The sequence below is a fragment of the Pelophylax lessonae genome (assembly GCF_965119305.1).
Source record: "Pelophylax lessonae genome assembly, chromosome: 3".
In the NCBI taxonomy this organism is placed as follows: Eukaryota; Metazoa; Chordata; class Amphibia; order Anura; family Ranidae; genus Pelophylax; species Pelophylax lessonae.
In genome coordinates this window covers 127,393,520-127,537,698 of record NC_138770.1, presented here as the reverse complement: position 1 = coordinate 127,537,698, position 144,179 = coordinate 127,393,520, and positions in this window count along the sequence as shown.

The window sequence follows — 144,179 nt, the reverse complement described above, 5'->3', positions numbered from 1 at the left end:
GAGATGATGGGTTCTTTGTTCTGTCACGACTCTTTAAGCTGCTTGGACCCCACTGACCCACCTGTATAACGTAAAGGTTAGTATGCTACCAACGCTGTAATAATGCACAGAAAATAGGCCACAAGCAACTGGATGGAAGACTGAAAGAATGTATTGTGAAAATGCAGTTAAACAATGCATGAATCAATAAACAGTTGATTGGACAGGCTTAAAGATGCTGCACTAGATAATGTAATAACTGACCCATAGGATGGCAATCAACAAAACTATAGTGATATTAAATCAAATTGTAACTGATACACACAGGGTTAAAAGTATCTGCATTAACTAACCCAAAAATAAATGTCCTTGTGTGCACACTACGTGTACAGCCCCAATAGTTGGCAGGTGTATACTTTCCTGAAAAAGAGGTACCCCTGGAGGTGATTACAAGTACCTGCCACCTAATTGTCAATATTAGCTGGCTGTCATTGGGTCCCTTCTGTAAGGTGGTGCAAGTGTAGCTGTCCCTTTAAGAGTGTGCAATGGATGGCTGATGGGCTGCTAAACAAGGAGCAGTCTCTATCGCATTAACAATGTCAGTATTGAGATATGTACAGATGGTTCTGCTCATCCCTTCTGGTATACACAAAAAGTTTACTGAAGACAAGCAGACTAAGGACATGTACTGGAACCATGTCCTGTGGTCTGATGAGACCAAGATAAACTTATTTGGTTCAGATGGTGTCAAGCGTGTGTGGTGGCAACCAGGGGAGGAGTACAAAGACAAGTATGTCTTGCCTACAGTCAAGCATGGTGGTGGGAGTGTCATGGCCTGGGGCTGCATGAGTGCTGCCGGCACTGGGTAGCTACAGTTCATTAAGGGAACCGTAAATGCTAGCTTGCACTGTGATGTACTGAAGCAGAGCATGATCCCCTCCCTTCAGAGACTGGGCCGCAGGGCAGTATTCCAACATGATAAGGACCACAAACACACCTCCAAGACAACCACTGCCTTGCTCAAAAGCTGAGGGTAATGGTGATGGACTGGCCAAGCATGTCTCCAGACCTAAACCCTATTAAGCATCTGTGGGGCATCCTCAAATGGAAAGTGGAGGAGCACAAGGTCTGTAACATCCACCAGTTCCGTGATGTAGTCATGGAGTGGAAGAGGACTGCAGTGGCAACCTGTGAAGCTCTGGTGAACTCCATGTCCAAGAGCATGGGTGCTCAACCTGTGGCTCTCCAGCTGTTGCGGAACTACAAGTCCCATCATGCCTCTGCTTTTGGAAGTCATGCTTCTACCTGTCAGCCTTGCAATGCCTTATGGGATATGTAGTTCTGCAACAGCTGGAGAGCCACAGGTTGAGCACCCATGTCCAAGAGGGTTAAGGCAGTGCTGGAAAATAATAGTGGCCACACAAAATATTGACACCTTGGGCCCAATTTGGACATTTGTGGACATTTTGACTTAGGGGTGTACTCACTTTTGTTGGCAGCGGTTTAGACATTAATGGCTGTGTGTTGAGTTATTTTGAGGGGAAAGCAAATTTACACTGTTATACAAGCTGCACACTCACTACTTTACATTGTAGCAAAGTGTCATTTCTTCAGCGTTGTCACATGAAAAGATATAATAAAATATTTACAAAAATATGAGGGTGTACTCACTTTTGTGAGATACTGTAAATGTAGCACTGTCCCTGTAAGGCTTGCTGTATGATGACTTGATGGGCCTCCTCTGATTACCAGCACACAGTCACTTACCAGGGTACAGTTTACACATTCATCCTTACTCCCAATGCCTCGTTGCTCAATAAACAGCCCAGGGGTGTTGGTTTTTAGTATTTATTGTGGAACATGGATGGGAGAAGGGAATAGTCAGATACGCCAACTGGAACTATGTACATTGGATAAGGACAACTCTCACTTGGCCTCACCAGGTTGCTTGTGGAAGCAGTCACACTGCTTAAACCATACTGCCACTTGTATGGAAAGGGTTAAGTCTCCTTGCTCTCTCTCCAGCAATAGACTTGGTGAACTACATTATCTTCAGGATACTCTCTAGCATCCCCTTTGCTGACACTGGTCCATAGACTCTTCTAGCTGCAGGGGTAGCCCCCCTCAGGTCAGGCCTCATTGACACAGATCTGTACTCACTGTACTGCAGAATCAGATCCTTCCAGTGTCTCCCCTCTCAGTCAGCTCCACGGGGCCTCTGGGTTCAGTTCCTCTCTAGCTCTCTTTAGGCCCTCAGGTCAGCTACCTAAGGCCGCATGGCACCTCTACAGAGGAGGAGGCAGCAGCCCCCTCCCTCCGGGACTCCTGCTATCCAGACAAAAGACCCCGAGCACATGTGCTCCTGGCTATTATACAGTATCCCAGCATGCACCGATGCACTTTCCTCTGGCAAATCACAAGGGATGTATTAAACACCTGTGTATTCATTTGTCGGGTTTCCTCCCACTCTCCAATATGCCTCCTTATTGGACCAGTGTGAAACACTCTGCAGACAGAATTAGTTGCACCTGAGCACATTGAGCAGACCTCAGTAGCAGATCCTGCTCTCTGGTAGGCAGAGAACAAATATAGATTTACCTGCAATCCCTCTGGTAAGCAGACAGGATTTAAAGCGATACTCTCTCTCTCTAGCACCTACCTACAAAATCATGTTAGGTCGAGTAACTAGATATCAAACATGTCAATATTTAAAATTGTGCACGCCTGTGGAATGACGACAAACTATGGTACATAAAATTCTCCATAAGAAATTCTTTAAAAGGCTTTACAAGTTACCAGTTTAGAGTTATTTGTGAATTATGGCCATAGAATTATTGCTCTTACTCTGATGTTTGTGATGATACCTTACATGTGTTGTGCAATCACATTTTACATATGCATGTTGGACTTATGTGCATGCTTGCATTTGCGTGTTTGTGTGGGGGGAGGGAGGTGCAATTAAAACATTTTTAAAACGTTTTTTTATTACTTTTTTTTTTTTTACACTTTTTAAAAAGTGGGGGTAGGAAAAAGAGGGGGAGGGGTATGTCTCTATGTCAAGAACAATATAAAGGTGACAGAAAGGAGTGACATTACGGATGGGATGAGCATGGATTTAGAATCTGTGTGGGTTGAACTCCATAGGGAAGGAGAAAAGGGGAAAGTAATTGTGGGGGTTTGCTATAGGCCACCTAACCAAGGGGAGGAGGTAGAGCTGGAATTTTTAGCACTAATGGGTAAAGTGGCAAAATTGGGATCAGTCATCGTATTGGGGGACTTCAATTACCCCGACATTGACTGGGAAGAGGGGACTGCACACTCACAGAAGGCCCGCCTATTCACGGAAACCTTACTGGATAATTACATGTCACAGTTGGTGGATTCCCCTACCAGAGAAAACGCAGTCCTGGATCTATTGCTCACTAATGACCCAGACATAATCTCGGAGGTAGGAGTCCAGGACAACCTGGGCTCTAGCGATCACAGGATGATCACATTTAGTGTAAATAACAATATAACAAGGCAAGTGGGGAACATAAGAACCCTAAACTTCAGAAGGGCAAACTTTCCAAGATTGTACTCAATGATGGAAAGGGTAAACTGGGACCAAACCCTGGGATCCCTGAACACAGTGGAAAAATGGGAATGCTTTAGGAACATATTAGGCAAAGGCATCTTGCAGTGCATTCCTATGGGAAATAAATTTAGAAGAGACAAAGCCAAACCTGGCTGGCTAAACTGTAGCGTCAAAAAACTTATTAGGGGGAAAAAATTGGCCTTCAAGAAGTATAAATCAGAGGGCACAGTATCGGCTTTCGAGCAATACAAGGAGGCAAATAAGAAAAGTAAACAAGAAATCAAGATGGCTAAAATCAACTTTGAGAGACAAATAGCAGAGGATAGTAAAAAAACCCAAAGAAAATCTTTAAATATATCAACAGCAAAAAAACTAAGGCAGAGCATATTGCACACATAATTAACAATGATGGGAGGATGGTTACAGAGGACACTGAAAAAGCAACCGTGCTAAATGCTTTTTTCTCGTCAGTCTTTACACAGGAAAAGGAGGGGTACACTGACCATGACTGTATGGTTAGTAGTAATAAACAGGACTTGCCACCATGGCTAACAGAGGGGGAAATCAGGGAAAGGCTGGATAAACTTAACACAAACAAATCACCAGGACCGGATGGCATACATCCGAGAGTACTCAAGGAACTCAGTAAAGTTATATCGAGACCACTGTTCCTGATCTTTGCTGAAAGTATTAGGACAGGAGATGTACCAGGGGATTGGAAGAAAGCTAACGTGATTCCAATATTCAAAAAGGGCCAGAGGCATATCCCGGGAAATTATAGGCCTGTCAGTTTGACATCAGTAGTATGTAAACTTCTGGAGGGGATGATAAGGGACTATATCGTAGAGTTTGCTAAGGACAACAACATCATCAGCAGTAATCAGCACGGGTTTACAAATGGGCGTTCTTGTCAAACCAATCTCCTAACATTCTACGAGGAGGTGAGCTGTGAGCTAGATAGGGGGAGACCAGTGGATGTGGTGTACTTGGATTTCGCTAAGGCGTTTGATACAGTTCCCCACAAGCGCTTAATTTATAAAATAAGGTCTGCAGGTATCGATAGCAGGGTTTGCTCTTGGATACGGAACTGGCTAAAAAGGCGTGTCCAAAGGGTAGTAATAAACAGCGCATACTCAGACTGGTCTGAGGTGGTAAGCGGGGTCCCCCAAGGCTCAGTCTTGGGACCAACCTTGTTCAATTTATTCATAAACAACATTGAGGTCGGGATCAGTAGTTCGATATCAGTTTTTGCAGATGACACAAAATTGGGCAGGGCAATAACTTCACAACATGAAGCAGATATCCTACAGAATGACCTGGACAAAATAACAGAGTGGGCAACGACATGGCAAATGAGGTTTAACGTGGAGAAGTGTAAGATTTTGCACTTGGGGACTAAAAACATAAAAACACAATACACGTTAAGAGGGGAGCCCTTGGGGGAATCAAAAATGGAGAAGGATCTGGGAGTCTTGGTTGATGATAGATTAGGAAACAGCATGCAATGTCAAGCGGCAGCTTCCAAAGCCAACAGAATATTAGCATGCATAAAGAAAGGGATGCATTCCAGAGATAAGACCATAATCCTTCCACTTTATAAAACTCTGGTCCGACCGCATCTGGAGTATTCCGTCCAGTTCTGGTCGCCAGTCCTCAGGAGGGATGTGTTGGAGCTGGAGAGAGTCCAGAGAAGGGCAACTAAACTAATTAGGGGATTGGAGGACCTTGACTATGAAGAGCGTCTACAATCGCTCGATTTATTCTCCCTGGAGAAGAGACGTCTGAGGGGGGACATGATAGCAATTTATAAATATCTTAATGGGGATCCCAGCTTAGAAAAAAAGCTGTTCATTCGAAGGGATTGCATGAGGACTCGAGGGCATGCAATGCGATTAGAGGAGAAGCGTTTTAACCTCAGGCAACGCGGGGGGTTCTTTACTGTTAGGGCAACAAGATTGTGGAATTCTCTACCACAAGAAGTGGTTTCTGCGGGTAGTATGGTGGCTTTCAAAAGACTCTTAGACTTACATCTCAAGGATCAGAACATTCAGGGGTATGGGAGATGATTACAGCCACACATAGCTACACAGGTTGAACTAGATGGACTATTGTCTTTATTCAACCTCACCTACTATGTAACTATGTAAAAATATGTCACCTAACCCTATTGCTAGCACAAGGGGACAGGTACTCTTTATGGACCCCCCTGATGTCTCTCCTACCCTCCAAAGCAACTAACCAAGCACAGATTGTAACAGCCAGAAAATACTGGCTCTGAGGTGGTTGCAAAAACCAGTACCAGGATCATGGCTGCAGCAATGCAGTATTAACTACTTCCCGTCAGGATGTTTATATGTGAACTTGCATTAAAAAATGGTTAAAGAAGAACCCTAACTGAATATGAGTTTGCTAAAACTCTGTATATCATAAATAATTAAATTTTTTTAATAAAAATACTTGTTTTGCCTTATTTCATCCCTTATTGCATCTCATTGCTGCTGCACTGCAGTGCAGCACCACACGAGTATCCAGTAAAGGTTTTTTGTTATCGCCATCAGAAACCTGTGTGATCGGGCGACAAAACTGGAGCACAATTCAGAGGCAGGGACAGTGCGTTGTCACCCTATACCAGGAAGTGTCTAACCTTCATGCCAGGTTTTATTTTAATGAAAAAAAAAGAGAAATAAATAAACTGCGCTAACTCAAAAAAGTGAAGCAGCTAATACACTCAACTGACATGTGTTGAAAAATACAATATATATAGAATAACGTGCAGCGCTAAAAAAATACTCAATAAAGAAGTACAATGATTATAGTGAACAATGTGACTAAAATATCATAAAAGCCCCAAGTGCAAAAACGTAAAAATCAATTCCAGGGTGATGTGCGTGATCCACGTAGGACAATAGATCCCAACACCAAGAGGAAAGACATATGATTACGCTCACCGGAGCAAAAGGACCCAACTTGACCTATAACAAAAGGGTCAGATAGACTCATAAGATATCCTGAGGGTCTTCAAACTGCAGTAGAGGATGTTCACGTTTGCGGTCAAAGGGCCAGATGTAGTAAATCTCCTCTCTCCCCAGATTACATGTAAAGGATAATCCCAGACAAAGCAAACATAGTGTAATTCCACTTAAAATAAATGTATTAAAAGTAAAAAATACACCTACAAACATCCAGGAATATTAGGCAGTGAGTGGTGCCTGGCAGTTCATTTCAGGTGGGATATGAGTCTACTTGATTGATTACTCTATATATAAATGTTTGGCTCATTATTCCAGTTGGCATTTACCTTTGATAAAATAATTTTTGATGAAACGCGTCAGTACTTTGCCTCATGCGGCCAGAACTATGCCAAAGACTGCTGTATTCATGTCTCTGTCATTCACTGCCTAACATTCCTGGATGTTTGTAGGTGTATTTTTTACTTTTAATAAATTTATTTTAAGTGGAATTACACTATGTTTGCTTTGTCTGGGATTATCCTTTACATGTAATCTGGGGAGAGAGGAGATTTACTACATCTGGCCCTTTGACCGCAAACATGAACATCCTCTACTGCAGTTTGAAGACCCTCAGGATATCTTATGAGCCTATCTGACCCTTTTGTCATATGACAAGTTGGGTCCATTTGTTCCGGTCAGCGTAATCATATGTCTTTCCTCTTGGTGTTGGGATCTATTGTCCTACGTGGATCATGCACATCACCCTGGAATTGATTTTTACGTTTTTGCACTTGGGACTTTTATGACATTTTAGTCACATTGTTCACTATAATCATTGTACTTCTTTATTTTAATAAACACTGCGGAAATAAAAATATTGAAAGTGTGAAAGCCTACAGCGGGGAATTATTTTTTGATCCCCTGCAGATTTAGTAAGTTTGCCCACTTACAAAGAAATGAAGAGTCTATAAGTTTTATCATAGGGGGATTTTAAATGATAAACACAGAATATCAACCAAAAATTCAGAAAAAAACACATGATACAATTGGTATAAATTGAGTTGCTATTCAGTGAGTACAATAAGTATTTGATCCCCAAGCATAACATGACTTGGTACTTGGTGGAGAAACCCTTGCTGGCAAGCACAGAGGTAAGAAGTTTCTTGTAGTTGGTTACCAGGTTTGCACAAATCTCAGGAGGGATTTTGGTCCACTCCTTTTTACAGATCTTCTCCAAATCCTTAAGGTTTCTTGGCTGTCGCTTGGCAACTCAAAGTTTCAGCTCCCTCCATACATTTTCTATAGGATTAAGGTCTGGAGACTGGCTAGGCCACTCCATGACCTTAATGTGCTTCTTCTAGAGCCACTCCTTTGTTGTCGTGGCGGTATGTTTTGGGTCATTATCATGCTGAAAGACCCACCCATGACCCATCTTCAGTGTTCTGGCTGAGGGAAGAAGGTTCTCATCCAAGATTTTAGAATACATGACCCTGTCTATTGGCCCCTCAATGCGGCAAAGTTGGTCTGTACCTTTAGCAGAGAAACAGCCCCAGAGCATATTGTTTCCACCTCTGTGCTTGACTGTAGCAACAGTGTTTTTTGGGTCATAGTCAGCCTTTTTCTTCCTCCATGTATTGTAAAATCTTGGATGAGAACCTTCTACCCTCAGCCAGAGGCCAGAAGATGGGTCATGGATGGGTCTTCCAGCTTGACAATGACCCAAACATACCGCCAAGGCAACAAAAGAGTGGCTCAAGAAGAAGCACATTAATGTCATGGAGTAGCCTAGCTTGTCTCCAGACCTTAGTCCTATAGAAAATGTATAGAGGGAGCTGAAACTGCCAAGAGACAGTCAAGAAACCTTAAGGAGAGTGGACCAAAATCCCCCCTGAGATGTGTGCAAACCTGCTCACCAACTACAAGAAACGTCTTACCTCTATGCTTGCCAACATGGGTTTCTCCACCAAGTACTAAGTCATGTTTTGCTTGGGGATCAAATACTTATTTAACTTACTAACCTGAAACCTAATTTAAAGAACTTGTTTTATGTGTTTCTTTTTCTGGGCTTTTGGTTGATATTCTGTCCTTATCATTTAAAATACACCTATAATAAAAATTAATGATCATTAATTTCTCTGTAAGTGGACAAACTTCCAAAATCTGCAAATAATTATTTTCCCCACTGTATATGAGATATTAGTGATGGTGTTTATATTTACTTTAATTATTCTATAAAGTGATTTTTATCACAGTGAATGTAACTCTGCAAGAGAGCAACAATGGAGTCATCGGTGGCAGCAGTGTTATGTAGTATTACATTTCTTTTGGAGGCTGTATTTTTCTTTTTTTTTTTTGTGACACAATCACTTTTGAGTGAAACTGTAATGTTTTTGCATCAATTATAATTAAGTTTATACATTTTTAAACTTAAAAAATAAATAAATAAATAAATAAATAAATATATATATATATATATATATATATATATATATATATATATACACACACTAAAATCATTATTTTTAAGAAATAATATTTTAAGGAAAGGTTTAAACTATACTTAGCCACATGATGTGGCTACATACCAAGGATAGACCGACTTGCAGTATGGGATAGATTAATAAAACCATATAGATTTTTATCTTCCCATACCCCCTTGGCTCCCTAACTTGTAATCCTACATTTATCTCGGGCCTCAACCCCCAAGCTTTCGCCTGGTGGAAAAGCAAAGTTTAATACGCATTGCTGACTTGTGTGATCACAAAGGTATCTTATCGAAACAAACCCTACAAGAGAAATTTCAGCTTCCCAATTTGGAAATATACCATTACTTTCAGCTTGAACACTTTCTTATGACTTTACAGCAGGGATCCTCAAACTACGGCCCTCCAGCTGTTGCAGAACTACACATCCCATGAGGCATTATAAAAACTCTGACATGACTAGGCATGATGGGAATTGTAGTTCCTGAACAACTGGAGGGCCATAGTTTGAAGACCGATTGGCTGGAAATATGAAATATTCATATGTAATAATTAAAATTTACCTGACTAAATAAAAAAAATACAGTGGGTACGGAAAGTATTCAGACCCCCTTAAATTTTTCACTCTTTGTTATATTGCAGCCATTTGCTAAAATCATTTAAGTTCATTCTTCTTCCTCATGAATGTACACATAGCACCCCATACTGACAGAAAAACACAGAATTGTTGACATTGTTGCAGATTTATTAAAAAAGAAAAACTGAAATATCACATGGTCCTAAGTATTCAGACCCTTTGGTCAGTATTTAGTAGTATTTAGTAGAAGCCCCCTTTTGATCTAATACAGCCAGGAGTCTTTTTGGGAAAGATGCAAGTCTTTCACTCCTGGATTTGGGGATCCTCTGCCATTCCTCCTTGCAGATCCTCTCCAGTTCTGTCAGGTTGGATGGTAAACGTTGGTGGACAGCCATTTTTAGGTCTCTCCAGAGATGCTCAATTGGGTTTAAGTCAGGGCTCTGGCTGGGCCATTCAAGAACAGTCACTGAGTTGTTGTGAAGCCACTCCTTCGTTATTTTAGCTGTGTGCTTAGGGTCATTGTCTTGTTGGAAGGTAAACCTTCGGCCCAGTCTGAGGTCCAGAGCACTCTGGAGAAGGTTTTTGTCCAGGATATCCCTGTACTTGGCCGCATTCATCATTCCCTCGATTGCAACCAGTCGTCCTGTCCCTGCAGCTGAAAAACACCCCCACAGCATGATGCTGCCACCACCATGCTTCACTGTTGGGACTGTATTGGACAGGTGATGAGCAGTGCCTGGTTTTCTCCACACATACCGCTTAGAATTAAGGCCAAAAAGTTCTATTTTGGTCTCATCAGACCAGAGAATCTTATTTCTCACCATCTTGGAGTCCTTCAGGTGTTTTTTAGCAAACTCCATGCGGGCTTTCATGTGTCTTACACTGAGGAGAGGCTTCCGTCGGGCCACTCTGTCATAAAGCCCCAACTGGTGGAGGGCTGCAGTGATGGTTGACTTTCTACAACTTTCTCCCATCTCCTGACTGCATCTCTGGAGCTCAGCCACAGTGATCTTTGGGTTCTTCTTTCCCTCTCTCACCAAGGCTCTTCTCCCCCGATAGCTCAGTTTGGCCGGACGGCCAGCTTTAGGAAGGGTTCTGGTCGCCCCAAACGTCTTCCATTTGAGGATTATGGAGGCCACTGTGCTCTTAGGAACCTTAAGTGCAGCAGAAATCTTTTTGTAACCTTGGCCAGATCTGTGCCTTGCCACAATTCTGTCTCTGAGCTCTTCAGGCAGTTCCTTTGTCCTCATGATTCTCATTTGCTCTGACATGCATTGTGATCTGGAAGGTCTTATATAGACAGGTGTGTGGCTTTCCTAATCAAGTCCAATCAGTATAATCAAACACAGCTGGACTCAAATGAAGGTGTAGAACCATCTCAAGGATGATCAGAAGAAATGGAAAGCACCTGAGTTAAATATATGAGTGTCACAGCAAAGGGTCTGAATACTTAGGACCATGTGATATTTCAGTTTTTCTTTTTTAATAAATCTGCAACAATGTCAACAATTCTGTGTTTTTCTGTCAGTATGGGGTGCTATGTGTACATTCATGAGGAAGAAGAATGAACTTAAATGATTTTAGCAAATGGCTGCAATATAACAAAGAGTGAAAAATTTAAGGGGGTCTGAATACTTTCCGTACCCACTGTATATATATATTTCTGCAAGTGTTATTGATCAAGAAGGTTACGAAAAAAACTGTACCACACCTCCTTCCAACTCTTCATAGAAAAAACACTGTGCTTGGTTGAGTGAACTGTCCTGGTCTTATTCTCCCAAGGAATGGTGGTGTCTGAGAGCAGTGAAGTTGTGCATGCATGTTGTGAAAGAAATGTTTAAAGAGGAAGTAAACCCTCCTCAGGAAGTTGTACCTATAGGTAAGCCTATGATAAGGCTTACATATAGGTACTGTAAATATCTCCTAAACATGTACCGTTTAGGAGATATTTACCTTTAATGCAGCCAGTGACGTCACTGGCGCATGCGCTCTGAAGGAACGGCTGATCGTGCCGTTCCTTCAGAGCCCCGTGCCGTGACCGTTGGCTCCCGCGCGCGTGCGCGGGAGTGACGTCACCGCGGCTCCGGCCAATCAGATGACCGGATGCCGCGATCCCGGAAGACGAGCGACATGTCATGTCGCCCGTCATACAGGTAAGAGAGCGGCACGGCGGGGGCTCGTTCTAAGGTAAGTATTTCATAATGAGCTAGTATGCGATGCATACTAGCTCATTATGTCTTTCTCTTGCAGGTTGTAAAAAAAAAAAAAAAATTTTAAACAAGTTTACAACCTCTTTAAAATTGTATAAAACTGTTCTCCACTTTGTATGCTTTGCTTATGTTTCTCACACTGCACTCAAATTCTGCACACGGCACTAATAATGCTTTGCACTCAATCACACCATTCTATTACGTATTCACACTCTTTAAACTCTGATAAGAAATGAGCCTGCTTGTATCACTTCAAGTTGTTGTAAAGGTATTAAGATAAAAAAAAAAAACCTTCTGCAAGCAACTACTACCTCACCCTCCTATACTTACCTGAGCCCAATCTCTATCCAGCGATGTGTCTCTCCTCATTGGTTCAGACACAGCAGCAGAAGCCTTTGGCTATCACAGCCAGTGACAAGGGAGCAGGGGTGGGGCTAAGCCACGCTGTGTATTATGAACACACAAAGCCAGCTCAGGAGCGAGCATGCACTAGTTCCCCAAGAGCAAGTGGCTTACTATGGTGGGCACTCAGCAGGGGAGGAGCCTGGAGTACCAACTGGAACCTGAGAAAAGGAGCATTGGGGCTACTCCTTGTAAAACCAATGCTCAGGGCAGGTAAGTATAACATGTTTGTTATTTTAATTTAAAAAAAAAAATGTAACTGTAGTGCTACGCCCGTAGGGGCCACTGGTGAACGTGGTTCGTCTCCCACCCTGCACAGCCAGGCACACAAATTTCCAGACACTCAGAGACAAGAAGCAGTCCTTGCAGCTTTGTTTTTTTTGGATGGGGAAGGGTGCATATGGAATGCCCACTTGATTGCAGAAATGTGTAGGGACTGAACTATATACACTCCAGTATATACAATCTCTTCTCCAGCACATACTATACTATACTATACACATACTTGCAGACTATCACTGCCAGGACCAGCTAGCACTGATGTGAGGATCTGACACTGGCTCAGCCAGACCCAAAGCAAATGCCCTTTGCAGGCAGGGACCGTGGGCCCCTATGTAATACTTAGTGCTAGCTGTCCCACATGTGGCTACTGCTCCCAGTAACACCTCTTCAGGTCCTGCCAGCCTCCTGGCTGCAGCTGCCTCTTTCCAATGCCTGTGTCACCACAGTCCTCCTGACTTGCTCTGCACCCATCCCAGTCCTCTCAGACATGCCTCCTTGTCCTCCTGACTGTGTGTCACCTACCAGCCCTCTTGGCTGTTTCTTGTTTCTTCTGGAGACTTGCCCGGCAGTGTTCTCCCGCTGTCCTCTCCTTGCTCCTGTGCCTCCTGTCCAAGACACCTCCATGTATTTTATGAGGGTCCTGTCAACACCCGCGCCCAGGCCCAATGTTACTCCCCCAGACTGGGGAGCTCCCTCAAAGGCCACCAACAGCCTAACACTCCATCTTCATCTTCCACCCGAAGATAACTCTTCCCCAGCTGGGCTGACCCTGAGTATTTGAGGGGGCCTGCCCCCTGCCAATCCAAGTTATGGATTGGTCAGGGCCCTCAGAATACTCCAGGCAACCCCCCCCCCTTACCTCCCCTCCTATTCTTCTGAAAGGTACCAGAACATTTGAGAAGTAGGGGGGAGGCCTCAGTGATGCTGCATGTGAGACATCCAGTTCTCCCTGGATTTCTGCCCAACCCAGGACAAAAACACAAGACGGGTTTGGCTACCAGCCAAGCCTACAAAAATGTACCTACACCTAAACACCAAAAACCTATCTACAAATCTAGCACTAGAGGGTGCTACATAACCTTTAGAATTACTCTCAGTTACACCCTTTGTTACCTTAAATATACAATATTAACCTTCCTAGCGGTATTCCCGAGCGTGACTCGGGGTTAGATTTTAGAGCCAAAAGCGGTAACCCCGAGTCACACTCGGGGTAGCGCTAGGAAGATCGCTGGATCCTGGTAGAGGTTTTACTTACCTTTTCTCTGGGATCCAGCGATGAATGCGGGCGGTATGCGGCGGCGGAGCTTCCTCCCGATCGTCTGCGAGCCCCGGCTTCCGTCTCCGGCGACGTGACGTCCGCCGGGGGGTGGAACCGGCGGCAAATTCGAATGTAAAACACACCAAACACACTGATACCATTCAAGATAAAAAAAAAACCATATTACATTGCCCCCCAGTGCCCTTTCCTGCAGTTTTACTGTACTTTTTATGTAAATATATGTGTATCTATATATATATATATATACATATATATATATATATATATATATATATATATATATATATATACAGTATATATATATATACACACACATATATATACATAATTCTTGTGAATGAGCAGCCCAAACCAACTGTATACATTATATATATATATATATAATATATGTATACATAATATATGTATACATACATATACATATATATATATATATATATATATATAGTATATATATATAGTATACAGTTGGTTTGGTCTGCTCATTCACAAGAATTACATGCAAAATAATGGTACCGCTTTCAGCACCTAAAATTCAAAAGAATCATACCGCCAGGGAGGTTAATGTGATACCTACGTAAGCATGGATATTAAAAACTTCAAATGTGCCAAATAAACAGACTGGTTATTTGGAAACATGCTGAGCTTAACTTTATTTTTTATTTGTGTCTGTTTCTTATTGCAGTGGTTATTATTGATTTGGAACCACTGGTCAATGTTAAGATAGGAGTTGCCTATATATATAAAATTTCCAAGACAATGTTTACGGACAACCTGTTCTTCTTTCTTGTCTCATGATGCAAATCTACCAACCATGTCTGAGTGATGTATGTGTGTGTCGAACACTCACGTTGTGCATTTGTATTGGGGGTGCTCCCATTTATTTCTAGAAGGCTCCTGACACACGTCAGAGCTGTAAACAACACACCTGATCCTTTAGCACACAACAACCCTTATATGTAAGTACATGAGTGTTGCAGTGCTTTGGGGAAAAGGGACAGCTAATTGTTTTTGATACATGGATGCACATTGCAGACCTATAAGGCCCTTGATGAAAGGCCGATTATTCCGTTTGCTTAGATGTTCCTGCTGAAAATCAATAAGCACAGTCTTACAGGAAGATGGAAATTCTGCTGTGTGTACCTGTCCTACCTGTAACACGTCTAATTATTGCTATAATAGGAGTGCTGAGCCAATAACACGCCTATCTATAACTTTATACATATGGAAGGTATTAGGTGCAACATAGGTTAGGCTGCTTTCACACTGATCAGTTTTCCTTTCGCTTTTGCATTTAAAAAAGCGTATTAAAAATACATGACCATTAATTCCAATGGAACTCTCCACACTGGTCAGTTGCATGTCTGTTGTGTTTTTCAAAGTCCTGCTTGCTGCATTTTTGGTGCATGTTTGTTGCAGTAAAGGAACGAAGCAAAAATTCACCTCCCCATTGAAATGTATGAAAACCACATAGAAAATGCTGCAAAACCGTATAAAAAATGCTCTTGTGGATGTGTTTTTTCAGTCACGTGTACTTTTTTCACAGATGCAAAATGCTTTGGAAATGCAGCAAAAGGACATATGCGTTTTTACCACGTTTTTGCAACTGAGCAGTGTGAAAGTAGCCTTAGTGTGCATTTTGCTATTTAAAACAATACTTTCTTTGGGTAAATAAATAGTACCATCCACTGAGCTGTGAAAATGTGGATTAGACTCCCTCCAGAGGTGGTTCTGGCCAGCTCACTAGATTGCTTTAAAAAAGGCCTGAAATCTTTCCTAGGTGTACATATTATAAATGGGTACTAATATTTATAGGTACAGTTGATCCAGGGAATATCCTATTGCCTCTCGGGGGATCAGGAAGGATTTTTTTTTCCTGCTGTAGTAAATTGGATCATGCTTTGCTGGGTTTTTAAACTTCCTCTGGATCATCTGTGGGCATAGGATTGTGTATATGGGATTGTATGATTGGATTTTCTTTACTGTTTTTTTTTTTTTAATGGTTGAGCCAGATGGATTTGTGTATTTTTCAACATGACTATGTACTAGACCAGTTAAGCCCCGTACACACGTACCGATCGTCGGCCGAACGATCGGCCGTCTTTTGTCCAGGGCTGTCGTGTCTGTTGAAAACTGCAAAAGACTGCACACGAATTTTGTCGGCCAACAACAGCCGACTGCAGAAGTGATGTCATGTGATGGTTAACTTTCTTGGTCTTTTTTCTTTTCTGAGCATGCCCAGTCTTGCAAATCTGCTGACTGTCGGCCGAATTCTGTACTGACTGGCGAACAATCAGCCGTTCTGGTGTCGGCATACAAAAATTTTAATGCTTGCACAACAGATTCTTTTCGGCCGAAAGTGCGCTGTCGGCTGTCGGAAGCATCATGCTAACAAGCCTACAATCGGCCGATCGGTCGTCGGCCGAATCTTTACGGCCGACAATCGGTACATGTGTACGGGCCTTAAGACTCCAAACCACAGTTGCCAGTCTGCCAGCTCAGGCCTGCAGATTTTAGACTACGGGTACATAATGATGAGAAAAAATTACCACTTTGATAAGCTCGTCCATTTCAGGATTTCAGGATCAGAATCATCTCCAAAAATAGGGACACTCTGGGTGTGCAAAATCTAGTGCAGCTGTGTATGTTAGGCAATTAGCTTCTAACTTCAGCTTGTTCAAGCTTGGACAAAAAACCTGGAAGCTGACTGGTTTTTATGTACAGCTGCACCAGATTTTGCACTCTCCAGTTTTAGTAAATCAACCCCAGTATGTACTTTATGTCATGTGAAGAGATTATATACTAAAAATATTGCAATCTGCTAGGTGCTATTCCACTGTTAGACAGCAGATGGCAGATTTTCCAAAAAAATAACAACAATTTTGTTAAAAAACAGTAATTATTAGGAAAAAAAAGTCTTCTATCACTGTTGCTCTGGTTTTTTTTTTTCTTTTTTTTTATCCTCTTACCCAGAGTAGCCCAAATGTATATGTTTCCAATACTATTTTATTTTTTTAACAAGTTAGGTGTATAAATCAAATAAACACGTTTTTTATTTTGGATTATTTATTTTTATTTTTTTGCCGTCTAGGTCCCCGCTAGATAGATTCACCCTTCAGGCTCTGTTCACATTTAGGCGTTGATATTTTTACAGGCGTTTTTCAGGTGGTTGAGTTGACAAGTGACCAATGAAAAGCAGTAAAACGCCTGTAATCTGCCGAAAAACTTTTTGTGTGATGGGCATTTTGCTTAAGGCGACAGAACGCTAAGATGTGAACAGGGGCAATTGAAATAAATGGGAGTTGTCTTGTTGGGGGTTTTTTGGGCTGAGGCTTAGAGCAGAAAAGGGCCCAAAAACGTCTAGATGTTAGCGGAGCCTAAATTGCCAAACCAACTCCCTCATCCACACATTTGATGCAAGAATCCTCCCTGCTGTATCGTTGTATGCTGACAGTGGGGATACCTTCGCTGCCAGAATACACAGATCAGCGCTGAAGCAGATTGGCTGTATGTGCAGATTAAAACAAACTTTTTGAACAAGCCCTCCCCCCCTCCTTCCCAACAGGGTTGTTAAAAAACATTTTTTAAGAAAAAAATATATATAAAGGCTCATTTACACAGGTACTCTGGCTATGTGAAGGAGGGGTTTAGGCTGGAGCCACCTGTCGTTCTATGAGGATGCAGCACCTGTATGATCACAGCCACAGGCCCTAATTTGACAGATATGCAAGGTGAGTGGCCCCCAAATGCACATTTTCTGTGTTCGGGCTGTACACCTGCATCCTCGTGCCTGTAAAATTAGGACCTGCAGCTGTGTTCATACTGCTCCAGATGGCTCAAGCCACATAACCACTGATTCACACTGTACAGACCACAGCACCCATGTGCATGAGCTCCAAGACCTCCCCACACACACAGATTTATTTATCAACTCAGTTTCATCTTTTAGATTTAGCAGGAATTCTGTGAGTTATGCTGTATTTGTGTCTGCTAATAATGATTTTATTGTATTTTTATCGAAATATAGCTTTAATATTTTCTTGGGGGGCCTTGTTAGGTAGTCCGCAGCACTGAGTATGATGAGCTGCAGTAAAACTAAGTTATGAATATGAATACTTTTCTAAGCCAATCAGTAGGAGTTTTTCTGGCCTGATAAGCATGTTGGGTTGGGGAGGTCAAGTGTTCAGAGTCCTTCTACCCAGATCTTGGTCTGGTGTGGATGTGTGAGGAACAGCTGTGTTGGGTTAGGCCTGAAGTCTAAAGCCTAGCCATGTGCTCGAGGTTCTGACAGAGAGAGCCTATTTATTGCCTGGTGGCATGAAGGAAAGGATGGAGACCTGAAATAAACTACCAGAAGATTCTCTGCCATGGACCTTGGTACGCCTGGCAAAGCGTCACGATGGAATCATCCAGAAAATTCAGTTGATATAGGAGGTGGCTGTTGCTACGAAAGTACAGATTGCTGGTTCAAGCTTAAAGGCTCTTTTTCTGTACTGCTGTCTACCTATCTACTTTCTGTCTAAGAAGTCTGCTAGTCTGTTGCTTTATTTGACTACCCCTTTCTCCCTGAATTGTTTGGTATTGTGAATTTGTGAGCAATAAACTCTCCTTATTCAGCATGAAAGTGACTGGCGCCCATCTTTTCTACCTTGTACACCATTCCCAATGACTAGCAACCTGCACCCTGAGGTGAAATGTCAGCCCTTGCTGTCTCTGGAGGTCACCACCACGCCTCTGGAGGTCAGGGGGGGGGGGGCACTACACTTGCATCAGTCGTCCATACCAGAGTGCCCACTTACATCAGGTTTCCCCACCAGAGTTTCCTCTTACATTAACTGTCCTTGTGTCACCTTTATTCAGAAAGGGGTACCATATATACGTGGACAATTTGTACACAAGCGTGCCACTTTTTAGAGACTTCTTTCAGTTAGGAATTGGCGCATGTGGCACCGTGCGATCTATTCGCCGAGGCTTCCCCCAATGGCCTGTAAAGCCCCACTTAGTCAGGGGGAGAGAACCTGCTTAAGGGGCAATGGTTTACTTGCAGTTAGGTGGAAGGACAAACGGAACGTTTTTGTTCTGTCTTCCATTCACGCAGATACAGCAGTCCAAATGATAATGGCGACTGGTGTTGTTGAGAAGCCCCTATGTGTCCACGAATACAATTGTAAAATGGGAGGGGTGGACTTCAATGACCAGATGATGGAGCCGTACTTAGTTTTGTCCCCAAAAAAGTTTCGGAGGCCATGAAATGCCAAGATAACAGAACCCCCCAAATTACCCCTTTTCGGAAAGTAGGCACCCCAAGGTATTTGCTAAGAGGCATGGTGAATATTTTGCAGCTCTCATTTGTTTTGGAAAATGAAGAAAGAAAAGGAAAATGTATCTTTTTTTCTTTTTTAAATTTTCAAAACTTCGTGACAAAAAGCCAGATCTGCAAAATACTCAACATGTCTCAGAAAATAGCTCAGAGTGTCTACTTTCTGAAAAGGGGTCATTTGGGGGGTTTTCTGCTATCTTGGCATTTCATAGCCTCTGAAACTGCGATAGGTAGTCAGTGAGGAGTGAAATCGACAATTTACGCCCTTAGAAAGCCTGAAGGTGGTGATTGGATTTCGGGTCCTGTACACAGCTAGACTGCCAAAAAGTCTCACACAGGTGGTATCCCCGTATTCAGGAGAAGCAGCAGAATGTATTTTGGGGTGTCATTTCACATATACCCATGGCATGCGTGAGCAATATATCATGGGAATAATAGGCTAGGATTCTACTACCTCTAAAAATACAAAAAATACAAACGACTCAATTGTTGGCTTAAAAATTGGCCGCGCCCGTTTATTATTGTTTTTTTAAAAACAGCAATAAATAAATAATAAAGACTGAAATAAATATTAAAACATCCATAGACAGCCTAGCCATAAGAAGCTCAGGCTGCATCATAAATAAAGTATTTTATTATTCATTAAAAAATAATTCCCAGCCTAGCCATAAACAGCACAGGCTGCAACATCACCTTGAAACTTTATTAATAAATAAACAACCAGACTAGCCATAAAAAGCCCGGTCTGTTAACAAAACTCAAATTAGTCTTATTAGTATTATTAAAACCATTCTTTCTTTTCAAGCAATAGTCCACCTCTTGCATAGCTGCAAGGGTGACACACCACATAAAAAACAGCCGCGACATAAGGGGAGGGGGGGTGGGGAGACGAACACTGGTGCTTTCTTGAGGAGAATGAGCCCCTGAGGTACCTTACCGCCCTTAAATAGGCTTCCTGGATCTTCCAGAAGTTTCCCTAACCTTAGCCTATCACCTGCCAGGATGCTCCTAATCCCACCTCCTGGAGCTATCTCCAGGCAGAGTCCCGCTTTATCCTGAGGTAAATTCCTACCTCTATTTTCCCTCCAAAACCTGACTAAACTACCTATTATTTTTCCTGCCATTTTCCCATGTAGAAAAAGGGGGCATATAAAATGCCCCTTTTTCTTTTCATGGGAATAATAGGCTAGGATTCTACTACCTCTAAAAATACAAAAAATACAAACGACTCAATTGTTGGCTTAAAAATTGGCCGCGGCCGTTTATTATTGGTTTTTTAAAAACAGCAATAAATAAATAATAAAGACTGAAATAAATATTAAAACATCCATAGACAGCCTAGCCATAAGAAGCTCAGGCTGCATCATAAATAAAGTATTTTATTATTCATTAAAAAATAATTCCCATACGACAGAAGAAGGGCGGGAGAGAACGACCAACTTCTTCTGTCCCTACCCCACCACCGCGGCCATTTCAACACATGAGCCCAAATCAGAATTAAAAATGTCCAGCCCTATATCAGAAAGGTGAACCCCATCGAATCTATAAAGGCCATCCGAACCATTTTCTAGTTCCGTATGTCTGAAAGACAAAATTCCCACTTTCTTAAGCAATTTCGCTACAGCTCTATTTACCCTTTTTCTCATCTTCTCGAAGGGGCGCAGAGACGGTGAGACCAACCATCTCAACCTCTGCACTACCTCCGAGAAGATCACTATGGCTTTGGGAAATGCTACACTGAAATTAAAAAGATCATCCCTAATTCTAAAAATAAGTTCCAATGTTTTTACTTGGCCTATGTCGTTTCCTCCAAGGTGCACTATCAAAATATCTGGAGAAGGAAAGACCTGTGACATTCTACCGACCTCAAACCAGAAATCCTCCCAAACCATACCTCGTCTACCGCACCAAAAAACTTTAAATTCTTGTGCGTCCAATCCTAGGTTCTGGGTATATACTCTCTGCTTCGCCCTCTGGTGCGCCCAATATACAAACAAGTGGCCAATAATCCAGACCACTCTGTGCACACCTAAAAAAGAAAATATTAACAATTAGGACGAACATATAATTTGAAGCAGTCAGACTTCCACCTACCCATTTTCTTAATGACTGCTGGCTCCAAACCTGCCCTAGCGGCTTCGGTCGCCGCTCCTATCCTAAATGAATGGGAGGTAAATTTTTGGTCACTCAAACCCAATTTTGCCATACACAATTTAAAAACCCTCTCAAATTGGTATTTTGACAACCCAGCTCCCGACTCATGAACAAAGAGAGGTGTAAAACTACCTATGGGCCTATTGCTAATATAACTGCCCAACAAACTGACTGGACAAATAGGAGAGTCTTTCAGAGCTCTCAAAGTGATCCAAGCTCCTTTCCTTAATTTGTCCGTTTTTGAACTATCCAAAAGAATCCTCACTTCTTTCTGATTGTAAACAACACCCTCCCGACGAATACTAACGACTTCTGAGATCCTTAGCGCAGCAAAAAATGCCATGGAAAATGCTGCCTGAAAAAGGCTCGCCTCAAATTTTGAAAAACAGATCACAGTAGTCACTTTACACAAGCCACCTAAAATATCAGGTGTAATTGGCATACGGGTATCCTTCTTAAAATTCTTTCTCCTATACCCCTTTACAGCTTGTCTGACGGAAAAATATGACATACAAGGCGGTAAGTCATTTAATTTGAAAAAGAAAGATATACCCGCCAATAATTTTTGAATATGAGCAGCAGAATATTGTTCAATCATTAATTTTTCCAAAAAACGCAGAATAAGACCCTCGGAAAAAGCAGACCGCTCTTCTCCGACCTCTTCAAGAAAAGCCAACCACGATATCCAGGCCGACTGGTACCCAGCCCACGTGGAGGGGGCAACCGAATTTTTTATGAAGGTAGGAATGCAACTCAAATTAGACTCCATAAATTTGCAGGGCAGGGAATGCCAGCTGGATCTGCCTCCGGAAGTAGACCGAAAAACCTCTCCATCTGCGAACGAGAGAGAGCATCCGCCACGTCATTGTCCTTGCCTGCTATATGTTTTGCTTTCAGCCAGATGTTTAAACTCAGGCATTTAAAAATCAAATGTCTCATCAGGGCAATGACGGGCGGAGACTTAGCAGATAAGCAATTTAGCGCATACATAACTCCTTTATTGTCCGTTCTAACAAGAAGCCTTTTGTTCTTAATTTCAGCCCCCCAAATCTCCAATGCCACTAAAATTGGAAAAAGTTCCAGCAGTACAATATTTTTTGTAAAGCCTTGAACCTTCCAGCGAAGCGGCCAGGATCCCATACACCAATGCGTGCGCCAAATTGCACCAAACCCATCCGAACCCGCTGCGTCCGTGAACAACAAGAAATCTTTGTCCAAGATAAATTCTTCTTGGAACAAAGTTCTACCGTTGAAATGGACCAAAAATTGTGACCAAACTAATAAGTCTGCCTTCAGCTCAGAAGTTACTCGCAAATGAGCAGAAGGAGACTTTAAACCTGAAAAGGCTCCATATAATCTGCGAGAGAAAATCTTACCTATGGGCACAACTCGGGTTGCAAATGCCAATTGACCTAATAGGGCTTGCATGTCCCTCAGGCATACTTTCTTCCGACGTAACATAACTGCTAGCAGCGCCCTCAGCCTATCCACTTTTAAAGTAGGTAGCCTGAATTCCATAGCAACGGTATCAATCGTGATACCAAGGAATTCTAAAGAGGTGGTGGGGAAAACAGTTTTTTCCCTAGCTAGCTGAATGCCAAAATCTTGACAGACCTGTAAAAAAGTGTCCAAAAGAAACATACACTTAGGACTAGCACTCTTTCCCATGAATAGAAAGTCGTCAAGATAGTGGATCAGGTCAACACAACCTGCGACCCGACCCACTACCCACTGTAAGAAAGTTGCAAAGGATTCGAAGTATCTGCACGAGATCGAGCAGCCCATCGGCAAACATCGATCAAAATAAAACTGTTGTTGGACACAAAAACCCAGGGAATTGAAACCTGAAGGATGAATGGGCAGCAACCTAAAGGCAGATTGAATGTCTGCCTTAGCCAACAGAGCTCCAGGACCTAAACGTCTAATTATGGTTAAGGCGTCCTCAAAGGATGCATATGAAACCGAACAGAATTCTTCAGATATTTGATCATTTAAAGACATCCCTTTTGGAAAGGACAGGTGATGGATTAAACGGAATGCACCTGGTTCTTTTTTAGGGACAATACCTAGAGGAGAAACTCTAAAGTTGATGAAAGGGGGGGCTGAAAAAGGACCTGCCATCCTACCTTCATTAATTTCCTTTGCAACTTTTTCTAGAACAACCCCTAAGTAACGGTCCACAGATTTCAGATTGTCAAAGATCTTACAACCTGGTCCTGTGAATACAGGCAACCTGAAACCTTCCCGAAAACCCTCAGTTAACATGTGCGCTATCTCCCTGTCTGGGAAAGACTGGAGGAACGGGAGCATGCTTACTAACTTCACTGGAGACTGAGCCTTTTGGAACCAGTGGTTGTGGTATGTTGGCACTGGCCATTTTTTTAAAGCACTTGACCACTGAATGTGTACCGGCGCAGAAAGCACATTCGTGCTTGTACCTGCACGCTGCTGCCCACTTGCATTGTCCCTCATTAAAATGAAAACACACTCCTTTGCGAAAGGAAGTAGTGTTTTGCTGATTCAAGGCATTAGGCTGCTTACTAAAGGATGGCTTTTGTGGGAGGAACAGGTTCAGCCACAAACCGACATCCTTAACCCCCCATTTAAGATGCTTGTGAATGGACAGCTTCTGCCGAAAAGCCTCATCATAGGTAAACCATGCAGAACTGCTAAGTTCTTGTACGCTTCAAGGATGATGTCTACGTGCTGAAATAGACCAGCACTCTTTTCAGGGGACTTCTCACAAAGCACAGCAGCGTATATGCAGAAAGCCTGCAACCAATTATTAAAACTCTTGACAACAGGCCTTCTCCTATCATCCTCTTTGTCCTCCTTCCTATCACCCTTTAGTAAAAATTCTTTCGCTGATGGAAGTAAAGAAAGAATATCAATAAACTCCCCCCTCCAAATTTTTTCTTTCAAGGCTACTGGTAGGTGGAAACCTAGGGGGGAAATGTCACAAGCTAACGCCTCCTTCATACAAACCTCGGGGATGTTCTGTGATCTGGCAATTTCAAATGGTGAGGATGGAGAACTTTGGTCTACACTGCAGTTTGCAATGTTGCCACAAGATGGCAACCACACCTCACTAACGCTCCTCTGAGCTTGCTGTCTATCACCCTGCAGCTCCTGTACATCTTTGCTAAGCTTTGCTAAAAGTTCCAGGATATTGGACAGGACAGGCAGATTTGACTCACCCTGTCCCATGGACTGCTCCTCGATTCCGCTCGCCGCTCCCAGAACCGGGATGGAGCGACCTCCCATCCAGTCTTCTGTGCCATCCACCGCGGCGCTGCTGGGCGAATGTTCGCTGATCTGCCGAACCTCCGTTGCAGAAGGGGGGCCCCGTTGCCCCGCCTCGCGACGGTCTCCGCTTCCTCTTCCTTCGCTGACCACCGAAGCTGTCCGTTCTTCACGCCAGCGCACGGGAGTACGCCCGGCGCCTTTAGCCGGAAATGACCGCACCGGCGATGGGGACTGACGTCGCCTCGGGGTTCTCTTCCGTTTTCCCTGACCTTCGGATATGATGTCACCGTGACCCGAAACCTCCGTCACCGTCACTGGCTGTCCTCCGGCATTCGGCAATGGCGGCCCGCTCTCCACCACTTCTCCAGACCGGCCCTCAGAGACCCCGGCGACTCCTTCTGCTCCGGACATGTTGGAACGAGGTAAGCTCAAGCAATGCCTCACCCAATCCTCTCCTCCTGCCTCCCCAGCCCGCTCAAGTAGCTGCCTAACTAAGCTCATACTGAAAGGAAGCTAACTGGACCAGTATACAGAGACGAACACTGGTGCTTTCTTGAGGAGAATGAGCCCCTGAGGTACCTTACCGCCCTTAAATAGGCTTCCTGGATCTTCTAGAAGTTTCCCTAACCTTAGCCTATCACCTGCCAGGATGCTCCTAATCCCACCTCCTGGAGCTATCTCCAGGCAGAGTCCCGCTTTATCCTGAGGTAAATTCCTACCTCTATTTTCCCTCCAAAACCTGACTAAACTACCTATTATTTTTCCTGCCATTTTCCCATGTAGAAAAAGGGGGCATATAAAATGCCCCTTTTTCTTTTCATTTCAGTGACAACTTTGTGTCATTTTTCAATCACTTGTGACAAAAAATGAAATATTTAATGTGCTCAACATGCCTCTCAGCAAATTCCTTGGGATGTCTACTTTCAAAAAAGGGGTAATTTGGAAAAGCTGCGTAAATTCAAGTAAATGTACCGAATTTTGTAGAAGCTATAACTTTTGCGCAAACCAATAAATGTACACTTATTGAATTTTTTCTTTTACCCTAGACATGTGGCTGAATACATTTTGGCCTAAATGTATGACAAAAATTGAATTTATTGTATTTTTTTTTAGAACAAAAATTAGAAAATATCATGTTTTTCAAAAGTCTTTTAGTTTATATTGCAAAAAATAAAAATCCCAGTGGTGATCAAATACCACCAAAGGAAAACTCTTTTTGTGGGAAAAAAAGGACGCACATTTTGTTTGGGTACAGCGTTGCATGACAACGCAATTATCAGTTAAAGCAGCGCATTGCCAAATTGCAAAAAATGCTCTGGTCAGGAAAGAGGTAAAACCTTCCGGAACTGAAGTAGTTAAGATAGGTATGGACTACAGAGAGAGAGAGAGATACATCATTTTGTCACTGTACAAATCATCAGTAAGACCTTGACTGGAATATGCAGTTCAGTTTTGGGCACCAGTTCTCAAAGGGATATCGGGGAATTGGAGACAGCGCAGAGAAAAGCAACCAAACTGATAAAAGGCATGGAGGAGTTCCGTTATGAGGATAGGTTAGAGGAACTAAATGTATTCTCTCTTGAGAAGAGGAGAGTAAAGGGGATATGATAAACATGTATAATTACATACGGTAAGTGAAAAGGTAAATAAGGGCGCTGTTTAAATTAAATAATACCTGTGTACGTGATAGATCTTCAAAATGTGCATCAAAAATATTCAACATAGGTGACTCTAATATTATAAAACTCGAAAAAAATCCACATACGTAAATTTCATCAGTGCTCAAATAAGAAATACAGAAAAAAATTGATGAAATTGATGATGATAGTATACCTTCTGCCAGATGAAAAAAAACTAAAAATGTAAAGTGCTATGTGCATAATTTTTAAATTAAGACAGTCCAACTGAAAAATACATAAAAAATGAGTGAACATAGTCCAACAACCATATGATGGAAGTAAATGGTCTGCCCCAACACCCACGACCTGCCTGTGGATAAGATCTTGGAAAAGTTTTCACCTCGTGGGTCAAATCACACAATATAATGCTCATAAAAAGGCCTTAGGCCACAAGGACCTGATTCGATTTGATAATGCATGGGTGCCAAGTCCCCAATAGCACCTACTCCTCACCGCAACCAGGATATATATGGAAGCACAGAACACAAAAAAGGTAATAGTGCAACTTCGCATCAATTATGGAGCCAAGAAGTAATCCCAAATTATTGTGCTTACAATAAGAAGTGCCCAGACTGGCACTAGCAAGAGCCATCAAAATGAAATAACTTTCCCCTCCGTGTAGCCAGCTGACTTGCTCACCCTTCACCTAAACACTCCGTGGCGGCGGCTGGCATGCGTTCCACAGAAGAGCCGGATGTGATGTCGCTAGATATACCGGAAGTTCTGGATGTAAGCAGACCACAATGCATTTCGCAAGAGCACGTTATCAGGAAGTCTGATTAGCCCTTCGAACCCCCATGCTATTCTCTCCTGGCCCCCATGTACTATTATCTTTTGCCCCCCCCTATACTATTCTCTCCTGCCCCCCCTGTACTATTCTCTCCTAGCCCACCTGTACTATCCTCTGCTTTCCCCCTGTACTATTCTCTCCTTTCCCCCTGTACTATTCTCTCCTATCAACCCTGTACTATTCTCTCCTGTCCCCTATGTACTATTCTCTCCTGGTCCCTCTGTACGGTCCCCTAATGGCCCCCCTGTACTGTTCTCTCCTGGCCACTCTGTACTGTTCCCTCTGCCCCCTTATACTATTCTTTCCAGCCCCCCCCCCTTGTACTATTCTATAATGACCCTTCTGCACTATACAGTTCTCCCCTGCCCCCCCCCTCTGTACTGTTTCCTCCTCATCCCCTGTACTATTCTTTCCTGGCCCCCCTGTACTATTTTCTCCTGCCCCCTGTACTATTTTCTCCAAGCCCCCGTATACTATTTTCTCCTGCCCCCTGTACTATTTTCTCCAAGCCCCCGTATACTATTTTCTCCTGGGCCCCTATACTATTCTCCCCTGGCCCCCCTGTACTATTCTCTCTTGCCCCCCCCCATACTATTCTCCCCTGCCCCCCCTGTACTGTTCCCTCCTGACTTCCCTGTACTGTTCCCTCCTGGCCCCCCTGTACTGTTCCTTCCTGCCCCCCCTGTACTATTCTCTCCTGCCCCCCCCCCACCGGTAATGTTCCCTCATCGCCCCCCTGTACTGTACTATACAGTTACTTCCTGCCCCCCCTTTACTATACAGTTACCTCCTGCCCCCTTTACTATACAGTTCTTTCGTAGCCCCCCTGTACTATACAGTTACCCCCTGCCCACCCCCCTTTACCATACAGTTCTCTTCTGGCCCCCTGTACTATACAGTTTCCTCCTGGCTCCCCTGTACTGTTTCCCGCTGCCCCCCCCCCTGTACTGTGCTGTGCTCTTCTTTCCCTCCCTATACTGTGCTGTGCCCCCCCCCCCCCCCATACTGTTCCCTTCAGAATTCCTTGTGCTTTGCCCTGCTGACCCCCTGTACACTGCTTATCTTAGGTTTGAGCCAAGAAGTAATCCCAAATTATTGTGCTTACAATAAGAAGTGCCCAGACTGGCACTAGCAAGAGCCATCAAAATGAAATAACTTTCCCCTCCGTGTAGCCAGCTGACTTGCTCACCCTTCACCTAAACACTCCGTGGCGGCGGCTGGCATGCGTTCCACAGAAGAGCCGGATGTGATGTCGCTAGATATACCGGAAGTTCTGGATGTAAGCAGACCACAATGCATTTCGCAAGAGCACGTTATCAGGAAGTCTGATTAGCCCTTCGAACCCCCATGCTATTCTCTCCTGGCCCCCATGTACTATTATCTTTTGCCCCCCCTATACTATTCTCTCCTGCCCCCCCTGTACTATTCTCTCCTAGCCCACCTGTACTATCCTCTGCTTTCCCCCTGTACTATTCTCTCCTTTCCCCCTGTACTATTCTCTCCTATCAACCCTGTACTATTCTCTCCTGTCCCCTATGTACTATTCTCTCCTGGTCCCTCTGTACGGTCCCCTAATGGCCCCCCTGTACTGTTCTCTCCTGGCCACTCTGTACTGTTCCCTCTGCCCCCTTATACTATTCTTTCCAGCCCCCCCCCCTTGTACTATTCTATAATGACCCTTCTGCACTATACAGTTCTCCCCTGCCCCCCCCCTCTGTACTGTTTCCTCCTCATCCCCTGTACTATTCTTTCCTGGCCCCCCTGTACTATTTTCTCCTGCCCCCTGTACTATTTTCTCCAAGCCCCCGTATACTATTTTCTCCTGGGCCCCTATACTATTCTCCCCTGGCCCCCCTGTACTATTCTCTCTTGCCCCCCCCATACTATTCTCCCCTGCCCCCCCTGTACTGTTCCCTCCTGACTTCCCTGTACTGTTCCCTCCTGGCCCCCCTGTACTGTTCCTTCCTGCCCCCCCTGTACTATTCTCTCCTGCCCCCCCCCCACCGGTAATGTTCCCTCATCGCCCCCCTGTACTGTACTATACAGTTACTTCCTGCCCCCCCTTTACTATACAGTTACCTCCTGCCCCCTTTACTATACAGTTCTTTCGTAGCCCCCCTGTACTATACAGTTACCCCCTGCCCACCCCCCTTTACCATACAGTTCTCTTCTGGCCCCCTGTACTATACAGTTTCCTCCTGGCTCCCCTGTACTGTTTCCCGCTGCCCCCCCCCTGTACTGTGCTGTGCTCTTCTTTCCCTCCCTATACTGTGCTGTGCCCCCCCCCCCCCATACTGTTCCCTTCAGAATTCCTTGTGCTTTGCCCTGCTGACCCCCTGTACACTGCTTATCTTAGGTTTGACCCAGAATTGAGCATCTGTGAAAAAAAAGCAAGCACAAGTTTCACATTAACCACTTGCCGACTGGGCTACAGAGCAGTCGGCTTTGTCTGGGAGAGCGTACTATGACGTCCTACCAGAATCGCTTCCCGCGTGCCCCCTGGACCTGGTGCATCACGGATCGTGGTAAAGGGCCCTTTACCATGGGATCGCTTTATCCAATGACGGAGCGGTCACTTGTCAACAAGCCGGCGCATATTTGATTAATTTCTCTCCTCTCCTCGCACACTGTACACAACGATCGGTACTGCATGCGAGGAGAGAAACCGCAGCTGCACCCATCCCCTGCCTCTTCTATACCTTAATTATGCCACATCAATGTCAATGGCTAAATTATGCCACATCCATGTCTCAATTATGCCACATCCGTGCCACATCCATGCCTCATCTGTGCCCACCCATGCCACCTCAGTGCCCATCCATGCTACATCTGTGCTCATCCACATCAGTGCTCATACATGCCACGTCAGTGCTCATCCGTGCCACATTAATGCCACACCAGTGCTCATCCATGCCACATTCATGTCACGTCAGTGCTTATCCGTGCCACATCCATACCGCGTCAGTGCTCATCCATGCCACATCCATGCCATGTCAGTGGTCATCCGTGCCTCACCCATGCCATGTTAGTGCTCATCCCATCCATGCCACATCTATGCCACGTCAGTGGTCATTCGTGCCTCATCCATGCCATGTCAGTGCTCATCCATGCCACATCCATGCCATGCCAGTGCTCATCCGTGCCTCATCCATGCCATGTCAGTGCTCATCCGTGCCACATCCATGCCATGTTAGTGCTCATCCCATCCATGCCACATCTATGCCACGTCAGTGGTCATTCGTGCCTCATCCATGCCATGTCAGTGCTCATCCGTGCCACATCCATGCCACGCCAGTGGTCATCCGTGCCTCATCCATGCCATGTCAGTGCTCATCCATGCCACATCCATGCCACGTCAGTGCTCATCTGTGTCACATCAGTGCTCATCCGAGCCACATCCATGCCACGTCAGTGGTCATTCGTGCCACATCCATGCCACATCAGTGCTTATCCATGCCACATCAATGCCACATCCGTGCCACATCAGTGCTCATCCATGCCACATAAGTGCTTATTCATGCCACATCCATGCCCCATCAGTGCTCATCCATGCCACATCCATGCCATGTCAGTGATCATCTGTGCCACATCCATGCCACCTCAGGGCTCATCCGTGCCACATCAGTGCTTATCTGTGCCAGATCTGTGCCACATCTCTGCCACATCAGTGCTCATCCGTGCTACATCAGCGCTCATCCGTGCCACATCCTAGCCACATCATTGCTCATCCGTGCCACATCCATGCCACATCAGTGCCACTACAGTGCTTATCAATGCCCTACAGTGCCTCACAAAATTGTAATTGGAAGTCAGGAAATGACAGTGCTCCTTGCATGTTGGGCCTCTGTATGTGGTTAGGCTGTGTAAAAGTGTCACATATGTGGTATCACCATACTCAGAAGGAGTAGCAGAATGTATTTTGGGGTGTCATTTTTGCTGTGTACATGCTTTGTGTTAAAAGTATCTTATAAATGGACAACTTTGTTTAAAAAAAAAAAAATGTGTTTCCATTTTCTTTCCACATTTTCCAAAAACTTGTGGAAAAAAAATGACACGTTCAAACGACGCATTATGGCTCCTAGATTATGTGTTGGGGTGTTTCCTTTCCGAAATAGGGTCATTTTGTAGGCGTTTCCATTGTCCTGGTGCTCCAAGGCTTCCAAAAATGTGAGTTTGTAAGGTTGTCAGGAAATGATATGTGTAATTTTTGCTCCTAGAACACCTGGAGGTGCTACTTGGATGTTGGGCCTCTGTATGTGGCCAGGCTGTGGAAAAGTCCCACACATGTGGCATCGCCATAATCAGGAGGAGTAGTAGAATGTATTTTGGGGTGTAGTAGCAAGTATGCTTCTACAGTGTGTGAGAAATAACTTGGTAATATAACAATTTTTGTGAAAATAAAAATCTTTATTTTGAAAAGAATTGTGGAAAAAAAATTACAACTTCAAAAAACTCTCCATGCTTCTTACTTAATACCTTGGAATGTCTGCTTTCCAAAAAGGGGTCATTTGGGGGGTATTTGTACTTTACTGGCTTTTTAGGGTCTCAAGAAATGAGATAGGCCATCAGTACATCAGGTGTGATCAATTTTCAATGATTGGCACCATAGCTTGTAGATTCTATAACCTTCACAAAGACGAAATAATTTATACTTATTTGGGTTATTTTTACCAAAGATATGTAGCAGTATAAATTTTGGCCAAAATTTATGAAGAAAATTACTAAATTCGCAAAATGTTAAAACCCAAACGAAGAAAAATGCATTGTACTCCACTGTAGTAGATGCTATAACTTTCACACAAACCAAATAATATATACAGTAAAACCTTGGATTGAAAGTAACTTGGTTTGAAAACGCTTTTACGAGACAAGCAAATTTTTTTTATAAATTTTGACTTGATAAACAAGTGGTATCTTGATATAAAAGTAGCCTCATGTCACAACTTAGTAAAAAAGAGAAGAGAGGCGCCTCTAAGTGTAGCAATATGGTTACATTTAATGAAGGTACAACAATTAGCAACTCACATGGGTAAAGATTAAACATGCACATCTAAGTATGCAGGCATCCGGGGTAAAGTGGTCCACATAGACCATCTTCTGCACCACCATCATTGTCATCCCTTCCACGCTGCATTCCTCGAGCGCTTCAAGCCTCACTTTCAGATCGCTCTACTGCAGGGTAGTCTTTTTCGTTGACAACTGCAGACTGATGGCGGTGGGAGCTGCCGGTTAGGATGACGGTCTATGTGGACAGCTTTTTCCCCGGATGCCTGCATTCTTAGATGTGCCTCTTTTAATCATCAGCCATGTGAGTTGCCAAATGTTGTACCTTCATTAAATGTAACCATATTGCTACACTTAGAGGCGCCTCTCTTCTCCTTTATACTCTATAGCTCCTGCTAGATTGCTTCTAAGCCCCTTGTGGAGGCGCCATTTCTGGATGGACATTTTATGGTTATACAACCTATCACATTGCTATAATATTTTTATATGGACTATAAACTGAAGAACTTATGAATGAATGGTTGTGGAACGAATCATTGGAGTTTCTATTATTTCTTATGGGGAAAGATGATTTGATTTAAGAGTGCTTTGGATTGCAAGCATGTTTCCGGAACGAATTATGCTCGCAATCCAAGGTTTTACTTTCCTTATTGGGATTTTTTTTTTCACCAAAGACCTGTAGCAAAACACATTTGGCCTAAATTTATGAAGAAATTTGAGTTTTTCATACCAAATAGTAGTACATTTTTTTTATGGGGGGGGGGGGGGGGGGGAGAGGGTGTCAAAATTTCATAAAGTAAAAAAATAAAAAACCCAGTGGTGATGAAATACTACCAAAAGAAAGCTCTATTTGTGTGAAAAACGGAAAAATGTAATTTGTGTAAAGTGTTGCATGACCGTACAATTAGCAGTAAAAAAAAATAGCACAGTGCTAAATTGTAAACAATGCTTTGGTCATGAAGGGGCTAAAACCTTCCAAAGGTCACGTGGCTAAAGTGGTACTAAAGCTAAAAACGTTTAATGCATTCCTTGCATTAGAGTAAAAAAACATTTTCTACTCCCCCTTATCCCTGTGTAAAGGGGATGAGAGGGGAGAATAGATGCAGCACTGTGCACAGCTGCATCTCTTCTCCTCTCTCTTCCTCTTCATATAGCACTTGAGCAGCAGCAGGAGCCATTGGCTCCTGCTGCTGCCAATCAAATGCAATGAGTGGGGGGTGCAGCTAAGTACCACTTTCTAATTCTGTGGAGTGCAGCTCCATAGTCACACAACTTGGGAGTGCACAGACACTGTGTGCCTACATAGCAAGCAGATTGCTATGGAGGCACATGATGAAGAAGAGGAGGAGCCAGGATTGCCACCGAGGGACCCAAAAAGAGGAGGATGGTGGTCGCTCTGTTTAATACCACTGCACAGAGCAGTCAAGTATTTCTGGCTGTGCTGTGGTGTCTCATACCTTTACCATGTGCAGTTCCCCACCAACGATAACATGGTTCATTAAAGTCTCGAACAGTGTTCTGCCAATGGGTAACCCCACTTTACATGTCTTTATGTATGGTCCCTCTCTGTCCTCCCATGACCAATCTCCAAAGGAAAGACCCACTGGACCAACTCCCTCCCACTTAAATATCCCAGTGACAGGGCACTCCACAGGCCAAACAGCAGACACGCCACAGCAAGTTAACCCTTACATCACCAAACAGCAAAAAGTTAGTCCTTGCGTGCACGGGTAAACGCTGATGCATTAGGGCTGCCACCTCATCCCTTTAAACTAGGACACACATTAATTACACAGGTTCTGTGGCTGATTAAAATGGTAATTAAACTCACTTAGTGCCTTGTGTGCATTATATCAGCCTCAGAACCTGTTTAATTTAATTCTAATTTAAAATTAATTAATTTAATTTAAATTTTATTTCATTTAATTTAACCTGTTTAATATGTGTCCTGGTTTAAAGGGATGAGGTGGAAACCCTATGATGCATAAGCATTGGCGTTTACTCAAGACTGACTATGTACAGACATTTACTTGTATAGGTGGTTGTATGGGCAATCTGTGGATCCCTGGGTTCGGGGGACAGCTAGATGGTTCTGCAGTCTCCAGAAGTCCATTTGCACGTGGCATTAAAGTGTAAATCTAGAGTTCTATAGCAAGAGCACTGTATACTTTTCCACCAACAAAATCACACTACAGTAATTACACAAACACAGCAACAATAAGAAACCACTGCTGGATTTCACTGGCATGCAGGGTGGCACACTAGAACATGAGTTTGACCCAGACCCAAGCTCTTCGCAGTTTAGATTTGGCCACCATCTCCGGCTGCTGCAGCAAGAAGTCATTAATTTAGTGGTAATTTTAAATAAAGCCACTAAATGACAGCTTCTGGATCCCACATACCATCCATGACTAGTGTTGAGCTAACACGGACTGTATTATTCGTGTTCGTACCGAATAATTGGATTTTTGTTCCCCGAACACGAACACGGACACTTTACTGTATATTCGGGTAAAAATCCATGTTCGGTCGTTTTATTTCCGGGTTTTGCATGCTTTGGAGCTCTTTTCATGGCGGGCTTTCAACAGCCAATCAACAATCGTTTAACTGGTGTGCCTTAAGCCATCCCAGCCATGCCTGCAAATGTCTCAGTAGCTGTGATTGGCCGTCTGAAGCATGTGACCAAGTCTTTATAAGTTCGAGGCAGCCGCAGCGGCGTCATTATGCTGCTTAGATCAGGGACAGAGCACACATCAACGTGCTGGCTGCTGATTAGGGAAAGATAGGCAGGAAAAAACCATTTGTGTCCGGATAGAATTGAGGGACAGGTCGGAGTGTTTAGGCAGGGCGAGTTGTAGGCATTTTAGGGATAGAGTCTGCTGAATTATAGGGTCAGTGTGTTCTACAAACTACAATCGATATTGCTGTGTGGGGTGGGGTCTGCACTTAGTTCTCCTGATCTACGATCTCTTCTCAATCCTGTTAGGGACAGAGTCTGCTGAATTTTAGGGAAAGTGTGTTCTACAAACTACAATCGATATTGCTGTGTGGTGTGGGATAGGAGATAGGCAGGTGTCAGTGATCCACATCCATTTTTCTGTGTGTGGGCTGCAGTGAACACAATCTTTTTGGGGTGCAGTGAACACAATCCTTTTGGAGTGCAGTGAACAAAATCTTTGTGGGGTGCAGTGAACAAAACCTTTGTGGGGTGCAGTGAACACAATCTTTGTGGGGTGCAGTGAAGACAATCCTTGTGGGGTGCAGTGAAGACAATCCTTGTGGGGTGCAGTGAACAAAATCTTTGGGGGGTACAGTGAACACAATCTTTGTGGGGTGCAGTGAACAAAACCTTTGTGGGGTACAGTGAACACAATCTTTGTGGGGTGCAGTGAACAAAACCTTTGTGGGGTACAGTGAACACAATCTTTGTGGGGTGCAGTGAAGACAATCCTTTTGGAGTGCAGTGAACACAATCTTTGTGGGGTACAGTGAACACAATCTTTGTGGGGTGCAGTGAACAAAACCTTTGTGGGGTACAGTGAACACAATCTTTGTGGGGTGCAGTGAACACAATCTTTGTGGGGTGCAGTGAACAAAACCTTTGTGGGGTGCAGTGAACACAACCTTTGTGGGGTACAGTGAACACAATCTTTGTGGGGTGCAGTGAACAAAACCTTTGTGGGGTACAGTGAACACAATCTTTGTGGGGTACAGTGAACACAATCTTTGTGGGGTGCAGTGAACAAAACCTTTGTGGGGTACAGTGAACACAATCTTTGTGGGGTGCAGTGAACAAAACCTTTGTGGGGTACAGTGAACACAATCTTTGTGGGGTGCAGTGAAGACAATCCTTTTGGAGTGCAGTGAACAAAATCTTTGTGGGGTACAGTGAACACAATCTTTGTGGGGTGCAGTGAACAAAATCTTTGTGGGGTACAGTGAACACAATCTTTGTGGGGTGCAGTGAAGACAATCCTTGTGGGGTGCAGTGAAGACAATCCTTGTGGGGTGCAGTGAACAAAATCTTTGGGGGGTACAGTGAACACAATCTTTGTGGGGTGCAGTGAACACAATCTTTGTGGGGTGCAGTGAAGACAATCCTTTTGGAGTGCAGTGAACACAATCTTTGTGGGGTACAGTGAACACAATCTTTGTGGGGTGCAGTGAAGACAATCCTTGTGGGGTGCAGTGAAGACAATCCTTGTGGGGTGCAGTGAACAAAATCTTTGGGGGGTACAGTGAACACAATCTTTGTGGGGTGCAGTGAACAAAACCTTTGTGGGGTACAGTGAACACAATCTTTGTGGGGTGCAGTGAACAAAACCTTTGTGGGGTACAGTGAACACAATCTTTGTGGGGTGCAGTGAAGACAATCCTTTTGGAGTGCAGTGAACACAATCTTTGTGGGGTACAGTGAACAAAACCTTTGTGGGGTACAGTGAACACAATCTTTGTGGGGTGCAGAGAAGACAATCCTTTTGGGTGCAGTGAACACAATCTTTGTGGGGTACAGTGAACACAATCTTTGTGGGGTGCAGTGAACAAAACCTTTGTGGGGTACAGTGAACACAATCTTTGTGGGGTGCAGTGAACAAAACCTTTGTGGGGTACAGTGAACACAATCTTTGTGGGGTACAGTGAACACAATCTTTGTGGGGTACAGTGAACACAATCTCATACTTCTGAAGCTTTGAGGGTGCTGCCTGTTCTATACTCCTCCTCCTTATCCATCCTTTTAGGTGTACAAACAATAGTAATTGGGGCCTAGTGTGCTTCTGTACGTGTGAAAAACATACACTTTTTTTGATCATATTTCCTATTCCGTTATTCAATAAAAACCTTTGGGGCTCAATTAAATTGCGGAATAGTCTGTGTCGGTACGTGTGAGATCCACCTTTCCAAGTTTTTGGGGTTCATCTCATACTTCTGAAGCTTTGAGGGTGCTGCCTGTTCTATACTCCTCCTCCTCCTCTTCCTCATCCATCCTTTTAGGTGTACAAACAATAGTAATTGGGGCCTAGTGTGCTTCTGTACGTGTGAAAAACATACACTTTTTTTTGATCATATTTCCTATTCCGCTATTCAATAAAAACCTTTGGGGCTCAATTAAATTGCGGAATAGTCTGTGTCGGTACGTGTGAGATCCACCTTTCCAAGTTTTTGGGGTTCATCACATACTTCTGAAGCTTTGAGGGTGCTGCCTGTTCTATACTCCTCCTCCTCCTCCTCCTCATCCATCCTTTTAGGTGTACAAACAATAGTAATTGGGGCCTAGTGTGCTTCTGTACGTGTGAAAAACATACACTTTTTTTTGATCATATTTCCTATTCCGCTATTCAATAAAAACCTTTGGGGCTCAATTAAATTGCGGAATAGTCTGTGTCTGTACGTGTGAGATCCACCTTTCCAAGTTTTTGGGGTTCATCTCATACTTCTGAAGCTTTGAGGGTGCTGCCTGTTCTATACTCCTCCTCCTCCTCCTCATCCATCCTTTTAGGTGTACAAACAATAGTAATTGGGGCCTAGTGTGCTTCTGTACGTGTGAAAAACATACACTTTTTTTTGATCATATTTCCTATTCCGCTATTCAATAAAAACCTTTGGGGCTCAATTAAATTGCGGAATAGTCTGTGTCTGTACGTGTGAGATCCACCTTTCCAAGTTTTTGGGGTTCATCTCATACTTCTGAAGCTTTGAGGGTGCTGCCTGTTCTATACTCCTCCTCCTCCTCCTCATCCATCCTTTTAGGTGTACAAACAATAGTAATTGGGGCCTAGTGTGCTTCTGTACGTGTGAAAAACATACACTTTTTTTTGATCATATTTCCTATTCCGCTATTCAATAAAAACCTTTGTGGCTCAATTAAATTGCGGAATAGTCTGTGTCGGTACGTGTGAGATCCACCTTTCCAAGTTTTTGGGGTTCATCTCATACTTCTGAAGATTTGAGGGTGCTGCCTGTTCCATACTCCTCTTCCTCATCCTCCCTTTAGGGTAGGAAAAGGAAAAAATTTAATCGGGCCTAGTCTGTGTTTGTACGTGTGAGATACACAGTTTTTTATCCTATTCCGCTATTCAATACACACCCTTTTGGTGTAAAAAACATTAAATTGCGGCATAGTTTGCATATTTGACTGTGAGATACACCCGTGCGATACTGTTGTTCTTTTGTTCCGCTATTCAATAAAGACCTTTCTAGGGCAAGATCTTAAATTTCAGAAATATGAGGAGAGCGTCAAATAGGGGCCGTGGCCTGGGTCGTGGTGGTGCTGCTGCTAGAGCTCCTGTTGCAAGGAGAGGACGTGGTCGATCTGTGCCAGCTACACGCACAAGTGAAACACCTTCCTCAAGTGTGAGTAGGCGACAGAACCTGCATCAGTATTTGGTAGGGCATCATACGCCCCTAGAAGTGATGAGGCCAGAACAAGTGGAGGCGATAGTAGATTGGTTTGCTGCTGACAGTGCCTCCAGTTCCTTCACATTGTCTCCCACCCAGTCTACTGCAGAAAGGTCACAGTTGGCACCTGCAGCCGATGTCCAACCGTCTTTCACCTCACCCCCTTGCAAATCAGGCAAGCAGTCTGAGCCCCAAGCCATACAGCAGTCTCTTCTTCTTTTTGATGACTCTGTCAGCAGGGTTTCCCAGGGCCATCCACCTAGCCCTGCCCCAGAAGTGGAAGAGATTGAGTGCAGCGATGCCCAACCACTTATTTCTCAAGATGAGTACATGCAAGGATCATCGCAGCACGTCTTCCGATGATGACGAAACGCAGGTGCCAACTGCTGCGGCGTTCAGCATTGTGGAGACCGACAAGGAGGGCAGGGGTGAAGACTGGGTGGAAGATGATGTGGAGGAAGATGAGGTCCTCGACCCCACATGGAATGAACGTCATGCAGGTGACCTGAGTGGTTTGGAGGAAGAGGCGGTGGTCGCACAGAGCCACCAGCACAGCAGAAGAGGGAGCAGGGTGCAGAAGCGGAGCGGCCGTGCCCTAGACACTACGCCCGCTACTGCCCAACGCAGCAAGGGAACGAGCGCACCAAAGTCAGCTCAAAGGAGTTCTCTAGCGTGGAAGTTCTTTAGAAAATGTGCTGATGACAGGACACGAGTGGTTTGCACCCTGTGCAATCAGAGCTTGAAGCGAGGCATAAACCTTCTCAACCTGAGCACAACCTGCATGATCAGGCATCTAAGTGCAAAGCACGAGCTGCAGTGGAGTACACACCTTCAAAACCAAGAAACGTCTCTGGCTCATCCTGCTTCCTCTTCTGCTGCAGTCTCGGCCGCTCCAGCCACATCTGTAGTGATACCGGCACCTGCCACCCCGCAAACAGACGATCTGTCAGCAACACCACCACCTGGGTCACCAACAACCATCTCCACAATGTCCCGTGGAAGCGTTCAGCTTTCCATCTCCCAAACACTTGAGAGGAAGAGGAAGTACCCCCCTACCCACCCACGATCCCTGGCCCTGAATGCCAGCATTTCAAAATTATTGGCCTTTGAAATGCTGTCATTCCGTCTGGTGGAGACGCACAGTTTTAAAAACCTTATGTCGGTGGCTGTCCCACAGTACGTCGTGCCCAGCCGCCACTACTTTTCCAGGCAAGCCATCCCTTCCCTGCACAACCAAGTGGGGGAAAAAATCAGGTGTGCACTGCGCAACGCCATCTGTGCCAAGGTCCACCTAACTACCGATACGTGGACCAGTAAGCACGGTCAGGGGCGTTATATCTCCCTAACGGCACACTGGGTAAATGCAGTGGCGGATGGGCCTGAGGCGGATAGCAATTTGGCGCATGTCCTTCCACCACCGAGGATTGCAGGGCGCTTCAGTTTGCCTCCTGTTCCTAACTCCTCCTACTCCGCTTCCTCATCCTCTACCGCCTCCTCATCCGGACAGCGTAACACCTTCACCACCAACTTCAGCACGGCCAGGGGTAAACGACAGCAGGCAGTTTTACAACTTGCCTGTTTGGGGGACAAACCACACACCGCGCAGGAGTTGTGGAGGAGCATGGAACAGCAGACAAATGAGTGGTTGCTGCCAGCGAGCCTCAAGCCCGGCCTGGTGGTGTGCGATAACGGGAGAAATCTCATAGCAGCTCTGGGCCTAGCCGGTTTGACGCACATCCCTTGCCTGGCGCATGTGCTGAATTTGGTGGTGCAGAGGTTCCTTAAAAACTACCCCGATATGTCAGAGCTGCTGCAGAAAGTGCGGGCCGTTTGTGCGCACTTTCGGCGTTCTCACCCTGCTGCTGCTCGCCTGGCAGCGCTGCAGCATAACTTCGGCCTTCCCACTCACCGCCTCATATGTGACGTGCCCACAAGGTGGAACTCCACCTTGCACATGCTGGAAAGACTGTGCGAGCAGCAGCAGGCCATAGTGGAGTTTCAGCTGCAGCACGCACGCGTGAGTCGCTCTGCGGAACAGCACCACTTCACCACCAATAACTGGGCCTCCATGCGAGACCTGTGTGCCTTGTTGCGCTGTTTTGAGTACTCCACCAACATGGCCAGTGGCAATGACGCCGTTCTCAGCTTAACTATCCCACTTCTATGCCTCCTTGAAAAAACAATTCGGGCGATGATGGAAGAGGATGTGGCACAGGATGAGGAGGAGGAGGAGGATGAAGAGGTAACATTTCCAAGGCTTTCAGGGCAGTCATTCGCAAGGGGCTCCGAGGGTGGGTTCCTGCACACACAAACGCCAGGGACACAATTGTCCAGCAGGGGCACAGTTCTGGAGGATGAGGAGGATGAGGAGGAGGAGGAGCTGGAGGAGGAGATGGAACCATGTTCACAGCAGGGTGGCACCCAGGCCAGCTCATGGCCATCACTGGTGCGTGGCTGGGGGGATACAGAGGACACGGACGATACACCTCCCACAGAGGACAGCCTTTCGTCGCCTCTGGGCAGCCTGGCACACATGAGCGATTACATGCTGCAGTGTCTCCACAACGACCGCCGAGTTGCCCACATTCTAACTTGTGCTGATTACTGGGTGGCCACGCTGCTGGATCCCCGTTACAAGGACAACATACCGTCCTTAATTCACTCACTGGAGCGCGATCGCAAGATGCGCGAGTACAAGCGCACGCTGGTAGACGCGATGCTGCTGGCATTCCCATCTGACAGCGGGGCCACAGTGGAAGCACAAGGCAGAGGAGGAGGAGGAGGAGGTCGCCAACTCAACCAGGGCACCGCCAGCACCTCAGAAGGCAGGGTTAGCATGGCCGAAATGTGGAAAAGCTTTGTCAGCACGCCACAACAAACAGCAGCACCAGCAGCTCAGATGGAACGTCTTAGCAGGAGGCAGCATTTTACCAACATGGTGGAGCAGTATGTGTGCACACGCCTACATGTAGTGAATGAGGGGTCTGCCCCCTTCAACTTCTGGGTCTCCAAATTGGGCACATGGCCTGAGCTTGCCCTTTACGCCTTGGAGGTGCTGGCGTGCCCTGCAGCCAGTGTATTATCTGAACGGGTATTTAGCACGGCTGGGGGTGTTATAACAGACAAGCGCAGCCGCCTGTCCAGAGACAATGTGGACAAGCTCACGTTCATTAAAATGAACCAGGCATGGATCCCACGGGACTTTTCCGTACCTTGTGCAGAATAGCAATGGATACCGACCTTACCCAGCCATTGTTCCATTTTTGCTCTTTCTCACTCTTTTGGGGTGTACCCTCATTTAAAATTTGTGAAAAGAAGCAGTGTTGGCTACCTCGTCCTCCTCCTCAGGGCCAGATTAACGTAGGGGCTATTGGAGCTGCAGCTCCATGCAGGCCCCTACCTTTTATATAGGCCCCGGGTTGGCCATATTCACTGTGACCGCTCTTCTGTCACTTGTAAACACAGAAGTCTGGCTTCTATGCTCGCTTCCCCAGGCAGCACCCTCAGAACCTCCCCACACAGCGCGAAGGCCGGACAAGGAGGGACAGTTGCCGATGCATGGATGTGTTTATGGGCTTCAGAGACAGCATCCCATGTTGAATTAGGCATGCATGGCTGCACCCTTCCTCCTCTGGGTGCATGCCAAGGCACGGCCCTTAAGGCCCTTCAAAATCCTCAGCACCAAGACCATGATGCTCTTAATCCGGCCCTGGTCCTCCTCCACCGCCGCTTCCACCTACACCGCCCATAGGTGTGCGCAGCCTATTGCATTAGGGTGTGCACCCCAAAGTTGAAATACACATGCATGTGTTTGCCTACATGGCCCCGATACATTACTCTCCCTGCTGGCAAAGAGAAATAGAGCAGAGCAGGTGCGAGGGAGATCTTTCCCATCTCCTCACTGGCAAACAGAGCGATAATGCTATGTGCCCTAGGTGATTAGGGTGTGCCCAGGTACACCAGGCACACCCTGTGCGCACGCCTATGACACCGCCACATCCACCACCACCTCAACCTCCCTCCTACTCCATATGGGCCTCGTCCTTCAGAGATGAAGAACATTGTTTTATTTTTCTGTTTTTTTTTTTGTTGTTTTAAGTTATTTCCCTATCCACATTTGTTTGCAGAGCACTTGCCATGCTCTTAACTACGTTTTGCTGCCATTTGCAGCACTCTAGCCCTTTCCATTGGTGTTTTAGAGCCATTTTAGTGCCTTAAAGTTCGGGTCCCCATTGACTTCAATGGGGTTCGGTGTCCGGGAAAAGTTCGGTAAAAGTCCGGGACACGGACCCGGACTTTTTTTTAATGTTCGGCCGAACCCGTCGAACACGGACATCTAGGTGTCCGCTCAACCCTATCCATGACCAAATATAGTCATGACCATGTTTGGGCAATAACTTCAGCCAGCATCACCAGCTGGTTTGTTGGTATTCAGTAGCCAGCCAGGAGCTGTCATTTATCGACAGGAGAGGATTTTTAATGAAGCGGGTTGTTGTGTTGGTAAGCTGTCAGTAGATAGGAAGTCGATTTTTTCTACTTTTCAAGAAAATGTTGCCTAAGCATCCTAATAATCAAAATGTAAAGATTCTGCTTCAAAACAATTTAGTCATTTTGTGGGGAAATCAATTTTGACAAAATGAATCCACTCATCCATAGTACTAAGACTAGATATAAATTTCTCTCTTTTAGCTTCTTTCAACACTAAACAGCGCAAAGAGCGGAATCTCCTCTGGCGACTATTGTGTTCAAAAAACAACAATATCTCTCCTGCGCTCAAGTGGTATGCGGGAAGGTGAATCTTCTAGGCGGTTTTATGACACAAAAGAAGTGGTCTTGCTGCCCCCCTCAGGACCAAGGGTATGCAAAAGGCACTACAAGAAAACAACAAGAGAATGGCGCACCGACCTTGTGCATTACCACTTAAAAGTTTATTAAAATCAAAGAAGGGTGGCGTACAATATACTCACAAACGTAGCATATGAACAAGCATATAGGAAATGGGCACCGCTCGCTTCCAGGACACTTCTCTACTGCTGGATAGCGTGATGGCGTCCTCAAAACCTGATGTGGCTTACGCGTTTCGAGGGAGGACCCTCTTCCTCAGAGCCAAAACGATTTTGGCTCTGAGGAAGAGGGTCCTCCCTCGAAACGCGTAAGCCACATCAGGTTTTGAGGATGCCATCACGCTATCCAGCAGTAGGGAAGTGTCCTGGAAGCGAGCGGTGCCCATTTCCTATATGCTTGTTCATATACTACGTTTGTGAGTATATTGTACGCCACCCTTCTTTGATTTTAATAAACTTTTGAGTGGTAATGCACAAGGTCGGTGCGTCCTTCTCTTGTTGTTTTCTTGTAGTGACTATTGTGTTCAGACAGCCACAGCAGCCATGGTTGCCGGAATACCCGAATAGTGACTGCATCAGACTTTTGTCGAGCTGGGTGGTGGCCATGTCTAAATCATTGTTAAGTTATCTTCTTAACTTAACAATTATTTAGACATGGCCACCACCCAGATGATTTAGACATGGCCACCATGTGATTTAGATATGGCCACCACCCAGATGATTTAGACATGGCCACCACCCAGATGATTTAGACATGGCCTCCATGTGATTTAGACATGGCCACCACCCAGATGATTTAGACATGGCCTCCATGTGATTTAGACATGGCCACCGTCTTTTTTGTCAACATTTCTGAGCAGGGGACATATATTTTACTACCCAATATCTGCTACCATTTATTAAAGGCTGGGGCAATTCTTTGTTTCTGGGATTCAAGAGTGTGATTGTAATAACCCCCCCCCCCCCCTGCTATGGCCAAATCAGTTTGACATGTTTCTGATATGGCAGTCACACCCTATTACCATAATGAACTTTACCAGCCATAGACCTCCTAGATTCAGCTAATTCAATGACATATAATTATAAAATCTGTGTTTATTCTGTGCTGTATCTGCTTATATTAGAGGCAGCAATTACCAGCAACATAATAGAATCAGCCTGCAATCTGGATGAAGCTGCACAAAAGCTGATGAAAGTGATAGAGCCATTCCTGGAAGCCTCTATTTACATACAGAAGAGCTTGTGTTTGTCTGTTTTATCACTTTTAACCTTGTTTGTTATCTCCCTCCAGCTTTTCTCATATGGCGAGTCACAAGCCATATAAAAATCCAGTAATAAAGGGGATATTGTATATAGAGTGTTATATTTTACATTATGAGTTTATTTGTCCCAATTAGCTGACAGTTAAAGCTAAATGGGGAGGGTGCAGCCATACTGGGTGAGAAGATGGATGAAAAATTAGAGGGGCTTTTAAACTAGGTGATGGGGGGGAGGGTACAGATGTAGAATTAGCCAGTGGAAAGCAAGATTCAGAGGGCACAAATGGGGACATTAGCGGTAGGGAGTTCGGAGCTCCTAAACCCAGGGTGGGTATGGGGAAAAATCACAAGAGTAGCCTAAAAACATCAAATGAGGATATATGTAAACGGCCAAAATTACGAGGTTTGTATACCAATGCCAGAAGCCTGGCCAACAAGATGGGAGAGCTGGAGCTGCTGATGTTTGAGGAGGACTTCGATTTTGTGGGAATAACTGAGACTTGGTTCGACAGCTCTCATGACTGGATGGCGACCATTCAGGGGTATTCCCTTTATCGCAGAGATAGAGAAAGTAAAAAAGGGGGAGGGGTATGTCTGTATATTAAGAACAGTATACAGGTAAATATGAGGGATGATATTAATAATGGAGCTATGGACGAGGCAGAATCCCTATGGGTAGAACTTCAAAGGGAAGGCACTGTGGGGAAGGTAATATTGGGCATGTGCTTTAGGCCCCCCAACCTGAGGGAGGAGGGGGGGCGGACCTCCTTTTACAGATAGGATTGGCAGCAAGGATGGGAAATGTCATTATAATGGGGGACTTTATTTTAACCAGATATAGACTGGGCAGAAGGAACCGCGCATTCAACCAAGGCTCGGCAGTTCCTAAATGTTTTGCAGGAGAATTTTATGGGTCAGATGGTGAATGCACCGACAAGAAACAATGCGGTACTTGACCTACTGATTACAAACAATACAGACCTGCTCACGGATATAGAAATACGTGGCAACTTAGGAAACAGTGACCATAGGTCAATTAGTTTCAGTATTAATCATAGTAATAGGAAACATAAGGGTAATATAAGGACACTGAATTTCAAAAGAGCCAATTTCCCAAAACTGCGCTCTCTGCTAGAAAATATCAAATGGGATAGAACCCTGAGAACAAAGAACACGGAGGAAAAATGGGAGTACTTCAAGAGCATACTAAACAAAGGGATTGACCAGTGCATTCCAAAGGGAAATAAATTTAAAAGAGCAAAACTCAACCCTGGGTGGCTAAACTCCAACTTAAAAATGCATATTAATGCTAAAGAAAAGGCCTTCAAAAAAATACAAGACTGAGGGGTCATTGGCAGCATTCAAGCATTACAAAGAGTGTAATAAGAAATGTAAAGACGAAATCAGGGCTGCTAAAATAGAACACGGGAGACATATAGTGGAAGAGAGTAAAAAGAACCCCAAGAAATTCTTTAAGTATATAAATAGTAAGAAAGCGAGGCCAGAACACGTTGGCCCCATAAAAGACGACAAAGGAGATTTGGCCATAGAGGACAGAGAAAAGGCAGTAGTGTTAAATAATTTCTTCTCTTCAGTCTTCACAAAAGAATTGGGGGGCTACACTAACCCAGCTTGTAAGGCCAAACTAAATAATACACCTCAGGAAGTACCACCATGGCTAACAGAAGATAGACTTAGAACTAAACTAGAGAAACTTAACATAAATAAATCCCCGGGACCGGATGGCTTGCACCCGAGGGTTCTTAAAGAGCTCAGCCAGGTTATTGCCAGACCATTATTCTTGATCTTTAAGGATAGTTTACAGACGGGTATGGTGCCAGCTGATTGGAAAAAAGCCAACGTGGTACCAATATTTAAAAAAGGGCCGAGATATATCCCGGGTAACTATAGGCTGGTCAGCCTAACATCAGTAGTGTGCAAGATTTTGGAGGGGATGTTAAGGGACCACATACAAGACTTTAGTAATGAAAATGGTATTATTAGTAGTAATCAGCATGGATTCATGAAAAATCGTTCTTGCCAAACCAATCTATTAACCTTCTATGATGAAGTGAGCTGCCACCTAGATAAAGGTAAGCCTGTGGATGTGGTGCATCTGGACTTTGCAAAGGCCTTCGACACCGTTCCCCACAAACGCTTACTGTTCAAAATAAGGAAGGTAGGTATGGACCATAAGGTGAGTACCTGGATAGAGAACTGGCTCCAGGGGAGAGTACAAAGGGTGGTGATTAATGGGGAGTACTCGGATTGGGCGGGTGTGGAAAGTGGGGTCCCCCAGGTTTCTGTCCTGGGGCCAATTCTGTTTAATTTATCTAATAAATGATCTAGAGGAGGGGATATCTAGCACAATCTCAGTATTTGCGTATAAACTAAGCATTACATTACATAACATTAAAAATATCACCCTGCTCTGCACATGCTCAGTTGTTCTCTATTCTTGGAACTGTGCCTAAAATTAGAGCCACTAGAGGGCGATCAGCTGACAGCCTTAAGATTTACTGTTGCTGAAGTAGGAGGAAAGCAACAGGAATGACACAGACTGTGATGAAGGAACACAGACTAGGAAGGGAGAACAGAGAAGCAGGAGAGGTGATATGAGACACAGAAGAGTAAGGCCTCATGTACACTGGATGTGTGAAAACCTCTTCTGGACACTGGAATTTGAGAGCTAGTGAACAAAGTTAAAAAACATCAGTTTGACCACATTACATGCCACATTTACCAACGTTCTCTCTCTCTCTCCCTCTCCCTCCTTCTCTCTCTCTTTCCCTCCCTCCATGTTTTTCTTTCCCTATTGCAAATGGTCAGCAATGTTTTCCTATTACAAACGCCTATAAACTAAAACACCTATAAATGTCAGCCCCCCCCCCCCCCCCCCGTGTTTAAACACGTTTGCAACCTGCTAGCAGCATTTGGCAGAAAATGCAGGAAAGAAATTCACAGGTTGCAGGAAAGAAATTCACTTCATTTTCCCATCAACAGAGACAGAGTTGATGTGGGAATCCCCCCTGGTGAGCCATTGTCTACTCACGGTTAGTGATGTCGCGAACATAAAATTCGCTGTTCGCGAACGGCGAACGCGAACATCGGCGAATGTTCGCGAACCGGCGAACATTGCGAACCGCCATAGACTTTAATAGGCAGGCGAATTTTAAAACCCACAGGGACTCTTTCTGGCCACAATAGTAATGGAAAAGTTGTTTCAAGGGGACAAACACCTAGACTGTGGCATGCCGGAGAGGGATCACACAAAAAAAGTTCTTAAAAATTGTAATTTTTTGATAGAGAGCCAATTATTGGAAAAATTTAAAAAAAATAAAAATAAAAAATGTCTTTGGATTTAGCATCTGGGGGGGTCTAAAAAGTGTACCTGTGAAGTTTCAGCTCTGTAGCATGTCCAGAACCAGAAAAAAAAGATAATTATTCAGTAGAGCAGGGATGGGGGGAACCCCTTTTACACCTATATGATCTTTTTTTCCTGGTTCTGGACATGCTGCAGAGCTGAAACTTCACAGGTACACTTTTTAGACCCCCCAAACAATAAATCCAAAGAAATTTTTTTTTTTTGTTAAGTTTTTTTTTTTTTTTCAATAATTGGCTTTCTATCAAAAATGACAATTTTTAAGAACTTTTTTTGTGTGATTTAGTGTCTAGGGGGTCTAAAAAGTGTACCTGTGAAGTTTCAGCTCTGTAGCATGTCCAGAACCAGAAAAAAAAGATAATTTTTCAGTAGAGCAGGGATGGTGGGAACCCCTTTTACACCTATATGATCTTTTTTTCTGGTTCTGGACATGCTACATATATATATATATATATATATATATATATATATATAAAAAATACTCAAATACCAGCCCTCAAATGGGCTTTTGGGGACAATATTATTATTATTATATTATTATTATACAGGATTTATATAGCGCCAACAGTTTGCGCAGCGCTTTACAATGTGAAGGAAGACAATACAGTTACAATACAGTTCAAAACAGGAGGAGCTAGAGGGCCCTGCTCGTTAGAGCTTACAATCTAGAAGACAATATATATATATATATATCTATCACAGAACAAAAAAAATTACACAAATACCAGCCCTCAAAAGGGCTTTTGGGGACAATAGATATATATATATATCCAAAAAAACCTCAAATACCAGCCCTAGGAAGGGCTTTTTGGGGTGCTGTCCTTACAGCAGGAGTGTACCAAGAACACTGGCTAACAAGACCGGGAACTGTCCCCAGCTATAACAGCAGCAGCAGCACCAGCACTTTCCCTGCTCTCAGTAACACAGAAATGATCTAAGATGGATGCTGCCCTTGCTTATTTATAGGAGGTGGGAGGGTGTGGGAGGGAGGTATGCTGATTGGCCTGGAATGTGTCTGCTGACTGTGATGTTCAGGGTCAAAGTTTGCCTCAATGATGATGTATAGGAGGCGGACCGAACATCGCATATGTTCGCCCGCAGCGGCGAACGCGAACGTTCGAAGTTCGCCGGGAACCGTTCGTCGGCGAACCGTTCGGTACATCTCTACTCACGGTGGGTGGGGAAGCCATCTCCACCAGGAGAAGACAGTGATTTTTGCTAGCAGCCACTAGTGATAATTGCAGGTAAAACCCAGCATGCTGGTTGTACCCAAGTTGATTGATCGGTCAACTTGGTACATTTAGCCTCCCCATATACAGTTCAAATCTCATCCGGTTCCTGCTGAACCAGACGAGATTCAAACTCTGTATGGCCTGCCTTAAACAAGGATAGTGTCTTGTATAATTTCCTTGATTCTCTCTCCTTTCTCCCCTATGGCAGACTGTGAACTTTAGCACTTTTTAAGCTTCTGTCCGCCTTCCTCTCTCGTTAAGCCAAGACATAGAATAAAGCCTGAAAATATACATACTTCAATTAAAGAAAGAGAGATTCCAATAAAGAAGTGACTGCTCTAGGCTTCAACATAATGGGGCCTCCAGCAAGAAGAAACAGGAACAATCCCAGCAATTTACAGGACACACTTATTTTATTAGCATAATTATTAATGTGTGTTCTTATGTTAACCCCTTCACACTGACGTAATGTCCTTCTGCATCACCCCGGCAGGGCCGGCAAGTTCCCCCTGCCCTGGGGCTGCTAAGGACCTGTAAAAAAAAATGGCTGCGGCCGGCCGGCATGCGTACTGCACATGCACAGCCGCCGCTCGGGAAAGCCCTACACGTTTGGCTATTCCTGGGCAGACGGTGCATGCGCAGTGATGTGTTGGCGCCGGGCAGCGCCATTTTTAAATGTAAGGCACCTCACCAAAAGGTAAATGAGACTCCTCAGTAGATGCAGTGCTGTGGGCATGGTACAGGAGATTCCCCTGTACCATGCCCGAAGCACTGCATCTCCGGCACCATGCCCACAGCCCTGCATCTCCTGTACCATGCCCACAGCCCTGCATCTCTTGTACCATGGCTGCAGCCCCTGCACAATGCTGTCAAGCCTGCATCTCCTGTTCTATGCCCACAGCTCTGCATCTCCTGCACCATGCCCGCAGCTCCTGAACCATGCCCACAGCCCCTGCATCTCCTGCACCATGTCCGCAGCCCCTGTACCATGCCCGCAGCCCCTGCATTTCCTGCACCATACCCGTAGCCCCTGCATCTCCTGCACAATGCCCCTGCATCTCCTGCATCATGCCCGCAGCCCCTGCATCTCCTGCACCATGCCTGCGGCCCCTGAATCTCCTGCACCATGCCCGCAGTCCCTGCAGCTCCTGCACCATGTCCAGAGACCCTGCATCTCCTGCACCATATCCGCAGCCCCTGCATCTCCTGCACCATGTCCGCAGCCCCTGCATCTCCTACACCATGTCCGCAGCCCCTGCATTTCCTGCATCATGTCCAGAGCCCCTTCATCTCCTGTACCATATCTGCAGCCCCTGCATCTCCTGTACCATGCCCGCAGCCCCTGCATCTCCTGTACCATACCCGCAGCCCCTGCATCTCCTGTACCATACCCGCAGCCTCTGACATGTCCTCCTGTACCATGTCCAGAGCCCCTGTATCTCCTGCACCATGCCCGCAGCCCCTGCATCTCCTATACTATGCCCGCAGCCTCTGACATGTCCTCCTGTACCATGTCCACAGCCTCTGACATCTCCTCTACCATGTCCGCACAGCCTATGACCATCTCCTGTACCATGTCCGCACTTTTACCACTTTTAACCCGAATTTGCTCATATATATATATATATATATATATATATATATATATATATATATATACTGTATATATATATATATATATATATATATATATATATACCCCGGTACCGTTTTTTTTAGGCTGACGGTCGGCTTTCTTGTAATAACAACCGACATGGCTAATCAGCTGCTTGGCTGTTATTAGAGGCAGTGGGAGGGGACGTCCCCCCCCCTTCCGCCACCTTCTGCAGCTCGCCCAGGCACTCCCGTCCCACCGGCTCTTATGTCCGCCGGCTGGTCGGAGACCCGAACAAAGTCGGAATCGGCTTTGACCCGTTCTCAGATCTATTAACCCGGATGCGGTGTCATTACATAATTTCCGGTTAACTGGAGCCTTAACCTCCCTGGCGGTAATCCCGAGCGTGACTCTGGGTGGATTTTTTAGTCCAGGATCGGTATCCCCGAGTCACGCTCGGGGTAGATGTGCAGAGAGCGCAGCGGTGTCTCTTACCTTCTCCTGGCGATCCAGCGATGATCTCTCATTGCTGTGACCGCCAGCCGAGAGTCCCGCCGCTCGTCCGTCGGTGTGATGACTTCCTAGTTCCGTTCCCTGCAGCAGCAATGCTGCATGGGAGCAGAACTAGGGAGGGAAATTCAAAACGTTGCACAAAACACAAACACATAACACATTTTATATTATATATATATATGCATATATATATATATATATATATATATGCATATATATATATATATATATATATATATATATATATATATATATATATATGTATATATGTGTATATATATATATATATATGCACACACACACATATATATATATATATATATATATATATATATATATATATATATATACCTATATACACACACATGTATATATATATATATATATATATATATATATAAAAAATTATATTATTGATTTGAATATAATTCATGCGTTATATATATATATATATATATGTATATATATATATATATATATATATATACACACACATATATATATATAATATATAATGCAGGAATTATAATCTAATCAATAATATAATTTTATTATATATATTATATATTATATAATAAAATTATATTATTGAGTTGATTATAATTCATGCGTTTGTGTTTCAAATTTATCACATCTGGGATGTCTACTTGTTTTGGTCAGGTTTAAGTCAGTAATTACTAAGAATTGTAGGCCTATAATACATAACGCAAAATTTACATGAAAAAAATTGTACCGCTTTTGGTATATAATTCCTGACATAATCATACCGCCAGGGAGGTTAAAGGTGCCAGATTTTAAAAAAAGTTAGTATTCAAAATAGCCAAACTTGGTGTTTTGAATGCTTTTAAGTGCAAATGAGGGGTTTGGGGTCTTATAGACCCCAGATCCCTCCAAACAAATACCTGACAGGTGACTATTTCTGTCACAAGGGATGTTAACATTCCTTGTGACAGCAATAAAAGTGATTAAAAAAATTAATATTAAAGGGACAGTGTAAAAAAATAAAAAATAGAAAAATAAATAAGAATTTTTTTTTTTTAAAGCGCCCCATCCCACTGTGCTCGCACGCATAAGTGAACGCTTACATAAGTTATGCCCCCAAATGTAAAGAGTGTTCAAACTACACATGTGAGGTATCGCCGCGATCATTAGAGCGAGAGCAATGATTCTAGCCTTGGACCTCCTCCAACCTGTCTAAACAGGCAATTGTTAAAATTTTTTAAAGTGTGGTCCATGGAGATTTTTAAGTACCATAGTTTGTTGCCATTTCATGAGTATGAATTTTAAAGCATAAGATGTTAAATATCTATTTACCCAGCATAACATTATCTTTCACATTATACAAACATATTGGGTTAGCTTTACTGTTTTTTTTTTTTTCATTTTTCCAAAAAAAGTACTTTCGAAAGACCGCCGTTTGAATACAGTGTGACATAAAATATTGCAACAACTGTCATTTCATTCTCTAGGGTCTCTGCTAAAAAACAAAAAAACAAAACACAGTGTTTGGGGGATGTAAGTAATTTTCTAGCAAAAAATACTGATTTTAACTTGTAATAAACAAGTGTCAGAAAAAGGCTTAGTCTTCAAGGGGTTTAAGACTATTATGGGTAAAGTTCCAGTTTAAGGTACTTACACTACACGCATTAAAACTATTATATAACAATGTGTTAATGATTACGGAGCTGCAATTTGTGTCTTGTATTTCTGCTGGGCATTCATCTCTATTTTTTGTGTCTTCTATATTTTCAGAAGAAGAATATATCAATATATTAAAAGATTCACTCTCTAGTCTCTACATTTTTAACAGAGAGTGTCTGCACTCTGCAACATCTCACAATGTACCGCTGTCTGAATAAATTTGGTTGGCCCTGATTATCCACATAATGTTGCAAACAATGACTTTCATAGACATATATTATTAAAAACTTTACAGTAAAACAATGCAATGCCTTGCCAAGGTTATTTACATTAAAATAAAACTCTAGTCAGATACATAACTGAATTACATGTATACAAAGAAGGGGGTTGTGGGACTTTAAATGAAGCACAAGATCATAAGAATCATGCTCCTCCATCCCTGGTAAAAATTTGAAGGGAAAAACGGGGGGTTGGGACTTTAAAGGATAACTGCACTTTTGTGGGGGAAAAAAATAGCAAATAAAGAACAAACAATATAGCGTATAAATTGCGACACAAATCATATTGTAATTAAATGTTATTATTAAAAATTACCTTTACTTTTCAATCTGGAGCTGTTGTAATTTTCTGAAATTGCAATGCAATATGGCTACCTGGAGGTGTTCTGTACACAGAATGTGTACTGACCACACCCCAGAAACATCATTTCCTGCTTGTGTGCTTGGCTCACCCATTTTCCCAGAAGTCAGATTTCTGCTATCTCCTGCAACAAAAATGTCATTTTTGGTGAGATACTCCCAACAGGAACACGTCTAAAGGGATGCAGGCCCAGCAGATTTCCTCATTAGAGCCCTGCAGCTGCCACAGCTGATAGATAATTATGAAACCACCCCCATTAGACCCACTCAGCACAGAGGCACATAGGAAGAAACAATTATTTCTTCAGAATAACAAATGGTAGGAATCTGCAACAAAGTTTGTTAAAATCCTTGTAATGTACAGAGATCACCCAAAGGGGAATGTTTTTTCTCAACAAAAGTGGAGTTACACTTTAAATGAGATGTGTGACACACAACTGGTAGAATTGATACACAATGACACATTTATTGTTTCAGGAGGAATGTATTCTTGGCCAAGTCAAACTTTGATGCCACGTTTTTGAGATCTGAGCTGAATTGTAAGTCGTTTAGGGATGGGGTTTCCTTCCCCTTCCTCCCCCCCCCCCTCCATCTATCACACCATATTGGTATTTTTATATGTATACATTTTTTGCAGGTACACACCATACGCCTGCTCCTGAGGAAGTGGAATACAGTCCACGAAACGCGTCAAGATTGTTTGATGCAGTCATCATACTATCATGTGTTATATGAATAAAGCCGGCACACGAAAAGGCTTCTTCCAAGTAAAATTCTTTATTCCAACATGGATAGCGGTGACAACATGACATCCCCTGACGCGTTTCGGCTTTACGCCTTCCTCATAGCATAGTATGAGGAAGGCGTAAAGCCGAAACGCGTCAGTATTTGTCATGTTGTCACCGCTATCCATGTTGGAATAAAGAATTTTACTTGAAAGAAGCCTTTTCGTGTGCCAGCTTTATTCATATAACATTTTGTTTGGACGTTCAGCCTGAGCACCGACACTTAGCTCTTTATCTTCCCACAGTGCGGTGGAGCTAGGGTGAGTTATTGTTTATATCATATTATCATGTGTTTATAATCAGAACATTTTATGGATTTTGTGTATTGGTATTAATATAACCTGAATTTGAGGAATGCATATCAGCTCATGTATACAGTTTTTAATTCTGTAACGTGCCATGTTTTTTTTACAGGTACCCTTATATAAGAAGAAATGTGCCATTGTATATCAATTCTACCAGTTGTTTGTCACACCTCTCATTTAAAGTCCCAACCCCCCTTTTATCCTTTGAATTACATGTATGTTTACTGCTTTATTTGCCAGAGTATTTGTATTTCTGTGCAGCCCTCCTTGTAATTCACACTTTCTGTCATACTGCACACACAGCAAGAAACCTCTACAAAATGACAGTTGGGCTGTACTGCTTTTGGGGTGACCTTCCAGTGCACAAGGCTGCAGGCAGAGACATTAGGAAAAAGAGTTGAAAATTGAACCAGCACAAATGAATGGATGCTCTTGCTTATCTACTGACCACTGAGATAAAGATACTATGAACATAATGTTCCAACCAGCCCAAATGATAGCAGAGACATCTGATTGCCATGACCCTTCAGTATGAATATTTGCACATTGTACATTAGGAGATGAGCACGCAATGCGGCTGGAAACATTTACATTGATCTACAATCCTTTCCCTTGCATGGAGAGCTATAACATACATACAGACCACCCTACACACAGGTCATTTTTATCTTGTATTACCGTCCTGCCCTGACTGTACTGTGCATTCTGCATTTCCTCACTAAACCTAATGTGGGAACATCAAACAGCTCACACTTTGCTCTGGTCTTGTTTGCCAGAGTATAAATCACGCAGATATGATCTGTGGTGAATGATGTTTGAGCTAATACAGTCCTTTTAAAAATCTTTCAACAGTCTGACAAGGTCAAGAAGTCACTGGTGGTTTATCCCTTTTCCCCTGAAACCACAGGCAGCACATGAAGGGGCCGGAGTGTGAAAATGGCACTAAGCTTCAAACCCTCTGAGTGACCGCAATTCTCCAAGACAGCTTAGAACTGAATGGGTCAGTCTGTATATCTGTACCCTACAAGAACTGTATGGACCGGAGTGCATATCTGTAACCTACAAGAGCCTTATGGACTGGTGTGTATATCTGTACTCTACAAGAGCATTATGGACTGGTGTGTATATCTGTACTCTACAAGAGCATTATGGACTGGTGTGTATATCTGTATCCTACAAGAGCCTTATGGACCAGTGTGTATATCTGTATCCTACAAGAGCCTTATGGACCAGTGTGTATATCTGTACCCTACAAGAGCCTTTTGGACTGGTGTGTATATCTGTACACAATAAGAGCCTTATAGACCAGTGTGTATATCTGTATCCTACAAGAGCCTTATGGACCAGTGTGTATATCTGTACCCTACAAGAGCCTTATGGACTGGTGTGTATATCTGTACACAATAAGAGCCTTATAGACCAGTGTGTATATCTGTATCCTACAAGAGCCTTATGGAATGGTGTGTATATCTGTTCCCTACAAAAGCCCTATGGACCGGTGTGTATATCTGTTCCCTACAAGAGCCCTATGGACCGGTGTGTATATCTGTATCCTACAAGAGCTTTATGGAACGGTGTGTATATCTGTACCCTACAAAAGCCTAATGGTCCGGTGTGTATATCTGTACCCTACAAGAGCCTTATGGACTGGTGTGTATATCTGTACCCTACAAGAGCCTTATGGACCATTGTGTATATCTGTACCCTACAAGAGCCTTATGGACTGGTGTGTATATCTGTACCCTACAAAAGCCCTATGGACCGGTGTGTATATCTGTTCCCTACAAGAGCCCTATGGACCGGTGTGTATATCTGTTCCCTACAAGAGCCTTATGGACCGGTGTGTATATCTGTACCCTACAAAAGCCTTATGGTCCGGTGTGTATATCTGTACCCTACAAAAGCCTTATGGTCCGGTGTGTATATCTGTACCTTACAAGAGCCTTATGGACTGGTTGGTATATCTGTACCCTACAAGAGCCTTATGGACCGGTGTGTATATCTGTATCCTACAAGAGCATTATGGACCGGTGTGTATATCTGTATCCTACAAGAGCCTTATGGACCAGTGTGTACATCTGTACCCTACAAAAGCCTTATGGTCCGGTGTGTATATCTGTACCCTGCAAGAGCCTTATGGACTGGTTGCTATATCTGTACTCTACAAGAACTATGTAGACCAGTTTGTATATCTGTACTCTACAAGAACTGTATTGATCGGTGTGTATATCTGTACCCTATAAGAACTGTATGGACCAGTCTGCATATATGTTCCCTGCAATAATTGTATAGACTGGTGAGTATATCTGTACCCAGCAGAATTGTATGGATGGGTATGTATATCTGTACTCTACAAGAACTGTATGGACTGGTGTGTGTATCTGTACCCTACAAGAAGAACTTTATAGACTGTGTGTATATCTGTACCCTACAAGAACTTTATGGACTGATGAGTGTATATCTGCATCCTTCAAGAACTGGATGGACTGGCGTGTATATCTGTACCCTAAAAGAGCTGTGTATATCAGTCTGCATATTGGTAACCTAAAAGAACTGTATGGACTGGTGTGTTTTTCGGTACTATACAAAAACTGTATGGACTGGTGTGTATACTGTATCTGTACCCTACAGGAACTGTGTGGACCAGTGTGCATATCTGTTTCCTACAAGAACTGTTGGAACTGGTGGAACATCTCTACCCTACAAAAGCTTTAATAACCCGTGTTTGTATGTACTACAGAATTGTATAGACCGGTGTGTATATCTTTAACTGTAGGGACCAGTGTGCATAGCTGTACCCTACACAAACGGTATGCACTAGTGTGTATATCTGTACCATCCTGAACTGTGTTGACCAGTATCAATATCTGTACTGTAAAGCCCTGTTTGGACTTGTGTGTGTATATATATATATAAACTCTGCAGACCTGTATGGACTGAAGTGTATATCTTTAGTCTATAGAATTGTATTGTTATGATACTCCCTGGCAGATGACGCAGACTCACCAGAGGCATGGGGTCTAAATTACACCAGAGCTCTTGAAGGTGTAGAGACCGTAGTGAAGTGCAGCCCTAAGAATCACCCCACCAAGGGACAGTTTTAGTGTTGAGACTGTACACTTGGCAGCAGGCAGAAGAACATTCAGGTCTAGGCAGGGGTCAAGGTAGGCAGCAAATGAGAGAGTAGTCAACTACAGGTAAGGGTTGAAGACAGGCTACAATCAAGAGAGTAGTCAATTCAGTAACAGTCAACACCATTTTGATCAGAGGACATACTCAGCATCATTTTAGGGTACTGTAGAAGTCCTAGCAGGGATTCTGCAAGTGCCATTGAAAGTCCTGTTGGGGACATAGAAAGCAATAAATATGGTACAATGTAGGTTCTAACAATTCAAAAAGTCTAACCAACAGGCTCTAAGCACTCAGAACAGTAGTAGAGTTATACTGTGTTTACCATTGATTAGTTCAAAAAGAGTTTAGGTGAAACTCTTTGTCTAATTTAAGTTTTTAATCAGGTGAGGACAATGGATGTGCTGCATATGTCCTAAAAACACCATCATACTACACAGGATGCGTGTTCTTCTGCCCCTCTGACACATTCCCCCTCCCAGTCACTGGCAATTCTTGCATCTGAAAATGAAGTCGGGAGTTGCAATGTACATACAGCAGCTCCAGCCATTAAAAAAAAAAAAAAAAAAAGAACCTGATTCAGTGTTTATTATCAACATTGTTCAGAAAGGAATTAGAGAGAGACAAAGTAACATTGTTTCTTTAATATCTACTCTGTTTCATTCATCTGAAAATAAAAGGGCTGCTTGTGCTCTGCAGATGCTTTTAGGACTACCAGGCTATATCTATCTAATCTAAAATCTGCTCCCACTCCCCTTCTAATTCCTATAGTAACTACCCTGTAGAAGGAAGATGCTGATGCCTACTTATTCCCAGGGCACTCCAGTCTGGTCACATGGTCAGCTCCCAGCGGCAGCTTCAAGGGAGAGGAGGGACAGTCAACAACGGATACCCCCTAGTAAGACTATGGGTGACATCACAGCACAGGCGTTTCAGCCGTCAGCGTTCCCTCCTCTCCCCTGAAGCCAGCTAGATAGATCATGTGACCAGACTGGAGCACCCTGAGAATAGGCAAGTACATATGCTGTCAGGGTGGCTACTCCGTGCCAGATCACATACCTAGTACACATACCTAGTACGTGATCTGACACTTCCGGGTCTGGGGTGCTCCAGCTGTGATTATATACAATGGGAGCTGATCGGCGGGTAAGGCAGACTCAAAGTTGCCGGCACCCACCGATGCTTCGGTACACAGGCAGAATGGCAGCCTGCCTATGTAAACAAAACAAGACTTCTGTTCTGTCAGTACAGAAGGCATGGATCCTGTGTTCCTGTAAAGCAGGAACACCGATCCACGTCTTCCACTAGAAAAAGCACCTCCCCCACAATGCTGAGTCACAGGCTAGGCCCACAGTTAACCCTTTGATCGGCCCTAAGCTTTACCCCTTTCCAGCCAGTGTCATTAGCACAGTGACAGTGCATATTTTATAGCCCTGATCACTGTATTAGTGTCACTGGTTCCCAAAAAGTGTCAATTAGTGTCCAATTTGTCCGCCGCAATATCGCAGTCCCGCTATAAGTCACTTATCATCGCCATTACTAAAATAAATAAATAAAAATATCCCATAGTTTGTAGACGCTATAACTTTTGCTCAAATCAATCAATATAGGCTTATTGGGATTTTTTTTTTTTTTACCAAAAATATGTAGCAGAATACATATTGGCCTAAATTAGATTTTTTACATTTTTTTATTGGATGTGTTTCATTGTTGTTGTTGTTCAGTCGTTTTGTCTGTTAGTGCCGGTTCACACTTGTGCGCTTGCGGAGATCGCATGTAATTCGGAGCACACTGCGCTCCTAAATTACATGCGATCGGATGTGCGGTGCGAGTTCAGCCATACACTTTGTATGGCTGAATTCGCACTGCATCCACACCAAACTCGCACATGAGGCTTTTTTTTAGCCGCAGTAGAATCGGATCGCATAGTGGTTCACACTAGCGCGATCCTATTCTGTGCGAACTTGCAGATCACACTGCGATATGCGACCGCAACTGGGGTTGTCATTAACTTTTAATTGACACCCCCTGTGTATCGCATATGGCAGTGTGAACTGCCAGAGGTGCGGATGCGATGCGGGAACTCGCTGCATATTCGCAGAGTTCCCGCATCGCACAAGTGTGAACCGGCACTTAGTCGTGTTCGACTCTTCAGCTTTTCTGTCCTCCACTGCCTCCCGGAGCTTGCTTAACTTCATGTTCATTGTTTTGATGATTGCTATCTATCCATCTTGTTTTCTGTCATCCTCGTCTCATTTTTCCTAACATATTTCTCAGCATCAGAGTATTTTCCAATGAGTCCTCTCTTCGCATTAGGTTGCCAAAGTATTCGAGTTTCAGCTTCAGGATCTGTCCTTCGTGTTTTAAAGCAGAAAGTAAAAAATATTGTTTTTTTTTTTGTCTTTTTTTTATTATAGCGCAAAAAATAAAAACCACAGAGGTGATCAAATAACACCAAAAGAAAGTTCTATTTGTGGGGAAAAAAAAGGACATACATTTTATTTGGGTACAGCGTGGCATGACCTCGCAATAGTTAAAATAACACAGTGCCATATTGAAAATAAATGGCCAAGTCATGAAGGGGGTAAATCTTCTGGAGGTCAAGTGGTTAAAGCAACCTTACAAGTAGAACATATATTTGTTTTTAACTTTGTGCTGTTTTACATGTGACACCAAAAATGATTGAACAAAACAAAAAGGAAAAAAAGTTGAAATATTAATAATAACCACTTGCCGACTGCCTAACGACTATTTATGTCGGCGGTCAGCCCCTCACAGGTAAAGCGACGTAGATCTACGTCGCTAGCCTGTGAGGCTCTGGAGAGCGAGCGCGCGCTGCCGGATGGGCGCTCCCGCTCGGTCACGGACCCCCCCCGCGCGTGTGCCCGGCAGACCCGAGGTCCGCCGGGCACTCGCGATCGTCCGTTACACCGGCAGAAAGGCAGGCGGCTAATGTAAACAAAGCAGCCTGTCATTCTCCCCTGTGTAAGAATAGTGATCATACGGTTCTGCTATGTAGGACCGTTGATCACTGTTCTTACATCACTAGCCACAACCAATCACAGTTAGAAGCACGCCCCTAGGGACACACTTAACCCCTCCCTCTCAAAAAAAGTTAACCCCTTCACTGCCAGTGTCATTTTGACAGTAACAGTGCATAGGTATAGCACTGATTACTGTAGTAATGTCACTGGTAACCCCAAAAGTGTCAAAAATGTCAGTCAAGGGTCCGATCTGTCCGCCGCAATGTCGCAGTCCTGCAAAAAAATCGCAGATCGCCGCTATTACGCGTTAAAAAAAAAACAACAAAAATGACAAAAATCTTTCCCTTAGTTAGTAAACGCAATAACTTTTGCGCAGACCAATCAAAATACGCTTTTTGCGATTTTTTTTACCAAAAATATGTAGCATAAAACAAATTGGCCTAAAATGTTAAAAAATGTTGATTTTTAAAAATTTTTTGGGGAATTTCATATAAAAAAATGTGAAAAATATTGTTATTTTTGCAAAATTGACGCACTTTTTTAGTTTATAGCGCATGATCAAAAAATCGCACAGGTGATCAAATACCACCAAAAGAAAGCTCTGTTTGTGGGAAAAAAAGGACATTAAATTTGTTTAGGTACAGCGTCGCCATTAAAATCACGCAGTGCCGAATCGCAAAATAGGCCCTGGTCAGGAAGGGGGTAAAATCTTCTGGGGCTTAAGTGGTTAATAAAAGGAGGGGGAAAAGGAGTTAGTTAGGGCCGATTAGTCTAAATTAAAGGTTAATAAAGGGTTAAATGTTTATTTATTTATTTATTTATTTATTAAAAAACTTCTTCATTTAATTTGTACATAACTTTGCAGTGCTTTGTAACAGATTCATAGTTTTTGTGATTTTAAACAGGAAAGATTCTAAGGTATTGTTTTATTTTGCAGTAACACAATTTTTTTTTTTTTAAACATACTTTGTAAAAAAAAAAAAATGTGCAGTTTTTACTTTTGTTATTTATTTTATTATTTTCTGTCTATGGATTGCATACAAAAAAAAACCCTCATTTTTGTAAGACACTATCAATAACAGAACATTAGCAGAAATGTAAAAACTGCTCTGGTCTGTACAGGTGTGAGCGGAGAATTGGCTAAAGATGCAAGCACATTAGGTTTTTTGTCAAGTATTCATTATTTCTAAATGTAATATAGGTACAGTACACTCTTGCTTAAACTAAAAGAAAGCATTTTTCACACTATATAGTCTGTTTCCATATTGCAGAGATCTCTTTTCACTTCCTGCCTTGGTGACCTCTGTAACTATAACAGGAAGTGAAGGAAGTCCATTCACACAGGGACAAGACTAAAGCCTCGTACACACGCACCCATTGTTGGCCGACCGATCGGCCGACTTTTGTCCAGTGTTGTTGTGTTGGTTGAAATGTGCTCTAGACTGCACACAAATTTTGTCGGCCAACAACAACCAACTGCAGAAGTGATGTCATGTTCTGGTCTACTTTTCGTGTGTTTTTTCTTCACTGAGCAAACCCAGTCTTGATCATCACATTTTTGTCGGCCGAAATCTGTACTGACTGACGAACAATCGGCCGTTCTGTTGTTGGCCAACAAAAATTTTATAGCCTGCACACCAGATTTTGTTCGGCCGAAAAGTCGCAGTCGGTTGTCGGAAGCATCATACTAACAAGCCGATAATCGGCCGATCGGACGTTGGCCGAAAATTTACGGCCAACAATCGGTGCGTGTGTACGGGCCTTAAAAAGAAAATAAATAGACAGCAATGCCAACCTGACTTTTTTGGCTGGAGCTTCACTTTAAATTTGCTAATATTAGCCCAAGCAAAATCAAAATAAAAGCTGTATATATAATTACACCCAGTTTTTTCTTTATATAAAACAATAGAGTTTTATTATGCGTGCACTAAAAACATTGCAAGGAAAAACATAAATATCCTGCCAGGGCCCTGGTAATTTTGAATATGCATAGGAGTGCAACCACACTGAATATTATTCCAGCATAATGAATAACACCCTGACATTATATTTGAATAATCAATGTAAATGTATATACTAAGTCCACCATTAAAGCAACTATGTTGCCAAAATTAAACTTTAACAAAGCTTGAAAATGATGAACTTGCATACTCACCTCGCCCGTTGCTCACATGACTGGCATAGTCAGGAGAAATTGTCTGCTAAAGAAATTTTAGAAACTTCCATGAAAGTCTGATTCCTGGTCCTGCCCATGGCCCGATCTGCTGGCTCTTACATCACTACTGTTCTAATGATGTAGTGGTCAGTTGAAGGAACCACTGAGCACAGTCGGGAAAGAGTTGATTAAATTTCACAGTTCATGAACTTTGCGGCAAACCCCATCGATTTATATGGGGGGGGGGGGGGGAATTTGTGATTCAATTTCAGCCAATTGTCGGGCTAAAAAGCAATAAGCTAATAAGACATGGGAGGCAGGGCACTGGATGGGGTACATGTTATAATAAAAATAAATAAAAAGTAAAAAAAACAACACTATTTTTCCCTATATGGAATTGCTACAACCTAATAGCTCCAACACACACTGACAATATGACTGCTGTGACCTAACCCTTTAAGAGAGAGGGGGTGGGCTATCCATTTCTTCAAATTATTAGCTCTTTGACTCAGGGCATATCAATACCCAGCATATCAATTTTACCTTATTTCTGGTGGTGAAACTGTGAAGTTCTTGGCCAAAAGTTTACAGTTTCCAAAATTCCTGAGATTCACTGCAAAACCATAGTATTGCCAAACCCAAGCCTCATTCTTAATGCTTAGCGATTGTTAATTCCTGCAAGATAATTAGTCCTTGAAAAATAATTCTGTGCCCATCCAACTTATTGTATGACAGGAGTCCATACTGTCCAAAATTGCTTTGGAGGACCAAAAATGTGGTCCATATTTCGATTTGCAATAAAGTCAAAACCCTGGACACTCACTGTGCATGTACAGTAAACTAGTGTAGCAGAATTCCCAGCATAGAAACATGTTTTTCCAAGTGTGAGCACTGAGACAAGAACCGGTCCAGTATCTTTGGGTTTTTAGGTTTATTTAGGAACTTGGATGGGAGAAGGGATGAGTGGTATACTCCAACAACTGAACTATGCACAATTTGGTAGGGACTCTGGAAAATGCTGCTTGATACTGGTTAGCGCTGGCTGGATGCCTGTTAGAGCTGACTTGACGCTGGTTAACGCTGGCTGAATGCCTGTTAACGCTGACTTGAGACTATGGCTTTGCATTTGACAAACAAAGTCCTTTTTAGCTCCCTTAGGTACTCCTTCCTGAGGTAGCTGACTGTACATTTTGACTGTACTGCTGAACACTTCAGGACCCACACTGGCACCCCCTTTCACTTCCCTATCTTCAGGTCTTTGATCATTTGGCACCTCCTTTCACTGCCACAACTACTGGTTAGCTGGCTCCTGGATCCCCTTGACCTTCTGGAGTGGTCCCCTTTTTTAGGCAGACCCCTGGGCAGATCTTAAGTACTCACGATACTGTTTTTCCTGAAGACTTCTGCCCAGCAGCTCCACTCGGTCAGCAACACTCTGGATCCCTCTCTGCAGCTCAGCTCAACCTCTGGTCCCCTTAGGCCGACTGCCTGGACCACCTTTACTCTCTGACAGGAGGAGAGACAGCCGTCACCTCCTCCTGGGACTGATGCTCCCGCCAAAAGACACTCTGTCACATGCTCCCCACAGATTTATATCCAATCCCAGGGTGCATTGCCGTAGACCCCACCCACTGAGACAGCCATAAACCCTGATGTGCCATTGGCTAGGTTTCCTCCACTGACCAACAAGATCCCTCATTGGTGGAGACTCCCCAGACTCAATAGACACACCTGGAAACATGTGACAGCTAACTAACAATTCAGGCCCCCCTGATAAGCAGACAGGGCCACATATACATTTTACTAGCACCTACCTAGGAGGGTGCTACACTAGTCTCAGTCCTCTGTTCTGATATCAGTCCTGTGGTATTAAACCCAATCCATTTAGATCAGGGGTTCTTAATCAGATGTCCCCATACTTCTTAGGGGCACGGGAACCAAATGATAGGGGTATGGGACTGGATCTATGAATGCTTACAAAAGTTGATAGATTAGAATCTAGCAATTTGCCTTCTAGACTATTACCTAACAATAAAATTTCATTGTCCAAGAAGACTCAAGAAAGAAAGCGAATTTCCAATAATCTAGGCAGTTTTGGTGTGAACAGATCGCAGCTTACCCTAGCTTGGTGAGGAGGGCAATAAATGGTTCTTATCACAACTACCTATTTCTGTGAAACAGGATTCTCTGCAGTATTGAATCTAAAATCAAAGCGGCGTAATGGATTTGATGTGTCAGGAGACATGGGAGTAACATTGTCAGTAATTGGACCTCCATTTCATTCTGAATTAACCCTATTCACACTGCTATACACCATTGCATATTTCTAGCAACCTTTTCCATAAAAACAAGGAAATTTTTGGTTCACGAATATTGCAACACGTGTTCAAACTGGCCAACTGTGTCAAAGTGATCCCTCTCTGTACAGTCCCTACTGTACTGTGCAAAATTCCAAATACTTATGCCTTATTTCTTACGTATAGCTACTGTGAGGGATTACTCATTGGTAGGCGTATGGGTGACCCCTTTGGGGGTGCGTTTTCACAGAGAGATAGCCGAGCAGAGGTTGAAAACAAGACTGATTTATTCATGCAATTTACTTCACATAATTGCAAGCGTCAAAACAGCCAAAATAAAATAAAAGACAAAATAAATCCTTGCCTCTGTGGGCGGCTACCTTCTCACGCTGGAACCTACCTAAGAAGTCTTTCCAACCTACTGTTGGGCCGACACTGCTGATCCTACAGCAGACACTCAAATGTCCATTTGTTTGCTTTTCACACAGCACAAACATTGTCCATTGAACATGTCCCTTTGTTTCTTTCACATCAACACATGTTCATTTATAACAGGATCCTTTACTCTTCAGATTCTTCACATTGAACACAGTTCATTTAACAGGTCCCTTTACTCTTCACACTCTTCACATGGAACACTTTGTCTTCTCACCTTTGAGACGTCTTCACTCGTGGTTACCCTCCTTAGCTTCACATCGCTGTAGGGGGTCTTCTCCCATGCTCACCAGCTTGTCGGGAGGCACACATCCGACTGTCCCCCTCTCCCAGCCCACACGGCGACAGGCGGCAGCAGTCCTTCTCCCATGCCCACACGGCGTCGGGAGGTACACGTATGTCTGTCCTCCTCTTCCCAGCTCACACAGCGACAGGAGGCAGCACTCAATAGATTTTCTCTGGACAAATTATAGAGTCCTTGATCTCCTCATTCTGAACAGCTGAATGGTTTTCAACTTCCTGCTGGCTCTCTCTGCAGCCAACACCCTATAGTATCAGTGAACTTTCAAAGCAGGTGGGAATGTGTCTCCTCTCAGTGACTACATTCCCAGATTTACCTGACTTCCTGTCACACTACATATAGTGCTAATATAGGGGAGACAGACACAGATGGTGGAGAAATACAGATCTGCACTGTGCAATAATATACTGTATGTCTTTGTTCAAATCCAAATCTACAGTATATATAAAAACACATGAAGTGCCAAAGGAGTGTGACCATGTAAGAACTGAAAATTGCAAATTAACCTTCTGCACACTGCTATACACCATTACATATTAATAGTAAACGTTTTACATAAAAACGCGAATTCATGGCAGATATTTTCTTAGGATAATCATTAGCTCTTCAGTATAACTCTTCAGTGCTATCCAGTTTCACCTGATATATTGGCTGCTTCAGAATATGTATGATTATATTGGCTATGTTATTACTGCATGTAAAATAAAGCTAGGTGCAGTTACATATACATTGTTTATTTTGTTCTTGATTATTCGCTATGTACTGTTGATCTATTTTTAATGCCCAAGTCAAGGCCTCTCCCCATGCCTTCTGGAGCAGCACCCACTTTTTTTTTTAAATTTCTATACACACCATTTTTCCAAATCCTATCAGCTCACTTGTGTAATGACTTTCTATCCAGCGGTTGATAGGACATGAGTGCTGCAGGGAGCAGCACCACACAATGACATTTTGGCCCTCTCTGCAGCATTTTCTTGATAGTAAAGGGGGCCCTAGGGAGCAGGCCAGCTACACCCTGGGCTTACAGGAAGTGAGTTTAATGACACTGACTGTGCCAAAGAGAAGATAATTTTATTATGCAAATAGTGGGTAATATGTTTATTTATTTTATTTATTTTTTAAGCAAGCTGGAGTTGGACTTTAAGAGCCGGTTCACTTGCCGGGGCGACCTGTGAAGTCGCGGTGTGCAGCTCGCACCGCGACCTCGGAGCGGCCGGCATGGACTTCATATCATTGAAGTCAATGTAGGTCGCTCCAGGTCGCCCCAAAGAAGCTCAGGACCCTTTTTCTAAGTCAGAGCGACTTGTGTCGCTCCTATTAGAACGGGCCCTGTGCTACTCTATGGCAGGCGACCCACGGCGACTTGTCAGGCGACCAGGTCGCCTGACAAGTCGCCCCAGTGTGAACGGGGTCTAAGCGCCTAGGTAGATAGTTTTTTATCGCTCTAGGGTTTTTCATGGTAGACCATATTGCTCTTGTGGATGAACCAGCATTTTTGGATCCTTAGACGACTGAAATTAATATGCCAAGTTTTGAGGTTTTGTGAGGCATGCAACTCTTATGTGATAAGTGCACATGTCATCCAGACATTTTCTTTGTCACACTGGCTAATTTTGTACCCACTTATTCTTAAAAAGCTTTCTTTTTACACGTTTCTACTTCACTTGGGCTAGATTAGGTCAATTAGGGGCATAATCAAGAACCCTCATTCACCCCTGCAACAATATATCTCATATAATAGTGCCCACCATTATCATCAGGGATTAGATTGCCTTTACAGTGATCTGTTTGTAAGGGGCCTGGATTGGCCAGTGGCTTGTGCCAAGCTGTCACAAGTCCCACCTCGCTTCTTCTCAAGATGGGGTAATCAAGTACCAGCCTTTTTGGAGATTCTCCTTTATCCTGTGTCCCTTAATCTTTTTGCCTGTGGCCCACATTTCCACATATTCCTGACCTGAGACCTGTTATCCATAATAAAGAATGTTCAGTCCAAAAGCATTTTAAATGCTTTACTGCATTAACTCAGGTTCAGCCCCGGTTCACATTTGTGCGAGTGCCGGGTTCGCATGTAATATCGGAGCGCACTGCTCCGACATTACATGCGATCAGCTGTGCGGTGCGAGTTTAGCCATACAGTTTGTATGGCTAAATTCGCATCGCACCCGGAGCAAACACGCACAGGAGGCATTTTTGCAGCCGCATCAGGATCGGATCGCACAGCGGTTCACACTTGTGCGATCCGCTCCTGTGCGAACTGCACGATCGCACTGCGATATGCGATCAAACTGGGGGTGTCGTTAAGATTACATTGACACCCCCAGCGTATCGCATATGGCAGTGTGAACTGCCGGGGGTGCGTGTGCGATGCGGGAACAGGCTGCTAATTCGCAGCCTTCCCGCATCGCATAAATGTGAACCGAGCCTCAAACAGCAATACATCTTCCTCATGGTTCACAGTCACAGTGCAGAACACTGTATAATTCACAGTGACAGTACCGCTGCAAGTAGCCATCTTCCCAGGTATTACGGTCATTTCCAGTCAGAAATGCTTTCTTACATTTGAGGTAAATGGGAGTAATGCCCCCTTACCTTGGTAGTCAGTATAATACCTCTTCACATTCATGGTAAGCTGAGAAAAATGCCCTGTTACATTCAGTGTCAGTAGGAAGAATGTTCCTTACATTTGAGGTCATTGGAAAGAATGTCCCCTTCCATTGGTGGTCAGATATTGGTACAAAATAGTGGTTATGATAAATATTGTACACAATATTCAAATTCCCTCAGCTGTGTTTTGGGGATTTGTGTTTTTTGGTGTTAAATAACTCTTCAATATTGCTGGCTATAAATCGTCTCCTGTTTTTGGCAAGGAGGTTTGTGGCTATGAAGTGGCTTTCACCTGCCCCTCCAACAGTTGATAATTGGATTAAGGACTTTGATGTCTTTCTCTTTCGGGAAAAGGTGACGTATCAAAAAAGAGTAAATTAACCACTTTACCACCGGAGGATTTTGCTGTCTTACGTCCAGGCAACTTTTTGCGATTCGGCGCTGTGCGACTTTAACTGACAATTGCGCGGTCGTGCGACGCCGTACCCAAACAAAATTTACGTCCTTTTTTTCCCATAAACAGAGCTTTCTTTTGGTGGTATTTGATCACCTGTGCAATTTTTACTTTTTGCGCTATAAACAAAAAAAAAGCGTTTATTTTGAAAAAAATAACAATATTTTTAACATTTTTTTACATGAAATCCCCCCCCCCCCCCCAAAAAAAAATGTAAAAATCAAAATTTTTTTAAATTTTTGGCCAATTTATTTTCTGCTACCTATGTTTGGTAAAAAAAATCACAATAAGCGTATTTTGAATGGTTTGCGCAAAAGTTATTGCGTTTACTAACTAAGGGAAAGATTTCTGTCATTTTTGCTGTTTTTTTTTTAACGCGTAATGGCGGCGATCTGCGATTTTTTTTTTTTGCGGGACTGCGACATTGCGGCGGACAGATCGGACCCCTGACTGACATTTTTGACACTTTTGGGGGTACCAGTGACATTTCTACAGTAATCAGTGCTATAAATATGCACTGTTACTGTAAAAATTACACTGGCAGGGATGGGGTTAACTTTATTGGAGAGGGAGGGGTTAATGTATGCCTGGTGCTTACTGATGTGTGTGGGGGGAGGTGACTGAGTGACACAGGGACAGATCACATGTTCAGCTATGCTGAACACTGCAATCTGTCACTCCCTGTCACTGAGGAGATCCGCCCGCTCTGTTTACACAGGCGGGCGGATCTCCAAACTCGATTCCCAGACGATCGGAGAAGAGCAGCGGCGATTGCCGCCGCTCCTCCCCTGGCCCGACTCCCGCTGTGACTGAAAACAGCAGGAGCGCGCCTTCGGCGGTGCGCGAGCGCCGCCTACAGGGGGAGGAGTCCAGCGACGTAGGTCTACGTCGCTGGACGGAATCGAGCCACTTTGCCACAGTACAGTCCCAGTGACTGGTCGGCAAGTGGTTAAAAGAAAAATGTCAGCGCCTAATCCACAAAAATAGCAGCTTGCAAAACAATGTGAACATACAAACACCAGTGAAATAAATAAATAAAAGGTTGCAGCGCTAAACAATAATATGAAAAGTGTCTGAAAAAAGTGTCTGAAAAATCAAGTCCATCAATAGAACATAAGCCCAAACAACTCATAAATCCAAGGGGAAGACAATATTCTGTGTGAATGTAAATTCAATACCGACATCAGCTAGTGTTTTTCCACCAAAGAAAAAAGTGAACACTCTCCGGACCCATATGCTGTCTTATCAGGACAGCTGAAAGCGTGAGAGATGAAGACACAGGAATCAAGCCAGGAATGATCTTCTTATCTCTTCACCGGACATGCTTTCCTCAGATGTTAAATCCAGAGTGGCAAAATTAACAGGCAGGAGAGAAAAGAGATCTCCTCATGGTGCAGTATTTATTAAAACTTCCACATGGATTAAAAACAATGTACAAAACACAAATGGAGATCCATACAGTGCAACAATATATATGGCACTTACATATAAAGCCACCAGACTAAACCGACTGGTGGCTTATGGACCTCTGGCATATAACCCTGATCTACGGCCGTTTCGCGCCACGCGCTTCTTCTTCATTCAAAGAGAATGTCCTAATAAATTTCACCTCAGGTGACCCTACTGGAAGGTATCAGAGATAGGTTACTATGGTAATATATTCATATTCTACTTCCTATGTTATTTTTGAGTGAGGTATATTAGCCCAAACTTATATATAAGGCTCATACATACTGCTGTACAAGAGTATAACTCCCAGAGTAGGTTTAATTTGGTGTTCTTTCCCTCTTTTTTTTTTCTTTCAATACTGTACATTGCAGCCCTTTCGGGTTTATTTCTGCTATGATAATGTTTTTTAGATGTTTCTGAAACTTGTCATTTTTTATTTTCTTGTTGTTTTTGGTTGTGATGTGTCTTAGGTATCTTTGTATTAGGAAAACAAATTTCTATAAAAATGTATAAATAAAAAGAATAAAAAATACATCTTCCCCATGGATCACAGTCACAGTGCAGACACTCAGTATAATATAGAGTACTATTGCAACCAGCCATCTTCCCAGGTATTCTAGTCAGAAATGCTTACCTTTCGAGGTAAATGGGAGTAATGCCCCCTACAATTGGTGGTCATTGTAATGGCTCTTTTTATTCAAGGTAAGCTGGGGAAGATGGCATGTTGCGTTGAGGGTCAGTGGGAAGAATGTTCCTTACTTTCGAGATCATTGGGAAGAATGCTCCTTACATAGGTGATCAATAGAAAGAATGCCCCTTGCATTGAAAATAAATGGGAAGAAAGCCCCCTAAAAGACCAAGATCATTGATTTCAGTGAATTATTTGGGGGAAGAGAGGCTCCACTGTGTCCACAGCCCTAGTTCTGCCTAGTGACATTGGTGCCAGAACAATGCAAGCACCATCATTTGGCAGATCAATCTGCCACTTATCATTGCTCAGGGAACGACTAGCTACTTATGGAGGAATCCTTGGCTGGTTGCAGTGGAAGCTAATTATTTAGCTTTTTTTATTGGAGAAAACTATTACATTTAGAGTGTCCCTGATGGGAACTAAAGCCAAGGTCAAAATCACTGCAGGAATTTTGGTATCAACCACTGTGCTGCCTGTCCAGGCATAATGACTGACCTAATCAGAAGCATGCAAACAAGATATACATCAATGAGCGATCAGAAAAATCTCAAAAAGCTCTTAATGTTCTTCTGTTGGAGAGCTCATTAATGTAAGGACATGTTCTTGTCTGCTTCAATTCTCCTAAATGTGTCATGCTAAAATAAACACAACACACATGCAAACAATCCTGAACTTCACAAAGGATTACATGCCAATACTTTCACCTACTGAGAATCCTTTTATGTTGGGAAATTGAAACAGACGGCTTAGCTTACAAAACGTACTGATGAACCCAAACATCTCTAAATGAAGTAAAAGGCCAAATAGTTTCTGTATTTACTCCTCCAGATCTGATTGTTTGGGGTTGCTTGTAAGACGATCACACCCGTCTCCCTCCCACACATTGGCTAGTTGACACATGCCTGTATCTCCTCCAATACACAAACACTTAATAAGCGTCTTCAGGTGTCCTCTGCTAAAAGATTGGAAATTACATATGCTCAAGAATATACATATATGTTTTTTCTCTTGGAACCCCCCAGATTTTTCATCTACCAGACAGTGATAGAGTTGAGTTGTGTAATACCCTCAGCACTGAGTCATATTGCGGATATTCTGATATGATGACAGTAATCTACAGAGTTGGCTCCATTTGTTAGAGCCGAAACAAGACATTGGCTAAAATCATCTCTTCTTGTCTATGGTGTGTGACTATATTGGGGAATGTGGTTAGTCACAATCGTGAAGTTAACAATATATTAAGAATATAATGCAGTACATCCTTGCCGTACTAGAGTCATGGAATTACCCTTACACCCTAGAAAGATAAATTATGGACCTCCTAAGGACTTAAACCAGCCCACACTGATTACACTGACTACCACCCTTCGCTACATTTCTCAAATGTATAAAGACTGACAAAGAGATCTATGTTATCCAAAACATTTCTGTCTTTAATAATTCAAGTTAAAGGCTAAGTTCACTTTTATGAAAAAAATATATACTAGATGCACAATAGTTGCGGGAAAAAAATATATATATATCAGTGGATTGTGGGTGAAATGTCAGGCTTCTACAGACACTGCCCCCAGCTAGTAGGGCTTTCTGTTAGAAATCTGGAGGAATTGTCAATGACGAGGGCATTTATCAGCACCCTCACAGTTGAGATCTATAAGCCGTCTGCTGTGGTGGAAGATGGGACACGTAGTTCATTCCTTCACAGATTCCTTAGATTTTAAAACATGACAGTGGCTGTTGTGGAAAGCAATATATAACCCTCTCTACCCTCATATGAACGATGGCATTTAAAAGTGGAACATTTAGTGTGCCACAGGGAGGATACATACTACATATTTGATTAATGTGAAAACTAAATGAATACCCGCGCTAATGGATAAATAAATAAATAAATGTGTAGGATAAATTAATAAAGTGCAAAAAAGTTATGCAGCAGCTGCGACACTAAGTAAACCTTAGGAAAATATAAAAAATCTAATTTAAGCAGCGCTAGCATTAGTGACAATAATCATGTGAAATAAATATAAATAATCAACTTATCAAACATTTAAATGCATATGTAAAATACTATAAGTGATTAAGTTAAAGTGCTCAGGTGCTAAAAGCTAATGAAAAAGTCCATCAAAATGCTGACACGTGAATAGATGATATAAGTCCTTATTCGTGATCCAAAGTAAAGTGCTCAAGTGCTGAAATGCATATAAGGTGCTTCAAAGTGATAGGTGCCCCTCTCGGTTCCCCACTCACCAAATTGCCAATATTTGGAAGCCTTGAGATTAGATTGAACAATAGCCCTTTGATGCCAGGATCTTACAGAGATTTGTCCATAGATCTTCTGATATGAGTAAGTATATGGATCCGCTTCCGCATCAAACCATAAATGAAAAAAGGCCATACATAGTGAAGTAAGTTGTAACTAGTTTATTCACTGATAAGCCAAAAGAATACTTACAAACGGAAGATCATAAAAGCATATACAGAGTATCTCGTGTTCGCAGCGCTCGGCGTGCGTTCCACGAGCAGGAAGTTCCTGACCGGAAGTGACGTTCCGTCCTGTCCGTAACCGGAAATACGTCTCTTGGAGCTCTCAATAAATATTTATTGAACACCAAATGTGTACATTTTGTGCATCAATATGGTGTAGGTGGAGTCAAAAATAATAAATTGACAATAGCTTTTATTTTGTTCAAATGGCATCTGCATCCAAGGCTCTTTTTCTACTTTACAGCAATTACATTTGATATGTTTAATACTGATTTACATTAAAACTAAGCTTTTTTGTGAGTTTCTTAGTGTTCCATAGTGTTTAGCAATAGGAGCAATACTAGGACATGGAGGAGGAGGAGGAGGAGGGAGGGAGGGGGGGGGGCATCATTTACCACTGTGTATGTGCCCACATACAGTATGTGTGACTCTATAGTCATGGGGGCTGCACAGATAAGAAAAAGGAGCACAATCTCAGCCTGTAAAGGGGACAGAGTTAGAAGATGGGAGGGACAGCTGAAGGCAGGATCAACCAGGTATATTTCACTCTCCGCAAAATGAATGCTTTAGTGTCTTTGTGAGTATGAAAACTTTGGTATATAATGAGAGTTTTCCATTGTCTGGGTTTAATAATAGTAAGTGGTAAATTGTGTTTTATTAAAAAAAAATAAAACTTGTTGATTTTGCTAGAAAAATTGTCAACTGCTAACTTTCTGTGCTCTCTGCCTATGCTGCAATTTTATCAGTGAGGCCTGTTCACACTACAACAGACAGCTGCCAGAGTGCTTTACCACAGAGCAGTGTGGTGTACAATTGTTTTCTGTTTTGTGGAAACTTTATTGGAAGTGTACAAAACATACACTTTATTCATGGCACTATATAGCAGCACAATGCACTGCACTGCTGTACACTTTCATGCAATTCGGCATGGTGCGCTGCGATATTATCGCAAAACACTGCAGAGCAGTACTAGGCTGTGTTGCAGTGTGAATGGGACACATAGGAAATAGAAGTTTTACAATTCAGTGTGCATTAGCTCTTAGGTACCTCTAAGGACTACAGGCCCCTGACTATCTATGTTACATAGAAGAGGACAGGAAGAAGTCTATGTAGTCGTGTTCTAGGATGGCAGCCATAACACCCTCCACAGATATTGAGTGACTTGACTGAATAAGCATTGTCACCCTAGGACAGGAAATGTATTACTGGCAGAATGACCAGGTAAAAAGAAAGGGAAAAAAAACCTGCAAAAAACAAAAAAACAAAAACGAATGCAATCACCACAATTTAGGACTGTTAAGCTGCAATAAATCACAGTTTTTGTTTTGTTTTGGCATTTAGATGTGCTTTAAGGGGATGTAGAGATTGTAAAAAAGAATGTGGTCCTTGTGATAAAAAAAATAAGAGACTGCATAACCAGTCATTGTGTGCAATTCATAAAAAATATTCAGAACAAAATAAATGCACATAAGCGCTGTCATCAAGTAATATTTAAAATGGCTTTTTTCCCTCTAAATAATTTCAATCGTGTTCGGATCTGACTCATGCTTCTGCTGTGAGCTAAGTTGATTGTCTGAGCTATGTGATTGTGTTCATAGCCTATTGGTTCCCATGCCAATCATTTGGGACAAGGCAGATTTTACAGATGCTCTTCGACTTTGGTATCTCTTTGAGAATTGTAACTTGATCCAGCGATGACAGAATGTGACTTCATGCCGTAATTATGGATTTAGCTGCACTTATCAGTGGTTGTCATAAGTAGTTTATTTTATCGTCATCCAGAATATATTATGTTCTGTATTCCTGATGAGCTGTGGATTTACTTTGAAATAAACCCTATTATCTTCAGTACACTGCCCTGGATATTGAAGGTATCAATCAAATATGTGAATTTGCTTTTTTAATAGACTAAAATTATGGAGTGGGGGGGGGGGGGGGGTTGTCCCTGGAAAGGACTCTGTTTGGCAGGTGGCCCTTATAATTGCTTGTTCCTGAGGCTGTTGGTATGCCAGGTATGCAAACCCGAGTTACAGACTTCATCCTTCAGAAAACTATTGGTATATATGTTACGGGAGCTTTAAAGCAGTAGTAATCCACCACTGAAATCAAAATTAACTGGGTCCACCTGCAGGGTTAAATTATGATGTACTAGTATCACCACATGCTAGCAAATTATGATAGACTTACTGTACCTGTAAAGTGAATCCCTCCCGTGCAGCACTTTCATTGATCCCCGATGCTGCCATCTTCACCTGGTCTTACTTCCTGGTTCACTGGCTCTGACTGTTTGAATGGCCAGAGCCGCAGTGACGTCACTTCCACACATGCGAGGTAGCCCCCGGCTACAGCACAGAGCTCTGAAGGTACTGCATCCATCCATTCAGAGCACATTGGCTGGTGACGTCACCAGCAGCATTACCTGTAAATATCTCCTTAACAGTGCAAATTTAGGAGATATTTACAGTACCTACAGGTAAGCCTTTTTATAGGCTTACCTGTAGGTACAAGTTCAAAAGTTGAGTTTACCTCCACTTTAAGAGATGCAGTTTGGGCTCCAGGACTCCTTTCCAGGTGCCTTGAATTAGAAGGTGTTCAAGCAGACAGGCTTCATATACACATAGCCTATTATGACATACATTCCTATCCTGAACGCAGAAAAATGGCATTCAGAATAGGAAAGTTTTGACCACACGCCGGCGGTAATAATAGGCTATGTGTATATGAAGCCTTACTGTCTGCTTGAACACTTTCCTAATTCAAGGCACCTGGAAAGGATTTCTGTCCTGGTGCCTAAACTGCAATTCTTAAAGTGGAGGTAAACTCAACTTTTGAATTTGCCTTCAGGACTCAGGATACTGATGGCCCATGCTTGGCCTTTTTCATCTGGGCGGTTGACCTCTACTCGGTCAATGTATATTGACTGCCCCAGATTCCAGTTTGTCTTAACGTGTCCCACAACTGAGGCCTGGATTGGTTCTGATTAGGGATGATCGAACGGTTCGGGTCGACCATCGGTTCGACCCGAACATTGGATGTTCGATATTCGGCCGAATACCGAACTTTTTGCGGCAAAAGTTCGGTATTCGGCCACCAGAACCGCCCAAAATGCACTGGGACAGGAACTGGGCTTTAAAAGCCCATGATTGGCCCAGAAACGTCTGCAAAAGCCAATGAGGGGGCAGGAGTCTCCTAGGAACGTGATTGGAGTGACTACGGGGACCAGAGGCCAATCAGGAGTGAATACGCCCCACACTATATAAGATGGCCCCGCCTAACCCCTAGCACAGTTATCCAGAGCCTGTTGAAGAGAGTTGAAGCAGTTCTGTCTGACTCCTGCTTGCTACACTACATTTCCTACATATCGAGTGGTTCTAAAGCTCCATATAGCAGAATTGTATTTAGCTTACAGCCAGTGTAGTTAGATACAGCGATTGTGCTGGTTCTTAGAGTTAAAAAAAAAAAAAAAAAAAAAAAACTTAAGGGACAGTGTCAGTCTTCTGCTGTATGGAGCTTTCTATTTAGTGGAAAGGGATATCTAGTGTAGTTAGGGAACTTTGTACTACATTAGTTAGATTTGAAAATTTAGTTTCTGTAGGGAAAGTGTGAGGGTTCTGTTTAGTGAGCACGTGGCACAGTGCTGCTCTATCACAGCAGGTATACGTGCTTGCTAGGCAGCAAAATACAGTGACAACTTAACGCCTGTTGTTCAAAGCGTTAGGTGCACTGTACAAAAGCCTTTGCAACTGTGCGTGACACGCAACTGCTGTGCTGTATCCAGCGACAACTGTGGGTCGCATAGCAGTGTGCGTTTTTCACCGCACACAGTTGCCAACGCATCAGTGACAACCTAACGCCTGTTGTTCAAAGCGTTAGGTCCACTGTGCAAAAGGCTTTGCTACTGTGCGTGAACCGCAACTGCTGTGCTGTATCCAGCGACAACTGTGGGTCGCATAGCAGTGTGCGTTTTTCACCGCACACAGTTGCCAACGCATCATTGAGAAATATGCCTGGTAGACCAAGAAAAGGCATACGTGGCCCTGCTGCGGAAAGGGGCACAGCTTCTAGGGTGTCTAGAGGCAGGGGTGGACGTGGTGGTCAGTCCTCAGCCAGGCCACCATTTGGATTGTTCTCCGGCAGTGGCCAAGCTATACGTCCACAGTATGTACAGGAGGTGGTGGACTATATGAACAAACCCTCATCATCGGCATCATCTGCAACTACAGTGACCCAGGCAGAGAAAAGTGGTCAGTCTTCTGCAGTTGTCAGAACAAATACAGATGAGTCCATGTCCACCTCATGTCCTCCCTTAGACCCAATTTCAGACATGGCAGAGGAGTCAGCTGAGCTGTTTGACCACAGTGTCGGCCATCTACTCCAGCCTGATGCTCAGTCCTTTATGGAGTCTGATGTTGGGTCTGAGTTTGAGGAGGAGGCAGAGCAAACAAGAGGGGAGAGCAGACGGCCCGCTCCATCTAAGGCCGCACCTGTTGTCTCCCAGGCCAGGCCTGATGCTCAGTCTTTGATAGAATCAGATGTTGGGTCTGAGGTTGAGGAGGAGGCAGAGCAAACAAGAGGGGAGAGCAGACGGCCCGCTCCATCTAAGGCCGCACCTGTTGTCTCCCAGGCCAGGCCTGATGCTCAGTCTTTGATGGAGTCAGATGTTGGGTCTGAGGTTGAGGAGGAGGCAGAGCAAGCAAGAGGGGAGAGCAGACGGCCTACTCCATCTAAGGCCGCACCTGTTGTCTCCCGGGCCACTATACACACCTCATCTTGCTGGGCCTTTTTTGAGACATCCCATGCAGATAAAACAGTTGCGATCTGCAAGATTTGTAAGAAGGGTATAAAACGTGGCAAAAATGTCAACCACCTGGGTACAAGCTGCCTAAACAGGCATTTGACAACCCACCACTCGGCCCGTTGGCAGGAGCATTTAAAGAACCCACAAAAGGGCCAAAGATTGGTCAGTCGGCCTCCTAGTTCTCCTCGCGCTCCTCCTCATGCTCCATCTGCTCCACCTGCTCCACCTGTACATCAGTCTGTTCCTGGCCCTGCTATAGTCACTCGTCACCTGTTGGCAGCCTCCACTGGCAGGGATGATGATATAGCAGGCAGTGTCGCATCTACCTCCAGCACACCACCAGCTGTATCATCTAGACGCCAAATTTCGATTCCACACATGCTGGAACGAAAAAAAATGTATACTCCCCGCCACCCACATGCCCAGCGTCTAAACAGTAGTTTGGCTAAACTACTGGCTCTGCAACTATTACCATTTAACCTGGTAGAGTCTGCTCCCTTCCGTGACTTCGCAAAATGTGCAGTTCCACAGTGGCAGGTGCCAAGTCGGCATTACTTTTCCCGTAAGGCCCTGCCATCCCTATACCAACATGTGGAAGGCAATGTAGTGTCATCCCTGGCCAAGTCAGTCAGCCGTAAGATACACTTGACGGCTGACACTTGGTCAAGCAAACATGGGCAGGGACGGTACATTTCTGTCACTGCTCACTGGGTGACACTGCTTGCCAGTGGAAGGGATTGTAGCCAGGGCTCGGTGCTGCAGCCAGTGTTGCCCCCACGTCTGCAAACAGCTGGTGGTGTCGCTGATCCGGGTAGATCGATCACTTCTACCCCCTCCTGCTCCTCCTCCTCTACCTCCTCCATGCCCTCCTCTGCAGAATGGTCCTTTGAATATGATGAGATACCACGTAAACGTTCAAAGGGCTATTTTATGTCTCAGGCCAAAAGGTGTCACGCAGTGCTGCAGCTTGTGTGTCTAGGGGACAGGCAGCACACTGCCCCTCAGATTCTTGGGGCTCTGCAGGCACAGGCCCAGAGGTGGTTGACACCACGCCAGCTGCAGCCAGGGATGGTGGTTACTGATAATGGGTCAAACCTCCTGGCCGCCCTTCGTCAGGGAAAGTTAACCCATGTGCCATGCCTGGCGCATGTCCTGAATCTCGTGGTACAGCGGTTTTTGAACTCGTACCCGGGAATGCAGGATGTGCTAAGGATGGCAAGAAGGGTGTGCAGTCACTTCAGGCGGTCGTACAGTGCCACTGCACGTTTGGCCGAAGTGCAGCGCGAGTTTCACCTGCCGGTACACCGCCTCATCTGTGACATGCCCACCCGCTGGAACTCCACCTTGGCTATGCTGCAGCGCCTGTACACGCAGCAGAGGGCCCTCAATGAATACCTATGCGAGTACGGCACCAGCACTGGCTCTGCGCGCCTGGGCTTCTTTTCACCACGGCAGTGGCTTTTGATTAAGGATGCATGCGCTGTCCTCTCGCCATTTGAGGAGGCCACAAGGATGGTCAGCCGGGACAGCGCATGCATCAGTGACACCCTACCGGTACTGTTTTTGTTGGAGCACACTCTGCGTGGCATTATGGACAGGGCACTGGAGGCAGAGCAGCAGGAGGAAGAGGAGGACTTCCTTGCCTCTCAAGGCCCCCTTTATCCTGAGAATCCTGACCCCATTATGCCTAGCTCCCAGAGGCCCGAGCAGGATCCAGGGGTGGAAGAGGAGGAGGAGGACGATTCTGCGGGAACTTTTGCAGGGTTTGAGGAGGAGGAGGAGGAAGACATGCGGCAATCTGCAAGGCCTAGTTTGACTCCCTCGGGACACTTTGGAGTAGTACGTGGCTGGGAGGAGGAGGAGCCCGTTGAAGATAATGTCGTTATGAGTGACCCCGAGGAGTCAGCTTCTCAGGCCTTCGCTAATTTGCGACGCATGGGAAACATCATGCTCCAGAGCCTGCGAAAGGACCCCAGAATCAAGGCCATTAAAGAGACTAACCACTATTGGTTGGCCACCCTACTTGACCCCCGGTACAAGTGTAAAGTCTCGGAGCTTTTCCCATCCACCCATAGAGTCCACAGGATCAAATCCCTTGAGGACAGTCTCAAGAGGAATCTGGTGAACATGTTCCCCGACTCCCGTAGGGTGCAGGGGCGGGGACAACCTACCATGGATTCTACTGGTGGTCACGAGAGGAGCGTTGGAGAAGGCGTGCGGTTGACGGATGCCTTTCGGTCTTTTTTTAGTCCTCACCGCCCAGGCCTCTCAGCTGCCACATCGCATCGACACCGTCTGCATCACATGGTGGACGATTACGTGAGGGCACAAAGTGACACAGAGGGCTTTTCATGTGACGAATCCGATCCACTGGCATACTGGGTCTTAAGATTAGACCACTGGCCAGAACTGGCCCAGTATGCCATGGAGTTGTTGGCCTGCCCTGCTTCCAGTGTCCTATCGGAACGGGCATTCAGCGCAGCAGGAGGATTCGTCACAGACCATCGAACTAGACTCTCCACCGACTCAGTCGACCGTTTGACATTCATTAAGATGAATCAGTCGTGGATATCAAGCTTTGATGCACCTGATGCAGACCTTGTAGACTAGGCTATCGTTGTGATGTGGCAGTTGAGCCTCAGTTTAAGCCTGGACCATGGTGCCACCCTCAAACCCTCCTCTCATTCTCTTTACGTTCACAGAACCTCATTTTGGTTATGACAAAAACGACAATGTTTGCGCACCTGTTCCACAGGTGCACACCTTTACAATTTTTGGGCCTCCTTCAACACCAGCTCTTTGGGGTTAAGGTGGGGAGGCTAAGCTAAAACAAAAACGACAATGTTTGCGCACCTGTTCCACAGGTGCACACCTTTACAATTTTTGGGCCTCCTTCAACACCAGCTCTTTGGGGTTAAGGTGGGGAGGCTATGCTAAAACAAAAACGACAATGTTTGCGCACCTGTTCCACAGGTGCACACCTTTACAATTTTTGGGCCTCCTTCAACACCAGCTCTTTGGGGTTAAGGTGGGGAGGCTATGCTAAAACAAAAACGACAATGTTTGCGCACCTGTTCCACAGGTGCACACCTTTACAATTTTTGGGCCTCCTTCAACACCAGCTCTTTGGGGTTAAGGTGGGGAGGCTATGCTAAAACAAAAACGACAATGTTTGCGCACCTGTTCCACAGGTGCACACCTTTACAATTTTTGGGCCTCCTTCAACACCAGCTCTTTGGGGTTAAGGTGGGGAGGCTATGCTAAAACAAAAACTACAATGTTTGCGCACCTGTTCCACAGGTGCACACCTTTACAATTTTTGGGCCTCCTTCAACACCAGCTCTTTGGGGTTAAGGTGGGGAGGCTATGCTAAACAAAAACTACCATGTTTGCGAACCTGTTCCACAGGTGCACACCTTTACAATTTTTGGGCCTCCTTCAAAGCCAGCTCTTTGGGGTTATGGTGGGGAGGCTCCGCCAACACCAAAACTACCATGTTTGCGCACCTGTTCCACAGGTGCACACCTTCATAATTTTTACGCCTTCTTCAACACCAGCTCTTTGGGCTTACAGTGGTATGGCTCCGCCAACACCCAAACAACAATTTTTGCGCACCTGTCACACAGATGCATATCATTGTAATTTTTTTCCTTACAAAGGCAATTATTGCTTTCATTACCAGCACTTTCATAGGGATATGGTGTCAAGGCATCGTCCGCACCACCAAATGCCCAATTTTTAAGCATCCTTTACTTCTATTCAAAGTCAAGAGACAACAGTATTCATCCAAAACATCTCTAATCTTGTTCACTCTGCACTACATTGTGGCCCCTACCCCTAACCCTCAATGTATCCGTGCATATATGTCTGTTTCTTGTAAGATTTCAAGTTAAAGTGCACCAAACACCATTTTACATGAAATAAAGTGCAATTACATACATCTTTGGACTTCTTGAAACATTTGGTAATAAAAGCCCCATTGTGGAAATACACCCGTTAATTATATGCACATTTAAAGAGACAGCACCTTTTTCCAAAAAAACCTCTAATCTTGTTCCCAGTGCACTGCATTATGTCCCCATCATACACATTGGCTGAGCCGTTGATTAGGAGCAAAAGAAAGGTGCGGTTAAGCAAAAAAGTCATTTTTGAAGGTTTGGTATGCTGTAATTCTGGTTCTGGACATGCTACAGAGCTGAAACTTCACAGGTACACCTTTTAGACCCCCCAGACACTAAATCCAAAGAAATCTCTTTTTTTTTTTTTTTTTTAATTTTTTCAATAATTGGCTATCTATCAAAAACGACAATTTTTAAGAACTTTTTTTTGTGTGATTAATAGTCCCTGGGGCATGACCCAGAACCCTAGGCACTTTTTAGGGGCATTTATTGGGTTTTAGGGCTTAAAAATTGTGTTTTTTGATTACAGAAGTTCGGGTCCCATTGATTTCAATGGGGTTCTGAAATCCGAACCGAACTTTCGTGAAGTTCGGGTGTTCTGGTCGAACCGAACTTTTCAAAAGTTCGATCATCCCTAGTTCTGATGCGGCTTAGGGACTTATAGGAAGTCCCAAACAGCCTCTTTACACCAAGTCCCCCTCTTGCTCTCGATTTCTTCCATTATCTCCTGGGGATCATATGGATAAGCCTATCTGTACTCCATGGCCACCTTTCTTTGGACAAGTCATTAAAAATGAGAGAACCTGTGGGTAAATGTCCAGTCATTGCCGGTAGCAACCACTGCTGTAATTCAGAGGAAATCCTGGACGACGCCCCCAAATATAGCACTGTCCCCGTAGGGCTGGCTGTGTGATGACTTCTTGGGCCTCCTCTAATTACCTGCAGACAGTCACTTGGGGACAGTTCAGTCATCCATCCTTACCCCCAGTTGCTGGTTACTCAAGAAACAGTCCAGGGATAATGGATTATATTTATTGTGGAACTTGGATGGGAGAAGGGAACAGTGGGATACTCCAACTCTGTAGGCAGAATCAGATCCTCTCTGGTGTCTCCCTTCCAGGACATCTGGGTTCAGCTCCAATCTAATTCTCCAGCCCTCAGGTCGACCACCTGGGGCTGCATGGCAGCTTCTACAGAGGAGGGGGGCAGCAACACCCCCCCCCCCCCGGATCTTGCTCTCCAGCTGAAAGACAGCAAGCACATGTGCCCTTGGCATTTATAGAGTATTCTAGCATGCAACAAGGCACTTTTCTCTGCCAATCATCAGGGCAATACTAAATGCCTGTGCACTAATTTGTCAGGTTTCCTCCCACTGTCCAATATGCCTCCCTATTGAACCAGTGTGGAAACACTTCAGACAAACTGAGCTGCACATGAGCACCATGAGCAGACCTCACTAGCAGATCCTGCTCTCTGGTAGGCAAAGAGCAATATAAATGTACCTGGCAATCTCTCCGATAAGCAGAAAAGATCCAAAAACAATATTCTCTCTTCTAGCACCTACCTTGGAGGGTGCTACATGTACATGAAGCCTTAGAGACCACATACAGTACACAGGAGATATACTGCTTGAGAAGGAATGAGGTCTCTGCAACATTACTTTTTCTTGGCAGCCAATGGTTTTTGGATTTGGAATCTTTTCTCTGTTACTGTCCAGTTCTTACAAGCTTCACTGGAAAGGGACCAGACTTGTGAACAGGGGAGGACTGGCAGCCTTGGGCCTGGGGGGCAAGTCCAGTCAAGTGGCCCATTGAACCACCGAGCTCACCATCTATGCCCACCTGGTTTATAACCGATATTGATGTTATAAAGCAAGAAAAATATGATACAATGTGGTAACATAATTTAATGTTAATAGCAACAAAGGAGGTTTAACATAAATAATGCATCAATGCAGCCTCACCAGTGCCCATCAGTCCAGCCTCATCAGTGCCCATTAATGCAGCCTCACCAGTGCCCATCAGTCCAGCCTCATCATTGCCCATTAATGCAGTCTCACCAGTGCCCATCAGTCCAGCCTCATCAGTGCCCATTAATGCAGCCTCACCTGTGCCCATCAAGGCATCCTGATCATTGCCCATCAATGCAACCTGACCAGTGCCCATCAATGCAACCTGACCAGTGCCCATCAATGCAGCCTGATCAGTGCCCATCAATGCAACCTGACCAGTGCCCATCAATTCAGCCTCACCAGTGCCCATCAATGCAACCTCACCAGTGTCCATCAATGCAGCCTCTGCAGTGCCCATAAATGCAGCCTCACCAGTGCAGCCTTATCAGTTCCCATCAATGCAGCCTGATCAGTGCCCATCAATGCAGCCTCACCAGTGCCCATCAATGCAACCCGATCAGTGCCCATCAATGCAACCTGATCAGTGTCCATCAGCTCAGCCTCATCAGTGAAAGAAGATTATTGGTGAACCCAACAAAAACTGCACAAAATGAATGTGATGTATAAATAAATAAACACTACTCATATCCATAAATGTGTTTAAGGTGAAATTGCTTCCACTCTGCGAGCTGCAAAATCAACGTGAATAACGTGACAAATGAAAAAGTGAAAAAATGTGGCGCTCAACAGTTTGATAAAACACAAAATAAATTATTCCAATGTGAAAACGTTCGTGCAAAAAAACAGTCTCTAGTGTCCAAAAAAAAAAAAAAAATGGGTAAAGCAAACAGCCAATGATGGAAACACAGACTTGATAGGAGTGAATCTAAAAAAAGCCTCCACCTCCACACGATCACCCAGTGAAATGTATAGGTACCGCTTACCAGAACCACTGGACCCCTTAGTTATAGGGGGTCAAACATGCTTATTGATCCACATCAGATCCGACCTTGCACATCCCCCTCTCACATAGGCGACAGTGTGTAGCCAAATCGATGGAGTATTAAAGAACCAAGTCCTAGATGGAGAGAAATGACAAACAGGCTCTCATGGTGCAGTATTACTCATCAATGGATCATTTATTTTTTTTTTTTTTTGAAAATCTTTTTATTGTTTCAACAGAAAAACATAACAACACAAAAACAATAGGTGCAAAAAGGTTCACATAACAGTCTTGCAGCGCATTGTCAACGTCAAGGCAATCAAACATGAAAAAAATAATAAAAAGAAAGGGGGAAAAGTGGGCCCACGCAGGGGCATAATTACACTGGCAGCAAGAATACAACGTTAATCAGTGTACAGCATAGGATAAGTAGTATAGTCCGGGCCGCCTCTCGGCCGGCCCCGGATAGCGGTCTACGGAGCCCCCAAGCCGCCCCCGCCCAGACAGGCGGCAAGCAGCGGCACGGAGGAGTCCGCCAGCCACTTGGCCCAAACCCTGTCATGCTTTTTGGGGCATCCCCTGTGAGAATACGTGTCCTTGTACAACGGTATCACCGAATCCACCAGCGCCCTCCACCGCCGGAGCGGGGGAGGGGACCGCTGCCTCCAATGAAGTACTATGTTCTTCCTGGCGAAAAACAGGAGGAGACCCATGAGGGTGCGATCCGCCACCCTAGGGAACAGATCGTCTAGTAGGCCCAACAGGGCCGTCTTGGGCGAGGGGTCTATCGAAACCTGCAACACTCCGTTTGCAGCCGCGTAGACCCGAGACCAGTAATCAGACAAATCTGGGCAGGTCCAGAAAATGTGGATAAAGTCCCCGGGCGCATGGCCGCACCGCCAGCACTCCGGGGAGTGGGACTCATGCATTTTATGTAGGCGATGGGGAGTGAAGTACGCCCGGTGGGCGATCTTATACTGCACCATGCGGTCCCTCAGGGAGACCAGGATCTTAAAGGGGGAGTCCCACACCTGTTGCCAGTCCTCGGCGTCCATGTCCGGGACATCCCGAGTCCACCGATCTCGGAGACCCGAGAGCTCCGGAGAGAACACCCGAAGGAGATGGGCGTGCAGGACCGAGGCGGCGCGGGCGGAGCAGTCAAACCGAAGAACCCGCTCCAGATCCGACTGCACCACCCCCGCCCCCCCCCGCGGGAACTGAGCCCCGAAGGCATGGGACAACTGGAGATAACGGAAGAGGTGAGACGGGGGCACCCCGTGAGACTCACAAAGTTGGTCAAATGAAGGGAGGGAGAAGTCCGAGGACAGATCCGAAATCACCTTAATGCCGTATCTGGTCCAGGCCGCCGGGTCGGGGAGGGAGTACAAGTGGGGCAGAGTAGGGTTGATCCACAGCGGCGCCCTAGGGGAGACCGCGGTGCTCGGGTAAGCCTCCAGCGCCAGGCCCTGACGCCAGGCTCTGAGCGTCGTTAGCATGGATGAGGTCAAAGGATACGGAGCCTTGGGGCCCCGGAACAACAGATGCGACAGCGCCTCCATTGACCCCAGCACCACCGCCTCCAGCACCACCGCGGAGTTGGAGGCATCAGGAGACAGCCACCACACCGCGGAAACCAACTGGGAGGCCAAAAAATATTTATGACAGTCTGGGAAGGCTAGACCCCCCTGTGACTGGGGTCTCATCAGCGTTGAAAACTTGTAGCGGGGGGGGCGAGGGCCCCACAAAAAGGAGGAGAAGAGCCTATTCAAATTGGTGAAGAAGGTTTTGGGGATCCATTGGGGTGAGTGGCGAAAGAGGTAGGTCAATTTAGGGAGGATCTTCATTTTTATCAGATTCACCCTGCCCAACAGGGAGAGGGGAAGGTTCTCCCATGCCTTCAGCCTGGCCCGAACATCCCGCACCACCGGGTCTAGATTAAGGGAAATAAATTCCGAGGGGTCCTTAGACACCCTCACCCCCAGATACATGAAACTGTCGACCCACTGTAGCGAGAGATCCGGCGGGGCAGCACTCCTGGCCGCCTCGTCGATCGCAAGCAGCTGGGACTTTGACCAATTCACCTTTAGGCCCGTCACCCTGGAGAAGCCGTCCAGGATGTCCAGAGCCCCCCGAAGGGAGGGACCCGCATCCTGCAAAAACAACAGGAGGTCGTCCGCGTACAGCGCCACCCTCTCCTCCAGCCACGCCACCCGAAGCCCCCGAACCTCCGGCGAGGTTCGGAGCGCCTCAGCCAAGGGTTCCATGGCGATGGCGAAAAGGGCCGGAGAAAGAGGACAGCCCTGCCGCGTACCTCTGGACAACAGGAACGAAGGGGACAGCCTTCCTCCCAACCGAATGGCCGCCCTTGGAGATCTATAGATTGTCTGCAACCATCGTATAAACAACAGGGGGAACCCCATTCTCCTGAGGACCTCCCACAGGAACAGCCACTCCACTGAATCAAAAGCCTTCTCTATATCCAAGGAGGCGACCACCCTTGCACCGGAGTTCAAATGTTGAGTTTGCAAATTAGTATAAAGCCTACGCAGATTGACATCTGTAGATCTGTTGGCCATAAACCCCGTTTGATCCTGGTCAATCACGGAGGGGAGGATGGGGCGAAGTCTGGAGGCAAGAATTTTAGTGAGAACCTTGAGGTCATTATTAAGTAGGGCAATTGGGCGGTAGGAAGCGCACAGCTTTGGGTCCTTCGGGGGTTTAGGGATCAGGATAATGTGTGCCTCTGCCATAGAGGGCGGCAAGGAGCCCATCTCCAGGCAGTCGTTGTACAATGCCGCCAGCAGGGGGGCCAGCACTCCTGCATGAGTTTTGTAGAATTCAATGGGCAGCCCATCGGGGCCAGGGGCCTTGCCTCCAGGGATAGAACGTATCACTATCTCCACCTCCTCTGCCGTGACCGGCCGAACCAAATCGGAGCGCTCAGCGTCCGACAACCAACCCAGGGCAACCGGATCCAGGAGCTGTTGCAGATCCTCCGGCCGGAGGTCCGCGGGCAAGGTAGTAGCATATAATCGGGAGTAGAAGTCCCCAAAAAGCCCCAAAATTCCCTCCGGTGAGGTGACCGCCTCCCCAGAAGGAGAAGTGAGCTCCGGAACCAGGGTGAGGGGGGCATCATGATGAGACATAACAGCCAGCAGTTTCCCGTTCCGATCCCCGTATTCAAAAAACCTCTGTTTAGAGTGGTACATAGACAACCGGGTGACCTCAGTCAGGTGTAGATGCAAGTCTCTCTTACTCGCCTGCAGCTCCTCAAAGTTGGCGGCCGAGGGGTCCCGGACATAGCGGCCAGAAGCCGCCTCGGCCGCCGCCTCCAAGTCGGACACCGCAGCCAGCTGCTGAACTCGAACGGCTTTGATTGCTGAAATATAGTGGCCCCTAGTAACCGCCTTAAAGGCGTCCCATACCAGTCCGGGAGAGGACGTACCTGCATTAGTCTGCCAATAGTCGTTTATCATAGACGGGGTCTGGGCTACAATCTCGGGCTGGTCCACCCACTGGGCACCGAGGCGCCACAGAGCACTACTGCGGTCACAGCCCGAGCGAATAACAACCTGCAAGGGACTATGGTCCGACAAGCCGCTGGGGAGATAAGAGACCTCCTCCACATCAGACAACATGTGCGGGTTGGCGAAGCCATAGTCTATCCTGGAGGATGTTTTGTGGGTAGCAGAGAAGCAGGAGTAAACCTTCTCCTGGGGGTGTTTCCAGCGCCAAACCTCCTGTAACCCGGCGGCCGAAGACCAATGGAGAAGGTCCCCGGAAAAGGCCTTGGGAGGCAAGGGCCTGTCAAGGTCCGGGGAGAGGATGGCGTTGAAGTCCCCCAGGAGAAGCAGTTTGGCTGGACAGTAGCCGGAGACCCTCTCCAGGACGGCATATAGGACCTCAGCTTTGAACGGTGGGGGCACATAAATGCCCGCCACCACATACCTCTGCTGCCACATAGTGAGCACCAGCACCACATATCGTCCGGAGGGGTCGGTGTGCACCGCCTCCACCACACAGGGCAAAGATTTATGAATCAGCACAGAAACACCCCTTGCATAAGTAGAGTAGGAGGCATGGAACGACCTCTGTACCCACGGTTTTTTAAGAGACAGGAGCTTGCTGCCCACCAGGTGGGTTTCTTGCAAAACCAGTATGGAGGGGTTGTAACGCTGCACATACTGAAAGAGCAATGCCCGCTTAAACTTGGAATTGAGACCCCGTACGTTCCAGGATAGCACAGAGAAGGTAGATGGTTTACGTGATGCCATCCTGGAAGGTTACATAAATGAACACCCCAGAAGTATCACCCATAGGTACTTCCTCCTGGGGAGCAGCAAGATCGAGTAAACCCATGCACCAAACAAAAACACGAACAAACAAAGTAAGCCCCCCTGGAGGGAGAGCACAACACCCCAAACACATAACGTTTACCCTACTGTACCCCGTTACCCCAAAAACCAAGGGGGAGAGCCCAGGGACAGTTTGAACCCAAAACTGAGAAAAAAAAAACGGTTAGGCACCGGCCAACAGACCGCCTGGGCCTACCGCCACAGTCTGTCCAAAAATAGTCCGCCCACCGCCAACAGGGCCAGCGGAAAGCACAGTTCAGGGAGCCTGTCAAAAAACAAAAAAGAAGGCAAAAAGTCAAGCAAAAGGGAAGAAAAAAAAAAGAAAAAAAAACAGTGCAGTTCACCCGAGCTCCGTGGTGAACAAAAGGGACATAAGGGCCAAAGGAGGATGCAGGGCAAGCATCTGCCGTGAGGACGGAGGTGCAAGTGTCCAGGAGTCCCGAGAAACACATCCGAGGGAGGCAGAATAGAAGCATGTAGGAGAGCAGGAGCGGGAACAAAAGGGGCAAACAGGGCAGAAGTCAGCACAGGAGTTCACTTACAGAGTCCAGGTCATCACACAGCCGAGGGGAACACAGGGGGTCATCAACAATCAGGCCGCAGCACCCAAGGTGTCAATCCATTCACTGGCATCTGGGGGGGTCTCGAAGAATCGCACTGTGCCCTGATGGGCCACCCTCAGCCGACTGGGATACAGCATACTGTATTTAATATTCCTCTCCCGCAGGCGACGTCTCACCTCGTTAAAGGATCTGCGGCGCCTCTGTACTTCAGCCGAGAAATCTGGGAAGAACATCACCCTGGTATTCTCATAGGGCAACTCCTCTTGCTTCCTAGCCGCAGCAAGGATCATATCCCGGTCCCGGTAATTCAGCATCCGGACCAGGAACGGTCTGGGGGGGGCCCCCGAGGGTCGCTTGCCCGTGGGCACCCGGTGAGCCCGCTCAACCACATAGGTAGCAGGAAGGTCACGCAGGTGCAGAAGGGATTTGAAGAAGTCCTCAGCAAAGGCCTCAGGGCGATCACCTTCCGCGCCCTCCGGCAAGCCCACCACACGGATGTTATTTCGGCGTTGCCTGTTCTCGGCATCATCCACCTTGCTAGTGAGCGCGGCGACCAACGCCTGTAAGTCCGCTAGCTGAGCCGAATGGGATCCCTGCCGGTCTTCTACCTCTCCAATCCGATCCTCAGCCTCCGTCATCCTGCCCCTGATCTTGTCCAGATCGTGGCGTATCAGGGTGCATTCGGAGGCCACGCTGTCTATGCGGAGCATGAGGGAAGCTTTGCAGCCTTCAATGGCCGCGAGGATGGGTCCAGTGATCGCCGCCGCCTCCACCGCCACTTCCGCGGGCGCAGGGGAGCTCCGCTCCGGTGTCCGTGAGCCCGATGGCTGCGAGTCAGGGGAGGAAGACATCCCCGCCGAGGCCTTGGAGCAGCGACTTGCCTGGGGGCTGTCGGAGACTGGCAAGATGGCGCCGGGAGGACACGTGGCCCGGCTCTTCCCCGGGCGCTGAGGCTTCGGATCCTTGGGCAGCTTACCCTTCGGCTTGGTCGACATGGCAGCAGGACCAGGACGATCCAGAGGAGCAGGACAAGCCGGCAAGCCAGGTACTGTAAACAGAATGGCCCTAAAACGGAGGAATTTGCACGGATGGTCACGGAGCTCTGCAGCCACACGTCCGCTCAGACTCACATCCCGGCCACGCCCCCCAAAGGATCATTTATTGATATAAAATGCACTTACTACAATCCGAACAATGAAAAGCCTTAAGATCAGTTTCAGTTTGCTGGGGATAGGAGACGCCGCTCCACGCCTGCGTTCCTTAGACCCGGAAGTTTACGGTCTCACATTCCCAATCTAAGGGTCTAAGGAACGCAGGCGTGGAGCGGCGTCTCCTATCTCACCTATGTGAGAGGGGGATGTGCAAGGTCGGATCTGATATGGATCAATAAGCGTGTTTGACCCCCTATAACTAAGGGGTCCAGTGGTTCTGGTAAGCGGTACCTATACATTTCACTGGGTGATCGTGTGGAGGTGGAGGCTTTTTTGAGATTCACTCCTATCAAGTCTGTGTTTCCATCATTGGCTGTTTGCTTAACCCTTTTTTTTTTTTGGACACTAGACACTGTTTTTTTGCACGAATGTTTGCACATTGGAATAATTTATTTTGTGTTTTATCAAGCTGTTGAGCGCCACATTTTTTCACTTTTTCAGCCTCACCAGTGTCCACCAGTACAGCCTCATCAGTTTCCATCCATGCAGCCTCATCAGTCCCCATCAACGCAGCATTACCAGTGTCCATCAGTGCAGCCTCATCAATGCAGCCTGATCATTGCCCATCAATGCAGCCTCACCAGTGCATTCAAGCTCAGCCTCATCAGTGCAGCTTGATCAGTGCCACCTATCAGTGTCCATCAGTGCCACCTACTAGTGCTGCATATCAATCCAGCTTACTCATTGCTCCTGATCGGTGCTTATCATTGCCGCCACATTCTCTGCCCTGCTGACCACGTCCTATGTCCCACTGACCCCCATCCTCTGCCCTCATGTCCCAGGGTCTGATAAGGAAGCCGCAGCCATTCATCGTGAACAGCTGTGGCTTCCTCATCAGACCCTGAGACAAGAACAGTATACTGTGGCTGGGGTGGGATACATTTAGATGGGGGGTGCCAATTTAAATCTTGCCTAGGGTAGCACAAAAATAAAATACACCACTGGACACTGATGCATAGTGACTAGTGGCAGTCATTAACCCCTTTGTGCTGCATTAGTTTTACCAGTGTCAGTGTTTATTAACCATTTCATGCTGCACAATACAGGGGTTAATTAACACTGACACTGGTGCCACTGTCACTAATGCAGCACAAAGGGGTTAATTAACTGCCACTGGTCACTAATGCATCAGTGGCCAATGGCAGTACATTAACCCCCTCCATGCTGCATTTTACAAACAGCATTATAAATTAACCCCTCCCCTCAATGAGTTAAACACTTCAGCCAGTTCACACAAGGTGTATTATCAGCCTCTGAAACTCACTTGCACAAGGCTTCACTGCCTGGGCTGGCTCCTCGTGAGTATAGGGAGAGAACCTGAGGGAGAGGCAGGGATAGCAGTGCAATGGGATGGAGAGATGTGAGGCTGCAGCTGTGCCATGAGGGGATCTAGGCTGCAGAGGGATTGCTGCTATGCTGAGAGAGGACCACGTGGACTTCAGATACTAGGGCAGGCTTGAGAGGGAAGACCTGAAATGTGGTGTGATCTCTCACCTTGCCTTTTAGGAACGGAATGTTGACCTAAGGTCATCTACATAGCTTCCTCGCAGTTCTCAGCAGAAGCACTCTCCTCCGTCCTTTCTTCCCGCCTCCTGGCCTCTGGATGACATCACGCTCGGCCGGGACTAGGAAGCCTCTGTCGGGTGGAGATCACTCCGCCTGACAGGGAAGTGACTGGACTCACCAGTCAAAAAGGCCACTTGCTCCGCACCGCTTCCACCCCTGCAGACAGGCATGACACCCGCCAGCCGCCACTACATTGTATTACAGTATACTTGCAGAGCTGCAGCAGAGCAGTGAAGCTCTGACCGCAAGTATAACACAATGTAGCGGCGGCCGGCGGGTGTCATGCCTGTCTGCAGGGGTGGAAGCGGTGCGGAGCAAGTGGCCTTTTTAGGAAGCATCAGAGCGGCCTGGAGGGCAATTGCCTCCCTGCCCTCCGGCCCAGTCCGCCCCTGCTTGTGAATGTCCACCAGGCCCTAGGTGCTGTCTATCCTGCCTCCACCTAAAAAATGTATTTTTATTTTCACCATCACCTCATCCCCCAAAGTTATTACCTTTTGTATCAATTGACCCTCCCTCTTAGATTGTAAGCTCTAACAAGCAGAGCTCCTGATTTCTCCTGTATTGAATAGTATTGTAAATATACTGTCTGCCCTCCAGTTGTAAAGCACTGTGCATATTGTTGGCGCTATTTTTAATTCAGTGTGTGAATTCAGCACAGTGGCTAAGTGGTTAGCACTTCCACCTAGCAGCACTAGGTTTCTTGGTTCGAACCACTACACTACCTGCCTGTAGTTTGCATGTTTTCCCTTTGCCTGCATGGGTTTGTATATTAATGTGAATTAGGGACCATAGATTTATAGCACCCTCCTAGGTAGGTCCTAGAGAGTGATTATAGTTTTTGGCTCTGTCTGCCTATCAGAGGAGCAGCAGGTAAATTCTATATTGCACTCTGCTTAATAGAGAGTAGGATCTGTGAGTTAGGTCTGCTCACTGTGCTCAGTGTGTGATTCATGTGGTCTGAGGAAGTGTCCCCACTGATCCAATGGGGAGGCACATTGGATAGTGGAGGAAACCTGGCCAATGGGTACACAGGCTTGGATACAGCCCCAGTGATTGGGATAGACTGCTGTCTCGGTGCATTGTGGGGTCTAGTATAAAAAGCCAGGAGCACATGTGCTCTAGGTCTTTGGCTGGTGAGCAGAATCCCGAAAGGAGGGTGGCAGCTGCCTCCTCTTCTGTAGTGGTTGATGTATGGTCACAGGCAGTCAGTCTTGTGAGCCACAAGTATGGAGCTGAACCCAGAGGTCCAGGTCCAGGTCCAGGTCCAGGTCCAGGTCCAGGTCCAGGTCCAGGTCCAGGTCCAGGTCCAGGACTAGGAGGAGTTGAGACACTGGGGAACCTGAAAGACAGTATTGTGAGTACAGGGGATCGTGTCTAAGGGCCTGACCAGGAAGGGTGCCACTCCGGAGTAGAGTAGTCAGGGGATAGGTGTCAGCTGGTGAATAGAAAGGGGCCAAGTGGAAAGGCGTTGGTTTCGTGGCCAAGTGGTAAGGCGTTGGTCTCGTAAACCAAAGATGATGGGTTCAATCCCCATCTGTGCCTTGTTCTTAAACTCCCAACTCAATGGACTAAACATTTGTGATAAGTTGGTGAACCACATAAACATCACTTATAAGAGGGCGCAGTGGCCAAGTGGTAAGGCATTGGTCTCGTAAACCAAAGATCATGGCTTCAAACCCCATCTGTGCCTATTTCTTAAACTCCCAACTCAATGGACTAAACATCTGTGATAAGTTGGTGAACCACATAAACAGCACTTATAAAGAGGGCGCATTGGCCAAGTGGTAAGGCGTTGGTCATCATGGGTTCAATCCCCATCTGTGCCTTGTTCTTAAACTCCCTACTCAATGGACTAAACATTTGAGATAAGTTGGTGAACCACATAAATATCACTTGTTCTTAAACTCCCAACTCAATGGACTAAACATTTGTGATAAGTTGGTGAACCACATAAACATCACACATAAAAAAGTGGGCGCAGTGGCCAAGTGGTAAGGCATTGGTCTCGTAAACCAAAGATCATGGGTTCAATCCCCATCTGTGCCTTGTTCTTAAACTCCCTACTCAAAGGACTAAACATTTGTGATAAGTTGATGAACCACATAAATATCACTTGTTCTTAAACTCCTAACTCAATGGACTAAACATTTGTGATAAGTTGGTGAATCACATAAACATCACTTATAAAAGAGGGCACAGTGGCCAAGTGGTAAGGCATTGGTCTCGTAAACCAAAGATCATGGGTTCAATCCCCATCTGTGCCTTGTTCTTAAACTCCCAACTCAATGGACTAAACATTTGTGATAAGTTGGTGAATCACATAAACATCACATAAACATCACTTACAAGAGGGCGCAGTGGCCAAGTGGTAAGGCATTGGTCTCATCAACCAAAGATCATGGGTTCAATCCCCATCTGTACCCTTCTCTTAAACTCCCAACTCAATGGACTAAACATTTGTGATAAGTTGGTGAACCACATAAACAACACTTATAAAGAGGGCACAGTGGCCAAGTGGTAAGGCGTTGGTCTCGTAAACCAAAAATCATGGGATCAATTCCCATCTGTGCCTTGTTCTTAAACTCCCTACTCAATGGACTAAACATTTTTGATAAGTTGGTGAACCACATAAACATCACTTGCGGAGATCTTGCAGAGCAGACTGGAATGCCAATGTGGACACTGGGGTGCCTGTTGGAAGAGCTGGCATTGAGCATCTGGGCCTGGTATGTAGTCAGTGTGTGAATTTTACCATGCAGCTGCAAATGTGGAGCCAGTACGGGCACTGTGGCAATCTGCTGCTGCGGGCGGAGAAGAGTGATGGTCAGCCCAGAAGATTGAATGTGTTGTGGGAGACTGGGGTCACTCAAGTCCTGTTGGCTTCTGAACCGGAAATTCCTGTGGGCAGAGGAAGAGGTGTACTCAAGATGTTGCTGTGGCCGGGACCAGTAGCATCTGCTTGTACTACAGTGTGCCAAGTAAGGGAGACCCACTCTACAGAGGCAATGTGCATGCAGATAGTGAGGGCCGATGAGCGGCCACCTGATGCACAGAAGACTGCAGTGGCAGACACCAGTACAGTTCCAACAATGGCAGAGGGGAGTCGATGGCCTGCGATGGGAAAGGCTGTGAGTGTGAGCAGTGAGGAAGAGACCGGGGCCATTAACGTGGGGTCTCCTAGCTTATAACATCGCTATGGATCCTTGGAGGAGGGGATTGATGTTTGGAAATCAGAAGAGGAGACAGAGTGGGACTGGGGAGCGGATGAACGAAGTAGTTCAGCCAGTCTTAGCATTCCTGATGAGAAGACAAGGAATTCAGTGGTACGTGGTCAGTGTGCCAAGAATCTGGGGTTTTGCAAGGCCTACGCTACACGCGACCGTGACCAGTGGCGGCAGGTGCTCAAAATTTTTTGGGGGGGGGGGGGGCGCAAAAAGAAAAATGTAATAGGTATTGCTTTGCGGCAAAACCCGAGAGTCCCGAGAGTCCATTCCTGGCTGCAATGCAGAGGGTGAAGGCAGCCTCACAGGGACATAGCACACACCACAACAGCGGTCGCTTCCAGGAGATGGGGCAAAGATAAAACACCACAAAAGGGGGGGGTTGTGGATATGCTGGATATCGGGCGGTGACGGTGAGTGACTGACGCATGCACCAGCACCGCCCCCAACGACGCCAGCAGGGTCAGGATGTCCTGAATGATGATTGGTCCAGGCTGGAGTCTGGACCAATCACAGCCAGGACATCACAAAAGTGGGGAGTGTCGGGGCGCATTGCTCTGCGCGGCGGTGACCCCCAGAAGGCCGCCAAGCGGCGCCTCTGCCCGCAGCACGCGGGGTGGAAAGCCTCACCCCCCCATAGCAACCACTAAGTCCGGCGCCCCTAGTGGGCTAAAAATTTATTTATTTTTTCTAATCTTTTTTTTCTTTTTTTTAATCTTTTTTTTGGGGGGGCGGTGCCCCTGTGCCCCCTATAGACAGGCCGCCACTGTCCCAGACCTATCCCCATCTCAAACCTACGCCCAGGAACAAAATGAGGCCTATGCCTCCCTCATCACAAGAAAGGAGACCCTGTATTTTCCGCCTGGGAGAGGCAACAGACAAACCCTTCCCAGGTTCTCCAGACTACAACGGCTGATACAGAAAAAGGTGGCTTTGAAATACGGATGCAACTATCCTTATGCTCCTAGGGAGATAATGTTGGAGATAGAGGCCAGGAGTGAAGCTTGGTTTGATGAGGCTGTGTGGGATTTTCTATATATATCACGAAACCCCACCGCATCCAGTCTAAGTCTGAGCTGTGGAAGGCCTTTCAATCTATAAAGGCCAATTGGACTTGGGGCGGGCTATCTACATTGACCGTGTGGAGGTCTGCCACCCAAACCGATCAGACCAGGCTTGGTCCATCCGTGTAAGAGACTCTGAAGGGAAAGTCATTTGGATCCCGCATCCCAACTACTATTGTTAAAGGATGTAGGATGTTACCCTTTGTAGAGCTGAGCATTAAGGATGGCAAGCCTAAGTTACTTGGAGAAGAAGAGGGGCTAGAGTGCCCAGACGTTAAAGCTGAATGCTGCTGTTTCTATTTCAAGTTTGTTGTCAGGGCTAAAGCCATATTCCCAATACCCCTTTCCATTCTATCCTTGCAAAAGGGATTGGGTAATCGGCAAAACTGCCACCACTGGGTGGTTTCGTCAAAGAGGGCCAACCTTCTAACTTTTCAAAGAGACTCTTGCTAAAGAAGGACTCTAGTGATCATACCACTTTGCAAAAATGGAGATCCTTTGGCCATTGGGCCAGGATCACTCACCACCTTAGAGTTAAAGAGACACTCTGCAAAGACCTCTGGGCCATCGGGCCATAGAGGAGGATCTTTTACAGAGCACATTTTTCTGAAAAGACACTTTGTGAAGATTCTGTTGGGCCAATGGGCCAGTTAAAGGAATGTTGTGCAGGTTGCTACCTCAGGAGAGCAGGTAGTGGCTTGAAGCATTTTTAGAGGGGGGAGCCAGAATGTGAGGGTTCCCTGAAGAGACTGATATCCCCCACACTCTGGACAAGTTTGCTCAGGCTCCAGCACACACTTTGTCCCCAAAGAAGACATGTTGCCTTGGTGCTACAGGTGGGAAGGACACTGTGAGCTTCAGTCGGATGGACTCCGCATATTTTCATGGACTTGTGGGCTTGACTGAAATGGGAAAAGAGTCAGTGCCCGGATGCAAAAGGGACTGTGTCTATTTCAGTCACAAAAAGATGTGACACATGAAGTGAGGTAGATAGTTAGCTTGATAGGGTTTGTTTGTCACCTGTCCAGGAGTAACAGCTGAAAGCCGAGTCAAGTATACAGGAAGTGATATCTACCAGAATGTGTAGCTAGGGACTTTGTGGTTAGAAGGTTGCCTCTGAGGAGAGGGCAGCCTCACCGGTTCAGGTAGAAATGTTTTGTTATGTGCTTAACCTTTGATCTTTCCTTTACAGGCTTGCACTGGATATCCAGGTCTGGCTAGACCCTCCATAGTTTACAAAGTAAATACTGTGTTCAGTTAGTCAGATAGGATGATATGTTTCACCTGCTTGAAAAGATTTTTTGTTTGACAAGGTGTGCATTAAGTTTAATGTGCCTAATGTGTATAAATGCTCTTTGTGAATATCTGTACAGTGGATATATATATATTTTTCTACGTAATTTATTACTATGTACATCGTTATTTTCTCTTTTCCCCTTTTCCTGGTTTGTGGGATACTCCTTTAGGAAATTTTTCCTAAAAGGAAAAAATGTTGTAGGGGGCGGCTGCCCCAGAGCGAGGACATGGCTCGTTTGGCGGGGGGTAAGTGTAGCACCCTCCTAGGTAGGTGCTAGAGAGTGAGTATGGTTTTTGACTCTGTCTGCCAATCAGAGGAGCAGCAGGACAATTCTATATTGCACTCTGTTTAACAGAGAGCAGGATCTGTGATTTAGGTCTGCTCAATGTGCTCAGTGTGTGATTCATGTGGTCTGAGGGAGTGTCCCCACTAATCCAATGGGGAGGCACATTGGATAGTGGAGGAAACCTGGCCAATGGGTACACAGGCTTGGATATAGCCTCAGTGATTGGCACAGACTGCTGTCTCGGTGCATTGTGGGGTGTAGTATAAAAAGCCAGGAGCACATGTGTTCAAGGTCTTTGGCTGGTGAGCAGAGTCCCGAAAGGAGGGTGGCGGCTGCCTCCTCTTCTGCAGTGGTTGGTGTATGGTCACAGGCAGTCGGCCTGGTGAGCCAGAAGTGTGGAGCTGAACCCAGAGGTCCAGGAGAGCTGACTAGGAGGAGTTGAGACACTGGAGAACCTGAAAAGCAGTATCGTGAGGATAGTGGATCATGTTTAAGGGCCTGACCAGAAAGAGGGCCACTCCAGAGTAGAGTAGTAAGATGACGGGTGTCGGCTGTTGGATAGAAAGGGGGTACTAGGCGAGTGCCCTAAAGATAAGTGCTCAAGAACATTACTTCAGATTCATCTAGTTGCAGGATGAAGCTGCGGCCTTGCCACATTCTCAGATAGAAGTCCTCAGCATTGTGAATAGTCCAAGTGTTGGAGTATCTCACTTATCCCTTCTCCCATCCCCATCTAAAATAAAACAACAAAAACAACAACCCCTAGACTGTTTATTGACTGAGCCTGGAAAGTAAAGTGTTAAGATTCTGCATGCAGTTGCTATTGGTAACTCAGGGGACCTGAAAAGGTGAAAAATCCAGTAGCCCTCAAGGGGGCAGTGCTACAGTTTGAAAGCTCATTGAGGGCCAGGACTGATGTGAATGTACAATGTATATGTGTGAAGAGCTGTGTATATTGACAACGCTATATAAGAACCTGTAATAAATAATATTTGCATTGCCTGGTAGTATTTGTTCTGTATTTATTGCACACCCCCCATTTACCTTCTTGTTTACACTGTCAATTCATCCTGCATTCATTCGGTAAACCTCAGGTTGCACATTGCTACTTGGCTGACATGTCTACATTACGATTACAGAGCTTCATTCATTTTTTTGTCTTATATATCTGCCTTGAGTTTAGCCTCATCCACACTGGACGTTATAAAAACGGCAGTAGCGTTAGCTATAGAAAGCTGTAGAAGGAGTTTTTCATAATTTTTGCAGTAGCGTTTTTCAGCGTGTTTTTTTAGCATTTGTTAGCTGTAGCGTTTTTTAGCAAAACTATACTTCCACAAAAGCATATGGCTCAAAAACGCTGATAAATGCAGAATAGCTGTGTTTTTTAGCGTTTTTCAGCTAATATCAGCGTTAGAGCATTTTTACAGCTGAAAAAATCCTCTTAAGGCCTCATGCACACTGGAAGTTATAAAAACATCAGTAATGTTCGCTGTAGAAAGAGTTTTGCAGCGTTTTTGCAGTAATGTTATTTAGCGTTTTTTTTTTTTTGTTTTTTTTTTGCTGTAGCGTTTTTTTTTAGCAAAACTATACACCCACAAAAGTATATACGGTAACTCAAAAATGCTGAGAAATGCAGAATAGCTGCGTTTCTCAGTGGTTTTTTTCTCCAGCTTTTTAAGCTTTTATCAGTTAGAGCGTTTTTACAGCTGAAAAAGCCAGAATAAACCCCAGCAAAAAAATGCTGATAACAGCCTATGTGTGCATGAACACATAAGATAACTTGCTGGAGAGTTTACTGGCTGCAGAAAACAAATCTGAAGCCTAAAACAGCAGCTGTAAAATGTCCAGTGTGCATGAGGCCTTAGGAGTGCATTGGTCTTTAACCACTTTAATACTGGGCATTTTTACCCCCTTTCTGCCCAGGCCAATTGCCACACTTTGAATAACAATTGCCCGGTCATACAACTCTGTACCCATATACATTTTTTTTTTTTTGGTGGTATTTAATCATTGCTAGTTTTTTTTTTTTTTGCTAAATAAATTAAAAAAGACCGAAAATTTTGAAAAAAAATCCACTTTTTCTTTGTTTCTGTTATAAAAATTTGGAAATAAATAATCTATGTTCAAAAAATTTTGGCCGAAATGTATTCTGCTAGATTTCTTTGGTGAAAAATTATCCAATTTTTTTTTTTATTATTTAGTCTGTAGGAAAGTTATAGAGTCCACAAACGATGGTATATATATAAAAATTAATCAATCCTGATGTACTGATGTCCTATCTTATTTCTTGTGGTCCAAAAATGCCAGGACAGTACAAATATCCCCCAAATGACCCTTTTTTGGAAAGTAGACAGTCCAAGGTATTTAGTAAGAGGCAAGGGTTTTTTTAAGTTGTAATTGTTTTGTCACAATTTTTTGGATAATGAAGAGATTTAAAAAAATTGTTTTTTTTTTTTTCAAAATGTATTCTTTACATACTGTCACCACAAATGTAAACCAAAAAATGTTTTTAATAATTTTCTTTACATTTTGGAATAAAAATTATATTACATTTTGTTTCTTTTTTTTACAATTCTTTTAACACACCATAGTAACACGGTACTACTCTAGGGTAGTGATCAGGATTTTTTTTTTTTTACACATTATGATTGCTTACACCAATGAATTTCATAGGAATAAGCAACCATTTTTACTAAATGAAACTGATTATTCAGTGGATACAGACGGTTCCTGGGTTACAAACATCGGACTTACAAATGGTTCCTACTTACAAATAAAGGGAGACAACAAGAAGTCAGAGGAAATCTACCCATAGGAAAGGAAATTAACTCCTGTAAGAGTTATCACAAGAAAAAGGTGTCTCCACTGAAGCTTTATCCCCAATCCTTGTTTCCACAACAACCCAAAATGATCAAAATTCAATAAGCACAGTGACAGAAAGTGAGGTGAAATCTTCTGAACAGGGGCACAGACATCAAAACAAAGATTACAGGGGTATTAACCCTTCCCCATGCTATCCCAAAAGCATAAAAAAAATTTTTTTGGCTGGAGCTACACTTAAAAATCTACCTGTTCTGACTTACAAACAAATTCAATTTAAGAACAAACCTACAGACCCTATCTTGTTTGTAACCCTGGGACTACCTGTATTGTTGTGATTAACTGTGATTGGCCACAGCTAATCACATGGTACAGATGGGCTGTGATTGGGCATGTCTGTACCATGTGATCACTGTGACCAATCACAGTTACTAACATAATTGTACACAATGGATAGCATGAAAGGAACCATCCATTGTTTACAATTGTCATGTGATTTGCTGTGGTTGGTCACAGCGATCACATGGTACCAGCAGCGGGCCGGTACAGTGATTTGTCATGGGTTGTGTCCGAAGATGTTTTCCGGGAGAACGTCATATGAAGTCCACCTGGAACTAACAAAGTCCTGTCCGACCCTCATTTTGCAATAGGCCAGGCGGAAGGTGGTTAAAGGCTAAAGCCTCATACACACCACTAGTTGTTAGTACAGCGATCTCCCCTGCTTAGCAATTGTATTCTGACAGGGGGGCAGTCCCCCACCAGAACACTCAGATCTGTACTCTCAGTCAAACGGGTGTCGGGCGGCAGACCTTTTTTCGGTCATGAGCCAAACGGACAGCTTCTGTCAGACCGGCTGCCATACCCACAGACCGATGCCGGCTGACATTCGACCCATGTGTACTAGGCCCTAATTTTGCAATAGGCCAGGCGGAAGGTGGTTAAAGGCTAGAGCCTCGTACACACCACTAGTTGTTAGTACAGCGATCTCCCTTGCTGAGCAATTGTATTCTGACAGGGGGCAGTCCCCCACCAGAACACTCAGGCCAGTACTCTGGTCATGAGCCGAACGGACAGCTTCTGTCAGACCGGCTGCCATACCCACAGGCCAATGTGCCAAGTGTACTAGGCTTAAGTTCCCCATTTCAGGCAGAATTTCACTTTTCATAACACATAGAATCCTTTTGTAATATTAGTTCTGACCCAGCAATCCCAGCAATGTTCTTATCTCTCACTTACCTCATCCACAAACAGTTTGAAATTTCATGTTTCTGTCTGAGTTTTAAAACATTCTTTCTGCTTGAATTGCTTCCTGTAGGTCAGCTCCCATCACTCTGTGTTTTTGCATCACAGAAAAAGAGTGTGATAGGGTGTGTATTACCAGTCTGGACCACACCTCCCTCATTACTATACCATACCTCCCAACTTTTTGAGATAGCAATGAGGGACACCTATTAGCAAAAGTATGTAGGCATAGGACACATCCCTGCCACGCCCCCATTAAAGGAGAGTTATATAAAAAAAAGATTAAAGATTAGTTAAACTCACAAGTGCTTTTTTTTACCTTTACTATTCCTTTATACGGGCTTTTGAAATTTACAAATGCAGCCATTTAGAAATTGGATGAAAATGGTTGAAAGGTTTAGCACTGGGAAACACTTTTTGAAAGCTAAAAAGGGCATTTTAGATACAACTATATAGATCAGACCAAAATAAGGGATAGATGAGGAAAGAGGGACAGAGCAGTGGTGGGATTCAGCCGGTTTGCACCGGTTCCATAGAACCGGTTGCTAACTTTCTGCAAGTTCGCAGAACCGGCTGAATCCCTCTGCGCGTCTAAGGACGCGCAGGACAATTGAATGTCCCGCGCTCGGGCAGACGTGGGAGGACTGAGGACTCGGAGACGCGGGGAGCCGACTGCGAGACCGTCCGTGAGGTAAGTGCATGGGTCTCGCGGGGAAGGATCGCTGGCACTCTGCAATTGGGGGCAATGCTGTAGCTGGCACTCTGCAATTGGGGGCAATGCCGTGACTGGCGCTCTGCAATTGGGGGCAATGCTGTGGCTGGCACTCTGCAATTGGGGGCAATGCTGTGGCTGGCACTCTGCAATTGGGGGCAGTGCTGTGGCTGGCACTCTGCAATTGGGGGCAATGCTGTGGCTGGCGCTCTGCAATTGGGGGCAATGCTGTGGCTGGCGCTCTGCAATTGGGGGCAATGCTGTGGCTGGCGCTCTGCAATTGGGGCAGTGCTGTGGCTGGCATTCTGCAATTGGGGGCAATGCTGTTGCTGGCGCTCTGCAATTGGGGGCAATGCTGTGGCCGGCACTCTGCAATTGGGGGCAATGCTGTGGCTGGCGCTCTGCAATTGGGGGCAATGCTGTGGCTGGCGCTCTGCAATTGGGGGCAATGCTGTGGCTGGCACTCTGCAATTTGGGGCAATGCTGTGGCTGGCACTCTGCAATTGGGGGCAATGCTGTGGCTGGCGCTCTGCAATTGGGGGCAATGCTGTGGCTGGCGCTCTGCAATTGGGGGCAATGCTGTGGCTGGCGCTCTGAAATTGGGGGCAATGCTGTGGCTGGCACTCTGCAATTGGGGGCAATGCTGTGGCTGGCACTCTGCAAGCATTGGGGGCAATGCTGTGGCTGGCACTCTGCAAGCATTGGGGGCAATGCTGTGGCTGGCACTCTGCAATCATTGGGGGCAATGCTGTGGCTGTCACTCTGCAATCATTAGGCGCAATGCTGTGGCTGGCACTCTGCAATCATTAGGGGCAATGCTGTGGCTGGCACTCTGCAATCATTAGGGGCAATGCTGTGGCTGGCACTCTGCAATGATTGGGGGCAATGCTGTGGCTGGCACTCTGCAATGATTGGGGGCAATGCTGTGGCTGGCACTCTGCAATGATTGGGGGCAATGCTGTGGTCACTGTGCATTGAAAGGGGGCACGCTGGTCTCTCTGCATTGAAAGGGGGGCACGCTGGTCACTGTGCATTGAAAGGGGACACACTGGTCACTGTGCATTGAAAGGGGGCACGCTGGTCACTGCATTGAAAGGGGGCACGCTGGTCACTGTGCATTGAAAGGGGGCACGCTGGTCATTCTGCTGGGAAAGTCGGAACTGGTTACTAAAATTTTTGAATCCCATCACTGGGACAGAGGGACTTTGTTCCAAATCAGGGACAGTCCCTCAAATCAAGGACAATTGGAAGCTATGCTATACCACCACCTACTTCTTCCCTTAAGGTGACCATGCACATTACAATCTGATTTTACAATCTCCCAATCTCCTTTAGATCCACCATTCCACACACTTTTTTTTGGGGCGTTTTGTAGAATTTTCACTTATTACGCATAGGGCAGCGCAGTCAATGGAATAGGCTGCTCTATATACAACAATCGCCCCAAAAAAGCTACAGAACTTTTATTGTAGAGTGGAGCATGGTGCGTTTTTAATGCGCTTTTTGGTGCATTTGAAACGCATTTCTGAAACGCTTGGCAAAGCATGCATTTTCTGTGCAGTTTGCCAAGCATTTGGAAACAGACAGATGTGAATGGACCCTCATTGTTCTTGTGTAAACACACCAATTTCACTTTCAAGCCTCACTCACACCTAGAATAGTGGGAACGCCCCTTTTTGGCTTGTTTTTCCAGTGGCACACATAGGACAGTCCGTTGATTTCAATGGGCTGTGCTACACGTGGCAAAGTAGCTCATGGGACATTTTGACATGGTGGGAGTTGCACATTTTGTACTGTGCAGTTTGCTGCATTTGTCACCCATTTTTTCATGTTGCAAAATATGCGTCTGTGTTTGGTGTGTCGTTAACAATTAATGGCACTGAAAGCACAACCAGGTAATTTTAGGTGGCCATACACTATACAACCTGATTGTACAATCTATCCATTTACTTTGTATCCAATCAGGCAGGCTCTTGGACTACATCAAGGTGTCCAACCCGTGGGCTGCATGCAGCCCCAGGGAGTTTAGCATGCAGCCCAGGCCCGTCTGGAGGGAGGCTGGGGAAACCAAGCAAATGCATGCGTGGAGAGATGCTGTGCAAACATAGTTGATGGGTGAAGGGTGCGTATTTTAATGGGGTCAGTACAGGATGCGTGTGTTAATAAGATCAGCTGGTAAACTCCTTCCTGTGTCTTACTGGTTTCTCCATCCCAAATATTCATATCAAGAAGTGAAAAAGCTTTCTAAGAAATACAGAAAAGGGGTAAGGTAAGGCCTTGTTCTCAAGATCAAAGAAAGCTTTTATTTTTCTTCAACAGAGGTACATTAATGGGATATTGGTACAAAAGGGAGATGGCTTTTAGAAAAAAAGGGGGAACTTAGCCTTTAAATTGCCTCTGAGGATTTATTAGGGAAGCACTATTTAAATTGGTTGTAAAGGCAGAAGGTTTTCATCTTAACCAGTTCTGGACCGCCACACGCAGATATACTGCGGCAGGGCGGCCCTACTGCTTGAAACTACGTACCTGTGCATCATTTCGTGCACTGGATTGGGTGCCCCCCTTGCAAGCTGCTTGCAGTGGGGGCACTCAAAAGGAGGGAGGGGCCAGGAGTGCCGGCGAGGGACCTGAGAAGAGGAGGATCTGTGCTGCTTTGTACAAAACCGTTGCAGTGTAACTTGTTTTTTTATTTAAAAAAAAAAAACAAGACTTTAATATGACTTTAACTATCCTGGATCCTGGACCTGTGCCAAAACGTAACTTCTTGTTAGCTGGGAACATGACATTAACCACTTTACCACCGGAGGATTTTGCTGTCTTACGTCTGGGCCACTTTTTGTGATTCGGCACTGTGAGACTTTAACTGACAATTGCGTGGTCGTGCGACGCCGTACCCAAATGAAATTGACGTCCTTTTTTTCCCACAAACAGAGCTTTCTTTTGGTGGTATTTGATCACCTGTGCGATTTTTACTTTTTGCGCTATAAACAAACAAAGAGCGTCAATTTTGAAAAAAATAACAATATTTTTCACATTTTTTTATATGAAATTCCCCCCCATAAAAATTTTAAATTTTTGGCCAATTTGTTTTCTGCTACCTATGTTTGGTAAAAAAAATCGCAATAAGCGTATTTTGATTGGTTTGCGCAAAAGTTATTGCGTTTACTAACTAAGGGAAAGATTTATGTCATTTTTGGTGTTTTTTTTTTAACGAGTAATGGCGGCGATCTGCGATTTTTTTTGCGGAACTGCGACATTGCGGCGGACAGATCGGACCCCTGACTGACATTTTTGACACTTTTAGGGGTACCAGTGACATTACTGCAGTAATCAGTGCTATAAATATGCACTGTTACTGTAAAAATGACACTGGCAGTGAAGGGGTTAATTTTATTGGAGAGGGAGGGGTTAATGTATGCCTGGTGCTTACTGACGTGTGTGGCGGGAGGTGACTGTGTGACACAAGGACAGATCGAGGGTTCAGCTATGCTGAACCCTGCAATCTGACCCTGCCTGTCACTTCGGAGATCCGCCCGCTTGTGTTTACACAGGCGGGCGGATCTCCACACTCGATTCCCCGACGATCAGGGATCACTCGATCGCCGCCGCTCCTCCCCTGGCCCGACTCCCGCTGTGACTGAATACAGCGGGAGCGAGCCTCCGGTGGCGCGCGCGCGCCGCCTAGAAGGGGGGGGGTCTGCCGACGTAGGTCTATGCCGTCAGACCTACAAGAGCCACTTTGCCGCAGCACAGCTCTAGTGAGCAGCGGCAAAGTGGTTAAATATTGAGCAACAGAGATAGTAGTTAAAAAATGGACAAAAAAGTTTTTTTTTTATTATAAAATTTTTTTTTTAAATTAAAAAAAAATATTTCTATACTTCTATTATTATATATTTTTTTCTTCCTTAAGACAAAGAAAGAAATACAATGTCGGCTATCACTGCTATAGTTCTGTCAATAACCAAAGTAATATGCTATCCCTTTGCAAGCAAATTTTGACTAAGCGGGTACGATGGTGAAATTTGGGGCTAATTATTATTATACAGGATTTATATAGCACCAACAGTTTGCGCAGCGCTTTACAGTGTGAAGGAAGACAATACAGTTACAATACAGTTCAAAACAGGAGGAAGCAGAGGGCCCTGCTCGTTAGAGCTTACAATCTAGACTAAAGTTTAACAAAGGTGATATTAGGAAATATATGTAAAACCAGAACCTATACTTCCCTATAGCAAACCTATTAGAAGCTGCGCAAGCACTTCACTTCACATATAATATGATACATACGCATGTGATGTACATTTCTCTTCTTCTGTCCTCCACACACAGTGGCTTTTCTTTAGCAATTGTCTGCATAAGACCATCAAAGAATGCTGACATCATAACAATTACTACACACCGTTATGAGATGTACAGTAATATGGAAAAAAGCTGTTTCATCAGGGTAGAAAACATTGTTTTCCTTAAGCAATGTTTCTTTCATCACATTTTCCCCATAAACATGCAGCATTTGTTTCTGGTTAGTACGTAATATAGAATGCATTCTTTTATTTTCCAGTTCTTTCCTCAATTGCCTTAAAGCCTAATATCAAGGTGATATTACATTACAGCATTTTCATGTGGCTGCCAAGATAAAGGAAATCAGATAGCTGCTGCATGTATTTAACTGTACTTTTACCATGTACATGCATTACTTTCATTTATAAAAATGTAGGCCCCGTACCTTAGTGTTGCATTACGACACACAAATGTTGATATGTGTTGCGCTAAGACAGCCTATCCATTTTCAATGGGCTTCCAAGGCACCGCAATGCAGCTAAAAATGGACAAGACCCCCTTTTTAAACTCAGTACCGCACACTGCTCAGCATGAGCCAACACTACCATATTAGTGGGTTGGGATTCAGAATGAATAACACTGCAGCACAGTACATGAGTTGTGGCATTGTACATTACTGCAACACACAGGTGAGTATGGCCTGGAGCTGAGTGAAACTAGGAGGAAGGCCAGCATGACTGCAGCGTGCAGAAAAGGGGGAGTAATAGTGGGGTGATTTAGAATGATGCATTCTGCTTACTAGATTAGAGAGTTTAAGGCAGAGCGTGTGTCCTGTAGCGGTTGCGAGAGGAGGGAGGATTGTGTTGGAACTCATCACAACATCAGACAGTTTTCTTCTTCATCATGAACTTCCCCTGTAGGAAGAACTTGGACAACATTCTGTCCCAGCTTAAAACTGAGGCGGAGGCCAAAGGCCCAGGGTGGCTACAAGACAAACTGTCAGACTTATTGCAGGAGCCCAGGCAGGTCTCTCCTGGGTGCTCTTCTGGTCGCCCACAGCCTAGGAGGTCTAGGCTTCCTGAGCGCTTCAATCCTGAGGCAACATCTTGGTTTCCTTGCCCTCGGACCCCACCAGCCAAGTGCATGACTGCTTCCCCTGGTGTGCAAGTCGGGAGGAATCCCCATCTACGGCGAACCCTCGGTAGAAGCTGATGGTGCAGCCAGCTATAGGGGCTCCCCACCTGTGTCTAGTGAAGAGCGATGGGTGCAGGCAAGGTTCCGAGAGCAGCCAGGGTCCCCAGTGACAGCAGATGTGGACGGCAGCTTTCCCCTGTTTCCCAGCATTGTAGAGTGGGTGCCACGGATGGATGGAGCCAGGCGGTGGTTGGGGAGGCTTCCTTCATCCCTCAGAGAGCCCAGCGAGGGAGTAGGAGAGGGAGCGTCCAGGGCATTTTGGACTGAGCAGCCTGGGAGGAGGGTGACAGGGGCGTGACAGGGGCGTGGTGGGGCGTGGCGGGGCGTTCGTCGGGATGGTTGATGACAGGATTTAATGTTCCAGGATGTTTGGATTCGATTACGGTATGCTGTTTTTTTGTCTTACTTTAAATTCTGTTTTGATGGTTGAGTCCTAAAAATAATATGAAGCAGCACAAGATGAGGGTTACTCTAATCAAGGGGTAGACAACCTTTTTGGGCACAGTGTGCCGAAAAATGTTTTCAAAGAAATTGGGAGTGCCAGATACATAAAAAAACAACTGTCAACTTCATATAAAGTAACTGCTGTAAACCGCTTGAATAATAGTAAGAAATCAAGTGAGCTTTACACCTTCACAAATCAGATCAGCCCCAATTCCTGCACCTTCACAAATCAGATCAGCCCCAATTCCTGCACCTTCACACATCAGATCACCCCAATTCCTGCACCATCACACCTCAGATCAGTCCCAATTCCTGCACCTTCACACCTCAGATCACCCCAATGCCTGCACTATCACACCTCAGATCAGCCCAATTCCTGCGCTATCACACCTCAGATCAGTCCCAATTCCTGCACCTTCACAGCTCAGATCAGCCCCAATTCCTGCACTATCACACATCAGATCACCCCAATTCCTGCACTATCACACCTCAGATCAGTCCCAATTCCTGCACTAACACACCTCAGATCAGCCCCAATTCCTGCACCTTCACACCTCAGATCACCCCAATTCCTGCACCTTCACACCTCAGATCACCCCAATTCCATTCCTGCACCTTCACACCTCAGATCAACCCCAATTCCTGCAGTATCTCACCTCAGATCACCCCAATTCCTGCACTATCACACCTCAGATCACCCCAATTCCTGCACCTTCACACCTCAGATCAGCCCCAATTCCTGCACCGTCACACCTCAGATCAGCCCCTGGTAGGCTGGCACTGGCAACAACAATTTTATTCAAATCAGGATTTCTTCTGCAAATAGCCTGGCCTGGCAGGCTGGCACTGGCAGCAAATATTCTATTCAAATCAGGATTTCTTCTGCAAATAGGCTGGCATCAGAGTCAGACAATTACCAAAACCAATGTCATCATGTCACCTATGTGAACCCACTATTAGGGATAAGAAAATAATGAATCAATGAGTAGGGTGGGGTGGTATGTGCTAGAGAAGAGCAAAGTGATGGGGTGCAGAGAAAATTTTAATATTCTAGGCTGTGTGGGGACAGGACAGAAGAGCTAAAAGCAAACTGGGATGGAAATGGTGTAAGATCAGTGTGTGGAATGCTGAGCTGAGACCAGAGGCTGCAGGACAAGTGTTGTAGAGATTTATAGACAGAACAGATAAGAGAAGGACAAAAAATCAACAGGGCAGAGAAGCAAGGAGGATTGGTGTGGCTTTACTGGCTTACATTGACTGCACGTCAGACAGTCTTATCTTTGTGACTGATGAGTGAGAGCCGTGGCCCACTGGGAATATGCCCGGTCTTCCCTATGGCCAGTCAGGGCCTGATGGAGACTGCTGAAGAGAGAGTGACAGCATGGATTGGTGAAAAGAGCCGGTCTAAAGGGGAATTCAGCACCTCTGAAGATGAAGCACTTTCATAGGCTGCACAGGGATCCAAATCTGCGGCGGGATGTCCTGAGGGACAGAGGCAGCCAAATGAGCATTCTGTTTCATGCCCTTTTTCTTGTTCTCCTTCTCTCTCTGTTCCAGGGGGCTCCGGGGGGCTTGGTTGACAGATCAGTGGGTATTGGGGCAATGGGAGGCAGTGCTGGGTCCTCAATCCATTCTTTAGTGAGGGCACATGGCGTAGATGGTATCGTACACAACCTGCTAGCAGGTCTTAGGGAGCTGCTGGCGCACTGTGAGGCTGGGGTGACATCTGAGGCTTCTTCCTCTCCAGTAGCTGTGTGATCCACAGCCCAAACTGCCACCTCCAATCTCAGTGGTCAAGTGGTCAGGGTTCCAGTTGCGATACCGTTGGCCAAATCTGAGGCCTCAGCTTGCCCTCTTGGTGCAGGTGTAGGGGTCGATGGATTTCTCCAGTCAACGGCTGGCGGCGTCTGCAGTAACTACAGTCAGTATGGCTTCGGACGACAAAGTGTTCCAGTTTTTTGGTATGCCATTGGCCCCTGACAAGACGGAGGAAGCGGCCACTGGGTTGCGGTTTCTGGGTATTGTCATCAACACTGTGGCGATGGAATGTCGTTTGCCTTTGGATAAACTTGAAGATCTGGAGGGGACGGTTTCTGCCACTAGGCAATGGCAAAAATAAAAAAAATTAAACTTCGTGCTCTGCAATCTCTCTTGGGCAAGTTGAATTTTGCTTGTTACATTATGTCAATGGTTCGCGTTTTTTGTATACGGCTGGCGGCTGCTACAGCTGGCATCAGGGCTCCACATCATTATATTTGGCTTATCGGAAGGGTCGCTCTGTGGTAGACGCTTGATGACCGGTTTCACTTGAGTTTCTTGGTGCCATAGTGGGTTACTTGGACAGGGTTTGTTCTTCCGCCTATAAGGTTGCTTTATTCCTGGGCCGTCTTTGGGCTGGCCTTTTTTGGGGCTTTTTGGCAGGGGGAATTGATGAGTCAGAACAAACGTGGTGAGGGTGATTTGATCACACAGGATTTGGTCAAGGTTTTACGATAGGCCTGGACAGAAGAAACAGACATCCTGTCAGGACTAAATTTGCGGTTTACAGCTCTGCGCAGGCCTAAGTGCTGGTCTCTAAGTTAAGATAATGGCTATTTTGAAGTGTAAAACATATGCATTACATGAATTAATTAAAGGAGGAGGGAGGGGGTAATCACTGCACAATGTGTAATTGTTCTGTCAGACAGTCATGACTGACCTATAATGACTGAACAACATGGTTGGTGGTACCTGTATGTAGTTGTTTGTCTCAGAGTCTGTGTTTGTTGCGGCTGGAGGCATACAATTTTCAGTAGTTACGCAGGTACGAGTAGTTGATATCCACAAGGATCTTGCGATTCCTATTTTGGTAGAATGTACTAGATATGTTGTATATGTTTACATGTTGATATTGTATATCTTAATATGATATATTTGATATGTTTATAAGTTTTTTATAATTGGTTAATAAAAGGCTGATATGGCCATTGTACTCCATTTTAAGTTCTGTGTGGATATTCATAAAGGTTAGTGGTGGAGTGGTGGTCTAGCAGTTTTTTGGGGAGAGCAAAGCATCTTTTTATACCCTAGTCATGGGGGCCTGGCAATACGTCATCGAGAGCTGGAGGATGAGAACTGGCAATATCTTAAAAGAAATGCTGTTTATCTGAATGCCATTGGCATTGATTTGTGGCATCTGATATTGCAGGATGGTATTTGCAGGCCTTTGGAGGGCAACGTGTGCAAAAAGGGATCATGCTCCTGTGCTGTGGCAGGCAGTCTATTGGGTCCTTGAAGGCAGTGCTGGTTACAAAATTGTCCAAAATTGTGGGTTGGGCCCATCTGAGGTATGGGTCGCCCTTCCTAACAATATGGTGATAACATTGGAGTATTAATTAGGTTATATCTGGGAGTATGTAAGTGGTTAATTGTCCCTGAGCCAGTGTAGTTGCGGCTGGGGGCCTTTGACTGGGTGGCAGATACAACCGGTTGGTCGTGAGTATATAGGCCTTTAAAGACCTTAGACCGGGCATAAGCTGAGGTTGGTTTATTTGTTATACATTGACTGTATGATATGCATTAAACTTGTTTTCTTGTGAATGTTTTATTTAATGGTTTGTAATAAAAAGGCTGCTATGGCCATTCAACGCCAAATAAAATGTGTCGTCTTGTCATTTGTGAAAGGGGGGATTGGTCAAGTGTTTAATGTTTTATAGATAACTGGAGCTTTGGCATTCTGCAGATCCCTCAATCAGGAAATATACACAAAGAAAATGAAATGTTTGTATGGAAACTCACACATTTGGCTACTCGTCATGAGACTAAAATGGTAACCCTGGAATTCACTTTCTGAACATGCCTGATCTGTTAAAGTCCAAGAGCTAGTGGTAGAGGGGCGCTGGACATGGATTTCAAAATGAGGACAAAGTCATTACTTGAGTCCCATTGGCTTGTATTCAGCAGCTCACTACAAAGATGGGGACCTTCCCCTCAAAAAAGGACATTCATCAAAATGAGAAATCATAGTCTAATAGGTCACAGACAGCGCCAAATGAAAATACCTTAGGAGTACAAAGGCTTTATTTTTCAACTGGTTGCAACCAGCAGGGCAAAAGACATCCAAAGTTTTTTGGGGGCCACACAATCCCCCTTTATCAGGGCTGGGTAAAAGGATAGAATTTTAAACGGGCTCAAGTACTCCTAAGCAGACTGTTCTGCAGGCAGAGGATGCTATAAACAAGAGTCAGTGCTGGTATTCACATGATTCGTGTGTTACAGATAAATACAACCCATCTTATTTCTGCCCAAATGATACCCATACCACTAGCCCTGGAGAAATAACGCAGGACACCAATATTGAGAAAAATGTTTTGCCCAATAGGCCATTTTATTAACAAATTAACAAAATAAACATTTCTTAAAACAGAAACCATACCAAATCCAGTACCCATAACATAAAGGTTGCCGATCTTGGGAGGCACCAAAAATCAAATTAGCATTGTGTATCAGGGTTAATACTCAACATTCCCCAGCCGCGCAACATCGGCTTGGGGACAAACACACTTCACCACCGATACTTCCTTATTACCACTTTCCCATGAATCCATCATTAACTGGGATCCACTAGAGGGCTCCATACCTTAGATGGGTCACCCTATCAACTTTTCCAAAAATATTAATGCCGCCAAACCCCCTTCCCTTTTTTTTTTTTTTTACAAATAAAACAACCATTGCGAACACAAACAACCCAAAACAGGGCGGAAGGGCAGGATTCCTGTTTTGACTCCTGTTCTTCCAACTTCACCAGCAGGGTCATTAAAACAAAACTTCTGTTCCTAGCATGTCCCCTATCCAAAACTCCACCTATCACTCCTGGACCAATGCCAATAATTGACCTCTAGCTCATCCCCAGCCAATTAATCCTTGATGTCCTGTACACTGTAAAGTGTAAACCCCATCATAAGGCCCTGCGCATTTTTTTTTCTCTGCTTCGGGCCTGCCTGTAAAAGTGGGAAGTGGTCCTCAGGTTTTTATTGCTCTTTGTACTGTCATAGGAGAGTGTTCCCCAAAATGAAGGTCAACCCCACCTGTGACAGTGAACCTGTACACGTGTCTCAATGGGAATATAGGAGCTGTGTAATGCAGCACACTCTTTGCAATGTATCAACCTTCAGTAGGAGCTGTTATATGAGATAAATCATAGAGCTCCTTCATGCACCAGGAACCGGGAAACCTTTATTGTCACAGAATCATCAAGTCACTTCTGCCCTACGAAAGTAGTCCACTGGGACCAAAGCATTATGATTATGTAACTTTCAGAGCACATTCACACAGGTGTGTTGTGGCAATGCGTACTAAAAAGTGTGCAAAACCTTGCATTGCCACAACACGTGGCAACCCACCTGCTCTATGTGCAGTGCCATTTAATTTGAATGGCTTTCCAATGCATTATACAGTAGAGCCAAATACAGCACAGCATACCACAACACATATGCCGTATGTTGTGGTGTGCTGCATTGGTAAAAAAGGGTTATGCACTTTTTTTAACTGCTGTGGTGCATTATTGCACAAGCATTTTTGTGCATTGTGATACTCACTATTGTGCATTGCCTTAAGGCAACCCATTCATTATGAATAGGCTTCCTCTGAACGAAATACATGTTTTACGTATCATAATGCCAGTGTAAAACACTGAATGGAAACATTTAAAAGTAAATGGGCCTTCTTTATTTCCATTTTCTATCTTAAAAAAAAAAAAAAAAAGATTTTCCCTCTAAGTCTGTTCAGCTGGCAGCTGCAAACATTTTGGATTTTCCATCACTTTCTCTCCCAATGGCATTGATCCCCAGAACAAATAGAATGGATAGTTCTTCCCAACAGGGAGCAATAAGGCAGCAATAAAAGTCTGACAGAGGCTCTAGTACTCTTCAAAACCTGCAACAAAAAAAAATGTTTTGACTGGTGTTACTGTATATTTACAGGAAACCTGTAGTGAGCAATCATGGAGGCTGCCATTGCTCATCAGAGTTTACAGTTCCCTCTCTGTCATGCTGATCCAACAGCTTCAACTATCTTAAGAACTGAAACAAAAAAAATAAACAAGCTGTATAGTTGCAGCACCAACGTTTTACTCAGACTGCATCTCTCCTGCTCATTCATTGAAGCACGAGAGGGAGGTTGCAAGGTAGATCTTGAAGAAAGTGGCAATGCTACCGAAATGCCTAGTGAGAATCTAGCTGCATTGGTTTTATGCATCTTAAATGAAGGTATTGAGTTGATGGAGCAAATTTTCTGATGTCACAGTCTTCAGGATAACATGAGCAATTTAGTGATTGCCTGAAGTTGCTCTGAGTAAAATAATAGAGATTAGTGGAATAATTCATGCAAGCTTGAATATGACCCAGACTGAGCTAATTTGGAGAACAAATTATACCCAGCTGAAAACCTGATCCATATGTCAGTTCACATTGCTCTAAAGAAAACCTCTAAACCACTTTTTGTTTAATTTTTCCTTCATATAAAGTAGGGAAGGGTTCATTTAAATGTTGATTTTGTTTAATAATTTATGTGTTTTCTGTGTCCTTCTCAAGGAGATTAGGGCTTGTTTACACTTGTGGTCAGGGGCCTGTAAAATTAGGCAACTGAGTCGGAAATTGCCCCCCCCCCACCTTAAGCTGCAAATGCAGCCAGATGGGGCCATATTGCCTATCACATTCAGTGGGCAGTACTGCTGACCCATTTACTTGGATGTGGTCAAGCAGCAACCAACTAGCATCAGCGACAGTGTTGGGGGTAATGAGTTACAATGTAACGGATTACAGTAAAGCGTTACATTCGGTAACTAAATTACTTTACTTGGCTTGAGGAACGCGCTTTCCTGCGTTACTCAAGCCATGCGATACAGATACAGGCCAGGAGGCTGTAGCAGAGCAGGAACTTTTTTTCCATTTTCGGGCGCGCCTAGGTATATGAAGTGCGGTCGCATGCACCACTTCACATCATAGTTCCGGCCGGGCGTCGGCTGCCCACTGCCTATGCTCTGCCCTCCTCGGTCGGAGGAGTGATTCTCCGCTCCCTCCGCAGGTGCCAGAGTGAGGGAGAAGTTTCTGTGAGGTGGCTCGTGGCTGAGAGGGCGCAGATCAGCAATCCCAGTGGCGGGTGGCGGTGCACAGGCAAGCGGCAGTCACAGTGACAGACAACTCAACATGCATGCCTGAAAGGAATGTAAAGTCCGCAGACTTCCCACTATGTGCTAAAATTGACATTAATTTATTTTAATAATCACAGCACAGCATGTCCCTTATGGTATGGGTCTGTGTCAGTGTCACGTGGCTGTTGGGTACTGAGTGACTTTGTTATGGACGTACAGTGTTAGTCTGATTCTGAAGCACCTAGTACAGCCATAACAAAGTCAGTGCCCAACAGCCACATGACACTGTGACAGAGCCAAAGAGCACCTGCTGTGCTGTGATCATTATAACAAGGATGATCATTAATGCAGGAGATTCTAGTTTTCACTTGTGTTGGGGGGGGGGGGGGGATAAGACGTGGCTGAGCTGCATTTTTACTAGCACTCCACTCATGGATCCCCTGCTGAGCGGAGTGGCTCAGTATGAAAGAGCCCCTATGATTCAAAAGCAAAATCTGGGGGCACGCTGTGGTCACTCTGGCATTGAAAGGGGGCACGCTGTGGTCACTCTGGCATTGAAAGGAGGCACTCTGTGGTCACTCTGGCATTGAAAGGGGACACGCAGTAGTTACTCTGGCATTGAAAGGAGGCACGCTGTGGTCACTCTGGCATTAAAAGGGGGCACGCTGTGGTCAGTCTGGCATTGAAAGGGTGTACACTGTGGTCACTCTGGCATTGAAAGGAGGCACGCTGTGGTCAGTCTGGCATTGAAAGGGGGCAAACTGTGGTCACTCTGGCATTGAAAGGGGGCACGCTGTGGTCAGTCTGGCATTGAAAGGGGGCACACTGTGGTCACTCTGGCATTGAAAGGGGGCACGCTGTGGTCACTCTGGCATTGAAAGGAGGCATGCTGTGGTCACTCTGGCATTGAAAGGGGGCACGCTGTGGTCAGTCTGGCATTGAAAGGGGGCACACTGTGGTCACTCTGACATTGCAAGGGGGCATGCTCTGGTCATATATATATATATATATATATATATATATATATAAATAAAACAATAAATATTGTATTGTTTTTTGTGCACTACAAATAAATATGCGCATTTGAATTTGTTCATATTTTTTTTCAAAAGTAAAGTAAAGTAATAAGTAGTAAAGTTACTTTTCAAATGCAGTAACTAGTAAAGTAATCTAATTACAATTTACAGAAGCAACTACTGCTTGTGTCCTAAAAGTAATACTGTCACTATATGAATGACTTGTGGGGAGGTGCAGCATGATGCTGTGACAGAAAACACATAGAGTCCAGTTGCAGAAACAGAACTTGTATTTAAGTTAAAGTTCGGCAATTCATAAAAAGCCTGGCGGGAAGGCAGCCAATCAGGAAACACTCACAGAATTCAACAGCAATGTGTAGCAAAGCAGATCACAGGTGTGCCAGCAGCGTCAGTTTTGTGGGACAGAGTGCGGTCTGGCTGGTCTGTGCTCAAATGGGATGGTCACCATGAAGGATGCCATATCCCTATCCTTTCCCTACTTATTTGGAACCTCTCCCTGCTGCTAATCACAGTCCCTGTCCAACGGGTGACCTGTCCCTACACTGCCCACACGTGAAATGCTCGCTAAGCCTGGGACCCAAGGCCCTAAAAAGGCTTTGCCTGTCCCAAGATGGCTGCCAGAGTCACATTGGGGTAGCATCATATTCCTCTTGACTTCCCCTCCAACCACAACCCTGCTGTGGTCGTGTGCCACCTACAGTGGATAAAATAGACTGCACCAGCCTACAGATTTCCTGCTGCAGCAGCAGCCAGTGGTTTGGACATGCAAACAGGCCAAACATAACAATTTAGCTCACCTGTTTAATGAACCACAAACAGGTAAAGTTTACTGCAATCCCTGCTTAGGCATGAACACAAGCCACATACCTACTCTATACCACACTACCATTTTGCTCTGCTGAAACAGGTCAATAGAAAGGACAGGTCAGGTGACAGGTATGGCCTAAAGCCTATAGGGATAAGCTTGGATGTGTTCAGATCCTAATCTAAACCCAACTGAGCTGTCCAGGAAGCTCTCACTGTACACGCAATCATAAGCAGCAGAGGCAGCAGACTAGACCAGTTGCTGACAAGACCTGTCCTTGTAATCACACTGGAAAAACCCTAATGAAGGGGGCGCTCTTGGACCCCTAAAATGTTTTGGTTACTTTTTGGATTGTCCCCCTTGCTTTTATCTAAATAAAGTTGTATTTAACCCTCTTAGAGTCGGTTCACATTAGCATGACTTGTCAGGCGACTTGTCAGCCTGACAAGTTGCGCTCCCTCGCGGTCCATTGACCGCTACAGGAACCATTCTAAAAGTCGCTCCGACTTAGAAAAAGGGTCCTGTACAACTTCGGGGCGACCTCGGAGCGACTTGCATAGACTTCCATTATGTGAAGTCCCTGCAAGTCGCTCCGAAGTCGTGGTGCATGGTAATGCACAAGTCGCCCCCGAAGTAGTACAGAGTCGTGTCGCCCCAGTGTGAACCGACTCTTAGCAGTGGTATAGTGCTTCAACACTAGTTTTGTTAAATTGTACGTAAACAGTTGGCATGTATATGACGACTGTGAGGAGGGGGAATGCCGCAGCTGCTAATGACTGGTGCTGTCTAGTGACAGTTTCCTGGCGGGATAGCTCAGGTGGGTTCAACTAAGATCCAAACACACCTGAGCTCATCCCTGATGGCCTGCATTATCACAGGCTCAAATTCAGGGCCATTCATAAGATTGGATTATCAGCATCAACAGGGCTTCCAGGGAATCCAGCTACACAAGATACATGCTGGAATTTTAGGTAGAGGTACTCGGCGGGTTGTTTGCATGCTCTTAGAGAATTTAAATGAGAGATTTTCATGTTTGAATGGAGCCTATCATCTCTTTCTTCATATTGACCAATCTCTTCCCTGACAGCTGATGAGCTATAAGAATGAAATTTGACTTAATCGGTATTAATTTCCCACCTTCGAGCTTCAGCTGGCACCTGTAAAACAATCAGAAAGAGACATTTCAAGACACAATTTCCCAGGTTTAAAAGAAATTCATTTGATATGTTCTGACTGGTTTATTTGTCTTGCACACTTTTTATGAGCGTCTGACACACAGAATTATGTTTAATAACTGTCAATGGAGAGAAGAGAAAATCCTAGAGAAAACAAATGCACATCATGCTTTCTAAGGTGGTTGCATGTCACTATAGTCCTTCAGCAGGCTTCAAACATAGACGACATCTAAAATAAAAAGGTGTTTGTGTTACTTATAGCAAACAAATGTGCCCTAGCACTGTATTTTACATTCTAACAAGTTCAAATCCCTCTATTTAATGTCATGTTCTGGATTGTCTAAATATGCTGATACTAAAGTGAAACTCTGGTTAGCCTTAAAAAAAAAATTTTGGTTTGGCCCCTTCCCCCCTGGATAGTAAGGGTTAAATGTCCAGTTAGTCTGGGGGGGGCGGTATAAACTGATTTCAGGATGGACGATCGGTCCCCCAAAGCCATTCATCTTTTGTTCGTTGCATATCCGGCTCTTTGCCAACATCATTAGGCAAAGACTTTACATCAAAAAGATGGGGAGCCTGTCTCCCCTCTCCGAGGGATTCCACTTGATCTTATTTTTATACAAGTATTATTTTTTGTCTTCTTTATTATACAATCTCCAAATACCTAATTATTAAGCCTTAGTTGTGGATATTCAGTGCCTTTGTCTACGCACCTCATATATAATGTACTAGCAAAATTAGTTGCAGATGTTCAATTCAGTAGCTTTATCTTCTACTTCCTCTAATTGAATTATGGACATACATTAGAATTAGTGATAGTACACCAATCTTCTGCTGGCTCACTTTGGGAAACCTGGCCTGCTGAATAAAAGCTAATTAAGTAACTTGCAAACACACCACCTCTTTGATGGTTAGGTTAGGTATCCCTTTGTTCTATACCCGGTGGTTCTTCCTTGTGCAAGAAATGGAATGATTATGCTTGAGCTATAAATCAGAACTCATTCTTTAAATATTCAAATTAATAAAATATAGATAGTGTGGCATCATCTGATTTTTTTGTATAGCGGTTATCAGCAAACCAGCGTGACAAGCACCTTAGCGGACAAGCGTGGGCCGACCTGGAGCGATACATTGCTTCCTTCATATTGTCTGGTTATTCCTTGTATTGGCATCCTTGCTATTATACACAGTAGTCCATAATGTAACCAAAGTTGGCAATATATCTATTAGTACCTCCTATGTATTCTGAAGAAGCAGTTTGGTTGTCTGTTAAACGTGTTGGAAATGATCCCTACTTCACCATTGGAATCAACTTTTACAAACCAGGAATACTGTCAGTGTTTGTTAATAGGAGATATATGTATAAATGCTATAATGGGAGATTTGGGGGATATACATATAGAAGCATTGTACCAAATAGGTTGGCACCTGCTGGATGCCTGTATAGGTTTTTTTTTTTTTTTATTGAAATCTATTTTATAGGCTCTTAACATTCATTTTGTAAAAAAGAAATACATATTTGATAATGCATAGTTGTAAATTGAATTAAAATCATATTGCCTAATTAAAAGCCCTCTCTTTTTGATGTAAAGTCTTTGCCTATTAGAGTGAATTTGAATATGGTGCTTTAACAATTTAATCGTATATAACTTTCTGTATAATCCCTGTCGATGTCTTCATGTATTATGCAGGAGCAAGGAATAAGGTAAGTATACCTCTACTTTACATGCTCTAATTAAACAAGCATTTAACCATTATTATATAAGGGAGGCACACAAAAGGTATTTATAAAAGCTGATGACTAGACTTCAACTTTAGGATTATCTGTATTTTTATTCAATAAGTAATAGTGGTATCAGTTACATGTTTGGGTGTAAATTGTCATGCCAAGGTTGGAATCCAATTCTACCTGAGAAAGACATGAGATAATAATGACATAGAATGCATTTACTGAAATATCTACACATGTACATTTTTTTGATTGAACGTGTTGTAAGGTAGTGGGCATTTCCAGGGAAATCCAATTTGGACTTACAGTTTAGCCAGGCGTGTCCTCAAAAATGATTAGGCAAAGATCTTTTGTGAAAAAGGTATCTCAGTAGTTCCCTCTTTTAAACATTATCTCAGGTCTATAAGCCCACACAGTTGACATACTAATAGTCTGGGAGACAATCTAATGTATTCATTTCTCCGGCAGAACATGAGGACCGTGGATGTTCAGGGAAAATAATAATCAGGTTTGAAAACCTTCTTTTAGTGTCGGTTACATTGGTGTGATGCGGGGACCCTGCAAATCCACTGCGGGTTCCTGCATCGCACCTGACTCGCAGGCAGTTGACGCTGCCATATGCAAACTGCTATGAGTGTCAATACAAAGTTAACGACATTCCCAGATTAGTTTGCATATCGCAGTGCGAACTGTCAGTTTGGACAGGAATCGGATCGCATAGGTGTGAACACCCATGCGATCCAATTCTGGGGCAGACCAAAAAAAGGGTCCTGTGCGACTTTGGTCTGAATGCAATGCGAATTTAGCCATGCAATCTGTATGGCTGAATTCGCATCACACAGACATCGCATGTGATTTGCACAGCAGTGTGGTGCGAATCAAATTCGATGTCTGACATCGCATATGTGTGAACCAACACTTATTGAGACCTGCACTAAAGAGGCCCATAGCACTTGCTGCCCCGATCCATTGAATTAACATGAATTAGTGTGTTAAGGGAAGTATTGTTGAGTGAAGTTGCCTACAAACCCAACAAGCCTCCAGTAGTCTGTGGTGGTGGTATTGATGGTCTACTCTGTTCATTTCTATCAGTTAATATCTGTTCATTTGTATTATATCTGTCAGCCTTTATCTGTTTTTTTGACAGTTTATATCCATATGAGAGTCAGTCTGTCTATTTCTGTCATTTCTGTCACAAGGCTAATTTCACAACACAAAGGATAGAATGTTTGAATTAGCCGTGTGACTGTAATTTACAAATCTTATTGGACTCAGCTGAAAATAACTGCCACTTTTTTTTAAATAAGTTTTTGTGCCAACGTTTTGAATTTAAAGTGGAACTTTAGTCAGAAAACGAAGTCCTGCTAAATGGCTTCAAGATGTCCCTTTTTGCAGGTACAGTATAGCTATGTAAAACATTAAAAATAAGTGTCTATACTGTTTAAAATCCAGTAATACACTGTCTCACCCTACTCTGCACATGATCAGTTGCTTTTCTATTTTAGGCATTTTTAGGCACTGCTGAGTTTGTAGAGGCCAATCTGCTGACAGCCTTAAAGGAGAATTAAACCCTCTTATCATTTACAGCCAAGGACGCTGCTGCTGTTCAAACTTCAACTGCCATGGTGCTGCACATGTGATCAGTTATGACACCAGCCATTTGATGGTTTGACAGTTTGGCTGAGGACACAAGCCAATGTGACAGTTTGAATGTGATGGTGCGCTTTTCAATATGAAATAAATATAAACAATATTTATCTGATGCACAATAAACTTAAATGTTAATGTGACAAGTGAAAAATCAAAAATGATTTATAAATAAATCTGTTGATCTGTGAACAAAAAGTCCAGTGAAATTCAACCGTGTGTAGGTCAAACAAATCATACATAAAGAAATAAATGTTCCTTTATCTGGTGATAATGAAATCAAATGTACAGGTGAAAAGTCCAATAACAAATCAATAAAGTGATGAGTGATTCCCTCCACCTGGTGAAATGCCTCCTTACCCGGCGGAAAAGAGGTAAGTGCCTATAAAAAAAATTCCTGTGATGGTGATGTATTAATCCTAGTATACACCTGCCAAACGTGCGCGATCCCACCGGTGATAGAGCTTTTAAAAGCCTCTTACCAGATGATAAGGAAAAAACAGCCTCGGAATCAGTTGATGAAACTGTAGGGGCTCTTTCTTATCCTTTTAAAGTGTGGATGGATGGCTCGCACTTGATCCCAAGCGTCATACAAAAGATAGCCTCTCGATCTCTTTACTTAAGCATATAGGGTTCCCACGGTATTCCAATGCAGTACCTGTACAGTGGTGGAAGAACTGAAGAAAATGTGACAGTTAGCAATCCTTGCATTCCAGGACTGTAACTGTTTTTTTAAATCGTTAAATTAATGGGTTTAGTTCCACTTCATGATGTACTGCTGTTTGGGGGCTCTGGGCTTCAGCAAAATGTCAGCCTCCAGTAGGAAGCAAGTTGTTATGGGTACATTTTAGGTTTAACTTATTGTTTTCTATTTGTCTTTTTTAGCATTACTGTCTCAGTCTGTTTAGGAATTGTACTGCAAACCTATATGCTCATTACAGTGAGTAAAATAACAGTACAAGCAAGTAGCATAAGCGCATAAGTTATCAGCAGTTACCTTTTCCAGTTTCTGTCCCCACAGAATCACATGGGGTCTCTCTACTTCCACGCTTTGAAGATAAGACATGCCGCCCACCCTCCCCAAGATCTTAAAATACATGACACAGACTGTGCATTGTTATGTTGGTATTGGCCGTAGAGGACTGCATCTATGCATATGGAAATATGGCATATGGCGACTTTCAGAAAGTCAAGGCTCAGGGAGGAGCTAGGGTAACAAAAGCTGGAACAAAGCATATCTTTTTTACTAATGCTGTTACATTGCTTATTTTTATTTGATAGGACCACTGCAAAAAAATATATAAGGACATTTATTATAATTATTGTTGTTATTATAACTATTAATAATAATAACATTATTAACAATAGTAATAACAATAATAATACATTAAAAATGCCACCAGGGTCCCCATTATGTACTTTTTTCTCTAAATAGCCAACTTCATGTCCCTCACACCTTGTTTTATACTGACTGATATAGACCATTTTATCTAAGTTTTTGGAAAAAATCTGAATTATTTTAGACACATTTGTTTAACAAAGTTGTGAGCCGATGTTCTTTCCAAATATACAAAGCCTAGATTGCAACCATTTGTTGGTAATGAGGCAAAAAACAATGACCGAGGTGAAATGCTACGAGTTCCTAGCAATGTTTTTAATCATTTTATAGTTTACGCTGTAAAAATTCACCCAGTGGTCTAATAAACTTTCCTCCGAGCCCTTTGTTCACAGCTGTCTGTTTGCACATAAGCTGGATGTTAAAATGTTTAATGAGAATCAGGCCCGAGATCTTATAAAACTCATAAGTAACTAACAGTCAACATGAATGTTTGTGTAAGTGTTTTATGGTTGAGGTTGTGTCGTGTTGCACCTAAAGGTTTAATAAGTGGAAAAGGTAAGCTGCATTAAGTAAAACAGCTACTAGATGATTTCAGTAAAGTGAACCTGTCACAGTGTTGACATAGAATGTATTTTGAAATGGTGCCAGACTGGGGGCTAAACTGAACAATCAGATGGGTTACACAATTTACCCTAATTTCTAACCTGCTAAGTCAGCCAAAGAAACATTTCCTCCCTCTCCATTAATATAAACTTTGTTAGCTTGGCAGAGCTGAGATCACAAGTTTATGGAACAACCTGCAGAACATTCGTCAGACATTCTTCCTCCCTGTATTTTACAAATTAAAAAAGGGCAACAACAAAGTTTAACCCAAAATCTGTCCAAATTTTACCTAGACATTAACCGTGTGTAGTGCTTACCCCCAGAGTAGCTACTGGATGTATCAGGTTTTCTGTTCTCATATCACAACTCTGTGAACAGCTCCGTCCCCTTTGACACACCAGGATGGGTAGAGAATTGCTGCAAACACCTATGTTTGCACAAATATAAATATCCTGCACACAACTGGGAAAGGGCACCAGAAATAGACACCAGACTGGTTAGGTGCAAGTAGAGTATATTGCCACAAAATTAAAGGATAAGTTCGCCTTTACAAAAAAGAAAAAAGAAATGCACATTTTTGTGCAAGTAAAAAAATATGCATTTATTATTATTATTATTTTTTTTTGTTAGGCGCCTGCATAGCATTACATCCGCTATCAGCAGAACGTATCCTTTAAGAGTAATCAACTGTCCAAGAATGAATCAGTCACAGAAGGAAAGAGTAATGGCTTAAATTGGGTGACAGGTATTAACATGCGGTTATAGTGACTCCCAACTAACCATTTTATCACACTAAGTACATTAAGCAAAGAATCATATTAGCAATAAAAAGTATCAAAATGAAAAGCAATAGTGGGACAGTCTTCTCCAGCCTGGAAGCAACGTGTGAACGTCCCAAAGTACACTTTGTGTGTAGCCTACTGTCTCTGGCTAAATACAGATGAGAAACTCTGTGAGTGATCATATAGAAAGGAAAAGGATTGGACGGCTGCACACCCATATAATAAATACAAAAATTTATTGAAAAAACATCAATAAAAACATGGCACAATTGGCATATCAGCAGGAAAGAAGGGAGGTTGATGCATTTCACACAGTAAACATGCTTTCTCAAAACCAACATCACTCACTCTGTGAGTGATCACCACTACAACAGTCAATGGTTAAATGGCTCCCTCCTCTCAATCCTTTGCCAATTATGTGTTGAAGCCCAGTCTCTATGGTGGTGCACTTAGGCACTGTTCCTTTAAGGATTCCTGCATGTAATGGTATAATGTCCCTAAGTTAAAGTTAGCCTCCCATTGCCAGCAGCGATAGCCTGAACCCAGTAGATGGCCTCTCACCAGTACATGCATGCTCAGCAACTATGGCCTAGGTAGTTGGCAAACAGGAGTTCATCCTGTGCTTTCCTTTAGCTCTAATCGCTCTTCTGTGGCTCCGGCCTACAACCTCTTTAATTGTGGCCTCCGACTCCAGCCTAGGCTCTTTTGCAGGCTGTGCACAGCAAGTGGCTATATGTCTCCCTAGGTCCCCTCACAGCAAGAGGAAGTCCAACCTCACACAGCCCGGGAAAAGCTGCTCTCTCTCTCAATGGTGTGCGCACCGGGTGTGCCAGGTGTGCCTGGGCACACCCTAATCACTTAGAGCACATTAGCATTATGGCTTTGTGTGCCAGTGGGGAGATGGGAAAGATCTCCCTCTTACCTGCGCACTTCTCTTTCACTGTGCCAGCATGGAGATTAATGTACCGGGCCCATATACATGTAGGCACACACATGCATGTGTATTTGAGCTTTGAGGTGCACACCCTAATGCAATAGGCTCCGCAAACCTATGCTCTCTCTCCTCCCCTTATATGCCTCTTCACTGGGAATTATAGTCCAGGCAGGAGGTGGGGATCTGATGTCACACACTGCACAGCATAGAGGAGGGAGCTGAGTGTAATCTAAGACCTGAGTAAAGGGAATGAACACAACTCCGCCTACACAGTCTCACAGTGAAACATACAGAGTTTAACAGCGAAGCATACACAGCTGAAGGTATCAATCATCTGCTGTGTGCTGGAGGGGGTGGGTCATCTCCTAGGTTTGTCTGGTGTCATAAAAGACTGTCAGACAGCACAGGGGGTGAGAAAGCCCTTTAAACCTGGGCAGAAAACTCCAAGGGACATGCAGAATATAATGTTTGTTTAGTCTAATGGGATTCCAATATTGAGAAATATTTACCTTACTCCATGGGCTCACAGTTTTTTTTTTGTTTTTAACCAAAGGTTCCTTTGCTGAGGACTGGTTGTCTAAAGCTTCTCTTTTTTTCAGTCATGTTACCTTCCCTCTAGCCCAGGATTTCTCAACTAGAATTCCTCCAGAGGTTGCTAGGGGTTCCTTGAGTAATGAGCAATTTTTGTCTCTCAGATAAAGTTCCACTGACACCATTGATCTTTTAGCTATCTGTAAAGGGGTCTTTCTTCCCAATGACCACAAGTGTAAGGAGCATTCTTCCCACTGACCATCACACTAACATAGCTCCCAACTGTCCCTGATTTTGAGGGACTGTTCCTGATTTGAAGCAATGTCCCTCTGTACCTCATTTTTGTCTGATTATTATATAGTTGTATAAAAAATGCACTCTTTATCTTTCAAAACATGTTTCCCAGTGCTAAACCTTTCATCCAATTTCTAAATTGCTGCAATTGTAAATTTCAAAAGCCAATTCAAAGGAATAGTAGTGTAAAAAAAAAAAAAGCCATTGTGTGTTTAGCTAATCTTTTTTTTTGTTAATTCTCCTTTAAGGGATGGCATGACAGGGGATGTGTCCTATACTTACATACTTTTGCTAGTAGGCGTCCCTCATTCCCATCTCGAAAGGTTTGAAGGTATGCACTAATGTATCGTGAGTTGTAGATATAGTAATGTTTAGCAGGGGTTCGTCTGTGATCGTAAAGTTATTACAAGAGTTGTTCTGTATTGAAAAGGATGAGAAAGGCTGCTCCAGCCCATATCGTAATATATAATGCAGGATCAATGGCTAATACTGATCCTACATTGTATTTAATAATGTTGAGGATTTGCCTATATTCTGGTGAAGGAGGTAAGAATACCAAGTGCCAGCTGCTACGGGACTGAGGGTTAAGATAGGTAGTACTCTTGACAAAATGAGCATCCAGCATATAAAGGGGAGTAGAAACCCACATTTAATACTTTTTACAGCTTTTTGGGCCTAGTCACATACTTTCAATGTATTATTATACAGTATGCCACCTAAAAAAGCACCTGCACCATTTTCCAACACCGAGCCCCACAACATGCAGATGAGCTGATACTGTGTCTACTGGTTGTCCAAAGCTTCTCTTTTTCTTCAGGAATGTTGCCTTCCCTCTAGCCCAGTGTTTCTCAACTAGGGTTCCTCCAGAGGTTGCTGGGGATTCCTTGAGTAATGAGCATTTTCTGCCTCTCAGATAAGTTTCCACTGACACCATTATCTTTTTATCTATCTGTAAAGGGATAATTCTTGCCAATGACCACAAGTGTAAGGAGCATTCTTCCCACATTTAATACCTTTTACAGCTTTATGGGACTACTTTCAATGTGTCAATATATAGTATTGCACCTAAAAAAGCACCTGCACCATTTTTTTAGCATCGAGCGACACAGCACGCAGATGAGCTGATACTGTATCTACTTTGAATTGCAATTCAGAATATGGTACGTTACTGAAAGGCAAAAGTATGGATGCCCCTTAATTATATTGTTTTAATACTTTTGCTGCTGTAGTTTGTCCAAACACTTGTCACTTCTGCTGGATAGATTAGCCTGCATGTAATAGTAGAGAATAATATAAACATAGGCATGTGGAATAAAAAAAAAGGGAACTCCTATACTAAATACTATGATTATATGTAGTTGCCAGTTGCCACACATTACTTCTTGCAGTAGAGGTCATGTAAGCAGGTTTGAGGTCATATTGGGGACAGGATGGAATGTGTCTCACATTTTTTATTTTTCAAAGCTGATGAATTGCTTCTGACAAGTTTTTAATCCAATGGACCACTCAAGAAAGATAAACAAACTACAAGCAAATCTGACCAGTGAGGTCAATCACAGACATCAAACAGCATGTCCAGATAGAAGGAAACATTGCAAAGCTGGTCAGATATCAGTCATAATTGCTGGAACACACAAAGTGCAGCTTTCACTGAGTTTGACCTTTGATACAACAAGGAAGGAAGTGCTGAGCTTTAACAGGCAGATAATTCCCCTTATTGGCCACACATGGGCTACAGGTAGAATCAAGAAAAGATGAATCATATTTCTGGTGAAACCTTTCTCAGAACTAGATAACAGAGAAGTACAGATCAATAACGAATATAAGAGGAAACTTGTTAAACCAGATTGGCAAAGAGAAATAAAATAATAAAATACCAACATAGTACACACAGTCTTGTTTGGGATGAAACTCCACCAAAAACCTTTTCCTTCTTTCTTTTTGTTTGTTTAGGGAATGATTAAAAGCTCTGTGAGATTTTTTGAATCATGATTTAGAATTCTAGAGATAATATTTGTCACTAGCATGTGTAACCCTCATTTGGTGGAGTTTTTAAAATGGCCCTCCCCAAATAGGATATTTTGCTAAACCTGTAGGTTTATAAGAGAACTAGAACCTTCCCTACGTGGAAGAGTGGGACTTATAATAAAGTTGACAGTGCCTCCACCCAAGACAGGGCTCTCTGAACAGAGGGGATTCCCTTCCTGGGAAACTAACCAGTAATATAAACAAAGGAGCAGAGCAACTACTGCAACCAGCATAAAACCTTAAACATAAGTATGCACACCAGTATAGAAATAATACAAGTTTTATATAATAGGAGATTAACCACTTTAATACCGCTCACGGTAATACTACTGCGGCAGAGCGGCACGATACCGCTCAGCCACGTAGTATTAACGTGATGCGCGATCACGGCTCCAGAGCGCGCTCCCGCGCGCCGCGGGTCCCGATCCCGATGTCATTCGGTAGGGAACCGATCAGTCATCAGATACTGACCAATGATTTTTGGTCAGTGTCTGTAGATCGGTCCCCACCAATGGCAATCTGTCCCCTGTCTGTGTAATGTAAACACAGACAGGGGAAGTGATGTCACTGTCCTTCCTGGAGTCCTTTCGGTTCCAGGAGAGAGACAGAGACACACCAAAAACGTGAGTTCCACCAAGCAGCACACTGACACACCTCACATAGGTACATTTAACCCCTTCATCACCTCTGATCACCCCCTGATCACCCCCAAAACCCCTCACAGTGAACACTATATACAGTGGTATACAGATATTTTACTGATCACTGTATAAGTGTCACTTGTGAGCGTAGTTTGCGCCTGCGTTAGGCCCAAATAGGGTTAGGGTACCCGCCACCTATCCCCTAATAAAGTTTTTACCCCTTGATCAGCCCCAGTTAACCCCTTCACTACCTATTACTCTGTGCACTAAATACAGTATATAGGTAAATACTGATCACTGTATTTAGTGTCACTAGTGACCCTAATTTGCGCTTGCGCTAAGCCCATATAGGGTTAGGGCACCCGCCACCTATTCCCTAATAAACTTTTAACCGCTTGATCTTCCCCAGTTAACCCCTTCACTCCATATAAATCAGTGCACTAATATATACAGTATATCAGATAACTACTGATCACTGTATTTAGTGTCACTGGTGACCCTAATTTGCGCTTGCGCTAGGCCCGAATAGGTTTAGGCCACCCGCCATCTATCCTCTATAAAGGTTTAACCCCTTGATCTCCCCCAGTTTAACCCCTTCACTTCCCTGTCACAGTGTTCACTATATACAGTGATTACCGATCACTGTATTAGCGTCACGGGTGACACAACTTAGGCTAGCTAGTTAGCGTCAGGGTCCCATTACACCACCGTTACTTAGCGTCAGTTAGAGTCAAGTACACTAACACACACACACCACCGTTACTAGTATAGTGTTTGAACAGATCAATATCTGATCTGATCAGAACTATACTAGCGTCCTCATAATTTAGTGTTCCCCAAACGCAGTGTTTGCACAATCAGCACTGATTCCTGCTAGCACCTGCGTTTAGCCCCCCTGCCCAGCCCACCTTACCCAGGCAAGTGTAGTAATCAATAGATTACTGACACTTCCAAAAAACACAAATCACACAAAACCGCTGCGTTAGCAGAGTCAGGCCTGATCTCTGTTAGCACTAGCAGTTTTTCTTTGTAGCGACCAAATAGTCCTCGACAACCAGGTGCTTTTATTACCTAGTAGTCGCATCACTGTACGAGTAAATTTAGCTACCAAAATGACAAAACGTTCGCTCAGTGATGATGCTATATACAGTATAATGGCCATGTCAAGTGAGAGCGATGGGGAAGCCTCACTGTCAGAATCAGGGTCAATATACGAACCAGATGACAGCAGCGGCTCCCTGACAGATAGCTCCGACAGAGGGGTCCCTGCTAGGGTCAGGCGTACCCGACCCCATTCTGGAGTTGTTGACTTGCAAGAACTGGAGGTTTCTGGTATGCAGCAGAGTGCCAGTACTAGTGCCGCTCACACTTCTCGTGAACTGGCAAGCACGAGCGGCCTAGTACACCCTGGACCTTCAACCAGCACTGCAGTATCACCTGGTGACGTGGCGAGTCACCTGAGTGCAGTTGAAGCTGGTGCGGTGGCTAGCACGAGTAGTGGCCCGCAGCCACCGCGTATCCGAAGACAGGCCCGTAGAGCCCATAGTGTCCTCCCTGAAGCGCTGGCATATCCTAATTGGCAGCCCACAGATTCCACAGCGCCAGTACTTCCCCCATTCACCGCCCAACCCGGAATCCAAGTGGAAACAGCTGGTTTTAATCCCATAAACTTTTTTGAGCTGTTTTTCACTGAAGATCTTTTCAGATCTATTGTGGACCAATCAAATTTGTACACTCAACAATTCATCGCCGCCAACCCAAATTCACCCCTTGCCAGACCATTCGCCTGGAATCCTATTACGATTCAGGAGTTTAAAACCTTTCTGGGCCTTTCCTTCAACACGGGCATTACAAGAAAGAATGAATTGCGGTTATATTGGTCCACTGACCCAATTCATCAAATGTACGTGTTCTCTGCTGCTATGTCCAGGGCTCGATACCAACAAATATTTCGGTTCATGCATTTCAACGACAATGAACTCTGTCGTCCTCGGGGAGACCCTGAATATGATCGGCTCCACAAAATTCGGCCCCTCATAGACCACTTCAATCAGCGGTTCGCAGCCTTGTTTACCCCCCAACAAGATGTCTGCGTTGACGAGTCCCTGATTAAGTTTACTGGTCGCCTTGCTATCAAACAGTACCTCCCCAGCAAGCGTGCCAGATACGGGGTCAAGTTGTATAAGCTTTGTGACAGGGCCACAGGCTATACAGTTAATTTCCGTGTCTATGAGGGAAAAGATAGCACTGTGGAGCCCCCCGACTGCCCAGGCTACATAGGGAGCAGCGGCAAGATAGTTTGGGACTTGGTGTCACCCTTATTCGGAAAGGGGTACCACTTGTACGTGGACAATTTCTATTCAAGCGTGCCACTTTTTAGACACCTCTATCAATTGCAAATTGGCGCTTGTGGCACCGTGCGATCTAATCGCCGGGGCTTCCCCCAGCGGCTAGTGAATGCCCCACTGAGCTCGGGGGAGAGAGCCTGCTTGAGGTGCGAGGAATTGCTTGCAGTGAAGTGGAGGGACAAACGAAACGTTTACGTGCTGTCCTCCATTCACCCAGACACGGCAGTCCAAATTACTACGGTCACCGGTGTTGTTGTTGAGAAACCCCTCTGTGTCCACGACTATAACCGTAAAATGGGAGGGGTGGACTTCAACGACCAGATGATGGGACCGTACTTAATTGCCCGTAAGGCCAGACGCTGGTACAAAAAAGTGTCTGTATACCTATTTCAATTGGCTGTTTACAACGCTTTTGTCTTATACAAAGCTTCTGCTGGAACATTATCCTTCTTTCAATTCCAAGAAGAGATAATCAGAGCCCTTGTGTATTCAGCTGGTGCTCCTGCCCAACTTCCCCAACCAGATGCAGTGAGGCGGCTGCATGAGAGGCATTTTCCGCAATACCTCCCGAGTACCGATACCAAACGATACCCCCAAAAAAGATGCCGTGTCTGCAGCAAGCGCGGATTTAGGCGTGACACCCGGAATTATTGTCCCGACTGTCCTGACCGACCTGGTCTTTGCCACGGTGACTGTTTCCGTCGCTACCACACACTAGTGGATTATTAGCATAGGGTACAGCACGGCACAGTTTAGGGCACATTTACACAGGGTCTCAAAAGATGTTCGATGGCTATCGTCATTTTGAGAGACCCGAACCTGGAACCTGGAACTCGACGTTTGAAGAAAAAAAAAAAAATACATAAAAGCCAAAAATAGTTGTCGTCTCAGTCATTTTTTATGTTCTTCTACACTTCCTATGTACTTTTAATGTACTTTGTTTGTTTTTCATTCTTTTGTGACCTGTTTCTCTAGCAGGTACTCGTCGGCTACCACGCATTGATTTCATATATTCTGACACAAACAGTGTTTGCGCTCAGCATACATGGATACCTTTGCTGATAGCAGCTGTGGTGATTTTCTGATTTCAGCACTGCAGTTAAAATCCTATTTTGGTATACGTGGATAGCGCCGTGTATACCCATCATTAAATTCAGTGGGTGGTTGTTTGGGCGGTTAATGATGAGAATCCAAAAACTTTTGTTGTGTCAGTCATTTTATATGTCCTACTCTTCCTAATGTACTTTTTTTTAATGTACTTTGTTTGTTTTTTCATTCTTTTGTGACCTGTTTCTCTTGCAGGTCCCTCGTCGGCTACCATGCATTGATTTTATATATTCTGACACAAACAGCGTTTGCGCTCAGCATATATGGATACCTTTGCTGATAGCAGCTGTGGTGATTTTCTGATTTCAGCACTGCAGTTAAAATCCTATTTTGGTATACGTGGATAGTGTCGTGTATACCCATCATTAAATTCAGTGGGTGGTTGTTTGGGCGGTTAATGATGAGTAATACTACGCATTATTCCTGTGCTGATTTCTGATAGGTTCTCTTTTTTTTCGTTCAGCCCACAGGCTGCATGAAAAAAAAAAAACCTATATGCCAAACAAAGACCAGCAATGTACTGGTACGTTGCTGGACTTTGAGTGGTTATACCAGGATGATGCCTGTAGATTTAGGCATCATCTTGGTATCGTTTTTTACAGCAAGCGGTCGGCTTACATGTAAAAGCAATCCTAGCGGATAATTGGCCGCTAGACTGCTTTTACATGCAGTGGGAGGGGACTCCCCCCCCCCCTCCTGCCGCCTTCCGCTGCCTTCCACGGTTTTTCTCGGGCTCTCCTGTCCCACCGGTTAACCCGAGAGTGCAGCCGGTGGTTCAATTATCTAACCATAGAGCTGATTGGAGATGAGAATGGCTCCAATCATCTCTATGGCCTAAGATGCCGGAGGCTACGAGCATTTCATAACTTCTGTTTCGCCAGAAATAAACAGCGCCATTGGGAAATTGGGAAAGTATTTTATCACACCAATTTTGGTATGGTCAGATGCGTTAAGGTCAGAGGAAAGATCTAGAGTATAAAAGACCCCAATTTTTTTTAAAAAGAGTACCTGTCACTACAGATTGCTATCATAGAGGAAATTTAAATTCACCGTGATAACAATAAAAATGATTAAAGAAAAAAAAATGAAAGAAAAGGTGTCAAAATAACATAAGAAAGCAAATTAAAAAAAAAAAAAAACAAAAAAAAAAATCAAGCCCCCCTGTCCCCCCGTGCTTGCGCGCAAATGCGCGCACAAGCGTTGGTCTAGTGTCATATGTAAACCGCAATTTCAGCATGCATGTGAGGTATCGCCGTGAACGCCAGGTCGAGGGCAGTAATTGTTGTGGTAGACCTCCTCTGTAAGTCCAAAGTGGTAACCTGTAAAGACTTTTAAAGGCTTTTAAAACCGTACGTAGTTTGTTGCCGCGGCACGGGCGTGCGCAATTTTTAAAGCATGTCATGTTAGGTGTCTATGAACTCGGCATAAGATCATCTTTTAAATTTTACCAAACAATTTGGAATTATATAGTGTATTTCTGCATTAAAAATAAAAAAAGTGTTTTTTTACGCAAAAATTGCGTTTGGAAAATGTGTGCGCAAATACCGTGTAACAAAAAAAATTGCAACATCCACCATTTTGTTCTGTAGGGCCTCTGCTTTAAAAAAATATATAATGTTTGGGGGTTCAAAGTAATTTTCTTGTGAAAAAAAAATATTTTTTCATGTAAACAAAAACTCACAGAAAAGGCTTGGTTTTCAAGTGGTTAGAAGAGTGGGTGATGTGTTGCTAAAATTGAGCATAAAATGCCAGGACTGTTCAAACACCCCCCAAATTACCCCTTTTTGGAAAGTAGACACCCAAAGCTATTTGCTGAGAGGCATATTGAGTCCATGGAGTATTTTATATTTTGCCCTAAGTTTCAGGAAAATGACAATTTGTTTTTTTTTTTTTTTTTTTTTACACAAAGTTGTCACTAAATAATATATTGCTCACGCATGCCATGGGTATATGTGAAATGACACCCCAAAATACATTCTGCTGCTTCTCCGGAGTACAGGGATACCCCATGTGTGAGACTTTTTGTCAGTCTAGCCGCATACAGGACCCGGAAAACCAATCCGCACCTTCTGGCTTTCTAAGGGCGTAAATTGTTGATCTCACTCCTTACTACCTATCACACTTTTGAAGGCCATGAAATGCCAAAATGGCACAAAACCCCCCCAAATGACCCCATTTTGCAAAGTAGACTCTCCAAGCTATTAGATGAGAGGCATGATGAGTCCATGGAATATGTTATATTTTGCCACAAGTTTCAGGAAAATTATTATTATTTTTTTTTTTTTTTTTTTTACACAAAGTTGTCAGTAAATGATATAATGCTCACACAAGCCATGGGTATATGTGAAATGACACCCCAAAATACATTCTGCTGCTTCTCCTGAGTACAAGGATACCCCATGTGTGAGACTTTTTTGCAGTCTAGCCGCGTACAGGACCCGGAAAACCACTCCCCACCTTCAGGCTTTCTAAGGGCGTAAATTGTTGATCTCACTCCTTACTACCTATCACACTTTTGAAGGCCATGAAATGCCAAAATGGCACAAAACCCCCCCAAATGACCCCATTTTGCAAAGTAGACACTCCAAGCTATTAGATGAGAGGCATGATGAGTCCATGGAATATTTTATATTTTGCCACAAGTTTCAGGAAAATTATTATTTTTTTTTTTTTTTTTTTTTTTACACAAAGTTGTCAGTAAATGATATAATGCTCACACATGCCATGGGTATATGTGAAATGACACCCCAAAATACATTCTGCTGCTTCTCCTGAGTACAAGGATACCCCATGTGTGAGACTTTTTTGCAGTCTAGCCGCGTACAGGACCCGGAAAACCACTCCCCACCTTCAGGCTTTCTAAGGGCGTAAATTGTTGATCTCACTCCTTACTACCTATCACACTTTTGAAGGCCATGAAACGCCAAGATGGCACAAAACCCCCCAAAATGACCTCATTTTGCAAAGTAGACACTCTAATCTATTTGCTGAGAGGCATGGTGAGTATTTTGCATCTCTCATTTTTTTTGGAAAATGAAGAAAAAACAGGAAAATGCATTTTTTTTCCTCTTTTTTCAAATTCCAAAACTTTGTGACAAAAAGTGAGATCTGCAAAACACCCAACATGCCTCTCTGCAAATAGCTTAGGGTGTCTACTTTCCGAAAAGGGGTCATTTGGAGGGGGGTTGTGCTGTCTTGGCATTTCATGGCCTCCGAAACTGTGATAGGTAGTCAGGAGTGAAATCAACAATTTACGCCCTTGGAAAGCCTGAAAGTGGGGGTTGGCTTTCGAGGACCTGTACTCGGCTAGACTGCAAAAAAGTCTCACACATGTGGTATCCCTGTACTCAGGAGAAGCAGCAGAATGTATTTTGGGGTGTCATTTCACATATACCCATGGCATGTGTGAGCAATATATCATTTAGTGACAACTTTGTGTAAAAAAACAAAAAAAAAAATAATAATAATATATTTCCCGGAACTTGTGGCAAAATATAAAATATTCCATGGACTCACCATGCCTCTCAGCAAATAGCTTGGGGTGTCTACTTTGCAAAATGGGGTCATTTGGGGGGGTTTTGTGCTATGTTTAAATTTCAGGGCCTCCGAAACTGTGATGGGTAGTCAGGAGTGAAATCAACAATTTACGCCATTAGAAAACCTAAAGATGGAGATTCATTTTCGGGGTCCCGTACACAGCTAGGCTCCCAAAAAGTCTCACACATGGGGTATCCCCATACTGAGGAGAAGCGGCAGAATGTATTTTGGGGTGTCATTCCACATATACCCATGTCATGTGTGAGAAATTTATCTTTTAGTGACAACTTTGTGTTAAAAAAAAAAAAAAAAAAAAATTGTAATTTTCCCAAAACTTGTGGCAAAATATAAAATATTCCATGGACTCACCATGCCTCTCAGCAAATAGCTTGGGGTGTCTACTTTGCAAAATGGGGTCATTTGGGGGGTTTTGTGCTATCTTGAAATTTCAGGGCCTCCGAAACTGTGATGGGTAGTGAGGAGTAAAATCAGCAATTTACGCCATTAGAAAACCTAAAGATGGAGATTGATTTTCGGGGTCCCGTACACAGCTAGGCTCCCAAAAAGTCTCACATATGTGGTATCCCTGTACTCAGGAGAAGCAGCAGAATATATTTTGGGGTGTAATTACACATATACCCATGGCATGTGTGAGAAATTTATCTTTTAGTGACAACTTTGTGTTAAAAAAAAAATTTTTTTTTTTTTTATTCATTTTTCAAACACCTGTGACAAAAAAATTAAATATTCAATGAGCTCAACATGCATCTCAGAACATTCCTTAGGATGTCTACTTTCCAAAAAGTGGTAATTTGGGGGGGTCTTGTACTGCCCTGCCATTTTAGCACTTCATGAATTGAGATAGGCAGTCAGAAATTAAAGCTGCGTAAAATTTCAGTATTTACACCATAGTTTGTAGACGCTATAACTTTTGCGCAAACCAATAAAAATACGCTCATTGAATTTTTTTTTGTCAAAGACATGTAGCTAAATATATTTTGGCCAAAAAATATGACATAAATTGAGTATATTGGATATTTTTTAAAAGACAAAGTTGAAAATTTCATTTTTTTGCAAAATTTTCGCTCTTTTTTTATTAATATCGCAAAAAATAAAAAGCGCAGAGGTGATCAAATACCACCAAAAGAAAGCTCTGTTTGTGGGAAAAAAAGGACGTAAATTTTGTTTGGGTACCACATTGCATGACCGCACAATTGTCAGTTAAAGTCGCACAGTGCCGAAGCACAAAAAGTGGTCTGGACGTAAGACAGCAAAATCCTCCGGTTGTAAAGTGGTTAATAACAGTACATACATCCAATGTACAAACATGTTTTATCAACAAAGGGCCCCATAGGAGTCCTGGTGAAATTATGCACATATACCCAGGTATATATAGTTATATAGGGTTATACAGTTATAAATGGATACCTCCAGATGAAAGTTGCAGCAAATTTCCGTTATAGTGGCCCTTGAGGATGATGCGTCATGATGAATCTGTCTTTTTGTACGAGATCTGCAGTGATCAGGAGACCTCCCCACCCCCTACCCAACCAGTCTGGAAAGCAGTCCTAGTATCTGGCACTCTGCATGTGAAATAGTAATAGGACAGAGATACTCTGTTTGTCACAAGGATTTAACAATACACCCAAGAAGCTATGGGCAGCTACAGTTAAAATATTAGAACAAAGAAATACTTGCATAATTGTCTCTTCAGATCTAGTATTAGTAGCATGGACAGGACATGTGGCTGAGACCTTCTCTCTCTCTCCACTTCCTCCTTACAGGAGCTTTTCCCAACAACCTCAGAGTCAGAAAGTGACATACATACATTTACATTATAGTGTGATACTAGCAGCTGACAGTGTAGGGCAGTGGATCCCTACACATGCTTCTGCACTCCGAAGTGCAGGTTTGTTAAATATCATAGTCAGTTTGCAAGAAACTCTTACATGGTGTAATCACTAGAACTCTGGACTCTGAAGGCAGAGAATTGGGTTCAAACCTTGGTCCAACTGTCTTTACATAGTGCCTAGCAATTGAGCTTTTGAAGTAGGAGATCAAATTTCAGTAGGCCCCAATTACATGGCTACCATAAAATCATTTCACATAGTGGAATCCATTCCATGGTGTAATGGGTAACATCCTGGATTCTGAATCCAATAATTTGAGTTCAACTCTCAGTGAGACTTTCCATAAATGTAATAGATTGAAGTGCTCATGCACAGTACCAGAGAGCGTTTATGTGAGTTTTGAGATATTCAGGTTGGCTGGGGTCTTTAATAAGTATACTCTTTATTGCTTATTAGATTCTTGTAGTGTACATCATGTGATTTTCCATGGGAATGAGGTGCTAACAAATAGCTAAAAGTTATTTTTTAACAATAGAAGGCTCTGAATACTCATCTCTCCGAGGCGTTTTAGGACCTGCATAAAACAGGGCTCAGATGAACACCCCAGCCACACTCAAAATTCAGAGCCCTCAAAGAACACTGCCTCTGTCCCCTGGCTGGGTGCACTGCCAATGCAGGGCCCTGCATCTTCCCTGTGGTTGCAGGACAGGGCTTAGACAGTCCTCCAATTTCCCTGAGGCCCATGCAACATGATGGCCTAGATCACTTGCCACGGTAAAGAGTCATCTCTTCATGGACAACAGGAGGGACTTCTTCTCCTTTCCACCACACTAGCAGGTTTGCACTAAGTTGTTTAATTGTGGATCCTTTATCACACTGTTTGTTTCTTCATTAAATGCACCAGTCTAGTAGTTAGCTTAACAGGAGTGCTATCCCACTTTACATCACCAACAGGAACAAGAACCCACTTCAGTCACTTGAAGCAGCCACAGGTTTGGTATAACTCAATTTTATTAAGGAAGTCAATATTTACAGTTCTATTATGTGCATTCTCTTCTTCTCAAATAACATAAGCCCTCTTTGTGTGACAGTCTACCTCCAGTTACCAGAATCAGGGGTGCCCATCCTGGGGTAGCAGAGAAATATTTTAAATTTGTATCCTTCTCTTAGCCCAGGCTCTGACCTTTCCATCAGTTGTTTGCCTTTGGCTAGTTTTCACCCATGGCTTATATAGGATCCTGCCAGGAAGGACAAGAAACCCCCTTATGGAAGGGATGGGCCGAACACCTCCTTGTTCGGGTCGCACCAGAACATCTCGAAGAGGGAAAAAGTTCTACTTTATTAAAGTCAATAGGACACGAACATGAAAAATCAAAAGTCCTCATTTTAAAGGCTTACATGCAAGTTATTGCCATAAAAAGTATATGGGAACCTGGGTACTGCCCTGGGGGACATGTATCGATGCAAAAAAAACATTTTTTAAACAATTGTTTTTAAAGAAGCAGGGATTTTAATGATGCTTAAAGTGAAACAATAATAATAAAAAATTCCTTTAAATATCGTGCCTGGGGGGTTCCCCTAATGTGCCCGTAAAGTGGCGTATCTGTACAATGTATGGAGCCTGCTGCAGCAATACTGATATTTCTAAAGGAAAAAATGTATTTTAAACTTGCCCGCGGCTGTAATGTATTGTCGGATCCCGGCAATACAGATTAAAAAAATGGCATAGGGTCCCCCTCTCCCAGTTCAGTTCACCGCATAGAATTCGCATGACAGGTGAGTTTGACCAGCTCTCAATAGAGATTCAGGGCAGTCATGGGGAGGATTGCAAAAGGGTCCTGTACATTTTTGGGTCCGGTTACGGTGCAAACTCAGGCAAAAGATTGGGCCTGCATAGCACCTAAACCGGTAAACAGGACGCATCGGACCCCAGGCACGAAACTGCAGCCACACATATATGAACCCGACCTAAAGGCATACCTCGCAAGCATTCCTGATTCGCTTGGACCATCCCGGAAAATGGTCCGTGTCCCGGAGTCCCGGCGAATTAGGGCTGAGTCCCAGAATGCCCACGGCTGTGCGGGGCGGCTTGGTTCCCACAAGCAACACATGGAAGCCGGCATCTTTCCCCAGCTGCTTTGACACACAGACAGTGAGTGCAGAGCTGAATGCACTGAACCCGCCCCTCCTCCTTCCTGTATTTTCCTATACATGGAGGAGGCGGGGAGTAGCACACCACTCTGCAGAATGGCTGATTTGAGGTCTGTGAATATTTTTGTCTACATGAGACTTGCAGAGGAGGGAGGCATGGGGAGGAGGGTGAGGGGGGGATGGATGGAGCTAGTATAGGTGGAGGGGGGTGGATTGAGCTGGTAAAGGTGAGGGGGGATTGATGGAGCTAGTATAGGTGAGGAGGGGATAGATGGAGCTGGTATGGGTGAGGGGGGGGTGGATGGAGCTGGTATGGGTGAGGGGGGTTGGATGGAGCTGGTATAGGTGAAGGGGGATAGATGCAGCTGGTATAGGTGAAGGGGGGGGTGGATGTAACTGGTATAGGAGAGGGGGGGATGGATGGAGCTGGTATGGTATCAGGGGGAAGGATGGAGCTGGGATAGGTGTGGGGGATGGATGGAGCTGGTATGGGTGAGGGGGGGAAGGGTGGAGCTGGGATGTATGTGGGGGATGGATGGCGCTGGTATGGGTGAGGGGGGAAGGGTGGAGCTGTTATTTTATTTATTTCAGGTACTTATATAGTGCTGTCAATTTACGCATACTCCTGTCCCCTGCATTCTGTACATTACATACTCCTGTCCCCAGCACTATGTACATTACATACTCCTGCACCCTACATTATATACATTACATACTCCTGCCCCCTGCATTCTGTACATTACACACTCCTGTCCCCTGCATTCTGTACATTACATACTCCTGTCTCCTGCATTCTGTACATTACACACTCCTGTCCAGTGGCGGCCCGTGCATAGGGGGCGCCAGAGCGCCGCCCCCCTACCCCCTAAAAAAAAAGAAAAAAAAATTACAAAAAGAACAAATAAAGTTTTGAAAAAAAAATCGTGTTCGCAGGCCTATGCACTGGGCCTGGTGGTTATGGGGGGGGGGTGGGGTTTACGACCCAGAAGAGGCGCCGATTGGCTGCCTTCTGGGGGCGTAACCTGGGCGCAGGAAAAAGCGCTGAGCCACCCCCACCTTCGTGATATCCTGGCTGTGATTGGTCCAGTCTCCAGCCTGGACCAATCATCATCCAGGACATCGCTGACTCGCAATGGGGGCGGTGCCGGTGCGTGCGTCAGTCACGCACCGTCACCGCCCGATCTCCTTCCCGCCGCCCGGACCGGAAGACAGAAGACTGAAGAGGAGGACGTCCACGGCGCTGCTCGTCTCGGTTCCCGGAATCCCGCCATCCCGCCGCCGTCAGAAGGTAAGTGATTGAAGCCGACCTGTGCCCTCACCTGTGCCATGCCTGTACCATCACCTGTGCCATGCCGCCTATACCATCACCTTTGCCATGCCTATGCCATCACCTGTACCATCACCTGTGCCATGCCTGTACCATCAACTGTGCCATGCCTATGCCATCACCTGTGCCATCACCTGTGCCATGCCTATACCATCACCTGTGCCATGCCTATACCATCACCTGTGCCATAACCTGTGCCATGCCTATACCATCACCTGTGCCATGCCTATACCATCACCTGTGCCATGCCTGTGCCATGCCTATACCATCACCTGTGCCATGCCTATACCATCACATGTGCCATGCCTGTGCCATGCCTATACCATCACCTGTGCCATGCCTATACCATCACATGTGCCATGCCTGTGCCATGCCTATACCATCACCTGTGCCATGCCTGTACCATCACCTGTGCCATGCCTGTGCCATCACCTGTGCCATGCCTATACCATCACCTGTGCCATGCCTATACCATCACCTGTGCCATAACCTGTGCCATGCCTATACCATCACCTGTGCCATGCCTGTACCATCACCTGTGCCATGCCTGTACCATCACCTGTGCCATGCCTATACCATCACCTGTGCCATGCCTGTACCATGCCTATACCATCACCTGTGCCATGCCTATACCATCACCTGTGCCATGCCTATACCATCACCTGTGCTATGCCTATACCATCACATGTGCCATGCCTGTGCCATGCCTATACCATCACCTGTGCCATGCCTGTACCATCACCTGTGCCATGCCTATACCATCAACTGTGCCATGCCTATACCATCACATGTGCCATGCCTGTACCATGACCTCAAAGTCATGCAATTTTTTTACTGCTTTTTTTGCCGCGAAGCAATACCTATTACATTTTTCTTTTTGCGCCCCCCCCCCCAAAAATTTTGAGCACCAGCCGCCACTGCTCCTGTCCCGGCATTATGTGCATTACATACTCCTGCACTATATACACAATACTGTACAATACATACTTCTCACAAAAGTCTTCAGTGTCTCAACAGTTGCTGGTTGCTATGCAATAAAGTTCTTCTTTAACCACTTGCTGACCAGCCACCGTAGCTATACTGCGGCAAGTCGGCTCTGTTACACGAAGCAACGCTTCGTGTAGCAGTTAGTGTGGGCACGCGCGCGCCGATTGGCTAGAGGGGGAGCCAATCAGTGGATCCGGTGGCCGCAATGTCCGCTGGGCACCCCCGATCGTTCCCCATGGAGACAGAATGGTGGTCTGCCGATGTAAACACAGCAGACCACTGTTCTGTCAGTGATGAACACAGGGATCCTGTGTTTCTCCTATTTAGGAACACAGATCTCTGTGTTTATCAAGTGAGCCCACCTCCCACACAGTTAGAAAGCACCCCCTAGGCACATATTTAATCCTTTGATCGCTCCTGGTGTTAACCCCCTACCCTGCCAGTGTCATTAGTACAGTAACAGTGCATATTTTTAGCACTGATTACTGTAGTAATGTCACTGGTCCCCCCCAAAAGTGTCAAAAATGTCAGTTAGGTGTCCGATCTGTCCGCTGCAATGTCTCAGTCCCACTAAAAATCGCTGATAGCCACCATTACTAGTAAAAAAAAAAAATAAATAAAAATGACATAAATCTTTCCCCTAGTTTGTAGATGTGATAACTTTTGCGCAAACCAATCAGTATACACTTATTTGGATTTTTTTAAACATAAATATGTAGCAGAATACAAATTGGCCTAAAACGATGAAAAAAATAGATTTTTACATTTTTTTTTATTGGGAATGTTACATAGCAGAAAGTAAAAAATATTTTTTTTTTCTGAATTGTCGCTCTTTTTTTGTTTATAGTGCGAAAAATAAAAATCACCAAAAGCAAGCTCTATTTGCGGGAAAAGGACATCAATTTTACTTGG